This window comes from Pinus tabuliformis, chromosome 9, assembly GCF_031772625.1.
Source record: "Pinus tabuliformis cultivar Carrire ecotype Pingquan chromosome 9, CPIR1, whole genome shotgun sequence".
NCBI classification, from domain to species: domain Eukaryota; kingdom Viridiplantae; phylum Streptophyta; class Pinopsida; order Pinales; family Pinaceae; genus Pinus; species Pinus tabuliformis.
The window spans coordinates 1,943,670,373-1,943,814,551 of NC_142307.1; the positions used below are offsets into that span (position 1 = coordinate 1,943,670,373).

Consider the following 144,179-nt stretch of genomic DNA (forward strand, 5'->3'; position numbering starts at 1 on the left):
GGTAAGGTGTTTAATGGCGCATGATGGGGCTAGTCAAATATATGTTCGGCTTGTTGAATGGAAGTTGCTTGCTATTGGTTTTAGCTGCTACAATTTGGATGGGTCCTTTGACTCTCGGGTATTCTTAGAGTGGTGGCGATTTTGATGATCTACTATGTTAGCAATTTCGTCTCCCTATGCACATTTCTTCGCTCTCGTCTACGTGTTGTAGGATTTTTGCAGGGAAGGATGGTTGGTCCTAGGTTCCTTTCTAGTGGTGCTTTATATGTTGTTGTCTAAGTATCTTCCATGGTTGAGGTGGTACCTGGGGCCTCCGCTCGCGGTGAGTCTTTTTTTCTTCCTCCTCTCTCCGACCGTATCTCTGCTCTTCGTGTCGCTTGCTTGTTGGGGGACTCTCTCCTAGGTTCCGGGGTGAAATTCAATTGATAAAGGTGGTAGCGACATTCTGGCTTGGTTTTCTTCACGTGCAGTCAAATGTTGGGTTGCTTGTTTGTTTAATTGGGTGATCTTCATTAGCTCTTAGAGGTTTCTAGAAGGCTTGTTGGTGTTGGCTTTGGTTCGAATCTCGGTCTTCTGGGACCTAGGGTGTAGACAGGTGGCCCACAAATTTGGCCTCTAGTGTTTCCCATGTCTATGAAGAGGTAGAGACGTTTATTTGGCTGTTGTGGAATCCAATTGTGGTCAAAGTCTTCTTATTCCCGATCTATGGCTAGCGGTGGTCAGTTTTGTAGAGGTGGTCGTTGCTGGTTGTTGCAGGGCTGGCATCAAGCCTTCGCTGGCGATTAGTTTGGTGGAAGGGTCTACAGTGTGCAGTGGGTCTCATCTTGGGGGTGTCCTCCTATGATTTTATCATGTGTCCTATTCCACGGAGCTCTCGCTCCTAGTCCCTTAAGCCGGGCATCTCGACCAACCAGGGTGGCTCGGGCAGATTGTTGGAGGTGTCGCGGGTGAGTAGGAATGATGCAAGCTTCAAGTGTGGAGGGAGCATCGTAGGTGGTGTGGTCAGAGCATTAGCTAGATCTCGAGGCGACAGGGGGATGCAGGCTCTAGGCGGGGTGGTCGTGGAGCGGGCGTGTGAGGACAGAGTAACATGCCGAGGCATGCAGGTCTTTTAGGGCGTCCTTCCGTTGGCCGGTCGATTAGTTCTGTGGCCCTTTGTGACATGTTCCATTTTGTTTTGGAGCGTTTGGAAGCTTACAACAGAACCAAAAAGGAAGAGCATGAGGCGGTCTTTGCCACGCTTAATCAACTGCATTACTTTCAATGCCATGTCAGAGAAAGGATCTTAGTGGTTTAGTGGGGGGAAAAACTTCCTAGTGGAAAAGTTTGAGAAGTTGGAAACGTGGTTGACTCACTTTGAGCAACATGTTAGTTGTTCATATTGCCTTCCTCCCCCTCCAGGGACTAGGTCAGATAACACAACTTCAATTACTTCTGATGGCTGTGTATGGTCACTGGTTTCCTTCTCAATACAAACCAAAGATTTGGAAGAGATTTTTGGATGACACTTGCGTCATCTGCTCATGGTCGGGATAAGTTGGATCTCTTTCTCCAACAGCTTAACAATTAGTCTAGCTCCATAAAGTTTACTATGGAATGTGAAATCAATGGGAGCTTGCCTTTTCTTGACTTCCTTATTTCAAAGAAGTATGATGGATCATTTTCACACCAGGTCTTTCGGAAGAAAACTGACACGGAGCAATATCTTCACGCTAAATCCCATCATTTCCCTGCTCAAAAGGTGGGTGTTCTCAACACTTGAGCCACTCGTGTGTTTAGAGTTTCTGATGAGAAAAACCATCTCCTTAAGGTTTTAAAAAATAATGGTTATAATAAACTCTAATGTCTTAGGGCTTTCCTTAAAGCTGGCAAGGGTTCCAAGATTAAAAAAGAACCCATTGATCGGTTTTTGGGGTACACCTTCCTTTTATACAAGGGGCCACTGATAAGTTTGCAAGGACCCTAAGAAAGCACAAGGTTCCCTCAAACTTTAGGCCCCTTAACACCATTCAAAGTTCCCTAATATCTATAAAAGGCAAAGTGGACCCTAAGAATATGAAAGGTGTTTATGTAATCCCTTGTTCATGCATGACACCTTATGTTGGTGAAACTAATCGCTCAATAAATCAGAGGATTTAGGAACATGCGACATACATCAAACATGGGAGGACCCGCTCCTCAGTATTAGCAAAAGTTGCGGAAAAGACAAAACACCACATCTGCATTGAAGACGTCCAGATCATTGCTAAGATAGATAATTTTCATTGCCATAAGTTTAGGGAAACTATAGAGATTAAAAGGAGGCCAACAATCTAAATAGAGATGATGGTTGGAAAATTAACAGTTGTTGGATCCCTGCCATTTCTTCTATATATATATATATATATAATTTCTTAATTTTTATTATTTATTTGTATTTTTACCTTGACTAGTAATAAACAATTAATTACTTTATTTTATTCATTATTAGTTTATTTATTTATTTTATTTAATTAATTAAATTATTATTATTACTAGTTATTTTTATTTATTTTTAAGCTTTTAGAATTAATTGTTTAGATTATTGAAGTTTGATCCATATTTTTTTTTAGTGTTTTGATTATTCAAGTTTGACTCAAATTTTATTTTTATTTTATTATTTTATTATATTGGTTTTATTAATTGTTTTGAATATATACATTTGACCTAATATTATTTTTATTTTTATTTTTAGATTTTCATTTCATTTAAATTTTCCTTTATTCTTATTTTTAGATATTCATTTCATTTAAATTTTCCTTTTGATTAATTATTTTCCTTAATTCAATATTAATATGTACATTTTAACAATTATCTCTTTATATTAAAATATTATTTATTCAGTCAAATTTAACTATTATATTATAACGGCTAAAAAAATTATCTTAATTTATTTATCTTGATGTCAAGATCTCGTTCTTCATCTTGTCTTGACGATGAACCACACTGGATGGTTCAAAACGTGTCAACAAAACTCTAATGATGTGATTTTTACCGATACTTTTCATGATATGGATCACACAAGCCTAAATTCAATTAATCATTTTTTTTTAATAGAAAAATTAATTTCTTTAACTACAAAATTTTCATAATTATTTAATTTTGCAAAACAATCTATTTTAAAAAAACAACTATAGTTATTGAAAATGTTTATGGAAATTGATTTTTATACCTCATGCTATGTGAGGGACTAATATGACATTATTATTATCATTGGCTAGGATTGGATTCTCCACTGCCACAATGTAGATTTACAAATAATATACTACCTGAATTCACTAATCAGTAAAATCTACCGAATTCTAAACCTTAACAGTAACTTGAATTGAGTGTTTTTACTTTAATTTAGTTATATTTAAACTTATGCGGCAGGAACTAGCTACTATGTAGCACTTGTTCCATTAATAAGTGATATATATATATAGATGAAGAGATACTATGTCCTATGCATGTATGCTTTCTATTTTGCAATATGAGGGGGCATGCATTAACATTTTAATAAATAAAATATTTCAATCTTAACTAAATGTATATTATATGAAATAAGTGAAAATAAGAAATTTCTTACAGCTAAAACATTTTAGTGTGTTACTCAAAAACATCAATGATCCATCTTAACTTTGGATCTACAAAGAGTTGAAATCAAATCTCTTGAGATCCAAACCTTTCCTGTCCAAACCCTTCCTCAAGTTTTGCACCCTAAAAGAGGTTTGCATCTTGAGAAATTGATCCCTCTATACACTTGGTAGATGAAGAGTTAAGATGGATCTATGTTGGTATATAAACAATTATAAAAATAAATAAGTTTATAAAATATAAGATATTTAGTATGATAATATGTTGGGAGCTAACCAAACTTGTATTAATGGAAAGGTTTTATCCTTCAAATAAGCATAAATCAAATAAATATAAATGGGTATGAAAAATTTTAAGGATAGAAATTTAATTTAAGGTTTAGGAATTTTGGCTAGTTTTACTAGTTCTTAGTTTGCAAATTGTAACATATTTAGTGATATTTTTGTAAAAAATATTCGATTTTTTAATGATTTTATATAGTCTTTATAAAATTTTGGTGATTTTCAAAATAAAATAATTTTAGAGTATAAAATTTGTATGAATCATTTTTTATAAAAACAGAAATTAAGGACTTTTTTTTGGAAAACGAATGGAAATTTAATTTAAAAAATCTTTAAAATTTTTCCTTGTAAATAAGATGAGACCATAAAATTTAAATAATTTTAATCAAATAAAAACATCCTTATATTATGTTTTTGTTTTTAAATCTAAAAATTCATAAAAAAATTGTTTTTACATTATATAAAAATTTAGAGGAAAAATGTATTTCATATTATTTTATAATTTTCATTTACAATTTAATTTATTTATAAAAAATTGTAATTTATTTTATGCATAAAAAAATTGTGAGATTTTTTTTTTTAAACAAAACAATTATTTTATATCATAAAGCTTTGGATCACATGGCCATAACCATTTACATCAGATAAAATAAAACATGGCTCTGTGATTTCAACAACTTCCATGTTCCAATAGATCCAAAGTAGGGTCTTGTTGCCTCTACAAGCTCTATAGACTAAGATTCTACATTGATATCTTCCATATGATCTACAAAATTGACCCAATAACTGTTGAAGAATGTAACTAGTTTCAGTCTTTATAATTGTCATTTGACTCGTGTCATGATGTCATCCTTATGTATCTATCAAATGAAGAAAGAAAAATATGAAAAGATCAAAAGAAAATTATTTATGTAAAGCATGAGTTTCATGTTCAAGTTTTTTATCATTAGGTCAAGCATTCATTTAATGCTCCCAGGTGTTACATGAGTCAAGAGTCATTGTCATATTGTAAAAGACCCATTCGAGCATTTGTATCAAGAAAATAATTATTTTTTTTAATATAGAAGTGTCTAGAAGGCTCCCAAGACCAAGTCGGCTAGCCTAAGAAGGTTATTCGAGCCTCTTGGAGAAGCTATATAAGGGAAGAACTTCAACCTCTTTTGGGATATAACAAGCACACATCTTTTGGATTTTATTTGCAATTGGAATAGGCATGCGAAGATCCTATAAGGCTAGAAAAGCCTAGTGAAGAAAGAAACAAGCCCTAATATGTTCATAAGTCTGTAATATCTCTGTAGCAGCTCTCTTGTGAAAGAAACCTAGGGTTTTTGAGCTCTCGACAAGTCCGAAAATGTAGGAAGGTGTTGCAGACTTGGTTTGTGGAACCTAAAGGCTATAAGAGCCTTGTTGTGAAGAAAGTTTGCTTTGATGCTCTTGGAGGTCCCATCTTACATTGCAGAAGAAGGTTTTGGTTGGTTGGCTTGGTTCTTGGTGGTAGTCTCGTGCCTTAATTTTGGTCTTGGAAGTCTCCTTTTGAATTGATTCTATATGAAGATAAGTTCTTTCTGGGTTTTCCCCTTGGAGGGGTTTTGCCTTGGTTTGGATTCTATATCTTGTGTTCATCTTTTATGGTTGTGATTTTCATTGTTTTGTCATTTATTTGATGATAGTAACATAAGCATAATCAAGAAGAAGATCATAATATCACAAATAAATGTTAAGTAAGGAAAATTCAAATTAAAATGCTACCCTAATCGATTTTTCAACATGGTATCAAAGCTAAGATCAAGAGTTTAGGCAGTTGGAAGATAACTGGAAAGTTTTTTGCATTGCTCCAAGAAGCTAATAAGTAGGGATTTTTTGTAATCTCCTTGAAGGCCAAACAAGAGAGGAGTTAGAATAGACCAATTTTGGGTCACCATTTTACTAATTACAATGAGTGTAAACCTTTGGAGCTAGTTTGAATTCTTGTGCAAGAAGTTCGTGGGTTTTGAGGTTATTATAGAAGCAGAGAAGGATATGGCAGGAAACCTCATCATCATTTAAGAGGTTTGAGAAGCATAATAAGAGGACCATCCAAGGCAACAAAGTTTGTGCTCTCTGAAAAATAGTACAAGACCTATAATCACATTTTTGGAGGAACCAAATTGAAATCTCAAAGGTCTATAATCAACCTTATAAGCCAACAAAGGAAATATCTTGTAGAAGTTTCAAGTCTGCAACTCATAGAAGGTATCTTAGACTAGTTTGAAAGATTATTTTAGTGATTTCTAGAAGCCCTAGTTTGAGGGACAAAATTTTAGGAAAGGATTTAGAAGTACTAAGACCTATAGATATGAAATAAGTATCATACCTATTATTGAAAACAACGAAATAAGGAGAAGCCCTTGAGAGCTTATCCAAGGATTGTTTGAGGCTTGAAGCAACAATAAAAACAAATTTTGAGAGACTGTAGCAATCATCTACAATATACCCTAACCATAATTCAAGAGAAGCATCAATTAGTCACCTTGATAAGAGCATGTTGTCTTGGCATTTTTTTTTAAGCTTCTCTTGAAGGCATTTTTGAAGGAAGTATTAAACAACTTATGGAAGAATCCTTGAAGGCATCATCAAAATTCAAGTAAGTATTGTATTGCTTTTATGTCTCAATCATTTAATACAATGAGTTCATTCTGCAAGGAGAGCGATAAGCTTGATGGGACCTCAAACTTTCAAGCATGGAAGAAGAGAATAAACTTCATTCTCATATATAATGATGTCATGAACTATGTCTGAGGAAAAGTTGCAAAACTTGATAAGAGTAATGCAAAAGATTGGAATAAATAGTTCACGGCTAAGAGTGCAAAGAATCGTTATTAAATTAATAAGGATCGCCTCATTTTGTTGGAAGTAGCTAAATATATCTATGGCAGATTGACAAAGTTGTATGCAATGAGTACCTTAGGACATGATATATCCTTGAGAAGTCGTTTTATGAAGACATTACTTCATACTTGGTGAGGATATCTCAATTGAGGGATCAATTGCATGCACTTGATGAAATAGTTTCAGATGCAGAACTAACAACCTACATCCTTAATGCTCTGCCTCCTGAATGGAACTCATTTATGACCAACATGTACTCGAGGAAGGAAACTCCAAACTTTGATGAGTAGTGGTCTCAATGTATTTTTGGAAGAGACCATATTGAAAGCAAAGGATGACATCGATCCAAATGGAAAGTCACAAGCCTTTGCTGCTAAAGTGAAGAAGTCTAGGAAGGGAAAGTTTGGGAAGTTTGAGCCTCATCAAAAGAAGATAGACATGTCCAGGATACAATGTTTTCTTTTTTGAATGTAACAAGTATGGACACTTCAAGAGGAATTTTCCTAAGAACTCTCAACATAAGAGAGGTAATGAGAGAAAGGAAAGGGATGTAGCCCATATAGTGTAAGATAATAAAGAACATGAAAAGAAACCAAAGGAAGAAGATCCTAGGGATCTCTTCTATTGAGTAGCTCCATCATGATGAAGTCTTTGCAGAAAAGAGTAGGACATGTAGATGCATTGGTAAAAGCATTGATGTTGGCATCATAGATAACAACGTGTAGATTTGGAAGAATTCATTGTAAATAGATCTGTTGCATTAAAGCAGTCATCTAGGAAGGCAAAAGGTAGAAGGATTCATGCAATGACTTAGTGACATTATGTAATGAATAGGAAGGATCTCATAGATCATCTTTAAGAATGAAATCACTGAATGATTATTCATCTAGTAAAAGAAGGACCATGATGACATTGTAAGAGAAAGCTTCCTAGAAGTTTGTAGGTACAATTGCAACATGAAGGAAGTCTCATCTTCAAGATGAGAAGAAGTGGACTAGATGACTGGCTGAAGAAAGAGGTATGCATGTTTTGAATTCTTCTTTAGTTGATTCATGTTTTCTAATTATTGTTGGAAGATCAGGTTGCATGAATATGCCTAGTTGCATGAGCATGTTATGCCTTGCTAAAGTTTGGACTCTTCTGGTTGAAGACATGATTTTAGTGATCAACATCTGATATGGTCTCTTGAAGTTTGTAAGTCTGCTAACTTCAGAAGGAGTCATAAAAAATCTGACCGATGTGACATTGAAGCCTGTTTGAAGAAGACTCTAATTGACTGACGATTGATGCATGAAGGAGTACCCTTGATGAAGTATGTTGATATATAATGAGAACAAGACATGACATAAGAGGTTGTCATGACTTGATAACTCTAATATTGATTTGGAACTAATGGTTTGGTATCACTTTGCTACTTGAAAAGATGTACTGCATGAATTAATGTGACTATTAGGAACTGTCTGGATTGAGTGTGTGACTTTGGCATGAAGCCCAAAGGAATGTGTGATTCACCACACTAGTAGGAAAGGTAGTTGGACATAGATAGATCGATGGTCATCACTTTCCCGATGTTTAGAGGGAGCTATATATAAGCTCTACAGTGATTGATTTGAAAAGAAACAACTGGTGATGATTGACGATATGGAAAGTGATAGTATGAACCTCATCCTAATGAGAGGCTTTGAAAGAGGGTGGCTCCATGATGCTTAGAAAAGTCGAAGTTCACACATGATATGATGCAAAAGGAGGAGCCTTGGTAGCTTATTCTATCATAATCTCCATCAAAGAACAAGTAGTTGATGTTGGACACATCTCCGTGGTTGATAAGGAGCTTGGATATATTCCCTTTGTGTGTGGGGAAATGAGTATATCCACCCTAGGTGAGAGGGAGTGATGATGGACATAGTTCTCTACTTCATGTGTCATGCACTAGGCCAACACTAATATCCTTACATCTAGTGAAGGCCATGGAGAGATAATGGGGTCCAGAGGATTGGGTAAGCATTAGAGCCTCTGGTACCCCTTGAGGATTTGGAATCCAAGATAGAAAAGTGGTCTCGTGGACTGACACTTTTTGAGAATTGGATAGGGTATCCAACACAAGAGTGGTTGGAGAGGACCGATATTCTTTGAGGGTTGGTAATCCAAGACAAGAATAGCCCTAGAAAGGCATACCTTATGAAAATTTGGATGGGGTATATGCCTTGATAAGTATTGTGGTGTCCCATGTAAAGCCTCCCAACATTGTGCTTTGGTCTTATGGAGATATTAAGCTTGTTAGTCAAGGCCTTTCTACTTTGACAATGTTGGTTATGATGATATGATGTTGATGCTTAAATATAGCTTACCAATCTTACTCTTCTTATGAGAACTTTTCAAAGTGAGTCCTGTCCTTGTACGGGTTGGACAATTATGAATACCTCCCTAGTTAAGAGGGAGTGTTGAAGAATGTAACTAGTTTCAGTCTTCGTAATTGTCATTTAACTCATGTCATGATGTAATACTTATATATATATCAAATGAAGAAATAAAAATATGAAAAGATAAATTTTATTTATTTATTTATGCAAAGCATGGGTTTCATGCTCGAGTCTTTTGATATTAGGTCAAGCATTAATTTAATGTTGTTAGGGGTTACATGAGTCCAAAGTCATTATCATATTGTAAAAGACCCATTCGAGCATTTGTATCAAGGAAAGAAAAAAATAATAATATAGAAGTGCTTGGAAGGCTCCTAAGACCAAGTCGGGCATCCTACATGAAGTCAACCTAAGAAGGATATTTGAGCCTCTTGGAGAGGCTATATAAAGGAATGACTTCGACCTCTTATGGGATATAACAAACACCCATCTTTTGGATTCGATATGCAATTAGAATAGGCATGTGAAGATCCTAGAAGGCTATAAGAGCATAACGAAGAAATAATCAAGCCCTAATATGTTCACAAGTCTGTAATATCTTTGTAGCAACTCTCTCATGCAAGAAACCTATGGCTTTTGATCTCTACACAGGTCCAAAATTGTAGGAAGGTGTTGCAAACTTGGTTTATGAAACCTAAGGCTAGAAGATCCTTGTTGTGAAGAAAGTTTGCTTCACAACCCTTGGAGATCTTGTCTTACATTGTAGAAGAAGGTTTTGGTTGGTTGCCTTGGTTCTTGGTGGTAGTCTCTATTGAAGAAAGTGTAATTAGGTTTGGTCTTCATAAATGTAATTTTCATATTTGTATTATAAAAGAAAAGATATTATTTTTGTTATTTATATCAATGAGTTTCTTGATTGTTGAATAGGTCTAGCACATGTTAAAGTGTTATAGGGAAGTCAAAGAGTTAAAAGAAATGATGAAGACCCTTAAGGGCATGTTAAACCATGTATATACTCGTATTTGAGTCAAAAGAATACCTCCAAGCAAATTCACAAGTTTCCTCCAAGCAACGACATCACTAAAAAAGCAAATCCGAAGTGAAAAATGACAAGTCTGCCTCAAGTCTTCCTTAAAGGAGGGACAAACCTCTCGATATAGAGGTTGTCCACTCCTCCAATGACAAGGATCATCACCTCTAAAATAAGCGAGAAATAGGACGAGTTAAGGGTGAAGAAAAGTCGAATTAAGGAGCCTCTAGTGTAGCGAAGTAAGGAGAAGGAACATCAAATCTTAGAGGATTGTTCTAAGGCCTAGTACAACCACACGTGCGAAGAAATGAGGGTCTCTCTGTTGTCATAGCAAACCTCTATTACAATCATATATATAGTTGTCTGGGTTAGATAAATAGGTCTATAAGGCTTCTCACTCGAGTGAAGAAAGACCTCACTCAAGGGAAGACGAAAGAGGACATTCACCTAAGGAATCCCCTCACACATTCGAAGAAATAGGGTTACACTGCTGTCATATCAGACCTGCAACTATATCTCAAGAAAGAGCTCAGTTGGGTAAGAGATAAGGGACTCCTCATATGTAAAAGAGTCAACTAAGGATAAAAGAGGAATATCTCTTCTAGAGCTAGCATATCTAGAACTAGTATCAGTTGTTGGAAGAATAACGAAGTGCCGAAAGAAGGAGGACGAAGTGCCGAAAGAAGGAGGACGAAGTGTCGGAAGAAGAAAGACAAGGACTCTACTTGTGCTTGGAGGATACTCTTGTCAAGGGTCTAGGGTTTGGAATTTATCAAAAGAAGCTTCAATAAGAGAAAATTGAGAAAGGGTTTTCCTCTCTAAGAGAGAGAGGTTTTGCCTTGGTAGAGAGCCAACATCTTGTGTTCTTGTCTTTTGTATTATGGTAGCAGTTTGATGAAGAAAAAGAACATACACTAATAATAAGAAGAAGATCAAGCTAACAAGAAGAATTGAAAAAAGTGTTTCACAAATTGTTATCAAGTATAGAAGAATCCTATTATCACTAATTGTCCTAGATTCTTCAACATGGTATCAGAGCTAAGGTGACACATCAACGAAAGGGCATTTCAAGAGCACACATAAGGTGAAACATCAAGCAAGGACATCTCAAGAACATCTACAAGGTTGAAGCATCAAGTCAATAAGTCTCAAATACATCAAGGACAAGAAGGTCTACCATCTACTATCCATCAAGAAAGACTACAAAGAAAGAAGAGAAGCCTTTCATATAAAGGCACCTACAAGAAGATCCAATCAAAGAAGGACCTACATTAAGCTACACCATCTTCAAGGGAAAAAGTACTATAAGTCAAGTCCTTCTCTCCAAGCAAAGCTCATCATCAAGCAAGTCTATTTGAAGGAAGAAATTTGAAGATCATCAACATCCAAGAAGGGAAGCCATCTAGCCTTCAAGAATAAAGCAAGACTACTACATCACAAACCCTATCAAGTAAGTATATATATGTCCCCTCCTAAACATACCTTAATGTCTTTTTGCAAGGAAAGCAACAAATTGGTTGGGACCACTAACTTCCTTGCATGGAAGAAGAGGACTGATTTACTTCTTAAGGAGAATGAACTTCTAGACCTCATAAAAGGGAATATCACTATCCCTGCTAAGGAAAAAACTCAAGCCTTAACAAAGTACAATAAGGATGAGACAAGATCTCAAAGAATTCTAATAGAATCTAGCAAGGACTCTCTCATTCCTTATGTCTCCAAATTTGAAACATCAAAAGAAATCTATGATAAACTAATAGATCTATTTTCGGCAAGCACAGCGGGAGAAGTGATATCTCTACGTAATGATTTGGACAAGATGAAGATATCAAAGGAAGGAATAACTCCCTACTTCATGAAGATCTCTGAGATGAGAGATCAACTTCAAGAACTAGGAGAAGTCATGTTTGACAAAGAAATGACAACTGTAGTACTCAATGCTCTACCTGAGGATTGGGGCAACTTCACATCAAGCATATATGCCAAAAAGGAAGCTACCCCACTAAGTGAACTTTGGTCTCTATGAAAAATTGAGGAGACTAGACTCAAACCCAAGGATGATGTGGGATAAAAAGAGCAAGCATTTGCTACCATGGGCAAGAGAAAGGGAAAATTTGGCAAATTTGGTCCATGAAGAGCAAGCAACAGAGATATGTCCAAAGTCCAATGCTTTGGCTATCAAGAATTTGGACACTACAAAAGGGACTGTCCCAAGCTTAAGAAGGACAACAACAAGAGAAAAAAGAGAAGAAGCTCACATAACTCAAGAAGTGAAAGAAGAAGACAAGAAGCAGAAGAAGGAAGATCCTCCAGATCTCTACTATGACTAAGTCAACTTCTTTACATAAGTATTCTTTCAATGTTTTGAGTATCATAGGAGCATATAGAAATAGGATAGAATGCATGGTTTAAAGATATCCTCTAGAATATAGGAGCATGATGTAGATATAGCTCAAGATATTCATGTAGAAAGAATATACCTATTAAAGGACCTCATCCATGATGAAAGAAAATTAATCATGATTAAATATTAGAAAGCTTCCATCATAAAAGGGAAGAAGCATTTGCAGAATGAAGGTCTTCAATATCCTCTGACAGAATCTTCAAAAGAAGGTTCATAAATAAGGGTAGATGTCTCAATAGGAGTTCCATTCATGGTATTCAATGAAATGATGATATGCAGGAGAGAAAAGATGAAGCAAGAAAATTGAGGCAATCTCAATCAAGAAGGACCAACCAAAGAAGATTAGATGATCAAAAGAAGAATCAAGATGAGGTATGCATGCATCAATATTTAGACATGTCATCGTATGTATTATTGAATCAGGGGAATAGTTCTAAACATGATCAAGTATAAAAGGATCTCTTTCACCAATGACATGCTCGAAAGCATGGATTACAAACCAATGAAGGTCAACATGAAGAAGTACCCTCATAAGGAGTATGAGATGGTTGACTAAATAATATATGAAGAAACAAATGAAGAAAGAGATCAAAGATGTAAGAACACCATGGTCATAAAGAATCATTATCTGAAAAGATCCATCAAAGACATCTCTCGAAAGAAGGCATGACGACTCTGACAAAGAAAAAGATCAAATGACCCTTGACACCCATGAAGGCCTTGGAGATATTATGATGTAGATAACTGATTCAAGTCTACAAATATGTCATGATGGAAGGCCATCCAACAAAGCACTATTTGATGAATTGATATCAGGATGAAGTCAAGAAGGGATACTAAATTGAAGTATTAGAAAAGGTAGGCATAACGAAGCATCCATATGATACACATTCTGAAATATAGTCAAATGACAAAGGAGTAGCCAAATGACGAAAGGTACTGACATACATCAATAAGGCCACTTTCCACAAAGGAAGAAATGACATAACAAACTAGGAAGGAAAGAGATTGACGGTTGATTCCCTACAAAGAAGAAGCTCAACAAAACTTCATGACATCAAAGGAAGAAGAAGATCCAACAACTGAAGGATCCATGAAGAAGAAGTTGTTGATGAATGGACAAGTCCCTAGCTAAGAGGGAGTTCCAACAAGTTCCTAATTACAAAGGAGCTTGAGAAAGTTCCTTGTCGGAGGAAACTTGGGCATGCATTCCCCAATTAAGAGGAAGAGATAGACACAACATTCTTTTCTTCACTTTGGAAGAAAGAATGGAGGATTGGGTAATCATCTGACATCCGATGCTCTTTGAGGATGTGTAGGGCATCCAAGATAAGAGTAAGCAAGAGGACCGATATTCTTTGAGGGTTGGGAACCTAAGACAAGAATAGTCCTAGAAGGTCATACTCAGTGAACACCCGGGTGGGTATGTACCTTGAGAGACAATGATAAAGGTGTCTATAAATCATTGGTCTCACCAACATTGTGCTTTGATCTTATGAGAGGTAGAGTTGTTAGTCAAGGCCTTGCTATAAAACAATGTTGGTTACTATGATGCTATAATAGATGGATTGCCAATCTGGTTTCTCTTATGTGAATTCTTCAAGATTGAAAAAATAGCCAAACACCTTGTAATGATTTATGAATACCTCCCTAGTTAAGAGGAAGTGTTGAAAAAAGTGTAACTAGGTTCGGTCTTCATAAATTTAATTTTGATATTTGTATTTACAAAAGAAAAGAAATATTATTTTTGTTATTTATATCAATGAGTTTCTTGCTCATTAAATAGGTCTAGCACATGTTAAAGTGCTATAGGGAAGTCAAAGAGTCAAAAGAAATGATGAAGACGCTTAAGGGCATCTTACACCACGTATATACTTGTATTTGAGTGAAAATAATACCTCCAAGCAAAGTCACAAGTCTACTTCAAGCAACGACATCACCAAAGAAGCAAATTTGAAGTGAGAAATGATATGTCGGCCTCAAGTCGTCCTAAAAGGAGGGATCCACTCCTCCAACGACAAGGATCATCACCTTTGAAATCAACGAGAAAAAGGACGAGTTAAGGGTGAATAAAAGTCGAATTAAGGAGCCTCTAGTGCGACGAAGTAAGGAGAAGGAACATTGAATCTTAGAGGATTGTTCTAAGGTATACTATAGCCACATGTGCGGAGAAATAGAGGGTCTCTCTATTGTCATAGCAACCCTCTACTACAATCATATATATATTGTTGTTTGGGATAGATAAATAGGCCTATAAGGCCTCTCACTCAAGCAAAGAAGGAGCTCACTCAAGTGAAGAAGAAAGAGGACATTCACCTAAGGAATCCCCTCACACATGAGAAGAAATAAGGTTGCACTATTATCATATCAAACCTGCAACTATTTCTCAAGAAAGAGCTCAGTTGGGTAACAAATAAGGGACTCCTCATATGTGAAAGAGTCCACTAAGGATAAAAGAGGAATATCTCTTCTAGAGCTAGCATATCTAGAACTAGTATTAGTGGTTGGAAGAAGAACGAAGTGCCAAAAGAAGGAGGACGAAGTCCAAAAGAAGGAGGATGAAGTGCCGGAAGAAGAAGGACAAGGACTTGAATTGTGCTTGGAGGATATTCTTGTCAAGGGTCTAGGGTTTTGCATTTATCAATAGAAGCTTCAATAAGAGAAATTTGAGAAAGGGTTTTCCTCTCTAAGAGAGAGAGGTTTTGCCTTGGCAAAGAGCCACATCTTGTGTTCTTGTATTTTTTATTATGGTAGCAGTTTGATGAAATAAAAGAACATACACTAATAATAATAAGAAGATCAAGCTAACAAGAAGAATTGAAAAAAGTGCTTCACAAATTATTATCAAGTCTAGAAGAATCCTATTATCACTAATTGTCCTAGATTCTTCAACATGGTATCAGAGCTAAGGTGACACATTAAGGAAAGGGCATCTCAAGAACACTGATCTGATTTAGAATATTAGATTGTTGTGCTAATATCCTCCTCAAATTAGAAACAAAATGCTTTCATTGTGCTTAAGGATTCATGATTTTTTGTAAGTGAAATGATGAGTTTTTATGTTAATTTTATGAGCAAATTAACATAAATAAGAGATTGAACAAGAGCATAACACATATACAGAAAATCATCAAAAACACATTACAACAGGAACATGATAAAGGAGTTCACCCCTCCTGGGCTACGTCTCCTTGGTCCAGCTTCCAATGGCTTGGGCCTGTCTATTATGCTCAAAAGTGTAAAAAGATGTGTTTACAATGCTCAAATGCTTCTGAAACCTGCTCCAATGAGTTCAGAATGTCCAAAAATGGTAATGTAGCCTCTTTTTGTATCCAATTTGGTGGAAAACTGAAGAAGTTATGACCTCCCCTAGTTTTCCCACTATTTGCTCCACAAATTGCTCTAAATTTGGCATGATCCTACAGATTAGCTCCAAAAAGCGCAAATTGAGCGAAAATTTCACCACGCGGAGGTCCATAACATATCGTCACCGACTTTCCCATCGCAAATCGCAATTGGCGAGAACCGACGGGCTTATGGTTTGTGAACGTGGCGGGGCAATGTGTGATTGTGATATGGTGGACCTGACAGAACTATTAACTAGAACTCATAAAATTATTGCATCCGGGATCCTTTCGCAATTCGCAATCGGAGGAGTACCAACGGTCTTATATATGCGGGACTTTGCTTTCTGCTGTGTGCAATTGCAATCTATGATTGCAATTATTGCATCGCAACCCTTCCCTACTCGAGGGCTGATCGTCGCATCGCAACTGCCGGGGCTAATTCTTTAATGCCTTTCCTCTTGCCCTGTTGCGATGTGCGATTTCGATTATCGCATTGTATCGTGGCTTGTTCCGGGGCTGATTTTTAATGCTGACCCACTTGCGACATGCGATTTGAGAAATGCGGGGGCCAATGGTGGCCTACCACTTAGCGCTTCCCCATTCGTTGAAGAGCCTTGCCACATCATCTTTTCCTGCCATCTGTCCAAGTCAAACCTGAACTTTGACTTGCTCTAAATTATTCATACGAGCTCGAATTCGAGTGCCGTTCGCACCGTTGGAATTAAGATGACGAGCTCTTCTCTCTGAAGCTAAGTTTATAAAGATTCTAGCACTTTGAGTCTTGAGCCTAATTTTGAGCACTTGATCAAACACTCATAAGGTGACACGTCAAGGAAGGACGTCTTAAGACCATCTATAAGGTTGAAGCATGGAGCCAAGAAGTCTCAAATACATCAAGGACAAGAAGGTATACCATCTACTATCCATCAAGGAAGACTACAAAGCAAGAAGAGAAGCCTTTCATATAAAGGCACCTACAAGAAGATCCAATCAAAGAAGGACCTACATCAAGCTACACCATCTTCAAGGGAAAAAGCACTACAAGTCAAGTCCTTCTCTCCAAGCAAATCTCATCATCAAGCAAGTCTATTTGAAGGAAGCAATTTGAAGATCATCAAGATCCAAGAAGGCAAGCCATCTAGTCTTCAAGAAGAAAGCAAGACTACTACATCACAAACTCTATCAAGTAAGTATATATATGTCCCCTCCTGAACATACCTCAATGTCTTTTTGCAAGGAAAGCAACAAATTGGTTGGGACCACTAACTTCCTTGCATGGAAGAAGAGGACTGATTTACTTCTCAAGGAGAATGAACTTCTAGACCTCATCAAAGGGAATATCACTATCCCTGCTAAGGAAAAAACTCAAGCCTTAGCAAAGTACAATAAGGATGAGACAAGAGCTCAAAGGATTCTAATAGAATCTATCAAGGACTCTCTCATTCCTTATGTCTCCAAATTTGAAACATCAAAATAAATCTATGATAAACTAATAGAGCTATTCTTGGTAAGCACAATTGGAGAAGTGATATCTCTACGTAATGATTTGTACAAGATGAAGATATCAAAGGAAGGAATAAATCCCTACTTCATGAAGATCTCTTCGATGAGAGATCAACTTCAAGAACTAGGGGAAGTCATGTCTGACAAAGAAACGACAACTATATTACTCAATGCTTTACCTGAGGACTGGGGCAACTTCACATCAAGCATATATGCCAAAAAGGAAGCTACCCCACTAAGTGAACTTTGGTCTCTATGAAAAATTGAGGAGACTAGACTCAAAGCCAAGGATGACGTGGGATCAAAAGAGCAAGCATTTGCCACCATGGCCAAGAGAAAGGGAAAATTTGACAAATTTGGTCTACGAGGAACAAGCAACAGAGATATGTCCAAAGTCCAATGCTTTGGCTGTCAAGAATATGGACACTGCAAAAGGGACTGTCCCAAGATTAAGAAGGACAACAACAAGAGAAAAAGGGAAGAAGCTCACATAACTCAAGAAGTGAAAGAAGAAGACAAGAAGCAAAAGAAGGAAGATCCTCTAGATCTCTACTATGACTAAGTCAACTTCTTTACATAAGTCTTCTTTCAATGTTTTGAGTATCATAGGAGCATATAAAAATAGGATATAATGCATGGTTTAAAGATATCCTCTGGAATATAGGAGCATGAATGTAGATACAACTCAATATATTAATGTGGAAAGAATATACCTATTAAAGGACCTCATCCACGATGAAAGAAAATTGATCATGATTAAATATTAGAAAGCCTCCATCATCAAAAAGGAAGAAGCATTTGCAGGATGAAGGTCTTCAAGATCCTCTGACAGAATCTTCAAAAGAAGGTTCATAAATAAGAGCAGATGTCTCAATAGGAGTTCCATTCATGGGATTCAAAGAAAGGATGATATGCAGGCGAGAAAAGATGAAGCAAGAAAATTGAGGCAATCTCAATCAAGAAGGACCAACAAAAGACGCTGAGATGATCAAAAGAAGAATTAATATGAGGTATGCATGCATTAATATTTAGACATGTCATCATATGTATTATTGAATCATGGGAATAGTTCTAAACATGATCAAGTATAAAAGGATCTCTTTCACCAATGACAAGCTCGAAAGCATGGATTACAAACCAATGAAGGTCAACACGAAGAAGTACCCTCATAAGGAGTATGAGATGGTTGACTAAACAATCAATGAAGAAACAAATGAAGAAAGAGATCAAAGATGTTAGAACACCATGGTCACAAAGAATCATTATCTGACAAGATCCATCAAAGACATCTCCCAAAAGAAGGCATGACAACTTTGACAAATAAAAAGATTAAAGGACCCTTGACACCCATGAAGGCCTTGGAGATATTAATATGTAGATAACTGATTCAAGTCTACAAAGATGTCATGATGGAAGGCCATCCAACAAAGCACTATTTGATTAATTAATATTAGGATGAAGTCAAGATGGGCTACTAAGACATGCATACTTGTAATACTGCTACACCCACTCTAGTTGGTTCTTGAGCCTCCTTGGTGCCAAGGACAAATTTCCCTGTCAAAAACTTGTTGAACTCTATGAAAAGGCTGTATTTGACAAGATCTAAGCTGCGGGACATCAATTCTACCTCAAGCGTGATAAAATTCCTCTCAACACTCGCCTCCAAACTCTTGAATTTTGCCTCTATCAGAGTTGCCTTTGTTGCCCTATCACTCTCTCTGATGGGTAAGGACATCAAGACGACTCATCAAGAATTTGAAGAGGAATTTTGCCACCCTCTTCCACCTTGTTGCTTTGTCCTCCAGGGAATGAAAACCTTCCGTTGCCATCGCTACACTGCTTAACGACAAATCAGAACTCAAGAAGCACTTAGAGGAAATTAGAGTGACTGGCCAAATACCTGGAGGAGTTACCATATATAGACCCCCTGTCGACCGAACATTCCCCATCCCTCACCACTATCGTCGTTAAACATGGATCTTTGTTGATCTCCATGACAATCTTAGACCTGTCCGCAAGGATCCAAACCAACATTCCCTATGTTGAATTAATGAAGATACGAGGGAAGAATAAATGTCGTCCCATCGTCATTAATATAAATTTATGGGAACTTGCATCGCTAAGGCTCGAATCCATCCAACTGTGTGACGATCTGGCCAAGATAGGCTTGGGGAACAAAGCAAAACGTCCAGGCTTATCAAGTATATTCATGAGGACTCCAAGTGTACCCACATTAATTCTTAGTGCCAGACCACTGTGAATGCAGGAATTAAATTCCCAATGGTTGTGATCCCATCTACTGCTGACCTTAGATAACCGTTGATACATGATCATAACTTATGGCACTGGGGTATGGCCTTTGCTAATACTATTTAATTCCAATACACCTATGCTTAACCTTGCTCCTTGATTGGCCAAACTGTCGACCAACTCATTAAGGTGTCTTAAGATATGGTAGAAGGAGATTTCTTCAAAACTTTTCAAGAGAAAGATTATTCTTTTTACTACGAGGGGAAGTGTAGAATCAACTGATGTAATAGACTTAAATAACATTCTAATTACTATCATAGAATCTCCTAAAATTTTAAGCTTTTGAATACCTTAATCTTTGGCCACAGCTAAACCTTTCCATAGTGTAAGAAATTCAACTTTATTGTTTGTCCCAATACCTAGTCTTTATGCATACCTAATCCCTACATATTCATGGAGATAATGAATCGTGCCTCTTGCTCTTTTGCTTCCTCTAATTTATAAAAACATTTTTAGATATAAAAAAATGTGATAAAATTTTATAAAAAATATTTAAATAAAAAAATTAATATTATTACTATAATAATAATAATAAATAAAATAATATTATTAGTTTTCCTATTAAAAATAATAAAATTTATTAGGATGTGAATAACTTATTAATGATTCCTTATTTGTTGTGACCCTTAATCGAGTGTCCCCAAACTATTTTATCACGGTGTTATTATTATTTTAATAATATTAAACCATTTAAAATTTTGTTCATTAATTATTATTCAAATGACCATGTAGATTCCATGCTCATTGGAATTTAGTCCGAAAGAGACGTAGGTCCTGTCCGCATTTCGGTACGCTTTGTCACCATGGCTAACATCAGCATGTAACTGTCTTAAAAATCACACTTAGAATGCAGACCAACCAGATTCAATACCTTGGAGCCCACTCCTTTTCATTGGACAGAGTCCTCAGTCCAACACTTTTATTAGAAGGATTCATGGCTTATTTATCAGACTTCATGGATTTATTGGATAGCTCCCAACTCTTTCCTTGTTCAGTTGCATAAGAACTGGCTGGGCAATTCCAGTCTTTTTTTTTCCTCTGAAAAAAAGAATTGGCTGGGAATCGAATTAAGCCAAGTTGCGAAAAATCTCAGCTGGTCTACAGCCGGACCACAGCCCAACCAAAAAAAATCATAAACATGTCTGATGCCCTGGTGAATGCATTGGCCGGGGCCGGAGGTGGCATTATCGCCCAAATCCTCACATATCCTATACAGACCGTGAGTTAGATCAATTATCAACGAGTTTCTGTAAATTTGCCCTTAAATTTAACAAAAATTGAATGAACCAGTGGGATTAAGCTAGGCTTTCATTGTTTTGTAAACAGGTGAATACACGCCAACAGACGGAGCGTAGGGCAAAGAGGGCAGCCAATGAGAATCCAACAAGTGCAGTTACAGCTCTGCCCAAACGGCCAGTCGGCACTTTGCAGCAGATGTATCAGGTCTCAATACCTGGGAAATCTGAGCTCGGTTATACAGTTCTATATCCATATGTGATTTGATTTATTTATTTTAAATATTTTTTCGTCCAGGTCATTATTGAAGAAGGATGGGGAGGGTTGTACAGTGGGCTTACGCCTTCTCTAGTGGGCACTACTGCATCTCAGGTCAGTAAATGCCATTTGAAAACCTAATGGACAAGTAATTTATGCTTGAATGCAATATATATTTCGATCAATATATCAAAATTATAGTGTTCTCAGGTTCTAAACTGCCCGTGGCCGGGCATAGAGACTCTAAATTATAAGTTGGTCAAGTTCGGCGGGTTTCATTTGCAGCACTTATATAATCAGTGAAAATAATGGAATAAAAAACCCGCGAGTTGGGTACGATTTAAAAAACAGGCAAGTTGGACAACTTTTATACGACCAGACTTGAAACTCCCGTTTGAAAACAATTGACTATTATCGTCGTTATTGTTTCTAGATTGGATTTTGAGTTCTTGAAATGCTAAGCTTTTAAATTTTGTTGTATGAATGTTAAGATTAGGAGGGAAAATATTATAGATAATTATATATTCTATTATGTGTTATTTTCCATTTAGTGTTCACTGTTTATCGTATATGTAGTTTAAAAGAATTCTTATGCTTTCAAAGTCTTAATTGGTTAGCATCCACCACTTCTAAAATGGTGGAACACCATTTGATACTTGAAGGTGCAAGGCTGGGCCCTACTTTTCAACCACAATTTTACTGTTTCACAGCAGCCCCCTTGTGAGAGCACGTAGACTTTGGAGGCAAACCTGCAAGATTCAAACATATATATAACGAATTTGAGGTACATGTTGAATCTATCTTAAGAAAATGGGGGCCATGATATATATTTTTTTCCTTTTCACTTTGCTTGATCCTAGATTGGTGCTCTAGAATCTAGAACAAGGAAAAGCATATATAGCGAGCTTCCATCTATACGCAAAATATTCAATTTCACAGTTTGCGATTGTGTCAATTTAAGATTTGAAAGTACAACATACCAATATAAGGAGAACTAAATGAATTTCTTTAGATTAGAATAAACAAGCCTAAAGCTAAAAGAGCAAGAGGAAAACCCTACATATTGTTGGGAGTCAACTATAAAATATTATGTCAAAGCAGTAATGGAATAGGTTATAAGTGAGTAAAGGAGCTACAATCCTCAAAGCCAAGAATGGCAATGCCTGCGCTGGAAAATCTATTCGACGATGCCCCATGAGAATGGTTCGATGGGCATATGGGGAGCGATTAGTGGAGGCCTTTGGATGTTCCTGCTAGGATTGAGAGTGGAAATTGCGAGGGGGGAGAGTGGAAATTTGGAGCTAGTGCCAAAGCTCTCCTAGCATCCAAGAATGAAAAGTAGAAGTTGATGATATGTTCATGAGTCAAAGTATTGCGATGTTGTTACTATTGAGAAATAATAATCCCAAACTCGACATGACTTAGAAGTTGGCATGTTGAGGGACACTTTTAGATGGATTTGTGATCATCTATTTGTGCAGTAATGGTTAGGTGTTTATCCCTTTCAGTAGCCACGATGAGTTGGACGAAGGAAGGAATCTTTGTGTAAGTTCTTACTTAAACTATACCTCACTGAGTATAAACATAATGTGAAGAGAGGATATGAGTCTATATTTTCACAAGTTACAGTTCGAGGTTTGCTTTGCATATTTCATAATTCTTTCCACATCTTATTCTATGTTTCACATTAAAATCTTCACTTCAAATTAGATTAATATTTATGTGTTAATCATGTCTAGACATAGGGTAAATGTAACCACTTTATTGTTGTACTCTTGTAGTACTCCATTTTGACACTCTTATTCATGGATCAATGTGTGCATAGCTGGTAGAGTCAAGGGGATGCAAATATTTGTGTATATAAGTTATGTGATGTTATAAATATTCCAAGACCAAGGCTCCACTAGTTAATGTGGATAGCATGTAGTGTATTTTGCTTTTCCTATAGTTGTACTTTTAGGTAAAGCTATGAGGGAATCATGATGTAAGCACAGCAAAGTGAATTAATAGAAAATGGAGATAGGAATCATTGCCTTAGGAAGAAGTGGAGGGATTAGTGGTGTGTGTGTGAGAGAGAGAGAGAAGTGGGGGACCTAACTCCTCCCTCATGATTTGAAAGGTATCATGAAGGTAAGAGCTTAGTGAATATGTTGACAATACTTCATATCCATGCACACCTACCTCCTCCATTTATATATTCGTCTTTTGGAAATTATGCAAGGTTCTTTCCTTCCTTGTTCCTTAACTTTTGTTCGTTTTTGTTCTTTTGTTATTCTTATGGGCAAGGTTGCCAGAGTGCATAGTGGAGTGGGAGTAATTTTGAAAGCAGGAGTGTCAGGAGCATCCCAGGAGCATCTTTCTCTCTCTCTCTCTCTCTATATGTATATATATATATATATATATTTTGTTCTATGACAATTTAGTTGCAGAATATTTGAAAAAATGCATATTTATATATCAATAAAGATAGAAATTGCATCCATAGTACATTAATGAGTAATCATTTGAGCATCAACTGCTTAGATTCTAGCAATTACAAACAAACACAAATTTTAACCCATATAATAGAATTTAGACTATAATTGAAATAGGTTATCCAACAACTATCAACTCGACCAAATAGTAATGTTTACAAAATAGACCATCTACACATTGAAGTATGAGACCGCAAGGTCCAAATATTAATCTATCATCTATGACAAATAAAGTAGTGAAAGAGGAGAAACAATTTTCTAATATCTATGATTCTATCTACTATTCTCTCCTCCTTACAACACCACGATTGCAGTGTGGCCTCCACATGGTGGTAGTGAAGTAGGTGGAAGTGGAAGTTGCAAAACTAAAGATGGAGCCTTTGCTGTTGTAGCTAGAATCCTAGACATGGGGACCATGGCATTGGATGGGGGTTGGCATCTCAACACGATTATTATCATCCATAAGAGAAATCATCCAATTGCTCTAAATACAATACTCGATCCTCCAAATTACCTGTGGGTTTTATCGTTTTTGTCTCAAACCATCAAGTCTTTATTTGTCTTTGCCTCCTCATAGTGATGGGATGACAATCACTAGTTGTAATGAACATAAACCAAGCTCTTTGATTGGTTTACATTCAACTTGTTTCATCTGACATTATATATGAAATTTTAGGTGCTCCAACACCCTTCCGCAAAAAAAGTGTTCGCCACCTATGAGAGTACTTGTGTTGCCAAACATCATAGCTATGGGGTAGCACCGCCATGCATGTTCCACCACTCAATAGAAGATAGATTCCCTTGATCTCTGATTGCATGGTTGGTTCAAAAGGCACCATTGTAAAGGATGTAGTTGCCAAACTATGTCCTTATGGTGTCACACTCCTCACCAGGGATCAATTTGTTTAATGCTTTCATATAACTAGCCTAAACCTCTGGATCTTGGTGTGATTTTTTCTTGGTCCCCCAACTAGGTGTTGGTGATGAAAGCCATAATACATGATAGAATTTAAGTGTAAGAACAAATGCTAAGGCATGTAGTGGAATGTTTAGTATTCGCACTGCTTTTCCACCTCTACACAAATATGATTCTAGAAGTTGACATCTACAGGCTCAACGAATTTTCCTTAGCATGCAATCCATCTGCTCATACATCTCCCCATTGATTGGGCGATTTGAATCTACAAACTTAATCACATGATAAATTGGCTTGGTGGATTGCAAAACATATCTAACCTGGGACCCAAAATGACTCTCAAGAATGGTCTCCTTAACTACATTAGCACCATCTCTACCAATGCTCATTACACCCCATGCATTAGTCATCACCATAACACCCAAAGCTTGTTTCACCTTCAATAGGTGCCTAAAGGTAAGTTCTTCCACTTAACGCGATAATCTGAAATTAATCGATTCCATCGCTGTCGGGTTCTTGTTTCCGTGATTGCTTCAGGCTCAAATATGATTTTTCCTTCTTCGTCAAGTTCTGGCAACACTGTTTGAACTGGGAGCTTGTCAGCGATAACCTTCTCTAAGCATGAAACATGGAAAACTGGGTGTACTCGGGAATCTGCAGGCAACTCCACTTTGTATGCCATAGTACCAATCTTTTGCAACACCTTGTAAGGACCATAGTACTTGGGTGATAATTTATTATCCTTCTTAGCTTGCTTGAAGGACATTTATTTGCGTCAAAACTTCTTGCACTTCGATGTTGGTCTGCGTGTTGTTTCATTCGATTTTGCGCCAGAGTGAGGTTATCCTTTAAAAGTTGGAGAACTTGTTGTTGATGCTCGATGTGATCTTCCATTGCTTGAATCTCTTAAAGATGATGTGATGGATGGTGGATGATATCCATAAAGTTCCATAAATGGGGTCATTTTTGCTACAAAATAGAAGGAAGTGTTATACCACCATTCAGGTAGAGGTAACCACTTGACCCATTGTGTTTGTTTATCAGATACAAAGCAACGAAGATATCCTTCCAAACATTTGTTAACTATCTCAATTTGCCCGTCAGATTGAGGATGATAAGATGAGCTATGAGATAATTGAGTACCAAGACAAGAAAATAATTCCGTCCAAAAATTTCTAATGAAAATGGGATCTCTGTCACTTACGATAATCTTTGTGTTTCCATGTAGCTTTTGAATTCCATAAATGCAGTAGCAACTGTACTGGTTTTAAAAGGATGAGATAATGCACAAAAGTGTGCATACTTGGTAAATCTATCAACTACCACCATGATGACACTCTTTCCTTCAGACTTGTGTAAACCTGCGATAAAATCCATTTAGACCTCCTCCCAATGCTGACTTGGAATGGCTAAAGGTTGTAACGGACTTGGTGTCTTAATTGTCTCAACTTTATTATGCTGGCAAACCCAACATTCTGCCACAAACTTTTGAATATTAGATTTAAGGCCATCTCAAAAAAATTCCTTCTTGACGTCGTGGTAAGTTTTTAAAAATCTCGAGTGCCCTCCTAAGGGTGAGGTGTGCAATTCCCAAAGAACCTTTTGCTTGAGTTGGTGATTCTTACAAAGATATAAGCGATCTTTGTACCATAATGAATCTTTTTTCCAGCTAAATGTATCAGATGTATTGGGATCTTGTTGCAATTTTTGAATGAGTGTCCACACCTCTTCGTCATTTTTCCATTCATCCCTTGCTTCGGTTATCCAATCAGGTTGGATAATAGAAATGGCACAAAGCAATGCTTCCACATCCTCATCCTTTCTTGAGAGTGCATCTACAACAACATTTTGCTTCCCTTTTTTGTAGATGATTTCAAAGTCATAACCCAACATCTTTGTGACCCATTTTTGTTGCTCTTCTGAAGATAATCTTTGTTCCAAAAAGTATTTAAGACTATCATGATCTGTTTTTACCTTGAAGTGTCTTCCCATTAGGTAAGGTCTCCATTGCTTTAGTGCATGTAGTATTGTCAACATTTCCTTCTCATAAATAGGTTTGTGTAAATACTTTCCTTTGATTGGACGACTTTCAAAAGCAATGGGTCTTCTTTCTTGCATTAAAACAACACCAATTCCATTTCTTGAGGCATCACATTCCACAATAAAGGTTTTTGTGAAGTCTAGCGTAGCTAAGACCGATGCTTGGCACATTGCCTCTTTAAGATGTTCAAAGGCCTTAGTTGCTTTTGGAGTCCAAGAAAATGCATATTTCTTCAGTAATGTTGTTAGAGGTGCTGTTATTCTCCCATAATTCTTAACAAACTTGCGATAATACCCTATCAACTCGAGAAATCCTCGAAGATGCTTTATGGTTGTGGGGATTTTCCATTCCTTAATGGCTTTAATTTTGTTAGGGTCTACCTTAACACCCTCATGAGATACAATATGACCCAAATATTCCACCTCTTGTACTCCAAAGAAACATTTGGAGGTTTTTGCATATAATTGTTTCTCCTCCAATAGTTTGAGCACCCTGTCAACATGTTGAACATGATCCTTCCAAGACTTGTTGTAGATTAGTATATCATCAAAAAATACTAACACAGATTTTCTAAGGGTTTGGAAATGGAATTCATCAAACCTTGAAATGTAGAAGGTGCATTAGTAAGACCAAAAGGCATGACCAAAAATTCATAATGACCCTCATGAGTTCTAAATGTTGCTTTTAGAATGTCTTCATTCTTCATTCTAATTTGATGATATCTTGAACGAAGATCCAACTTGGTGAAATAAATTGCTCCATGTAATTCATCCAACAATTCATCAATGACATGAATGGGAAATTTATCTTTAATAGTGAGCTTGTTGAGCTCCCTATAATCCGGACACATATGCCATGTGTTGGAAAATGTAACTATGTTCGGTCTTCATTAATGTACTTGAGTCATCATGTAATGTACTTGTCTAAAGAATAAAGAAAAGAATTTATTATTATTATTATTGTGACTTATTAAAGCATGGGTTTCATGCTTGGGTCACTATGTTTTAGGTCAAAGTCGCCATTGAGGACTTCTAGGATTTATTTTGAGTCTATAGAGTTATTGTACATTTAAAGAGACCCTTCTTGGGCTTTTGAATCATGTAAAAAGGTTAAGTATTGAGTCAAATATGAATTATGTAACCTCCACACACGTTGGCCTAGAAGAAGATCAAGTCGGCCTAAGGACCCTATTCGACCCCACAAGAAGCCTATAAAAGGAAGCTCATTGAATTCATTTGGAGCATCATTCAAGTTCGAATTCCCTTGTAGCTAGGAAAAAGTGCGAAATTCTCTTGTAGTTGGGAAGAAGTGCGAAGTTGTCTTGTAGCTGGGAAAAGGTGCGAAGTTTATTGCCGGGGAGTTGAAGTAAATGTGAGTTTGGGGAAGTCTAAGGAGAAAGGAAAAATCGAAATTTTGGTGCCTCTCTCTCTCTCTCTTTCATGTCTTGGATTGGGAGATCAAAGTCTTCCAAGTTTCATTGTTGCCGGAAGCTGCCAGTTGCTGTAAGCTGTTGCCTAGTCGAAGTTGCTGGAAAGAGGTCAAAATTCTGGGAGGCTGACTTGGTGTGGAGGGAAGGTCTGGTCTTCGTCTAGGGTGAAGAGTCTCAAAGAATACTATTGAAAGGAAGAATTATCTTGATTGGGTTTTCCCCTTGAGGGGGTTTTGCCCTGGCATGTGCTTACATTTGGTGTCTATTGTTTTATGTGTTACTGCTTTTAGTAATTGCTTGATGAACTAAAGAAAGAAGATATAAAGAATCGTAATAATAAGAAACATTACTTGATATAAAGAATCGTAATAATAAGAAACATCACAAGTAATTATCAAGATCAAGAAAATCTTTCTGCCTTTCTGTTTTTCTAACTTGGTATCAGAGCTTTGGTGAAGAAGGAAGAAAAAAAAGGTAGTCTGAAGCACTTGATCCATATATAGGGACTATCTCAGGGAAGGAGTCTATTATATTCAAGGAAGATGTCTAACTCAATCAAGGGTGAGAACAAACTTGAAGGAGCCTCTAACTTCAGGTCCTGGAAGAAGAGGATTGACCTAATCCTCGAAAAGAACAAGGTACTGGACTTGGTAAGAGGAAATGTAAAGAAACCTATAGAGGAATCTAGTGATGTCGACAAAATGAAATTCAGGGAATTAGAATTGGTGGCCATGACTCTGATGGTAGAAGGGATAAAGGACAATCTTGTCCCATTCATAGCTAACATTGATCATGCTTAGGAAATGTATGAAGCCTTGTCGAAGCTGTTTACTATTAAGAATATTGGTCAAGTAGCAAGTTTGAAGAATGAGCTAAGGACTACAAAGATGACTAAAGAAGATATTGTGGCAACCTTCTTTGTGAAGATAGCTAGACTTAGGGATGATCTCTTGGCCATTGATGAGATTGTTCCAGACAAAGAACTTGTGATCATTGCTCTATTAAGATTGCCACCCTCTTGGGGTGCATTTGCTGCAGGCCTCAATAGTTGGAAGGTAGCTCCCACCTTTGAAGAATTATGGACCGCCTGTAGTCAAGAAGAACTAAGGATCTCAATGGTTACCAATCCTGAAGGAGTATCAAATGCTTATGTTGCTCATCATTGTGAAAATTTCTAACCTAAAATTCTACTGCAACTACTGATTTATTTCACCTACTTATTCTTCACAATAAGTTATTTTCGAAATCCCTTCATCAAATATTAAAATAAATTCTATTGTAGTTATCACATAATTACACAGAGAAAATCCATACACAAGAACCAATCACATCAACGTAGTTGTTTTTGGACAATTATCCCCGGAAAAACCCAATGTGGGAAAACTGGTGCAATAGATGAGGGTTTTATTAATCTTCAACAACAATCGCTTTTACAAGGAATGATTTTAGAGGGAAACTGAGAGAAAACACTTGAGATTTTCCCCTGGAAACTTTCTGACACATTGGAGACCCTTCTCCCACTTTTGCATCACTTCTGCGTCACTCAGCGTGGCTCTGCGTCCCTCTGCGTTAGCCTTGCATGATGGCTGCGACTCCCCTGGATTGCGTCTCCCTCTGCGCTCTCTCTATGTCCCCGTGTCACCTCTTCCTCTGTCACTGGCTGCTGGTGATGCTCTCCTCTTCCTCCACCCTACAACTCTCCCTCTGAAATCGATCTCCTTCTCTTTGAGAAACGATTTTCCTTGGGATACTGAGTATCTTCCAGTGTGTCTCCAAATGATCCTCAAGTCTTCTCTTATACTTTTCCTGTTGATGAATCAACGACCGAGATTAAGTCTCTAATCAACGACTAAGATTAAAATAGACTTGATCTTCGTCTCTTAGAAGCTTCTCACCCTTATCTTTATTAATACCCATTAATATTTTAATTTTCCTAAGTTTAGACTTAGGAACCCATTAAAAGTACTAATTATTTTAATAATTCCTCATCTAGGTGGAATTTATCCAAACGATTTCTGGGTCTTGGAGATCTCATGTGCCTTAGCCTCTCCACCAAATTTCAAGGCTAGAGGACATCCGATGCTACCAAAAATCAACACTCCCTCTTAGCGAGGAATGTGCTTTTGCAATGCTTCATCATAGAAGCATCACACTGATCCTCCACATCAGTCCTCTGTGCTGATGCTTGGCCTGCTGCCCCACATCCATTGCACTGCTGCTTCTTGTACTGCTGCCCATGACACTGCCACTGCCACTGCTACATCTGTATTGCAGCTCCCTCTCAACACGTTGCATCATGCTATCCATAGCACTGCCACTGCTAACTGCTACACTGCAACTCCTGATACCTATCCATTTCTGCTACTGAAATGGATTCTTCACAATCCCCATCTTCTCCCTAAAATAAACAAACTTTGTTCTTCCTAGAGCCTTAGTGAGGATGTTTGCCACCTGTTCTCTTGTAGGTGTGTACCTCAACTGTACAGCCCCTCGTTGGACACAGTGTCTAACAAAGTGAGACCTGATATCAATGTGCTTCGACCGATCATGAAATACTGGATTTTTAGAGAGCTTGATGCAACTCTGATTATCACACAAAATCCTGGTCGCTTCCATTTTTCTCCTGAATAGATTCACAAGCAATTTCCTAAGCCATATGGCTTCGCACGAAGCTGTGCTAGCTGCCATATATTCTGCTTCAACTGAGCTCAGAGCCACAAATTTCTATTTTCTACTACACTAGGAGGTCATTCCTGATCCAATGTTAAAACAATACCTAGTTGTACTTTTCCGATCTACTGAACTTCCAGCCCAATCTGCGTCAGTGAACCCACTCAGCTTGATGTCATTGCCTTGGGTGTACAATAGTCCATGCTCGATTGTTCCTTGTATATACGTGAGAACATATTTGGCTGCTGCCCAGTGTGACCTCTTGGGTTCCACAATGAACTGACTGAGGGTGTTGACAGTGTAACAAATGTCTGGCCTGATATTGACCAAATACATCAAGGACCCTATAAGTTCCCTGTACAAGGTGGGATCAACGTCTTTGTTTTCTGATGCATCAATCTTCTTCCAGTTGGGGATCATTGGAGTAGCCATAGGTCTACTGTCCTGCATTCCGAATCTCTTCAAGATCTATGTAGCATATCTCCCTTGTCCAAGGAAGATCTCACCCTTGTGCTTCCAAACTTCCAACCCCAGGAAATAATGCATCTATACCAAATCCTTCATGTCAAATTCTGTGGCTAGGTTCTTCTTGCAGTTTTTGATGAGCCTGGATGATTCTGTCAGGAAAAGATCATCTACATATAATACCAAGATTAAAGGCGCATTCTCTACGACAAGATAGTAGAGATTAGGATCTGCGTCACTCTTGACGAACCCCATCTTTTGCAAGTAGCCATTGATTTGACCGTACCATGCTCTAGGTGCCTGTTTAAGCCCATACAAGGCTTTCTTTAATATGCATACATGAGATTTCTTCTCATGTGTCTCAAAACCCTCTGGCTGTTCAATGTATACTTCCTCTTCTATCACCCTGTTCAAGAATGCCATCTTAACATCCATCTGGTGAATCTCCCACCCCATCTGTGCTGCAAGGGATATCACGGTTCTAATAGAAGTATACTTGGCTACTGGGGCGAAGGTTTTTTCGTACTCTATCCCTTCCTTCTGAGCATACCCCTTAGCCACAAACCTGGCTTTGTATTTCTCCACATTGTTGTCTGCAACATATTTGACTTTGTAGATCCATCTCGAACTTGCCACTGACCTGTCCTGAGGCCTAGGTATCACTTCCCAGACATTATTGACCATTATAGAACTGTATTCCTCCACCATGGCATCTACCCATACTTGATGCTGAACAACCTCCTGAAAACTAGAAGGTTCCCCAACCTGAGCTACTAGGGCCTAGCATCTGTCTGGTTGTCTTCGCTCCCTTTTATCATTCCTGGGTGCACCAATGAAGTCCTTTGCATCAAGTAGAATCTGTCGGAGTTACCAACCTGTTCTTCCACTGGTAGTGGGTACCAATGTTGCACGAAGCGGGAGCGAAGCGGAAGCGCAGAAGCGTCATTTTCCAAAAATCTAGGAAGCGAAGCGTCCGCGGAAGCGTCTGCTATATATATATATATTTTTATATTTTTTTGCATTTATACTCAAAACAAACATCCCAAATACCAAATTAATTGTAGAAGACATGAAAACATGCATATTTTTGCATAAATCAAGATAGATATGGCATCCATGATTCCATTGTAGTTACTAGTATGTACAACAATCATCTATATTCTAGCTATTACAAACATAGGACCTTTTTCATGAGGACTATGACTTTCCTCCAGTATTTCTATTTTCTTGCAAAATAAAGTCATTAAACCAAAAATTGGTTAAACATGAAAGACACTTACTTGGCAAGTGAAGAGGGGATCTTCACCTTGATGCTTCCTTTGCTTGAGCTGCCCATCACTAGTATCCTTCCTGCACTGTCCAGCACCAAGCATGACAAAAACTGCTCCAAACTGTATGTTATTATGGCTTTCGAAACTACTTTATCATCTTAAATCCTAAGGTATTTTGACTCCTTATTTGGTCTTTATGATATACTTGACATGGGACTGAGACCTAGCACGAAGTGGTATTCAACACTTAGCGTATTGTGTTGACACCAGGACTTCATGCTTCACTAAGAATTGCTACACCTTCACTGGAGTCATTGAGATCACCATTATACTAACAAAATCTATATTGAGATATTTATCTATCCATGAGAGCCATACTGAGATTTGTAACTCTGCCTTTATTAAGATCATGACTGTGTTTACACGATTTCTTGACAGAGGATATCACTGTTACCCTTATCATCATAATTATGCCGAGAGTATATGATCCTCTTTATAATATGTATGTCGAGATTGTGTGTACTTCTGTGTGATCCTCGTCAAACATGCCGAGACAGTGAGCCCGTGATTACAGTTGTGCGTTCAGAATGCCGAGGCCAAGACTGTGATTTTGTTCCTGCATTAAGATCTTCATCATGATGGAAATGCTGCCTGTTTAGTATGCTGAAACAGAGTGTGCATCGAGAGTATGGTTCTGTGGAATCACATTTACGTCGAGACAAGGTATGTTGAGCGTGTATTACTGTGTGGTCTCAGTTATGCCAGAACAAAGTACACCGAGAGAGTTCACCGAGATCCGAGTGCGGGTTGCGTGCGCTTCCGGGCGGGTTGCGTGGCGCAACCGGATGCCAGAATCGCCCTCCGAAGCGCGGATCCGGGCCACCGCCACCTAAAAACCAGGAAGCGTGTTTAAAAAACGGAATCGCGCCACCTGCAATTTGGAATCGCGCTTCGCCTCGAGATTCCGAAACGATTCCGCACGGGTCGCGGTTCCGGGTTAGGATCCGGGGGGGGGGGGGGGCGATTCCTGCAACCCTGGTGGGTACATTTATCAACTCTTCCTCTTCTTGAGATTCCTCTTGTTTTGAAGCTTTGCCTTTAGGAGAATTGTTGGTACTAGTTTCTGCTGGTCGAAGTGGTTGGACCAACGGATCGTCTTTTGACTGCTCCTCGGAAGGCATTTCTTGAAAGCTCTGTCCTCCATAAACTTTACATCCCGTTGAACTACTACCTTCCTACTCCCTAGAAGATAGACTCTATATGTCTTAGCATTCTCGCTATATCCCACAAGATATCTTTTCTCAGCAGTTTGATCTAATTTCTTTCTCTTTTCTTCGGGTATACAACAATACGCCAAACTCCCAAATATCCTAAAATGACTGACTTCAGGTGTCTTCCTGGTGAAGACTTTTTCCGGAGTGATTTTGTCCAATGCTCTGTGCGGAGTCCTGTTCTAGACATAAACTGCTGTGCTGCATGCTTCTGCCCACAGGGATTTGGGCATATCCTGATCATACAACATTGCCCTAGCTGCTTCCACAATAGTCCTATTTTTCCTTTTTGCTACTCCATTTTGCTCCAGATTGTAGGGAGCTTTCCATTCTCTTCTGATGCCTTCCCTAGCGCAAAAATCGGTGAAGTCCTTGTCAACATACTCTCCACCATTGTTTGAGCGCAACACTCTTATCTTCTTTCCTGTCAGATGAAGGTGATGAAGTATTCGGCAACACTAAGAGCTTTTGTGGACATTGGTTCATAGATGTCTGAGTGTATCAATCCTAGAACACTCTTAGTTCTATTTTTACTTTTGGAAAACGCTGCTTTGACATACTTGCTTAGAGCGCACCCTTTGCATACATCATCTCGTTTGGTACTTAATTCCATAACTCCTGACACTGTTTTCCTGAGAATTCTCAGAGCCCCATGGTGTAAGTGTCCCATCCTCCTGTGCCATAGTTCATTCAAATCTTTATCCCCATTGCTGCCTATCAGTGCCATTGGAGATTCTAGCTGTAATCTATACAGCCTGTTACTTCTGATTCCAATCTGGGCCTTCTTTTTCCAACTCGAGTGTTTGACATATACTTTTTCCTTAATGAAGAAAACGTCATAGCCCTTGTTTTGAAGTTGAGATACGGAGAGTAAGTTCATTCCGCAGCACATTGGTTGCTCGAAGCCGCTCTCCTGCTTCGGTTTGAAAGACTACAGTACTTCTTCCTACGGGGGTACACTTTGCCTTATTTCCCATGGTGATCTAAAAATTCATCCTTTCTTCCTGATAATCTGAGAAACATTCTCGAATTCCTGTCATATGCCAGGAAGCTCCACTATCTATGTACCATACCTTAGAGGAGGTAGAGCTTGCTAGGTAAGTGACTTCTTCTTTCAGTGTGGAAGCTAACATAGAATAATCGTGATCTGTGTCCCTTGTGCTATCTTCTGAAATCTGCATGAGTCTCTTTGAGTTGATGCCTCTGCATCATGCTCTTGACCCATAGCCGATTCTTCTCTCCTGTTACCTGATCTCTTCTTTGATACCAAGTGAAAATTTTTAACCTGAAATTCTACTGCAACTACTGATTTATTTCACCTACTTATTCTTCACAATAAGTTATTTACGATATCCCTTCAGCAAATATTAAAATAAATTCCACTGTAGTTATCACATAATTACATAGAGAAAATCCATACACAAGAACCAATCACATCAACACAGTTGTTTTTGGACAATTGTCCCTGGAAAAACCCAATGTGGGAAGACCGGTGTAGCAGATGAGGGTTTTATTAATCTTCAGTAACAATCGCTTCTACAAGGAATGATTTTACAGAGAAACTGAGAGAAAACACCTGAGACTTTCCCTTGGAAACTTTCTAACACCTTGGAGACCCTTCTCCCACTTTTGCGTCACTTTTGCGTCACTCTGCGTGGCTTAGCGTGGCTCTGCATCCCTCTACGTTACCCTTGCGTGATGGCTACGTCTCCCGTGGACCGTGTTTCCCTTTGCACTCTCTCTCTATGTCCTTGCGTCACCTCTTCCTCTGTCACTGGCTGCTGCTGATGTCCACCTCTTCCTCCACCCTGCAACTCTCCCTCTGAAATCGATCTCCTTCTCTTTGAGAATCGATTTTCCTTGGGATACTGAGTATCTGCCAGTGTGTCTCCAAATGGTCCTCAAGTCTTCTCTTATACTTTTCCTGTTGATAAATCAATGGCTAAGATTACATCTCTAATCAACAGATAAGATTAAAACAGACTTGATCCTCGTCTCTTAGAAGCTTCTCACCCTTATCTTTATTAATACACATTAATATTTTATTTTTCCTAAGTTTAGACTTAGGAACCCATTAAAAATATTAATTATTTTAATAACTCCTCATCTTGGTGGAATTTCTCCAAACGATTTCTGGGTCTTGGAGATCTCATGTGCCTTAGCCCCTCCACCAAATTTCAAGGCTAGAGCACATTCGATGCTACCAAAAATCAACAATCATAAAGGAAACATATCAAAGGGACCAAGGAAGAAAGTTGACATGTCTAAGATAGAGTTCTATCAATGTCATAAGAAGGGTCACTACGAGAGTGATTGTCCTGAGAATCCAAAGAATAAGAAGAGAGGACGGGATCAAACCAACTTTGCTGAAGAAGGAGACCCAAACAAAGTCAAGCACAAAGAACCCGACATTAGGGACTTACACTACTAAGTCCTTTGCTTGTAGCTTTATATATCTTATTTTATATGTTTTAGAATTTGTAGGTTTTTAACATATTTTGGAAAAGACATTTTTTGTTTTTATAAGTTTGTAGGTATCCCTCAAGCTTTGGAGAGAGCCCCCAACAACTCCCAAAGATAAGTATTTCATGTATTTTCAGTTTTGGGTTCATACATTCATTTAGTTTTGATTATATTAAATACTAATCACCTTTCTCCCTTTATTGCCTTGACTAGGGGAAACATCTACAAGAAGGAGGATCTGTCAAGAAAAGGTTGGTCAAGGAACAAAGGTATGCTTTAAATACATTGATTTCTTTATATTGAAAGGATTTTTCATTTCACAATCTATTACTAATATTATGTCTAGCTATATTGAATCATAATGATTCTTGTTTTGGGTGATTCATCTCTTGATAAATCTACCCACCCCACTCATATTCTTAACTGATTTTGTAGAACCCTAGACAGGTTCTGGAAAACCCTAACCAAAGGGTATGCTATTGTGAATGTCTGAAACCCTAAACTTATTAGGGATATTGTGAAATGCTATTTGAGGTTTTATTGATGATGTCATGTTTGGGATTTTGGTATGATCGGGAAAAACCTAATTTGTTAGGGTTGAATGATAAGGTCTAAGATTCCAAACCTTTGAAGTTTTGGTAATGTTGGATTTGCTATGTTTCTACATTGAAACCCCAGCTCATTAGGGTTTGGTGGAATGTGTGAACAAGATCTTTATATTGTCTTAGAAATGTTTTCCTTGGTATGGGCTTGTTTGTCTGATCAAACCCTAGTGTAATCAAGATGGTTGTGTGTCTAACTCTTATTGATCATTGTGAAGTTGGGTTTGACTAACACTTGATATGAAAGATATTTACATGATGATGAAATCTAGGCATGTATAGATATGTCCTTTTTGGTCGAAACCCTAGCTTGGTCTAGGTTAGATGTATTAATGTTGTTGGACATATATTATGCTTATGAATGATTATGAATTCCTAGATATATGTGTTGACCTAGTTATTGATGGTCATAAGTCTTAGGATTGAATGGAAATCCTTGTCTGAGATGTGAAAATTCCTAAGCTGGAATCCCTACTGCAACAACCCGATGTTACTTCTCTTACTTGTTAATTCATGCAAGTTATTTACCGTGCTCTATGGTAAATATCGAAGCAAATACATCTGCAACCTTCACTTAATTAACATATATGTCGAAACAAAACACTGAGCAAGAAAGAAAAATACAACACATAGGACACAATTATTTTTGGACAAATAGTCCTCGGAAAAAGCCATTGCGGGAAAATTGGTGCAGCAACTATGAGGGTTTGTTTATTAAGCAGTAGTTCTGAATGCAACTCTGGATGCCCTTCCGACAATCTAGTTACAGAGAAATAGACACTGGCAGAAAACTTAGTGAGATTACCTCACTTCACCCGGCAAATCCCTCTGATCTGGCAACTGAACTAACTATCCCCGGCTACAACTGTGCTGCCCCTTCGCAGTAACTGCGTGGGCTTGTGTGGAGCTCTCTGAGGTGCTACGTCAGCTCTGCGCAGGCTCTGAGCTTTGACATCAACCTTCTTGGCTGATCTGGTTGCTCCCGGCGAGTTTCGGATTTTTGCAGGAGGACAACTCTTCCCCTGCGCTGGCCCTTTTGGCACTATGTCGAGCACTACGTGGGCCCTCCTGGTTTAGCCTCAGTCTTCCTTGGGTTTGCGCTGCCTCCACTGGTGTATCTCTGCCTCTCTGCTGAGTATTTGAGGTTCCAGAGAAGATCCTCCAACCCAACTATCCCTGTCCCTCTGCTGCAAGAGATCTCCTCAATCGATTTTTCCTCCTGAGAAATTCTCACTTCAGAAAATCGATTTCTTGATCTCTGTCTCTCTCTGTATTTTCCAAATGACCCTCAAGCCCCTTCTTATATCTTCCCGTTGGACAACCAACGACCTAGATTAAAACATAATCAAAGGCTCAGATCGTTTTGACTTGATCCATGGCTTTATCTAGAAGTTTCACTCTTGATTAGATTAATACTCATTAATATTTTAATTTTCCTAAGTTTAGACTTAGGAACCCCATTAAAAATATTAATTATTTTAATATAGTCACTTCTGGGTGGAATATCCCAAAACACTTTATGGTTTCTTTGGAATACTTGTGCCCAAGCTTCCCTGCAAAATTTGAGGCCTAGAGCACATCCGATGCTACCCCAAATCAACACTCCCTCTTAGCGAGGAATGTGCTCTAGCAATACACTGCTACTGCATACTGTGCTGACTTTGAAGCATAGTTCTTGCGCCGCTGATGCTTGACATGCTGTCCATCAACCATTGCATTGCTGCTGCTACTGTACTGCTGCCTTTGACACTGCCACTGCCAATGCTACATATATATTGCAACTCCCTATACATCCGTGCTGCTGCTGGTCCTTCCTCCCAACACTGCATCTGCACTGCATCCTTCTCCTCTTGCTGCTGCTCAGCTACGGAAAAGCCTCCCAAATGAACTAACTGTGTTCACCATGTGAATGTTGGAATCTGATTGCTGCTAGTCTCTGTGCTGACCCTTTGCATCCTCTGCGCTGCTGCTGACCTCTACTATCTGTGCCAACTGCACTGCTGTCAACCTTCCTCTGCGCTGCTCGGTCCCTGGCGCTACTAGCCACTGCAACTGTGCCTCCTACACTCCTCGGCACCATCTAACACTATTTCATCCCGCTACTCTAAATCTGGGCTCCTGTAGCTAGGTGATGATCCAAGAAGTGGGCTCCTCAAGGATCTTGCCCATCTGCAGTCCTATTGACTACAACTCCAAATCAACGCATCTCCCTCCTGGAGGTATCGCTGCTGTCATGGCAAACTCCTTGTCGATCTTCGTAGCTGCAACCTTGGGATCATGCTTCTCATCCTTGTCCTTTTTTTTCAAAGGACACTGGGATGCATAGTGGCCCATCTCGCCACATCTGAAGCACTTCACCATGGAAATGTCTTTCTTATGTCTCTGTTGCCCTTGTTGTCCTTTCAATGCAAGGGCTACGTTATCCTCTTCCTCTAGTTTGGGCTTCGACCCACTGCTGCTGCTGCTCCCATCAAGTTTGACCTTGAGCAGGGCTCTCCTCAGCGCTTCTTGTTTCAGAGCTGTGCACATTTTGTCCCAATTTGGCAATGCTGCTCTGCCCAGGATACTCTGGACAAAGATCTGCCAATCATCTGAAATGAAATTTAGAGCCAGTCTCACTAACTCCGAGTCCTGAGGTGTATGCCCCACAACTGACAACTCATCACGGGTCTCCTTCAGTTCCGTGAGGAACGGATCCACACGTTCTCCCTTCTGCATCTGAGAAGATCTCATCTTCCGCTGCTCGGAAGATCCCTGATACAATGTGGCCAAGGCATCCCACATCTCCTTAGCGGTCCCTTTGCTTGCAACGTGGCACACCACGTGATCCTTGACTCCATCCAGGATCATCCTCTTCGCCTTAGCCATCTCAGCTTTGTACTTCTTCAGTGGATCTGCATCCGCTGGGACAACTACCACATTATCAACATACATCTTGAGGGCATGCTCATCTAGAAGGAAAGTCATCCTAGCCTTCCAGATGGCATAGTTGGAAGCCTCGTCCAACCTGTCCTGATCCCTCAAGCCACTGGTTGCCATCTCCTCCGAAAATTGTTGAACAACTCCCTCTTTCTCCCTACTGCGTAGCTCCTAGGCTGCCTTACACACTCCCTGATGGAGCTGGTAAGCTGCTGCTCAGCGATTGAGAAACGCTGATTTCCTCGGCAAGAAATCACTGAGGAAGTATTCCCTCAATATGCTCTTCTTCTTTCTTTTGACGCCTTTTAGCCCGGCAAAACTTTGCACTGAAAAAACTACGTCCCAACAACTGCTCCTTACGCTGAGGCTCAACACTACTTCCTCTGCCACGATAAAATTCGAATTGGAAGTTCTTTCTCTCCGTCAACTCACTCGGAGAGTGACTACCTTGAATTTTCGGCCCTCCGGCTAGAACTGCACAAACCCTCTAGGGTTTCGACTTGCTGCCTCCTGCAGCTTTTCGATTTCCCCTTTTGCCTAGTGTTGGGGTTTTTGGTTCTGTTCTTCTTGTCTCACCTGCACTAGCTCTGATACCACGTGAAAATTCCTAAGTCGGAATCCCTACTGCAGCAACCTCATGTTACTTCTCCTACTTGTTAATTCATGCAAGTTATTTACTGTGCTCTATGGTAAATATCGAAGCAAATACATCTACAACCTTCACTTAATTAACATATATGCGGAAACAAAATACTGAGCAAGAAAGAAAAATACAACACATAGGACACAGTTATTTTTGGACAAATAGTCCCTGGAAAAACCCAATTCGGGAAAACCGGTGCAACAACTCTGAGGGTTTGTTATTATTAAGCAGTAGTTCTGAATACAACTCTGGATGCCCTTCCGACAATCCAGTTACAGAGAAAAAGACACTCCCTGAAAACTTAGTGAGATTACCTCACTTCACCCGACAAATCCCTCTAATCCGACAACTGAACTGACTATCCCAAGCTACAACTGTGCTGCCCTTTGCGGTAACTGCGTGGGCCTGCATGGAGCTCTCTGAGGCTCTGCGTTGGGTCTCACTGCCTCCTGGAGCTCTGATGTCAACCTTCCCGGCTGATCCGGCTGCCCCTGACAAGTTTCAAATTTCTGTAGGAGGACAACTCTTCCTCTGCGTTGGCCCTTCTAGCACTGCGTCAAGCACCGCGTGGGCCCTCCTAGTTTAGCGTCAGTCCTCCCTGGGTCCGCGCTGTCTCCACTGGTGTATCTTTGCCTCTCTGTTGAGTATTTGGGGTTCTAGAGAAGATCCTCCAACCCAACTATCCCTGCCCCTCTGCTGCAAGAGATCTCCTCAATCGATTTTTCCTCCTGAGAACTTCTCACTTCAGAAAATCGATTTCTTGATCTATGTCTCTCTCTGTATTTTCCAAATGACCCTAAAGCCCCTTCTTATATCTTCCTGTTGGACAACCAACGACCTAGATTAAAACATAATCAAAGGCTTAGATTGTTTTGACTTGATCCATGGCTTTATCTAGAAGTTTCACCCTGATTAGATTAATACCCATTAATATTTTAATTTTCTTAAATTTAGACTTAGGAACCCCATTAAAAATATTAATTATTTTAATAAAATCACTTTTGGGTGGAATTTCCTAAAACACTTTATGGGTTCTTTGGAATACCTGTGTCTAAACCTCCTTGCAAAATTTGAGGCCTAGAGCACATCCGATGCTACCCCAAATCAACATGAGATTCTAGGATGATGATATTTGGAAATGTAGGGTTTTGTAGCTAAACCCTAGTGAAGTTAAATTGTCTAGTATGTGTGATATAACAATTTGAAATCTATTAAATGATTGTTGAAAATAATAAGTTAGGGTTTTGTAGTTAAATCCTAGTAGTAAAATTGTATAGTGTGAATTGTAACAATCTAAGATCTATGTTTCTAATGATTGTTGAAATTGTGAAAATGGTATTCTAGGGTTTTGGAGTTGAACCTTAGTCAAAGTAGACTCTCTGAAATATGATGATTTGAGATTTGTGTAAGATTGTTGAAATTGTGAAAATGGAATTCTAGGGTTTTGGAGTTGAACCTTAGTCAAAGTAAAAATCTCTGATGAATGTTGACAATATGATAATTTGAGATTTGTGAAAGATTGTTGAAGTTTGAGTTTCAGATGGATTTGATGATTCATCGAAAATCTAGGGTTTGCAACTAACCCTAGTGGAAGCTGGTCATGTTAATGACTATGTTGTGATTAACTTTGATTGATTTGTTTGTATGAAATCTAGATTTGTATAAATCTCTAGTGAGAAGTCTAACATATGAATTTTGAAAGGTTGTTAGATGCCTTGTAGATCTATATTTGTGTGAATTGTTTCTAGGGTTTGCTATATGTTGAAGGAAGGTATGTCATACCTTTGGAAGAAACATTGAAACCCTAGATGGAATGAAAAGTGTTATGAAGTAGTCTAAGGTTTATGATAAAATCCCTAGCAAGATGTTGTAGAGTATATGTCTCTTGTTTGTAATTGAGTTTGGGTATGTGATATGTATAAAGATGAAATGCTTTCTTAATTTCAATATGGTTAACATCATACTTCTGTAGATTTACTTGCTATCTAAGTTGTGCAGGTACACAATCTTCAACATGGTGAAGATGCTCGATGTGACAAGCATGATAAGAATGATAATAACTTTGATGAAACGGTTGGAAGCTGTGAAAGATTCTTTGATGTCAAAAAGAAGAAGCTGATCTCCCGGAGGAAGCATGAATAGAAGAGATCTCCCTTAGATTAAGAGGGAATTTGGATGAAGAGGTGCTTCCTGGTTGAAAGGGAGGGCATAGCTTGGTGTTAATTGAAAAATGAGTTTCGGAGGATATGTCGCTGCATGAGAAGTAGGAAAGGAAAGTATATGATAGAGGAATCTTCTGTCAAATATTCGGTTGATAGTCCTACTATGAAAAGTTGAGAAGCAACATCAAGTTGTCTAAAAGACCCCGAAGGTTTTTACTTGATTATGTACATGTGAAAGTATATTATTGATTGGTGTTGTGTTTGTACAGGTGAATCTCTCGAAGGTTTTGATAGTATGTTGGTAACCAATCAATTTGATTGGGAGAGATTGGTCATTCTTGATTTGTTGGAGCAAGGGGTGTTGAGGCTTTGTGAGTGAAGCATTGCCTGGGAAGACATCTGGTTGACACTTTGTGTTGATGTCTGAGCCCCGAAGTTGGAAAGATGGTGTTGGTTATTGAGCTCTATTTTGGATACACACTTGAATTTTTTGGGTTGATGGTTAGCAAGTAAGTCTGAGAGTACTTAAAGGGGCTGAAAGCTTGAGTCCATCTTAGTCCCACCAGGATAGATTGCCTTGGTCAAGAATCTAGTCCATGGCATTGTGGTGCCTGAACTTTTGAGTGGCTGTTTGGATAGATTTCCCTGGTTAGGAATCTAGTCCATGGCATTGCGGTGCCTAAAGTTCTTCATGGTTCATATAGTTTGAGATTTTCCATTGTATTTGTACATTATGAATACTTCCCTAGTTAAGTGGGAGGTTTGGAAAATGTAACTATGTTCGGTCTTCATTAATGTACTTGAGTCATCATGTAATGTACTTGTTTATTGTGACTTATTAAAGCATGGGTTTCATGCTTGGGTCACCATGTTTTAAGTCAAAGTCCCCATTGAGGACTTTTAGGATTTATTCTGAGACTATAGAGTAATTGTACATTTAAAGAGACCCTTCTTGGGCTTTTGAATCATGTAAAAAGGTTAAGTATTGAGTCAAATATGAATTATGTATCCTCCACACCATGTCGGCCTAGAAGAAGATCAAGTCGGCCTAAGGACCCTATTCGACCCCATAAGAAGCCTATAAAAGGAAGCTCATCGAACTCATTTGGAGCATCATTCACACACAAGTTCGAATTCTCTTGTAGTTGGGAAAAAGAGTGAAGTTCTCTTGTAGCTGGGAAGAAGTGCAAAGTTGTCTTGTAGCTGGGAAAATGTGCGAAGTTTGTTGCCGGGGAGCTGAAGTAAATGCAAGTTTGGGGAAGTCTAAGGAGAAAGGAAAAATCGAAATTTTGGTGCCTCTCTCTCTTTGTTTCGTGTCTTGGATTGGGAGATCGAAGTATTCCAAGTTTCACTGTTGCCGGAAGCTGCCAGTTGCTGTAACCTGTTGCCTAGTCGAAGTTGCTGGAAAGAGGTCGAAATTCTGGGACGCTGACTTGGTGTAGAGGGAAGGTCTGGTCTTGGTCTAGGGTGAAACGTCTCAAAGAATACTATTGAAATGAAGAATTTTCTTGACTGGGTTTTCCCCTCGAGGGGGGTTTTCCCTAGCATGTGCCTACATCTGATGTTTATTGTTTTATGTGCTGCTGCTTTTGGCAATTCCTTGATGAACTAAAGAAAGAAGATATAAATAATTGTAATAATAAGAAACATCACAAGTAATTATCAAGATCAAGAAAATCTTTCTGCCTTTTTGATTTTCTAACACCATGATCCATCCTTCTTGTGCATCAATACTATTGGAGCAGAGAAAGAACTTTGACTAGGTTAAATTATACCAGCCTCTAGCATTTCTGCAACCATACATTCAATTCCACTCTTTTGGGCATAGGGATATCTGTAAGGTTTGATGTTTGGAGGAACACTTCCTGGAATCAAATAAATATCATGATCATGATCACAAATAGGTGGAAGGCCTTTGGGAGTCTCAAATACTTTGGAATGATTGTCCAAAGCTTTTTGGAGTTCTGGAGAAATAGATGGTTTCAATGTTTGAACCTATAGTGAGCATAATTGTGCAATTACTCCCCGTTGTTCTTTCTTCAGAAGCTTTGTCATGCCATTAGAGTTGATTATCTTTCCTGGTTTCCCCGCGATACTCCTTAATTCAACTTCCTGTCCTTCCCAAAAACATTTCAAGAAAAGTTCTTGAAAATTAAAAGCTATCGTCCCCAAAGATTTTAAACATTGGACTCCTAGTACAACATCAACACCACCATTTGGAATGGAAAGCATTGGACTATTCAATACATATTCCCCCATGGTTAGCTTGATATTATGGCGCTTTCCAAAGCAATTTATAGTTCCTCCATTTGCAACCATCACTTGACACTCTGGTGCTGGATATAGGAAGCAATTCAATTCCTTGGCTTTCTTACAACGAATAAAATTATGGGCACTACCCGAATCAATCAGCGCTATTACCTTTTTCTTTTTGATATATCCTTCTATCTTGAGAGTCTGAGGAGTGGTAATTCCTGCCAATGCATTACAAGATATGGTCGGATTCATTATTTCTTTCTCCAGGGTTGGTTCCTGGTATATATCCTCCTTTTTTGTTGTTTCTTGTTCCTTTTCTTCCTCCTCTTCACAATCTATGTAGAATAATTTTTTCTCAGCACACTTATGACCTTTAGTGTATTTGTTATCACAACTGTAACAAAGCCCTTTTGCTCTTTTTTCCTCTAATTGTTGTGGTGTCAACCTTGTAGGTTGTGGAAGGCTAGGAGCAACAACACTTCCATCTTTATAGTTGTGAGTGGTAGATTTCCTTGTTGCCATAATTTTGGTTTCAACTTTTTTTGCCACCTTGATTGCCTTCTCCATTGAATCAGGTTCCCAAAGGCGGACCTCATGTTGGAGGTTATCCTTCAAAGTGCCTATGAAGACATCAATCCTATGCTCCTCTGGAATATCAGTTACCCTGATATTCAATTTTTGGAAGTCCTCAATGTGCTCCGCCATTGAACCCTTTTGTTTGAGATTTATCAATTGGCTAAAGAAGGTGTTGCTCTTTGTATCCTCATAATGTGCTATCATTTCCTCCGTAAAAATTGACCAAGTGACAAGTGGTTTACGAGAACAAATCCATCAATACCATACAAACTGATTGGGTTCTAAATATAAAGATGCAATGCTACCTTTTGTGTGTGTTGCACATCATGGAGATCAAAATATTGCTCCATCTGTAGTATCCATGTTACCAAATCCTTGCCATCAAACTTCCTCATATCGATCTTTGGAATGTGGTGGGTCTTAAACCCAACATTGTAGTCTCTAAAATCATGATTAACATTTTTTTTGTTCTCATCATGAGTTTCATGGAATACCTTTTTGCCATTAGGAAGCATTTCTTGTAGCAACTTTGTCAAACTTTCCTTCAAACCTTCCATGTCTGCTTTTAAACCATTCATGTCACCTTTTATTTATGCTTTTAAACCATCCATGCCACCTTTTATTTATGCTTTTAAACCATCCATGTCCCCTTTTAAGCTATATATGTCCCCTTTTAGTTCATCTTTGGTTGCTCTTTGTGAGAGCGAAATTTGTTGCACTTGGTCTCGTAATTTTGATATATCATATTGCAATTCTTCCTCTTCATGAGTCATAGTAGAGCTTTCTAAGGGCTTAATGGGTGTAGAATTCTTTGGTTTGGGAGCCATTTTAGAACCAAATACCGATATATATGCTTCAATATGCCCTTTGAATCACTTCAAACTGATTTTTCAAACAAAAGTTATGTAAAAAACATACACACCTTTTTCTTGCTTTTTAGGAGCTCGATATTGAATTTGTTCTATCTCTGTAATTTGAGATCTCCAAGGTCTAAAATGTCGTTCTATAGTAGCCCTTTGAGTCTTCTTTCCAACCCCACAAGTCAGACCAAGATTGGATTCTTCAAGAAAAGTTATGCCCAAACTCCCACGATGACCTGATTATAGACTGGTTTAATAGAGCGAATTTGTACAGAGTGCAACATGTCACTGTTTCTACCTTTGACATTGAAAATGATACACGAAAAACTTCAGTCCGTGCAGTTTCAGTCACTTTTTACGAAATTCAAATCCTATCTTCGGGGAGAAAGTTATGACGATTTTCCCTAGGTCATCTGTTTGAGATGGAATTCTGGAGCTTACAGAAACCCTAACTTCCTCGGATCATATCTTCAAAAATATAGCGAACCAAGATTTGAAATTCGTACACGAAGTTCACTAAGATTTTGGCTCCACGTGGTTTCAATTTCAGCTTCTGAAGCCTCGTTGAAAAAAAATTATAGCGAAAATGCCAAGATTGTTAGTTTTTGTAGCATTGGATGTGTTCTAGCCACGAAATTTGGTGGAGAGGCTCGAATACATGAGATCTCCAAGACCTAGAAATCGTTTTTGGAAATTCCACATAGAAGTGACTTAATTAGATTATTAACCAATTTTTTAATGTTTCCTAAGTCTAAACTTAGGAAAATTGGTTAATTAATCAATATTAATTAAATCAAGGTGTGAATCATCTAAAAACTCACACGAATCGATTCCATGATGATCCTAGCCATCGATTAAGTTTTAATCTTGGCCGTTGGAGTTCCAATAGAGGATTATAAGAGGAAGTCAATGGGGCACCTGGAGAATGCACTTGAGAACACTGAGTTTGATTTCATTGGCATATCGATTTCCAGAGAGCAGCAGTGGTTACCGGAGAGCCAGAAATCGAAGCAGAGATAGTTAGGGGTAGAGACAGTGAGGCTGGAGGAAGTTTTCCAGATCCAACGAGTGCATTTGCAGAGAGGCAGAAGTACCACAGTGAGGCTGACGCGGGGGCCATGCAAAAGCCTCTAGAGGGCAATGCGATTTAGCTGGAGAGAAGCTGAGTTTCAGTTCCAGAGGCCGGGAAAGAGTTCTAGAAGGCCGAAGAGACAATTTCTCAGTTAGTGGCAAACATGAAGACTACAGGAGTAGTTGATTCAGGTTGAGCGTGGCAGATACTATGCTAGGGTGATGTAGACCAGCGCAAAGGCAATTTGGACGACTCACTTGGAGCTGCAGTCAGAGCCCAAATTTGCCTGTGGGTTGAGGAAAATTCCTCACTAGAATTTTGCCAGTTTTTTTCTCTGTAGGATTGCCATATTCGGCAACTAGATTATTGTACTTAAATTTCACTGCTGCATAATAATAAAACCTTCAACTGCTGCACTGGTTTTCCCGCATTGGGTTTTTCTGGGGACAATAGTCAAAAAATAATGGTGTCATATTTTTATGTGTGCTCTACTATTTTTCTCAGATTTCGACGCTATTTATTTTCCGCAGTTTTATTTGTGAAGGTTGCAGTGTGATTTATTTGATATTTGTCATAACAGATAAATTGTTAAAATAATTAACAATTAGAAAAATAAATTCCAGTTGCTGCAATAGGATTTCAGTTTTGAAATTTTCACAAAGATGACCTGTTTGAAGAAGTAAAATCTTAGAATCCAAAACTCTAATACCAAATGTTATTCAACCAACTCACAAAATTGAAGAAAAGATAGATCAACAACTTAAAAATTAGCCTCTTCGAGGGGGCAACCTCCTTTACATTACATAAATGAACAATTCTTGGATGATACAAATGATAAGACCTCCTTGGTATATATAGTAGTCTAAGGGGTCACAATATAATCAGCCTACATAACAATAATAATGTAAGGGCACAATAATAACAATAGTGGGCTTCTATGGGGCACAACAATAACAACATAGGGGATACATGGCCACAACAATAACAATATGGGCTACACTAACAATAACAATAAGGGGAATACACTAGTATTATAGGGACCTAGCACATTTGGCCAGTTATGGGAGTGAGTAGAGAGCATGGATGGAATGTCCAAGGGGTGTGATTCATGCACATGGGAGTGATTTCGAGAGTGTAGCGGTTCTGGTTTGCAGGGATCGTGATTTTCAAGGCTAAAGCTCTCCTAGGGGAGCTCCCGCTTGGAGCGAGGTTTCAAGTTTGGAACGGCTAGATAATCGAAAGAACTCTCCATAAAACCCTGACCTCTGCCCTATTCGGGATGTAAGAGTGAATATTATTATATTATATCAAAGCTAGTACACAGATTACACGAAGTGTAATTTTTGGTGCTAATAGTGGTTCCATCACGACAACATTTCCTTTGTGGAATGCTAAGAACCTCAGAAATCTCTTGCTGAAATGATCAAATTTGTTATAAAATCAACATTGAATCGCTGGTATAAATCATCCTAGAATTGAGGTAAGACCAACTTGGGCGAATTTGACTCACTCTTGGTCAAGGTGATAAGATATCATATAAGATATGACTCAAAAGTTAAAACAACTTCCCAAATCTCATTGAATACGACCAATTCCCACGCCCACCTAGACAAATGCAAGACCCATCAATACTTCAACCCGATCTTGTCTTAATTTGGACCTGTGACACAATGCAATTGAAAATGATTTGATATGACGGTAGACACCTACTACCTAGAAGCAGGAGGAAACTCAATAGTAAATTCCTCAAAATTTATTCAGCGACTTGTGAACCACCTACCACTAAAATTGGAATCTAAAAGTGACTCGAACAAGGGATATGGAGAAAGGAAACTACCTCAAACCAAAACTTAAGAACAACTCTTATGCTATAAATTTTCTTATTAGATATGTCCTAACCTATCCTAACCCATGCAAGGTGCAAATTGTTAAGTGAACCATATTTCATGTGTACCCACGCACTTCACTCATCAACACTAGCATTTTTTCCCTTGATTTTGATTATAAGCCCAAAGAATGACGACAATAGAAAAATCAGTGAACACGCTGATAAGTCATTCATTCAGCCTCTAAAGAACAAAGTATCATCCATCCGAGACTGAACATGATCATACTAGTCAATATTCCTGAATATGTTGTAAAGACGATTAGAGTCAGCCATGTTGACCACTACGTGTCAACGATCCATTGCAGTACACCCCCTTTTTTCGCAAAAGGGATAACGCCTGATCGATGTGTCTGTGCTGTTCAGCTATCATCATCAGCCTGATCGTCATGTTATAATGTAAAACCATTCTGCATATATATGATGTAAATAATCTCAGCAAAACCGTGCCATGTATGTAATGGCCTAGGTAAACTTACTTTTCTGGTGATGATCTACATTCTGGGAGGTTTTTTGTCTCACTGATCCATTCTTGAATGGTCGACAGAGTTTTCCTTCAGTCTCACTCCAGAGCTGGAATGTATTTTGTCACTAGGATCTTAGGCGAGTCCTAGTGTTATAGATCAAGTCTATGTAAAAGTGATTTGGGAATAATCCTAACTATTTGGTTAGGTTATTTTATTACAAATTGCTTGGTTTATTGGATTAACAGGTGGGTTTTTCCCCTTCTGATGTAAAAAATATGAAAATCATGATGTAAAGTGTCTTGAGGGTTGGAAAAATAATTTATCCCCTTATAGGTTAATTAATTAAATTTTCTGGCAAAAAATTAATTAAAATCCTAAGCCAGAAATTTAATTAATTCTAGGTCCTAGGTAAATTTAAATTCTTTAAAGGCAAAATTCTCGGGTCCTTAAAAAATCAAATTTTAAAAGGTCTTGGGACTAAGGTAAATTAATTATTTTGCTAAACTTTAAGCCTCTGGTCCTTGGGGGTTAAGTCAAAGTCAAATTTTTGAGGAAATTAACTCAAATTTTTTATTTTTGAGTTAATTAAAATGCATTTAATTGAAAAATTCGAATTTCCTCAAGAATTTAATATTTCGACGGATGAGATTATTTTTTTTTAATCCTCATCAACGGTCGAGATTGCTTTGACGAGGATCTCTCGAACTAGCGGTTGGAAGATTTATCTTTAAATAGGATGTCATTTGTTAGTTGATCCATCCGATTTTTGAGTCGTGTGCTAAGTGAAAAACTCGTGTAATCTTTTTTTCTGAATAATAAAGAAAAACTTTGGGGTTAATCTTCGCTGGTGTTACTCTTCATGGAGATACTGTAAGATGTGTTGTTTTCATGCGTAAATTTTTTTAGCCATTGATAATAGCTTCTGAAAGAGTGATTTGAGTACAGATATTTTGCTCAGTCGCTGGGGTTTAAGTGATAATTTAAATTTTGAATGTAATAGTAGGTATCTCTATTTATATGAATTTTATTATAATTTTCTCGCTCTATTTTGATGGCTGGATTGAGTTTTGCAGGAAATTCTTGATTTTTTGTTCATCGGGCGTTTAGGGAAGTTTTTAGTTGGACCAGCCAACTCTCGATCCATGTTTTCTGAAGAGCCCAACTTAATTTAATCCCAGGCTTATCATAAGATTTTATCGGTGATGCATGAAGGGTTTTGAGCTAAACACCTTCTTTAAAATTTAAAAATTGAATTTTTTATGTGCGAAATTGATGAATGTGGCTGTTGAGAGCCTTAGATTATCAGATCTCGGAGTGGAGTTGGATTCATACTCCTTAGATCTGATAGATCTACTATTCTTGTACATAGATCTGTAAATTATTTTTGGTTTTCTGACTTGGGTTTTTCTGGGTTTTAGTTTTATCATTGTATATATCGTTTGGGTGTTTCTTGTTGTCTTGCAGCCTACAGATCTGAAGATGAAAACTGTGTAGAGTCCAAATCTGGATCTCTAGGGTTCATCAACATCATTGTTGCAGGGATTCTATCCAGATTTTTGCAGTCCAAGGGTTGTTAAATTTTTTAAATTTGGAAATAATTTAAATTTTTAAGGGTTTCACTGGTAAATCTTAAGCAGAAGTATAATCTGAAAATTTCTCTTCGGTTCTTTGGCTACCTATTTGCTTCCTGGGTTTTCAATTTCTCTATTGTAGAAAAATTTCGATTTTTTTTTTAAGGGCCACAGCCTTTTGCTGCAGCTCCATACACCTGCTGCCCCTACCCTCGACTGCTCCATTCCTTCGCTCATCGCTGCATTCCAACCCTGCTAAACCCTCGTCCTATCCGTCGCTGCCCATGTCCCTTCATTTGGCCTGCGATTCCCTCCTGCGCAGTTGCCTTTTCGAAATTCCTTGCGGCTCCAGCTCGCCCTCCTGCGTATTGCTCCTTCACACTTGCCGCATACCTTCCATTCATCTGCATTATTCTTAAGATCCCTCAGCTTCCCTCATTATCTGTCTTCCTTTCTCTGCGTTTCCTCAAGCCTGCGGTTTCTCCTCACCCATCGTTGCAGCTCACCATCACTCCATCCAACTGCAAGAAATTCATTGTATTCCCTTCTCCGTCGAATTGTTCTTCCTCCTCATTGCTGCGTACCCTCTATCCTTTCCTTTCCATAGAAAATCCGTCCCCGTCCTCTGCTGTAGCTCCATACACCGTCAACTGGTGGCTCCCTTCATCGCTTTCCTCTGCGCCCATCGTTGCCGTCGCCGTCAAGCCACTGCAAATCTGCATATGCAGCAAACAAACCCTTGACTTTTTGTTTTGTTTTTTTATTTCACTTGCATGGTATGTGGTTAGGGTTAGTGTATATACCTTTTTTTAGGTTTCATTTGAATTTCGACTTATATTTGATTTTTATTTTTTGCTTTAGTTAGATTCATTTTTTAAAATTCGACCTTTGTTTTGATTTTGATTTTTAATTTTTAACTTTTTGATTTGAATTCATTTTTGCACATTTTTATTTTTAACTTGTGATTTTAAATTTTTTCATTTGAAAAAACATTAAAAAACAATAAAAAAATTGAAAAATCTAAAAAATAAAAAATTAAAAAAAAATCTAAAACATTTTTTTTTTTGAAGACTAAGGAATTAAATTAAAATGGATTTGCGCTTTCACATTTAATATTTTAATGTGGCCTATGGCCCATTAAAATTTTAGTTTTTAACTTTTTGATTCATTTTAATTCGGTCACATTAAAAGATCTTGATTTCTTCATTCAACTGATTGCTTAAGGAATAATTAAAATTCTAATTTAAAGTTCCTTGGTGTTATTTGGTGATTAAATGCATTTTTCATGATTTTTCTATGGTCAAGGTGCGATAAATGTTTTAAATCATATTGACTATTGGAGAAAGATAATTTTGCTAGATTATCCTGCATGTTAAAGTTTTGAGCATTTTACATTTAATTGTTCATGATCGTCGCTTTGCCACATTATAAATTGCTTTGGGTGACTTGTCATTTATTTAGTCTTTGGTTAATTCAAATTAAAGGCACTGGTCTGTAGTCATTTTTATCTTGTGATTGTGTCTACCTATCTCAATTGATCGAGACTTATTCTAAATTCGTCAAGTTGTTCATCCTTAAAATCTTCTAGAGCCACCCGGATGCAGGTGAAATTAATGATACATAATGCGCTTAGTGACTGATGGACAGGCTGGGTACTGCCAGCTGCTGCTCTGCGTGGCTTCCCAGGATTTCACCCGACGCAAATTGGATCGCCTTAAGAGAGGCAGATTTGGGGGAATGTTTGCATTAATGGCTCGCTTCATCCAAGGTGATGCTTCAGCTGTTATATTCATGGCGCTCTGTTTTATCCTCTCCACAACTTTTGCTTAGCCTCCATGCTCCAGGTTCTGGCCTGCAGCGGGTCTGTGGTCTTGTTATGTTGAGGGTCGTGATGGTAGGCTAGTCTATGCAATTGGTGGCAAGCTTTTAATTGCCCCTGAGTTTCGAATTGGGCTGCACTCTCAGGCCCGTCTTGTGCGAACGAAGAGGTCCCTTGTGCTGTTCTATAGCCCTCCTGCCATTGCCCCTGGTCTCACTGTGCTCTCCCCTCACCGCCTCAACATGGTGCGCCAGAGTATGAGGAGTCGCTCCGGGGGACGCCGAGGTAGCCGAAGGCGTTCGAAGGCTAGCGGTTCTGTGGATCCTGCCCTGCCTCCTGTTACTATCCCCTCCTCTCCGGTGGTTTCGCCTCCTCATAGCCCTTCTCGCAGGCCGACCCCGAACAGTGCGTTTCAGACCACTCACTTCAAATTTCAGAGCAATCTCAGTAGGCCAATGATCACCGCTCATATCACTATTATCCTTTCTGAAGAAGAAAGCCAGCTTCATCCTCTGGTGCGTGTGGTGTCTGAGCATTCTCAAAGTAGTGAGCAGTTTACGGTAGAAGGAAGTACGGAGAATCGAAAAGGTAAGATGATAGACAAAGGAGATGCTCCTTGCGGTATTATGCCTTCTGATGCCATCATCCCGGTGGACGGGGAAGGCAATTCCATGGCCACTCATCACCCCACGACGAATCTAGAAGGCGAGAAGGCAGGAACTGAAGGAATGTGGACTGGTATTGCGTGTTAGGAGATGGAGATGCCTCCGAATGAGGACGTGGAGGTATAAAGCCACCTGGGCATGCCCAAACTTCTTTTGGTTTTGTTGATGTTTTATATGGTCAACCTCAGGCAGTTTTGTTTGCAGTTTTGGTTTAACATCTACAGCCAGATGGTTTTGCTATTCCCCTCGAGCAGTGACAGTATAAAGATCTTCTGGGCAGCTAGGGAAAGTCTTTGCCTTGCTTTCATGTGCTTTCTTATGTTATGCTGGTCTATCTCTGTTCTCTTGTCTTCTATAACTGCTTCTCCCAGGCTCTCCCTATACTGGGGCAGTTTTGCTGTGTTGAGTGCTTTCGGGTGATGTTATCTGAAGCCTCAGCTCCTTGTAATATTATTTTACTTTTCAGTTAATAGAATTAGTCATTTGCCGAGAAAAAAAAAAAAAATCTTCTAGAGCCTGTGTTCCACAGGCTACCCTCATTCATTCACCTTAGGGACTACCCCCCTTGACTTGTCTAGAAGAGAGTCTAAATGGAGTTAGTAAGGATTAGAGTGACAACCCTTACTCTGAGCGTTGTTGCGGTGCCTAGACAGTTTGTGCGACAATAGGCCACATGGTCACCAATAGAAGACATTTCTGACTCTAATGGTTCCATTTGTTGTCTAATAATATCAATGGCTAATACTGTTTGCTGTTTGAAATTTCTTCATTCACCCATGAAAATTCAAATACAACCTCATAAGCATGCAAGGCATCACACTATAAATTCTGCTGCTCTTTTCATTGTATTTTTCATCTTTGATTGCAGAAATCAGCAAAGGAGACAAGTGACTTATCAATTCATGAGAGATATTTGGATGACAAGGGACAACGCATGCTTATCGATCTTCTTATCTCTATGTATGACATTCATAACGAAGTGATCTATGCTTTGCATTGCTGCCCTATAATCCATTTTCTTCAAATCATTTTTGGAATGAAACGAAATAAATAACATCTCTTTGCAGTTTTCTTGGGTAACTACCTCTCACTGAGACATTTCTGATTCTGAATTTGATATAATGACAACTCTATATTCCTCCAATCTTCCCAGTGTAGGTTGCATAACCATGTTTTGATCATCATAACAATACACACAACATTCATTTAAGAGGTTGGTTTGATCAAAATCTATCTGTACGAGCACTATTATGGTTAGCAACATATATAGGAGGCTCACAAGAATCAGAAATATAGCAACCTCCTTTACTATATTCCTCATTTTTGAAATCTAATTGAAGATCATACAAACAAAAAAGTGGAAATAACTTCATTCCTGCCAGCACATACCAGATTTTGACTAATATTAGTTTCTGCAACGTCTTCAATACAGTCTTCTTCTGATAATGAATTTTCAGATAAAATCTGCTGTTGTTGTTTACCGGTTTCCGTACAGTTTTGACCAGTTCCCGGTCTGGGGGGTCTACCGGTTCAATGACTGTCTGGTTGTGATAACTATGGATCTGACTGACCGGTATTTCATAAATTAACTACCATAGTATTAATTCAATTTCTAAAATGGGTATTAATACTAGAAATACATAATTAAATAACCCTATTCAAAGAAAAACATATTTATTCATGTGCATCCATATGAATCCAAACCATTCATACACAAATAAGCAAAAATTCTCATTTATATAGCTTGTAAGGGTGCACATAACAAAAATAGCACTGAGTGCAATCCATCTCTAAATCGAAAATACATCAGCAAACAAGCTCCACATGGCCTCTAGCATCCAAAAAAAATTATGCTACAACAAATACCTACAGATCATCAAAACCATTGCCTATATTGGGATCTTCGTCATTAATATCACCCGCTAAGCATTAAAATAAGATAGAAAAATCATAGCATGTCAAGTCAAGATTTTGTTTGAGTGATGGGTATTTGTTTTAGTAGGCTCATGATAGAGGAGTTCAACAACCAATGCCACTAACATCAAGGTACATAGAAGGCTTGGTGCTCTTGATTAAATACTAGTTCCATACCCTTGTACATGAGAAAATTCAACGTAGCATTGCAATCCCTCCAATCCTGAAATCCTGGAACACTGTTAAGTCTGCTGGATTTTGAGTGAGATATCAAATTCTACTTTCTCCATATGAAATCCAATGAGGTCAAAACCACTCTCAAACATCCCGAGTCATTTCATGGTAATGTTAAAATTTATCTTTTATCTTTTAAATTTTTAACATTACCATGAAATGCATAGCAATAATAGGGCCATATGCTTGAATATTAGGCACCTATTTTGGGCTAGTGCCCAGCTAAGACAAACATTAAAAGAAAAAAGCAAAACAAGCCCCACTTGCTGCATTCTACTTGGCTTTACTGTACCGAACCGGACAAAAATGGTTAAAGCCACCAGTGCGAACCGGGTTTTGCCTCAAAATGGTCGGACCGGTCTGAACCGGCCGGTCTGGTTCGGTCCTTATAACACTAAGATTCAGATCTGATACATTATTTGAGCCTATTGCAAGATTTAAAGATTGCTGTTCATTGTTGATGAATTGACACAAATGTTTTTGTTTAGGCTGCTCTTGATTGTATTCTGTTCTTGTTCTTCAAACTTTGATTTACCTTCAACATTCTGCTCAACTAGCACATGTTAACCAGTCAGAGTCATAACATCTTCTGCTTGCATGCTCTGGAGTCTAAACTTTACTGATAGGTCCTTTACATCACTTGTTCCTTCCTTGTCATCATCCATCCATTCTGATTTATTGCTGTACTGTGTATTTTATGCCATGAAATCTTCATATTCTCCATGTTTTCCCTAATGATTCACGAAGATTGTTTCAAATGCCAGCATTGAACCAGTGACTCCTTTCCCCAAGAGACAACAATGCTAACCGGATTCTTTGACTACTCCACCCAAGGTCTTTGAAAAAAGCTTTGTCACATCCTCATGTTGAAAGCTGAAATTTTCTGCAAACTTATTGAAATCCTCAAGATTGGTGTTTTGCAGATCCACCATTCCCATCAAATCTGTGAAGAAAATCAAGCCATTTTAAATAGCAATGAAATTTATAGACCAGATCTCTAGGCCAATCAATCTTTGAAGTTCAAGCCTCATTTTGCAACATATCAACGATCAATAGTAACAATACTGAAATCAAATCATACCTTTGTTATGGAGTCTCCAAAAGGGAGCTGAAAGCTTGTTTCCGTTGCTATCCAATGCCTTCAATGAAACACTTAGAACAGAGTCTTCCTTTTACAAAGAAGAGGGACTTTACCCTTGATGGAGTTGCCAGAAGTACTGAAAGATGTTCAACAGATAATATGTCATCAAAGTTGTAGCTTGTAGCAAACCCAACCCACTAATGTCATATTAGGGCTGTGAGACATAATTAGATCCACCCTTCAAGATTTATTATGAAGATGGGGTTATCAAATTTCCTCTTTCTTCCATCACCTCAAATCAAAATTCCAATAATGCATCTAAGTGGACCATACTCAAGTGTTAAGGGCATATTAATACTTCAAATCGGCATCACCTTTAAATATATAACTAAACCAAGTCCCATAAAAGTGTTCCCTACCTTTGTAGGAGTGGCTAAGTAGTTATCCCTATTAGATGCTTCCATCCCCCAATGGGAGGTGGCATTTCCAAGGTCAACCCTTCAATCCATAGGTGCTAGTGCAAGTAGGTGGCAATGGAGGGGAAGGACTTCATGGCCAAGTGCCATGGTCAGAGGACAAGCTAATGACAATCCACATTCTAAGTGTATAGATGTAATGGAGCTACCAGTCATGGAGTGTTATGCAACCAACTCACAAAATAGAAGAAAAGATAGAGCAACGACTTCAAAATCAGCCTCTTCGAGGGGGCAACCTCCTTTACATTACACAAATGAACAATTCTTGGATAATACAAATGACAAGACCTCCTTTCTATATATAGGAGTCTAAGGGGTCACAATATAGTCAAAGCCGACATAACAATAATAATGTAAGGGCACAACAATAACAATAGTGAGCTTCTATGGGGCACAATAATAAAAATATGGGGACAACATGGGCACAATAATAACAATAATGGGCTACAATGACAATAATAATAAGGGAATACACTAGTATTATAGGGGCCTAACATGCCCCTCTCCTTCAGAAAAGTGTTGTCCTTAACGCTTGAGTAGTTCTGGATGCTTCTGTATAAAATTCTCATCCTTCCATGTGGAATCTTCAAGTGGTAAGTTCTTCCACTTGATGAGATACTCTGAAATTGATCGATTTCGTAGCTATCGAGTTCTTGTTTCTGTGACTGCTTCAGGGTCCAATATGATTTTTCCTTCCTCATCAAGTTCTGGCAATATTGTTTGAACTGGGAGCTTGTCACCTATAACCTTCTTTAAGCATGAAACATGGAAAACTGGGTGCACTTGGGAAGTTGTAGGAAGCTCTAATTTGTATGCCATGGTAACAATCTTTTGCAACACCTTGTACAAACCATAATACTTTGGTGATAATTTATTATCCTTCTTAGCTTGCTTGAGGGACATTTGTTTGTATGGTTGTAGCTGTAGAAATACCTAGTCACCTACATCAAAACTTCTTTCGCTACGATGTTGATCTGTTTGTTGTTTCATTCTATTCTGTGCCAAAGTGAGGTTATCCTTTAAGAGTTGGAGAACTTGTTGTTGATGCTCGATGTGATCTTCCATTGCTTGAACCTTAGAATTTTCTCTTAAATATGATGTGATAAACGGTGGATGATATCCATAAAGTGCCATAAAGGGGGTCATTTTTGCTGCAGTATGGAAGGAAGTGTTATACCACTATTCAGCCAGAGGCAACCATTTGACCCATTGTGCTTGTTTATAAGATACAAAGAAACGAAGATATCCTTCGAAACGTTTGTTCACTATCTCAGTTTGCCCATCAGATTGAGGATGATACAATGAGCTATGAGCTAACTGAGTACCCAGACAAGAACATAATTTTGTCCAAAAATTTCCAGTGAAAATGGGATCTCTGTCGCTTACAAGAATTTTTGGGTTTCCATGTAGCTTTTGAATTGTTTCCATAAATGCAATAGCAACTGCACTGGCTTTAAAGGGATGAGATAATGCACAAAAGTGTGCATACTTGGTAAGTCTATCAACTGCCACCATGATGACACTCTTTCCTTCGGGCTTAGGTAAACCTATGATAAAATCCATTGAAACCTCCTCCCAACCTTTACTTGGAATGGATAAAGGTTGTAATAGACCTGGGGATCGAGGTCTTAATTGTTTCAACTTTATTTTGTTGGCAAACCAAACATTCCGCCACAAACTTTTGAATATCAGATTTAAGGCCATCCCAAAAAAATTCCTTCTTAACCCCGTGGTAAGTTTTTAAAAATCTTGAGTGCCCTCCTAAGAGAGAGGTGTGCAATTCCATAAGAATCTTTTGTTTGAGTTGGGAATTCTTACAAAGGTATAAGTGATCTTTGTACCATAATGAATCCTTTTTCCAGCTAAATGTATGAGATGTACTGGGGTCTTGTTGTAATTTTTGAATGAGTGTCCAAACTTCTTCGTCATTCTTCCATTCATCCCTTGCTTCGTTTATCCAATTAGGTTGGATAATAGAAATGGCGCAAAGCAATGCTTCCACATCCTCATCCTTTGTTGAGAGTGCATCTATAACAACATTTTGCTTCCCTTTTTTGTAGATGATTTCAAAGTCATAACCCAACATCTTTGTGACCCATTTTTGCTATGCTTTTGAAGATAATATTTGTTCTAAAAAGTATTTAAGATTATCATGATCCGTTTTTACCTTGAAGTGTCTTCCCATTAGGTAAGGTCGCCATTTTTTAAGTGCATGTAGTATTGCGAACATTTCCTTCTCATAAATGGCTTTGTGTAAATACTTTCCTTTGATTGGACGACTTTCGAAAGCAATGGGTCTTTCTTCTTGCGTTAAAACAACACCAATTCCATTTTCTGAGGCATCACATTCCACAATAAAGGTTTTTGTGAAGTCTGACATAGCTAAGACCAGTGCTTGGCACATTGCCTCTTTAAGATGTTCAAAGGCTTTCGTTGCTTCTGGAGTCCAAGAAAATGCATCTTTATTCAGTAATGTTGTTAGAGGTGCTGCTATTCTCCCATAATTCTTAACAAACTTGTGATAATACTCTGTCAACCTGAGAAATCCTCACAGATGCTTTATGGATGTGGGGATTTTCCATTCCTTAATGACTTTATTTTTGCTAGGGTCTACCTTAACACCTTCATGAGATAGAATATGACCCAAATATTCCACCTCTTGTACTCCAAAGAAACATTTGGAGGTTTTTGCATATAATTGTTTCTCCTCCAATAGTTTGAGCACTCTATCAACATGTTGAACATGATCCTTCCAAGACTTGCTGTAGATTAGTATATCATCAAAAAATACTAACACAAATTTTCTAAGGAAGGGTTTGAAAATGGAATTCATCAAACCTTGAAATGTAGAAGCATTGGTAAGTCCAAAAACCATGACCAAAAATTCATAATGACCCTCATGAGTTCTAAATGCTATTTTCAGAGTGTCTTCAATCTTCATTATGATTTGATAATATCCTGAACGAAGGTCCAGCTTGGTGAAGTAAATTGCTCCATGCAATTCATCCAATAATTCATTAATGACAGGAATGGGAAATTTGTCTTTAATAGTGAGCTTGTTGAGCTCTCTATAATCCGGAAACATGTGCCATGATCCATCATTCTTGTGCACCAATACTACTAGAGTAGAGAAAGAACTTTGACTAGGTTGAATTATACTAGCCTTTAGCATTTCTGCAACCATACGTTCAATTTCACTCTTTTGGGCATAGGGATATCTGTAAGGCCTGATGTTTGGAGGAACACTTCCTGGAATCAAATGAATAGCATGATCATGATCACGAATAGGTGGGAGGCCTTTGGGAGTCTCAAATACCTTGGAATGATTGTCCAAGACTTTTTGGAGGTCTGGAGAAATAGATGATTTCGACGTGGGAACCTCTAGGGAACATAATTGTGCAATTACGCCACATTGTTCTTTCTTTAGAAGATTTGTCATGTGGTTAGAGCTGATTATCTTTCCCGGTTTCCTTGTGATACCCCTTAATTGAACTGCCTTTCCTTCTAAAAAAACTTTCAAGAAAAGTTCTTGAAAATTAAAAGCTATTGTACCCAAAGATTGTAGCCATTGGACTCCTAGTATAACATTAGCACCACCCATTGGAATGGAAAGCATTGGACTATTCAACACATATTCTCTCATGGATAGCTTGATATTATGGCACTGTTTAGAGCAATTTATGGTTCTTCCATTTGCAACCATCACTTGACACTTTGGTGCTGGATATAGGAAGCAATTCAATTCCTTCGCTATTTTACAATGAATAAAATTATGGGTACTGCCCGAATCAATCAACACTATTACCTTTTTCTTCTTGATATGCCCTTCTATCTTGATAGTTTGAGGAGTCGTTATTCCGGCCAATGCATTACAAGATATGGTCGGATTCATTTCTTCTTTCTTTAGGCTTTGATCTTGATGTGTATCCTCTTCTTTTGATGTTTCTTGTTCCTTTTCTTCTTCCTCTTCACAATCTATGTAAAATAATTTTTCTTAGCACACTTATGACCTTTAGTGTATTTGCTATCACAACTGTAACAAAGCCCTTTTGCTCTTTTTTCTTCCAATTGTTGTGGTGTCAACCTTGTGGGTTGTGGAAGGCTAGGGGTAACAACATTTACATCTTTATAGTTGTGATTGGTAGGCTTCCTTGTTGCCATAATTTTGCTTTCAAATTTTCTTGCCAAACTGAATGTCTTCTTCAATAAATCAGGTTCCCAAATGCGAACCTCATGTTGGATGTTATCCCTTAATGTCCCTATGAATCAATGTTGCATTAATCGTTATCGGGATGATATCGGTGCGAGGAAAAAATCGTAATTATCGGGAAATAATCGGCAAAAAATCGTTCAGTACAAAAATATTCATTTTTTTTCAATTTTTTTAATATTTAAACCATCTACAACATAAAATAAATACATTGACACATAAATATGATAAAAGAGCTAATATATAAGATGTTTAATATCATTTCTAGTGCTAAAATCACACATAACATTGAATCATGTCCTGAATAGTAAGCCCTGACTCCTGAGTCCCAACTCAACCTCAAAATATCAACAAAAAATATAATAATGTATCTCATCATGTCATAATGTCATATACAATAAAATGAAGAAAATAACTAAAGTCTAATCCTATTGATTTCCTCTGCCCCTCTTGTGAGAAAATGCCACAACTTTCCCTTTCCCTCTAGATGTAGATGCTGGTGTTGGTGGAGTTGGCAGTGGAGTTTGCTGTGCTCTAGAAGTTGAAAAACTACAAGTAGGAGCTATAGGAGGTAGACCACGTCCTCTACTGGTGGCAGGGGTAGCCCGGGCAGGTGGTGTCACCTGGAAACATTACAATCTTCCAATCCTGAAATCCTGAAAAACTGATAAGTCTGCTGGATTTTGAATGAAATCTAAAATTCAACTTTCTCCATATGAAATCCAATGAGGCTGGAACCACTCTCAAACATCCCGAGTCATTTCATGGTAATATTAAAAATTTAAGTAATCCTTTTACTTTAAGAATTTAACATTACCATGAATAACATATCAATACTAGGGCCTAGACTTGATTATTAAGCTGCCCCACTCAAAAATTATTTGTTTCTTAAAAAAAATTGCATTTCGAACATTTAGCATCCGTTATAAAACCGCACTGCCCCGACCCTCGGCGATAAATTGGGAAAAAATCGCGATTTTTTTCAAAAAAATTGTGTCTAAAAAAAACGCGAGTATTACTCGCGATAATATCAACTCCGGGAAAAAATCGTGATAAAACGATAATATCGCGATTTTAACAACACTGCTATACACATCAATCCTATGCTCCTCTGGAATATCTTTTACCCTTATATTCAATTTTTGGAAGTCCTCAATGTGCTCCACCATTGAACCTTTTTGTTTGAGATCTATCAATTGGCTAAAAAAAGTGCTGCTTTTTATATCCTCATAATGTGCTATCATTTCTTCTGTAAAAAGTGCCCAAGTGATAATTTGTTTACGAGAGCAAAGTCATCGATGCCATTCAAACAGATTGGGTTCCAAATATAAAGTTGCAAAGCATACTTTTTGTGTGTTTTGCACATTATGGAGATCGAAATATTGCTTCATCTGTAGTATCCATGTTACGGGATCCTTGCCATCAAACTTCCTCATATCGATCTTTGGAACATGGTGGGTCTTGAATCTAACATTAGAGTCTATGAAATCATGATTAACATTTCTTTTGTTCTCATCACGAGTTTCCTTTACTACCCTTTCATCATTAGTAAGCATTTCTTGTAGCAACTTTGTCAAATATATCTTCAAATCTTCCATGTTGCCTTTAAGTTTTGTTTCTATACCATCCATCTTAGCTTCCATGCCATTCTTTAAACCATCCATCTTAGCTTCCACACCTTTCTTTAAACCATCCATCTTAGCTTCTGTTACTTTTTGTGAGAGTGAAATTTGTTGCACTTGGTCTCGTAATTTTGATATATCATGTTGCATTTCTTCTTCTTCTTCATGAGTCATGCTAGAGCTTTCAGGTTGTTTACTAGGTGTTTCAATTTTCTTTCTTCGGGGCATCAATTAATGATAATTATGCTTCACTATGTCCTTTGAATTTCTTCAAACTAATTTTTCAAACCAAACTTATGCAAAATTTTAAAAAGACTACACACCTTTTTTGGCTTTGTAGGAGCTCGATATTGAATTGGTTGTATCTCTGTAATTGCGGATCTCCAAGGTCTGAAATTTCGTCCTGTGGTAGCCCTTTGAGTCCTCATTCCAACCCCGCAAGTTTGATCAAGATTGGATTCTCTAAGAAAGAGTTATTCCAAATCTTCCACGATGACCTGATTATAGACTGGTTCAGTAGAGCAAACTTGTACGAAGTGCCACGTGTCACTATTTCGACCTTCGGACCTGAAATCGATACACCAAAAACTACAGTCCGTCCTCTTTCTGTACCCTTTTTACGAAATGTCAATCTTATGCTCAGAGAGAAAGTTATGACGATTTTCCCCAGGTCCCCTGTTTGAGATATAATTCGGGAGCCTGCAAAAACCCTAACTTCCTTGGATCATATCTCTGAAAATCTGTGTTGCACGGGTACCCGCACCCGGGGGTGGGGTTCTCGAACCTGCACCGGGTTCCCGCACCCAAGTCCCGGAAACGGGTACAGGTTCTTCTCAGACGCACCCAAAAGAACCGGGTTCTTCAAAAAAAAAATTTGGGTTCTTCGCCTTTGACGGGTTCTTGGGTTCTTCGGGTGCTTGGGTTCTTGGGTTCTTCGGGTTCTTCAAGTTGGGTTCTTCGGGGTTCTTTGGGTTCTTCATTAAAAAATAATGGGTTCTTCCATAAAAAAAAAATAATTTTTTTTATTGAAACAATGAAATTTAAGAAATTATTTTTTACACCCTAAATCTTAAAGGGAAAGATCATTGTTTAAAAAATAAGTGAAACCGTAAACACTATACGCATTGTTCTTGGCGGCAGAGGTTCTTGGCGGCATAGCAGTTGGCAGCTTCAGCTTGGAGTCTGGACCGTGGGCAGCTTCCTTGGCGGCAGAGGTTCTTGGCGGCATAGCAGTTGGCAGCTTCAGCGTGGAGTCTGGACCGTGGGCAGCTTCCGGCAGCAGTGGGCGGACAGTTGCAGTGCGTATTTACTCTTTAGTATTTACAGCGTGTGTTCTATTTAGTATTTACAGCGTGTGTTCTATTTAGTATTTTGTTTTTCTATCAGTACTTTAGATTTTTAACAGCAGCCTCTTGCATGGTCACCTGTTTTGAAAAGGTTTTAAACTTTATACTATTCTATGTCAATCTCGTTTGGCCCATAAATTGACTCGTACTCAGAAATCCACATATAATTTCATATAACTGTAACAACAGGCTGTTTATTATCTTACGCATTCAGCGATTTGTTATGGATGTCATGTAGATTCTTTCCCTCAGCAGGGTTCAAGGTCTTGCATTAAGTATCTCTAACCTTGTTGAATTCTGGCCGACACTAAAGAGGGCACATGCTTTTCACTGGTTGAAATTGTTTATAACTGACAGTGTTTATCACTGAACATGCATGAAAACAAAAACTTTTATGAGAAGTTCAGGATTTCAAAATCTGGGTTGGTGATCTAAGTAAATAATGTTTTTTTTTCTACAAAGTTTATCTGAAGTACGGTGTTCTCGAGCTGCTGCTGCAGTAGGTTTCGAGTCTCGACATAACCTTCAGGCTTCATCATAGAAGGAGACTGGAGCTGCTTAGAATCTATTACAGAGGACTTATTCTGCCTATAAAAGTAACCTACAATAACCATTGTGAAATATGTAAAACATCAACATTTTATGATCAGACAAATCATCAGATTCTATAGAAATGACTCATGAGAGTTAGTTGGCAGTGATCAAACCCACACTGGCTTGCTGCATATACCTGTTCAAAACATCTGTAATGGAAAATCTGCAAATAAAGATGAGTCAGACTTGTGATGCATTCCCATAGTAAGGGATAATTTTAAAATTTAATTTTGCACCATAAAATAGGCATCTCCAAGCTTACAAGTTTCCTTGAATGCACAGGTGTAGGGATGGATGATCCCACATTTGAAAATTTTGTCATTGTTTTAGCTCATGCACGCATGCCTACAGCAAGTTTTCTTGTTTAAAGTTGAAAAAATATACAAATTGTCAAATTCAAATTTCACATATATTATTAATTATAAATTATAATTTATAAATTTATAAAATATAAATTATAATTATTAAAATTTAATATTATTATATTACCCGACGAACCCACGCACCCTGTTTCCAAAAATGCCGTCCCCGTCCCCGTCCCCGTCCCCGCACCCACGTTTCCTGGCAACATAGCTGAAAATATAGCGAGACAAGATCTGAAATTTGTACTCGAGGTTCATCAAGATTTCGGCTCAAATGGGTTTTAATTTTAGCTTCTGAAACATCGTAGAAAAAAAAGTTATAGCGAAAATGCCATGATGACCTGTTTGAAGCAGCGAAACCCTAGAATCCAAAGCTCTGATACCAATTGTTATGCAACCAGCTCACAAAATAGAAGAAAAGATAGAGCAACGACTTCAAAATCAGCCTCTTCGAGGGGGCAACCTCCTTTACATTACACAAATGAACAATTCTTGGATGATACAAATGACAAGGCCTCCTTTCTATATATAGGAGTCTAAGGGATCACAATATAGTCAAAGCCGACATAACAATAATAATATAAGGGCACAACAATAACAATAGTGGGCTTCTATGGGGCACAATAATAACAATATGGGGACAACATGGGCACAACAATAATAATAAGGGGCTACAATGACAATAATAATAACATAATACACTAGTATTATAGGGGCCTAACATGGAGGCATGAGTTACCCCTTTTCTTGGCCTACTTTTTCCACCCCCTTGGTGCACATTTTACTTCTTTTTGATAACGCTTTTATATGGAGTGTAGCTTAAGTGTCCAAGCTTGCTTTTTATGATATATCATTTATTTACCCCTTTAAGATGAGTTTGTTTCTCGCTCATTAGTGTTGGGACATGTAAGGATTCCCTATAATGAGATGGAACATCTGCTGTTCAAGAACTAAGTGATGGCTAATAAGGGGAGTAGAGCTCATGGTTTTAACAATTGCCCACACACTAATTATGCCTTGGCCATCTTTTGCATTTTAACTTTCTTTTTTTTGTTGTGGCCATCTTATGCTTTTATCTTTCTTGTAGTTGCATCAACTTCGAAGGCAAAGTTTTATGGCCCTAACTCAAGGATGTGGATGTATGAGTGCCAAATCCCAATGAACCAATGACAGTTAACCCAAAGGATAAATGTGGTATCAGGGGAATGATGAAAGGTGTTGAGTGTGGAATGGTTATGGACACACTACTTCAATCCAATTTTCCCAAGTAGTGCCCCTCCTATAACCCTAAGGCCTTAGAGGGGGTCCCACTGGACTAGGGCTAAAGATGACCCCCATGGGAAGGTAAGAGAACAAGCTTACAATCAAGATCAGTCAATTATTCAAATCACACCTTTATCCATGTTAGAATGCCCAAAACATTAAGTAAAAACACTTGATTGCAAAATGGTTAAAGTGCCCACTGAGTGGTAGCCCAACTTCATTCAAGAGGAACGCTGGATGGTGAGAGGTGTATGACCAATGCAAATGGCAGAGGAATGTGGCATATCATCATAACTGAGCAATATGTAGCGCTGTTGGCTGGCTAGCTGCCCAAGATAGGAGGAAAGTTTTCTCTTATAGGGTTACCCACTTTGGTGGGTAACAAGGACCATTACTTGAGGGACACAATTTGTAGCACTAAAGCAAATTTGTTTGCAAAATCTAGAGTTTGCACAATTTGGCAAGGGAGAGAACAAATGAGAGAATCAAGATCCACATTCCCCAATATACTAGTCTCAATTAGGACTCAAGGTGAAAGGACTAACAGTAATGCTAGTGATGAGCGATAAGAGTCCCACGCGTGGACTCAGATAAGGATGGTATTGAGCATTGAAGTCCTTGTGATGCCAAGAATTATGAAGAGGGAGAGATAATAAGAGGGGGTTTTTATTCCTTCTTCCCTTTTCAAGAGTTTTGATGTGATGGTATTGGTTTGTAGTTTGTAGCCCTTTTAATCCGATCACATGTACACAGTGATAATTCTTTTGTGAGAGTGGCCTCTACATTCACCATAATGTTGGTCTTTGAGTTGAGTGAGCATTTCACCTAGTAGAATGAGATAGTGTAGAATTGCCAAGTCAGGGTAGATGCTTTCTAAACAATTCTCACAACATTTGGTTAGGAGTGGTCTCCACCTTGCTTCAAAGCCCCAATAATGATCAAGGACTTGCCAATAATAGTAACTTCAACATTGGTTTAGCTGCTCAGCAATTTGAGGCCTTGATAGGCTGCAAGGACCTCCATGTCTTTTGTTTGTGGTGTGCACTAACCGCCAAGCAAATGCTAACTCCTTTTGCCCTTGGGAATAAAGAATGACCCCCCCGCACTTGCTGTCCCTCCTTGTACCCTAATATGGGCTTGGTAGGTGAGTTTTTGTTTATCCCACATTAATCACGTGAAGGGGTATTCTCACTGTGAAGGCTTATATGTTGAGGAGTTCTAGCCATCTCTATCAATTAATTCATTGTGGAGATCTTGTAGGGTTTGATGCTTGAGGAGTCTTGGAGGCTTATTGTAACAAGGTTTTGAGAATGATAGTGAAGCACTGAGGATGTTTCCTCTACATATTGTAGAGGCGTTTATCACTGTAAATCATGGTGCATTTGTTTCTTGTTCTTTCTCTTGATTCACTTATGTTTATGGCACATGCTTATACGAGATTACATAGTAACTGATCAATGCTTGTGCTCTTTATTTATTAACAAGTAGATTCAGGCCACACCATTCTATTGTGACAATCAAGATGTGATTCAACTCACAAAGAATCTAGTGTTTCATGAGAGGACATAACATATTGAAATCCAACATCACTTCAGCAGAGGGCAGGTGTAGAAACAAAGGTTGAAGTGGTATACTGTCTAACTGAAGATTAATGTGCAGACATCCTCATGAAAGTGTCAAGCATGGAGAACATTATTTCAGCAGAGAGCAGGTGCATGAAACAAAGTTTGAAGTGGGATGCTGTCTAACTGAAGATTAATCATTAATGTGCAGACATCTTCATGAAAGTGTTGAGCAAGGGGAAGTTTCAGACGTTTAGGGAGAAGCTTTGTGTAAAAGAAACTATATTTGTTATCAAGGGTGGGGTTGTTAATGATGCAATGCCCAATTGATTTAGGCAGCCTACTATACTAAAAATATAATTAGGGATTAAGGCAGATAGAAATAGAATCAATCGATAGATTATATATAAAACTTATTTATTCTAGGGTGAAGTGTTTTTGGCTGGAGGTCTATTCTTAGAACTTACCCTTGACAACGAATTTCCGAAAAAGTTTGTACTATAAATATATGCGATGAAAAAAGAGAGTTGGCAAGAAAATTCTCTTCTTGTGCTTGTTTACTTTGAAAATTCAACAGCAGCAAGGGTACTTAAGCTTTGTGGGTCAGATAGACTTACTGGTTTTCATTATGGTCCTCCATATGGCCTTGCGATAAATGGATGCACTTTAACTTAGCGTTGAACCAAAATATTTCTTTATTTTTTTTAATTATAATCAGATCTTCTAGTATTATATTTGTAACATTTTATCTTCCCTACAAAGGTGAGAGCCTTGTATCTAGCTTTCGTCTTAAACAGGATCAAGCAGATAAACCTATGTCACCGATTAAGATATATTTGGAAGGGAAGAATTATTTCACAGTAAATTGTTAGGTCTGAAGGATTCAAGTGATATGAACTAAGTCACAATAAGTTGTAACTTGTTAGATGTTCAGGAGGGTAAAGGTTCTCTGTCATTGATTGAATAAATGATAATCGGTAACTTACAAGGGGGTTATGTCTAGTATGCCAGCCTCAAGTAGTTAATGATGGGGCTTGGATAATCTCTTGATGATGTTTTGATAGGTTGTCATGAAGGGATTTGAGAACCCATATATGACTGGGATGAAATCTTAAACAACTATTTTCTTTCTTGTTATCAAAAGTGTTATTCTTTAGAGTGCTGGACACAGCAATTATTTTGTTTCATTTCTTTTTTTAAACCATGGTTAACACTCAAATATGGATACTTAGGGTCTTGCTGCAGTTGGATTGATCATAATCCTTCACACCTAACATTTGATCATAAACTTTGGCAGTTGTGCCATATGTAATAGGTCATATTTAGTACGACTAATCCAGGGGAAATTTGCACCTCTCTAATAAATGGTGTTTTGATTTTGTAGGCTGTTTATTATTATTTCTATGAGGTATTTAAAACAATAGCCAAAGGTGTTGCGGTTAGCCGTCAGAAACGAGGCATTGGTGATGGCTCTATTGGAATGTTTTCTTCTCTTATTTCTGCAGCATCTGCTGGGTATGTAGAGTACTTTGTGCTGCATGTAAATTTTAAAACACTTGTATGATATCAGTTGCAAAAGTAAGTGATGAAACTTTGTTCGTTCCAAGTACTAAAAGTAAGTTTTATTTGTTGTCAGCAGAATTTCTTTTAGTACTCCTTATGTGAGAAAAGTTATTTTTGTTCAGTTAGTCTGGTCTAGTCTAGAGTCATAAAAGCCCAATGTTTATCTTTATCTTCGGTGCTCTATTTTTAAGAAAAAAATTGTATATAACTATATCAATTTTAGCAATGCAATGGCACAATTCTCAACAAGCAATTCTCTGTCTCCTTTTCATTCTTCTGTGGCGTGCTTGTAACGGAAGGTTATATTTTCTCAAAGTTGCGTATCTTTTGTAATTTCATAGGTTATTACAAGGTTATTATATGCAATGACAGTATACTTGTTAAAGCTAGGAAACATTTTGGATTAATGTATAGAACGATACGGCAGAGAGAAGCTTTTGATATAGTTAATATCGTCTTTCCCATGCTTTTTTTTTTGATTCTTACACCATGGATGAACACTGTGTACAGGTGCTTGAATGTATTGCTGACAAATCCTATATGGGTTGTAGTAACACGCATGCAGGTATTCATAAAATTAGGGAAAATGTCCACTTTGTGTAAGGCAGTTCTAAAGATTTCATTTTGGCCCAGCCATTCATGTTGCATTACGAGACGTTGTCTTAGTTGGAATTTCTGTTCTAATATTTGCGCAAGTGTTGTTTTATTTTTCACGTAGATGGGTGTTTGTTTTACTTCTTTTATGCCCAGTACTTATTTTGTTCCCTTTTTCTTTTCCTCTTGTTCCTTTTGGTTGCACAAAGTTTGCTAGAGACATCTTGTTCTCATCCTATACCATTTTATCATCAAAACAAAAGAAAATACTAACAAGGGTCGTGGAAGTTTTAAACCTTCTATTTTAGTAATTATATGGCATTTATTTTTCTATTATAACAGTTCATTAAAGTTTAATTTCGCAATTTTTTTAGAATCTGCTTAAATAATAAAACTGATGTTAATTTTGTTAACGTTGAAAAGTCATTTCTTTGTTAAATACTATTTTTCAGATGAATATATGATGGACTTTACGTTCTCTTAGTTAAACAAGCTCATTTCCAGTATTTCTGAGGTACTCTGTTTACTTTACACAGACACAAGCACAGGCACAGAAAAGGTTTCTTGAGGTCAACGGACTTGGAAGAGATAGAGATTCTAGTGACATGAAAGCTTTATTGGTGGATTATACCACTCTGCTGGAGCCATCTGCTCCTGAAAAATCCATAGAACTTGGTCTACAAGGGGCTCACTCTTATGGAACTGGTCATGCAGTATGTATCCAATTAATATCTCTTCATATCTGTATAATTTGTTGGGACTGTAGTGTTTAAGACTATCTAATATCTATTAACCTTGAAAGATAAATCAGACTTCTGCTGATGCCCTGAGCTAGCTTTGCTTAAAATTTTATTTCTTACTGCTACTTTTTCTTGGTCCCTTGTCAAAGGCAGGGCTAGATTTCAGAGTTTATATTTTAAATATATCTTTCACTGCTAATTTAAGGTCAGGTTAGAATTTAGTGTTTCTTTTGGTCCTTGCAGTTTCATAGATACATATATGAGTTTATCTGGGTTTGCATGAAAGATTATCAGTCAGCCTTTTCTTTGGTCATGGTAGTTCAGTAGCAGTTCCAAAAATGCCTGTGAAAATTTGAGGGGACATCCTTTTTTTCTGTTGCGTCATTCTAACTTCAAAGAGTTTAGGAAGTTGCTTGGAAGTTGGAACTTATGATACTGATTTTCAGAATTCGTTACTGCAAGATACCTGCAATTTCAAAATGAACATTCCGAATGCAGTTATTTTTCCTATCACTTTTTGGCAGGTAAAAGATCTCTATAATGAAGCAGGTATTAAAGGATTTTGGAAGGGTGTCATCCCAGGCCTTATCATGGTTAGGTTATGCTCTTTTACAAGATCACTTAAGCTGTTTTGAGGTATCTGAAATGACTATAAGAGAATGAGCTGGAATTACTGTGTTGTCTATAATTGGTCAGGTATGCAATCCATCAATACAGTTCATGATATATGAAAGCTTATTGAAACGCCTTAAAGCCAAACGAGCCTTGAACAAGCATAGCCTGGAAAATGTGTCTGCCATAGAGGTATGTGAATATTTTTTAAATGGTCATCTTTCCAAGTCCAGAAATTCTAAGTTACTCTTTAGTGTTTAAATTATGGGTTGGGCCTTAGAGGAATTTTGTTAAGTAGACTATGAAATCTGTGTTTTAGAATCTTATGATTTTATTGCTATCTTGGTGATTTTTCTCTCACATTGTTATAGAGAAGATTTTCTATATAGAATGAAATAACTTTCATCGCTCCACATGCTAATAATTTTAAATTTATATCAGGTATTTTTACTTGGAGCCATTGCAAAACTTGGAGCAACTGTTGTAACTTATCCTCTCTTGGTTGTGAAGGTAAGTGTAGCTCTGTTTATGAACCAACAAGGTACAAAACACCAGCTGATGTCTGAGTTAACGTTCTTTTAAATAGAAGGCTTCCATGAATACAAAACTGTTGCCCACAAACTTCTCTAAAGAAATTATACCCAGATTGAACTTATTTTGTCATGATACAGAATTCAAAAGATCAATGCTTGTCCTTGAATTCGGAAAAATCAATAGAATACTAGTTGTTCCTTATTGCAAATATTCTAGGTTTATGGTAGACTGTATCCTATCTGCTCATTTCTTTCCTTATACAATTATGTTTACTATTGGACAATATCCTTCTATTCCATGAATATTTAACGTAATTCTGGAAGTATTTTGGCAAGTCTGATTTGACCCCTGAGCTATGTCATGGGGTTGATCCATGCAAGGTATATTTCATATGCCAATTTTTTTGTGCTGGCTAAGCCACAAGCTAAAAATTGCTTCCCTTTCATTAAATTTCCATTTGCAACATGCTTCATGAAATGTTGAATCGCATTGTTATTGATGTTTCTGTCACTACTTTCTATGAATTTTAGAGTTGAGCTTCCTCATGTATCCCCATCAACTCCTTAGTTTGTCCTCAATGCTTTTTTTAATGACATCCTCACATAAGTCATCTCGTTTTTATTCTTTGCAAGGATGAATTTTCACCATTCTTCTCCATTTTCTGTGTCCTATTCAGTTATTATCAATACCTTATAAAGCAAATGACAATTTCACCACCCATTTCCTCTGTCTTATGCAAAAATCAACTGTTTGTAAGGGTGATATCATCAATTCTCAATTCACCCTTGACATATTCCTGCAGTTTCGATCATTTCTAAACCAGTTATTGATGCACACTCCTGTCATTGTCATTGCTTCTATAGAGCCCTTTGAGCAATATGCCCACTCCATCTTCTAAATCCTCGTTTCCTTTTCTCTTGATGCACTTGTTGACAGGTGATGGAATTAGTTTGTTACCTTGGCAAATCCAAATTTAGTCTATGCTTGATACTAATATTATCCGCTACATTTTATTTGCATTCCATATTTGCTACATTTTATGTGCATTTTGTTGCCGCAAAATCTAGCAGGCCTTGGAGAGGGGTACCCTACAAGGCTAAAACTAGACCAAGTAACAACAACGGAGTAGTGGTCCACTGTCACCACAACCAAAACCCCTTGCTCCTTACAGATTTTCACCGATGGGAGGAGTCTTGGTATGTGAGGTCACCAAATAGGTATTATAAAGGCTAGAATATGAGGTGACCCAATAGGTCTTCAATGGAAAGACACAATTTCAGGCTCAATGCTCCAAAGGAGACAATGCGCTTTCCTTATAGAGCCCTAATAAATGAAGCACAAGACCTAGGGCTTATATAGTAGGTTGAGTGTGTTTGTTTTTTGGAGTAGCAACGGACAAGGGTTCTAGACTCTATGGTGTCTAAGAGGCTAAGGAACACAGGATCTCCAAAACCCATAAAAGGTTTGCGAGAAAATCCTTAGAAACACCTCAATTAGATTAATTAACCAATAATTAAATATTTCCTAAGTCTAAAATAGGAAAAGTGGTTAATTAAATTAAATTAATTGAGGGAGGTCGATTTTTCTCTAGAGACTTATGGAAAAATTAATTGATAGAGTCAAGATGATCATAACCATTGATTGAGATGTGATCATGGCTGTTGGTTGCCCAACAAAAGATTATAAGAGCAAGGTCGATGGGATTGGAGAGGATACAATTTATCGACAGAGCAATTCAACTATCTAGTTGCAGTGATTCCACAAGGGCGCAGTTAAAGTTAGGGAAGCAACAAAGGCAAGGGTTTTAGTAGAGATTTGGGAGGAGATTTCCTCATTATTTCCAGTATTAGAGTGATAGGAAAGAGAGTTTGAATTCATCTATAGAGGAGGCCGAATCATCCAATGCGTGTGGCCAGTTTGATAGTGCGAGTGGCTGAGTAGCTCGTTTCAGAGTGCTGGAGTTGGATCTATCACTCAGAGGCAGAGCGAGTGGGCTTAAAGTAGTCCAAGAGGCAGGATGACTTGCTGGGAAGGGTTCTCAGTGGTTGTACAAATTTTCGGAGGCAAGCAGTGCACATTTCTAGTCAAGCAGTGTGAATAGCCAAGGAGTGTGAATTTGTTGGGAGAGGCAAGATTCAGTTGCAAAGGGATACAGTGACTCTCTAGGTTATTTGTGTCAGTAGAGATTGCTAGTTGTCGAAGGTTTCCCAGTGAAAGGCAACCAATTGTAATGTCTAAAATTGCTGAATAATAATAAAACCCTCATCTACTGCATTGGTTTTCCCTTCGGGGTTTTTCTAGGGACATTTGTCCAAAAATAACATTGTCATATTTTATGTGTGTGCATTATTTCTCAGTTCCAGTATTTAATTTTGTGAAGAATTGCAACAATGAATTTGTCATTATTTGCCATAATATTTCTGAAGACAAATAAATTACATAAATTAGGAGATAAATATCCAGTTACTGCATTCGTGCAAAATTCACATGGTACCAGAGTAGATCTAGTGCGAAGGGTTTGCTGCAAAAAGGTTTTGCAGCAGTAAATCAACATAGGGCATAAGAAGAGAAAGCACACGGGATTTTATAACCTAATTTATTAATTTCTCTAGTGTTTTTGAGTTCGCGGAGTTTCCAGAGATGGCCGCAATAGGATTGAAAGATCAGGACAGGTTGGATGGAGCCTCCAACATTGGAATCTTGAAGGATAGGATGTTGTTTCTATTGGACGAGCATGGTCTGAAGGAGTTTGCTACAACAATTATTGCTGTACCAACAAATCCCATCCAGTTTCATGAGTATAGGAGTGACAACACCAAAGCAAAGAGGGTGATTCTTGATGGAGTTAGGGATCAAACAGTTCCACATATCGCAAAGAAGGGAACAACGAAGGAGATGTGGGATGCCATAGTCAAGCTGTACCAGGGTCCTTTGGAGAACCGAAAGATGATTCTCGAGGAGAAGCTGAGGACAGTCAAGATGACACAAGGGCGAGAATGTAACATCCTATCTCACCAGGATTCAATCGGTCAGAGATGAACTTGCAGTGGTTGGAGAAAATCCAGCGGTTGACGAGCTTGTGCGGATATCTTTCAACGAGTTTACCAAGGAATGGAGTACATTCGTCCGAGTGATCTCTGGGTGTGACAAGCTTCCAGATTGGGAACACCTGTGGAGTGACTTTACTCAAGAGGAGCTGAGGCTTAGTCTCATCGATGACACTACCAACAATAGTGGCAAGGGACATGTTGACCATGTATATGTCAACAGTTCCAAGAAGCAGAGTACATAAGTGTGGTCATTTTTTTTTGTCAGTAATTATCATCATTTTTGTCCCAAATTATGCTTTTGTACTGTAAAAATGATTATAGTATGACTATTAAGCCATGTAACGACACGTAGGTAAACCTATGATTCTTCTCAAAGGGTTTCACTCTAGGGAGTTTTTTAACCTCCCCAATTACTTGTGTTTCTAAACACGATTAATTAACAAAGTTTTTCTCCCAAATGTACCCCAAAGCTAGGGTCGAATTCATTGACAAGGTCTTAGGTGAGTCCTAGTGTTATCAAGTCATTGCATTTTTATCATACTAGATCATGTGTCTTGAGTTGCAGAATTTGGTTCAGTCTTAAGAGGTCTTTGTCTATTGTAAATTTCCCCTTCTAAGGGTGATTATTTGTAATATTGTGATGTAAAAGTGTTGTCTAGGAACATTTTTGGTGAATGGTTCCTCATAATTAGAACACCATTACCAAAATATTTTTAGACCCATTTTGAGGTTGGAAAATGTGTAATTCCCCTCTAGAGTCTTTTAATTGATTTTTTTGGCAAAAATAAAAGAAAAATGATTAGTCAGAAAATTAATTAAATTGCATCAAAAAATTGATTTGGGAGAAATAAATTTTCTCCAAGTGGAAAATCATCAAAAATTTGTGGGTCCAAAAGAAATAATTTTTTTGGGGTAATCCATCAAGGGAAAAAACAATTTTTTAAGAAAAATTGACCCTTTGCATGGTGGTTAAATCAAAGAGGATTTTTTGAGGTTAAAATTTCAAAATATTATTTTTTGGACCAGGAAAGAAGGGCTTTATCATGGAATTCGAATTTTTCCTCCAGACGAAGGGACAAAATTCAAATTTTGATTGGGATCAAGGAATTTTTCTCCATCAACTAAGGAGATCGAATTTTTTCAAGAAGATCAACGGATCAAATTATTTTGACGAGGATCAAGCCATGGATCAAGCAACTAGCCGTTATTTTCCACTTGGAGGGGTTTAATCCTCTCATTTTTTTCTATATAAGGAAGCCATTGAGCTCCTCATGGATGAGGATGTACTGATCAAAAAATCTTAAGCAATGTATTGAGCTAAGCTCTGATGGAATATTTTTTTTGCATTAATAAAAAGTCTTTTGGGTTTCAATTCAAGGTGTCTCTCTCTTGATGATTCATGCTATGTGTTGAATAATTTTAATGCTTTAATTGTGCTCATTATTGAAGATTTTTGTTTCATAGCCAGTGGTTGGATTATCTATTAGCACACATATCTTGCTTTAGGTATTGGGCTAGAGTAAACACATTGAACCTAGAGGATCTAGCAAATATCTCTAGATCTCTAGTTTTATTGTGTGAATCGAACCCCTTTGGAACTAATAATCTATTTTTTGAGTGTATAGAGATCTTCAGGTGATTCAGCCCTTGGGCAACCCCCAAGTACATGAACTTTGAGGTGACCACACTTTGTTTGGACTCTAAGCTTATCTAACGATTTGTGGTGTAGGGATTTGGCTAGTGCATCAAATTAAAATTATTTCTATCAATTATTTTCAAATATCTACTTGGGAAAAAATAATTTATTTGCTAATTAGAGTTTGTAAATTCAATTTATGAATTTTGTAAATAATTTTGTAAATAAACTTTATTAACCCTTGTGATCTATTTTTCTAGCTAGTAGGATTTTAAGTTTTTATTTGAAATTATTGTAAATATTGGAGGATCAATCTCTCACCTAGCCTAGGCGGCTAGGGTTTGGGCAGTTTATCACTCTTGAAGGAGCCGGCCAACTTGTTGAGGGAGGTTGTTCAGCTTTCTAAGGGCAGATCTGGCCTGTAGAGGCCTCAATCTATCAAGCCCAGGTCTTCTTGGCTCAACGCATAGCTCTTTCGAGAAGGCCGCAAGCCCTGGAGGGCTAATTTACTGCAGATCTGAAAGTGTTTGTCATCTAAAGGTGTAGCAAACATATTCTGGTGGCTAGAGTCAATTTTTTGGGCTCAAAACTAACCTTTTGCTTGATTAAGGGCAGCCACAGGGATTGTGAGGCAAATCTGGCCTAAGCCGCAGGCCTAATAGGCCTTCTCAAGAAGGGCCGCAGGGTTTGAAAGTACTTTTCACTTGTAGCATCAGATTATTCTTGGATCTAGCCCTTGGTTGAAGTCCTAACATCAATTTTTGCAGGGATTCAAGTGGTTTTCTCGTTGTAGAATTGTCATTACAATTTTCTGACATATAAGGGCTTGAAAATATAGTTTACGTGGACTAATATTTTATCTTGCAGGCTTGAGAATCACTTGGTAAAGGGTTTAAAGGCTTGGTCTTCCATTGTTCCATCAAGTTACCCCTTTGAGACCTAGCCACAAGGCTTAGGGTCACCATCTCCCTTAGCCGCAGCCCATAGAAGGCTTTCAAGCCCAAGCCACAAGCAATTGGAGGCTTATTTCATTGTTGAAAATTATTTAGGGCTAACATCTCTATGGTTGCAGGTCTGTTGTGGTCACTGGAAGAGGTAAGATTGCATTTTGAAGCCTAAATATTGTGGTTTAGTCACTAATTTTTCCACTGCGGATGTTGAAGGAGGGCCTTAAGAATAACCAGACCTGAAGCAAACCTTGCAGTGGCATAATCACACACAGGATCTCATTACAATAAGCCCAGAAACACTCTGAATACATCACACAATAATCATTATCAAATTGATAAGTGTTTGATTCTTTTTCCTTTCTATTTTGATGATTAATCTTTCTCTTAGGTAACTGATCTTTAGTTTACATGGGACTGATATCGCTTAACAGTGGCCTATCCTCTTCCTAGCTGTGACTGTCACAATACAATTAGGTTTGAATTATTTTATTGCAGTGTCTAATCTCAAGAACAACAACAATAATAGAGAAATAATCGTAAGAGGACAGCAAGTTCCTTCTCCTTGCTTAACTGTAACATCTTTTGTGGACTATGGTTTGATTCCTTGGTTGACAGTGGTATCTCTTTGAGGTTTGATATTCTCTCTCTATCTCTCTCTCTATCTCTAAGGTTCCTTAATTCACTGGTGCATTATCATTGGAAATATATTGGACAACAGATTGCATTGATTGCTCTCGTGTCTTGAGGATAACCCTGTTGGATTACTAACCTCTCTCATTTTTTCACTAATTGCATTTTTCATCATTGCATGATTAGCTTTTCTTGTTGCATTCTGTCATCTAGCTTCACTGTTAGCAATCTCATTGCTCTTATATCATTGTGTTCACTCTATTGTGCTTAAAGAAACATCTAAAATTGCTCTTGTTCCTATTTGACATCACATGAGATAAAGAGATCTCTCACAAGTACATTGAAGTCATTTAAATAAAGATAATCTCTAAGTATTTTCTAGAAGTGCTTGGCAACTCTTGCAATTCGTGTGCTCAAAGTGTACCCATTGTCATTCTGATTGCAAGTAGGATAATTGGTTTAAATTGTTCATCTTAAAAGCATTTGGAGCATCGAGTGTAATTGATTGTCTCATTGGAGCAGGCTGACATTGTCATTTGCGTCTTCATCTTTGTTTCAGAAGTGCTAACTTTCCCTTGCAGCACCGGTTAACTTATGAATTGAGTGATCTCCATTTATTGTGCAAGTTCATAATTTATTTGGGCATTGTTGTGAAAGGCACCGGTCTCACTATTCCTAAAATAATCCAATCTAATCTATATCACATTGCTCATTAATCAAACTTGCCACCTAATTCTAGCCAAGTTTATCAAGATAATTGGGTGCATCTCCTAGAACTTGTTGGTTCCCAACAAGTTTGTCCGTCATATTTCACCTTTAGGGACTACCCCCTTAGCTTGCCTAGGAGATAGCTAGGACAGAGTGGGTAGGGATCAGAGTGACAGCCCCTGCCTTGAGTGTTGTCACATAAGGTGTACAATTTGGGCGACAACAGGACCGGAGGTAGAGAAGGAGGAGGAGAACGTTGCTCTTGCAGGGAAGGGAAAAACGAGAAAGTGTCCCAGCCAGAGACAAGACTCTAAAGGCGAAAAGAAGAAAGATCTGTCGAAGGTCAATTGTTTCAACTGTGGTGAGATCCTAGTTTTAAAAACTGGTTGACATGAATCAGAAACTAGTCAAACCGACCGATTCATTAGACAACTGGGTCGAACCAGGGAAAAAATCTGGTTTAAGCGCTGACTTTGACAAACAATCACAAAAACCAGACCAAACCAGCCGGTTCCATCATAAATCGGTCGGTTTATTGCTAGGCCAACTACAAACCCCATAGATTGCAGTTTTGTTAGTTGTGAAGCTATTTTGAGGGAAATTTGGGGTCATTTTCCTCCAAAAACAACCCCTCCAAGAAAAGCATGCCTACCCTCTCATTTGCTTGACACATCACAACCCTAGCAATGTTGGCACATAATAGTAATGTTAAATTCTTAAAGTAAAAGGATGAAATGCCATCCTTTCACTTAAATAAAGGAAATGTCATCCTTTTACTTAAAGTTTTAACATTACCATGAAATGACTTAGGATGTTTGAGAGTGGTTTCGACCTCATTGGATTTCATATGGAGAAACTAGAATTTTATATTTCACTCAAAATTCAACAGACTTAATGGTTTTCAGGATTTCAAGGTTTGGGGGTTTGCAATGTTTCCATTTGATTCTATCATGCATGAGGGTATGAGATTGGCATTTGATCAAGAGCATAAAGCCCTTTAAGAACCTTGATGTTGGTGGCATTGATTGTTGAACTTTGTTGATGTTGGTGTTATTGATTGTTGAACTCCTCTATCATGGCCTTAACAAGAATGTACCCTTCACTCAAAGGAAAACAACTGGTTAGGCATGCTAATCTTTTTCTACCACATTATAAGGTTGAGGATATGAACGCTTCACTCAACCAAAATCATTGGTTAGGCATGTTAAACTTTTTCAATTTTTATCATGTTATAAGATTGAGCAATCCAAGTCTGGAGACTTTGAGCTATATAATGTTTATGTATCTCTTGTTGATGATCCCATTTCTAGTAGAGCTAAATCAATGATGAGTTTCATGAGTGACCATGTTGATCAATGATTTGTAGTTTTGATGTCTATTTTTGCTACTACTACTGCTGCTGCTGCTAAAGTTGTAGAGGAGTTTTAGGAGTCCTCAAACTCTGAGCCATATTATTTATGTAGCTCATGTTGATGATCCTTTGTCTAGTAGTGGTGATGAGTTTGATCATGATGAGGAGTGATCATGTTGTTGATCACTGATATGTAGACTTGTAGTAGGTTAGTGGCCCCATAGCTTAGAGCATTATTTTTGGACTCTAGAGGCCATTTAGAGCCTCATTGATTATGTATTTTGTTGCTGATATGTATTGCACTCTGTGCCATTTTGATATATTCACCTTTACATGGTATATAGATGAACAAACCTTGCATATTTTGTCTCTATTGGTTTGGAACTATGGTTTTAAATCTTAAAAATAGTGTTTTTTATTAAAAACTAATTATTTCATGTATTTTTTTGAAGACCGGTTCATTGAGATCTGACCAGTGCCGGTTTGAAACCAGGTTTATTAGGTGGACCGGTCCGGTCACCGGTTCCGGTTTTTAAAACTATGGGTGAGATCGGTCACTATGTCAACCAATGTTTGAAGAGGAAGAGGGACACGAAAGGGAAGCAAACAACAACTTTGGCAAAGATCGAGGATTTGTCTGCTAGGTTGGAGGGTGAATTCACATTGACAGTAGCAATACCTCCAGTGGGAGGAGGAGTATAACACTCTAGTATGTCAGATCGGGTACGGTCTTAGGAAGGAGCAACAAGATCTAGATCCTAGCCAAGGAGGGCTTGATCAGTTAGATCAGATCTAGTTACTATGTATGGGATTCCTTAGTTGGACTAGTACCTTTGCTACGGGAGCCCAAAGTTGTAAAGTAGCAGGAGGATCAAAAGGTCAGCAAGGTGTAGTCAGACACTCGAGAGATAGTTGCAAAGCCAGTTGTAGTGACAGTAGACCAGTATGAGATCGATACACAATTTGTAGTGATAGTTGAAGCACAGTGGCAGCATAGTGGCATCATCAATGTGAGATCAGAGTAGCGCAGTGAAAGCACAGGATGGTTCAACTACAACATAATCAAAAGGAAGGATCTCCTCCTTTGAAGGGATGCAAGAATGCATGAATCACATATTCACTAGATGAAATGAACATAATATGTCCTCATATTTAATATGAGGTGGTTGACATTAATTGGAGGAACTTTGACTGGAAGTTCCTAGGAATGGAATGTGTAAAAGAAAGGAAGGAAGAGATCGTGAAATATGCAACCATGGTAAAGGCAATGAACATCTGAGAAACCAAGAGATCTGACTAAGACATCCAAGAAAGATATGTAGACTCTGATGAATTCTGAAAAAGAAAGGGGCCCTTCACGATATATATATCTTTGGGAGATGTGCCGATGTGTATGCAGGATGGTGATGCAAACTAGAAGATGTCATGATGAAAGACCATCACAAAGGTAATTTTGATTTAATGTTCAATTCTTTATTTTTGAACAATATCTGGATGGGCTTATGCAGGGCTGCCGAGGGAAGAGTTATGGATGTCTTCCACCACTGTTGACCATGTAGCAGGAAGGAAGTTCCTTTAGGAAACATGGCATGGAAGTAGGCAGCATGTCATGAAGGAAGGCCAAATATGGACTAATGGATCACTTCCTGATGATGACATCACAAACTCATGGATGGAAGTGATGGATGGTCTGTGCCCTATGAAGTCCCAAACGTGAAGACTCTTGAATAATGAAAAGAAGTTCATGACATCATGAGGAGGAGTTCTTCAAGCAACTGGTTGTCCCATCATCTCCACTTGAGGAGTTGCTGTAGGTCCCTAATTAAGAGGGAGCCTGGAAACAATTTTCTTACTTGGATGAAACTTAGAAGCAAACAATTCCTAAGCCAAGAGGGAGCTTAGGTACATTCCTTCCGTAGGAATGAGTACATTCCTTTATTGGAATAGATATGTCATCCCCAATTAAGAGGGAAAGATAGACACATCATTCTTATCTTCACTTGGGAAGACAGAATGGAGGATTGGGTAAACATTTGGCATTTGATGCTCTTTGAGGATGAGGCAGGGCATCCAAGTTAAGAGTAGTCGTAGAGGACCGATATTCTTTGAGGACTGGGAATCCAAGATAAGAATAGTCTTGGTGGAACACACCTTGAGAACCCGGGTGGGGTATGTTCCGAGAGAGACGATGATGAGTGTGTCTATACATCATTGGTCTCACCAGCATTATGCTCAGATCTCGTGGAGAGATAGAGCTGTTAGTCAAGGCCTTGCTGTGTGACAATGTTGGTTGATAGATGCTATACAGATGGGTTACCAATCCGACTCTTCTTATGAGAATTCTTCAGGTTGAGAATGACCAAGTACCATTATGGATACCTCCCTAGTTAAGAGGGAGTGTTGAAAAATGTAACTAGGTTCGGTCTTCATAATGACGTGTAAATGTGATTTTGTGTACTTGATGTAAAGAACAAAAATAAAATAATTTTTGTAATGCTTGTCTCATGGGTTTCGTGAGCAAGGAATTTTATTTTTAGTAATGGCTCCCATTGTGAGCCCTTAGGATTGGTCATAAAGTCAAAGAGAGTCAATGTCATGTATGAAGGACCCTTCTTGGGCATGTTACATTTGTATATGAGTCAATGAAAGTGTCAAATAGCCCTCCAAGACAAGCATAAGCATCTCCTAGCAAGTCGACCTTAAATAAAATAATTAACTTGCTCCAACTGACATGTCGGCTCACGCACTATTCAAGTCAGCTTATTAGGAGGCTCCAACAACTATAAATAGGCAGCTCAGCCTCATTTCAGAAGGCACAATTTGTTGGTGATGCAATTCGGTCAAGGTCTGAGATAAAGGGAAGTGCGAAGGGTCTGTTGTCGCACAGAATGTCTAGGCACTACGACAACGGCTCAGATCGGGGGCTGTCACCCTGATCCCCAATCTCTCCGTTTAAGCTGTCTCCCTACAACAGGCTTAAGGGGGGTAGACTCTATGGAAAAGTGGAATGAAGAAGAACTTGTTGGGAACCAACTAGTTCGTGAGACACAGTGAAGCGATCAAGTACTTGATTAAGATTTAGCAAGACTTATAAGATTTGATTAGATTTTAAACAATTGATACCAGTGCCTTATGGAGTCAACGATCTTCCTAGGGAAATTAAGACCAAGTAATCAATTAGCAATTGCTGCTTAGGTGAATGACTATTTTATATGAAATGCAGATCCTAAAACTAATGTGAGATGCAAGAATCTTGGTTAATTTTAGTTAAATGCCTATTTAAATGTGAACCCTTCAATCCTTTTTGTGTTGAGACTGATTTCGTAGTAATTGGCAGAGAGAAGATCAGGAGAAGTACACTAAGGTGTGATTAGCGATACCTCTTTTGAAATTCTAACATACTCGGTGCCTCCAGTGCTGCATAGCACTGTGGCTCTGACCACTGCAAGGTCACCATTTTAAGTACCATTAAAATAGGCTTCTCAAGAAAAGACGGATGGAGATCTATCTGTCTATCGACCAAGCTTATGCTTGGAAGTAAATTTTATCTATGCAAAGTTAACTTATATGCAAATGCATCGGAAGATGAGATGAAGTTAGACTCGAGAATGCGAAAACACTTATGCCGCAAAAGCCCTCGATTGCCCAAATGAAATGCTCCCCTTTTTTTAGATGAAGACTTAGAAAATAAACTCTTGAAGATACTATAGTTAAAACACCAACTTATTTCAAATCTTTTTGATACAATTCAGCTCAAAGAGAACAAAAACAACTTTGCAATTCGATATCAATGTCAAAAAATGCTCAACAAAATACTCAGTTTATGAAACAAAGGACATGCATTTTATCACAATTCCGTGACAGAGTACTTAATTTTCAGAAATTAATTTTTAGGACAGCAGTGAGAAAAACTTTATGACAATAGCAATATGACAATGAAAACAATAAGCTATCAATGATATCTTTATGCCAAAAATTTACCGAAACTTTTCCAAACTTGCCGACATGAATTATCAAAAATTTTCAGCCTGTTATGATTTGATTTCCGGAATTATATCAGATCTGATGTACTTATTACAGCCAGCAATTAAAACATGAAATAAGCCTAATGATGAATGCCTAACTCAAGAAATTAATTCCTTAATGTATTAAACAACTTAAGAACTGATTTTAGGCTAACCCACATGGAATTTTACCACTGTTATATTTCAGAGTTCAGAAATATAATTATTTAGAGATAACAGTCACCCAAAATGTAGATCTAGGCCAAAACTTTGACACATCAAACATAAATGACTTATTAATGTATTTAACAATTTTTTAGTTAATTTCAAACCACTTAGATGTGTTTTTCACCACTATTAGAAAGGTATATAACTGCTGTAGCAAACAGTGAGGAAAATGATGGTTTAGTGATCAAACCCTTGGGGCCTAGGCCTTGAAGATCACTTGCCCATGTTGCCAGAAAAATTTCAATATTTGAAACACAAGTTTTTACCAAATTTTCTGCAAAAATCCACCAATGATTAGCTTCAGAAAATCAAATATTCAAATCAGAAATGGAGGAAGGGAATCTAGGGCCAATGAGAGCTAGCACTAGGCCCAATAGAATTAGCGTTGGGCTAGGAGAAGGCAAATCTGGGCTTAGGAGCCCCAAAACTTGAAACCTTTGTTCTGAAAAAAATTATTTTTGCTTCAGATTTTCAGATTTATTGCAAAATCTTTAATGGCTGGCCTTGTAAAAAGATTTGGGATAAGATATTGCCCTCTAGGGCCTAAATCTGTTTCAAAACCTCCAGATCTGCTTGAAAATCTCAGATCTAAAGATTTGCTTGGTTGATTTCTCAGATCTATTCCTGCAAACAATCTTTGAGCCTAGATCTTGCCCTCTAGGGTCTAGATCTAGCTCAGATATGAAGATTTACTTAGTTGATTTCTCAGATCTATTCCTGCACAAGTGAAAAGAGAAAAACCCAATACCCAATATGTACAAAATAGAGAAAATTCCAAAACCCAAGTGTTAAAATTCAAAATTTTGTTACAAAATTTCAGATTTACACAGGTAAATAACAGATCTATATAAATAATTTACAGATCTAGACAAATAATTTACAGATTTATCAGATCTGAGAAGTATGAGTCCAACTCCGCTCCCAGATCTGATAATCTAAGGCTCTTAATAGCCAGATCTATCAAAATTTCCACAAAATATTTAAAAGATTTTGAAATTTTAGAGAGGTACTAGCCCAAAAACACCCTGCAGAAAAAAGATTATCGTTAGATAAATCCTGAGGCTTATATGAAGTAGGCTCTTCAAAAAATATGTGTTGAGAGTTGGCTGGTCCAACCGAGAACTATCCCCAAACGCTCAATGAGAACCTGAGAGATCTTCTGCAAACACTAGATCAACCATCAAATCAAGTAGAGAAATAGAACAACAATAAAATTCTGAAGAAATAGAGATACCTGGTACTTTAATCAAAATTAAAAATGCTACCCTAGATCCAACAAATTGAATAAGATACCTGTATTCAAATTATTCTAAGAGAGCTATTGATTGATAGTTTTCACATAATATTAAGCAAAAATTAAAACAATGTTACCATAAATTTATGAAGACGAACACTACAACGTGTTGAAACCCCAAAGACTTTTGCATTAATTCAAGAAGGTATACAAGAGAGCTTGAGACCTTAGTACACGATTCAGAGATCGGATGATCCTGACTGACAAAATGACCTCCTATTTAAAGACAAATCCTCCAACGGCTAGTTCGAGTGATCATTGTCAAAATAATCTTAACTGTTGATGAGGATCAATTTTTTTTTTTAATCTCATCTGTCGAAATTTTAATTATTGAGGAAATTTCGAATTTTTCAATTAAATGCATTTTAATTAATCCAAAAATTATTTTTTTGAATTAATTTCCTCAAAATTTTGACTTTGACTTAACCCCATGGACCAAAGGCTTAAAATTTAGCAAAATAATCAATTAACCTTAGTCTCTGGACCTCTTAAAATTTATATTTTAAAAGACCCACGAATTTTGCCTTTGGAAAATTTAAATTTACCTAGGACCTATATTTAATTAAATTTCTGAATTAGGATTTTAATTAATTTTGGCCAGAAAACTTAATTAACTAACCTATGAGGGGATAAATTATTTTTCCAACCCTTAAGACACTTTACATCATAATTTTCATATTTTACATCATAAGGGGGAAAACCGATTTGAAAAAGACCCACACAGACTACCTATTTTTGCGACACATATAATCTAGCAGACCAAACAATTTGAAATAAAATAACCTAACCAAATAGTTAGGATTATTCCCAAATCATTTTTACATAAACTCGATCTATAACACTAAGACTCCCCTAAGATCCCAGTGACAAAATCCACTCCGGCTTTGGGGTAAGGTTGAAGGAAAATTCTGTCGACCATCTGAGAATGGATCGGTGAGACAAAAAACCTCTCAGAATGTAGATCGTCACTAGAAAAGTAGGTTTACTTAGGTGATTACATACACGACACAGATCTACTGAGATTATTTACATTATACACATACAGAATGGGTTTACATTATAACATGATCCTCACGCTGACGATGACAACTGGATGGCAGGAACACATCGATCAGGCGCTATCCCTTTTGTGAAAAAGGGGGTGTACTGCTATGGGTCATTGACACGTAGTGGTCAACAGGGTCAAGAAGAGTAGCCTCACATCTAGAGAAAGGAAGGAAGGACAAAGTATTTTGGCATTGTTTCTTGGGTGAATTTACCTCGCACGTGTGGCATAAACTAGGGTTTCTGCAGGTTGACATCAACACATATAAAAGTCACATGAAGGGCCTCTCTACCATCAATTTTGCTGGCCGAAATTACAAGTAAAAGATTTCAAGATCAGTGAAGGAGAGACATACCAAGAAAGACCATAACTCAGTCTACACGTGTGTCTATACAATGATTTCAAGGAGCCGAAGTTGCAGACCTGTGAGGAACGCCGAAATCTTCAAGGTAGCCGAAAAGTGCAGTTCAAGAAGAAGCTTTGACTAGTATTGACTTCGTCAAGAAGAAGGAAGAAAAATGAAGGATCCATGTGTCTTGGTCTCGGAGTGGCAAATAGGTTAAGGGTCTTGGTCTTGGTATTCATCAATTGAAGTCTCTATAAGAAGAAGAATTTCTTCGGGTTTTCCTCTCAAGAGGGAGAGGTTTTGGCCCTGGCTGATAGCCTATATTTTGTGTCTCTTGTCTCTTTATGGTTTATGTATTGGTAGTTGTTTGATGAAGAGTTACACTATACTAACATAAGTAAAAGAAGATCTTAATCTAAGAAGTAAAAAGCTTTCACAAGCAGTTATCTAAATAAGAGAAATCACTTAATCTTGATGCCTTAGATTTCTCAACAGATATGCTGCATCAAACTTTGGATCATAGCTTCAGGTTTCAAACCACTTCCACAGATGTTATAGATTTCAAATTAAACTCAGAACAATGCTTAGATCTTTGGACTGAACTTGGATCTCGTCATTGAAATACTTCAAACTTCAAACTTTAGAACTTTTGGCATCTTTATCTGACATTAAGACTGCCTTGTGACCTTTGTTCTTGTCCATACCATAGCTCTAATACCATGTTAAAATTCCAATGAAAAAGTGAATTCATTAACACGATAATTACTTGTGAGCATTATTATAGTTCTTCTTTCTCAGATTGTGAATCTTCTCCATCAAGTAATTACCATTAGATACAAGACATTAAGAGTATAGTGTACCAAAGATAGAGAACACAAGAGATTAGGCCAAAAGCCAGGGAAAAACCCCACCAAGGGAGAAGACCCATCAATCCTTTCCTTATAGAGTCAAGAGAAATCCAAGTCAAATACATACAGTCGAGTAACTAGTTCCTTCCATTGCCAGGTTGGCCTTCCATTTGACAATAACATAGCTCGTGTACCACAGGAATCACAGTGCTTCACAAGCTCACATTTCACAGAGATAGAAGCCACACCAGTTCACATATCATCACAAAAGACTTAGAAACACACTCAAGGCCCAACTATTAAGATGCACTCCAGCGTTAGAGGTTATGAGTGAAAGACTTGACTAATTAGTCAAGTGAAAAAAACACTATAGAGTGACTTCTTTAGTAACCAAGTCCCAAGGGTCTAAGTTTGTTACATAAGTTCATCATCCTAGTGCCATTTATTACAATTCCCCTGTGGGGGTACGAAATTTTCATAGAAGAAGAGAGAGAAAGTAGAGAGAGAATAGGGGCAAAATGCTCTGTTGGACTTTTGATCTTCAAAAATTTGATAGGTGCCTTGCCCATTGGGCAATGTTGTCCTTGTTTCCTGCGATGTATATATGAGCAGGTAACATAGTCCAAGTACCGGAATTGTGCAACAAACAACCAACATAAAGCTACTGACGAGAATAACATTATGGCAAACTCATAATTTGAAATAGGATGAGATTTGTGGAGAAAATTTCGTGGAAAAGTTACAGGGATATAACAACTTTACAGCAGGTTTGGGACAAGTTTATGGTTAAAAGTAACTTGGTAAACGAGGACAACCTTAATGAGCTAAGGTATTCGAGCTCATTATACCTTAATTGTGATGATAACAAGAAGACTTAATGCCTGGAATGAGGAAGACTAAATACTAAAAGCTTGGATTTTGGATTAATTACAGTAACATGATGATGACTAATATAATAAGAGAATCCACTATGTGGATTGGATATGCGTGAAAGGTTGCCCATAAAATTAGTAAAAGAATGGACATAATGGCAGTGGGTATAACATGTTAGGATACAGGTACTGTTGTAATGGCAATAGCAATACATGATACAAGTGGCTAGAAAGACAACAATGAATAATGAAAAGATCATAGAACAGGACAACTATGTTGAGTGAGTTCTATGATGTGCAGGGCAATGAGTAGGAAAACTTTCTAAACCTTCCTTTGCAAATGTATTATGAAATATTGTATGTGGTGTATATGCATGCAACTTATTGAACATGTGTGTGTGATGATTGCAAGCTGCTTAACAACAATATGTTGTAGTATCTATGCAATATCTAATATAAGGATTAATCATGGTTGTTGATAATGCAGTTGTTCAGGACAACAACCTTACGGAGAATAGGCCTTATGGGTCTGCACTCTTCTTTCATGGGAAGGCCTTAGCAAGATAGATTTCCCGAAGGACTATTAATCAGTGAAGAGATACCTGAGCCTGGAAGGGCAAGTATGACAAAAAACAAAAAAAGAGGGATAATTGAGCCAAGAGGCTCATTCTACAACCCAGTGTGAGGGTGATGTGTAATTTTGTCCATGCTCAACATGGAGTTGACATGTGTCCCTCTTAAAATAAAAATAAAATATTCTCTAGGAAAAAATGCCGGCTATAATAAAAAACAAAAACGAATATGTTATGCATGTTTAATTAGTTGTCCACATTAAGTTCTATAATTTCATATCAACTTTAAAAGGAAATAAAGTAATTAGTATTAAAAAAAAAGTGTGAGTAAAATGTTTAAACCTTGTACTTTTCAAAAACATTTCTAACACTCCCTCGATCGGGGTGTAGCAACGCAGAGGAGGTGGGCCAGCAGAGATGGGAAGTAGAGATGTCAGACATCGTCCACACAAGCGCAAGGACATGGATAAATGCGGGAAGTGGAGCGAGAGGACAGTGGGAAGGGCAGGTGGAAGGACAGGGCAGGGAAGGAGCAAGCCCCGAGAGAAGGCAGGTGGAGCCAAGAAGGGAAGACAACGAGGAAGGCAGGGGAGCCAGCGGGAGAGCAGGCAGAATGATGCCAGCAAGTGGCAGGACAATGAAGGAGGACTCACGACAAGAGTAGTCGGAGGCATGCGTGAGTTAATGAGAGCCAGAGCGGGAAGGGATGGAGGGCCATCATCCCGAGGGGATGGCATAGGGAAAAGGGCGACGAGTAAATGCGAAGGACAGGTGGTAGATACACGGAAGGACAAAAGGGGAAGGGGGATAAAACAAATGGGCAGAGAGTCAGTTGGTAGTTACATGCAGAAGGCGAGAACGAGAGCAGAAGTAGAGAAAGGTGGTAGAAGGATGACGACGCAGCCCGGGGAATGCAACAGTGCCATCTCTAGTAGACGGTATGTTCTTCTCCTGTCCCTAAACCTCAAAAGTATAGTGATGCCAAATTCTATAGTCTTAGGGAAGGAGACTAGGATAGGTATGGACTCGGTAAGAGCCAAAACTAGGAACTCCTAGAACACCGGCTAGGTTGAGAATGTAGATATAAGAATGAGAGAAGAAAGAATTAAAACCGTGGCTCTGAAGAAGGTGCATAGAGAGAAAGGAGAAAGCCGGGGAGAGAAGAGCGAACCTGGTAAGGAAGCCAGGTGGTGCTTGAGGCTCGGAGGAGATGTTGTAAGTACCTGGAATAGAGAGGAATCCACCATGGAGACCTCAGGAGATGAGACACGAGATACCGTGGCCCCTGAGAATCCTACCTGGAATTTCTTGAGCAAAAATGAGAGGAAAACCAGAGTGTCAATTAGAACAAAGAAGGTAGAGAAGAGCGAGAAGGGAATGAAATTACCTGGTGCAGTGCAGAACAGGGCCATGGCCCTTATGTCTAACTCCCCTAATAGGTTCTCTATGGTTAAACTTCCCCGCGGTGTCCAGAACAGCAATACAGTCCCCCCTAGTGGCGTCCTCGTGAGGATGTCTTTGTTGAACCTTTCGGGCGATGGCCGACGGAGCGAGACTAACCAGAGAAAGAAGAAGTGAGGGCCAGCAAAGAGCAAAACCAAGAGATGGCAGGGGGAAAGCTGAAGGGAATTCTAAGAAATCTTAGGCCGTCTGGTCTTGAGTGGGACACCAAACATGGCTCAGTTAATTGTAAAATTGATTGGGTGTTATACCAACAAAATATTGATACTTTTCATGGTTATGTTATAGGTTTAATCATAATCTGCGTCCAATACAGTGTGAAGGCAAGCAAACGGGGAGAAGCCAACAACAACAGCGACAAAGACATAATGGGAAGAGATGGAAAAGAAGCGACCAAGAAGGGCAAGAGAGATACAGGTAAAAAGAACGCCGAGGGGGTGAGAAGCTCCAACAGAGAACAAAGTAAGAGAGGGAGAAAGACAGGACGTGAGCATATGAAGACCCTCATTGACGCGTACATGGCAGGGAATCCACCTGAGGTCAGAGCCCAAATAGCTGGTTGGGAGAGAGAATTAAATGACAATATTAAAAACCAAGACATTCCCATGGAAGAATGGGAAGACATGGTTCAAGACCCGGGCAACATCCGCGGATGGCACACACTCTTCAGACAAACGATCCAACAATACTGGGTCATGAAGAATGTTGTGGCCCGGGTCATGACTCTCAACAAAGAATAGACAACAAGCAAAAGTCCGAAGGCACAAGAGGACACCAAAGAGAAAGATCCCATCAGAGAATAGCTACTCAGGGAGATAGCACAGTCCAGATCCAAACTTATCAAAACAACCTAGCACTGGGAAGGATTGAACAAACTCTACAGGATATGAAGAGAAGCAAGATGCTGGGTTCCAGTGCAAAAGCCCTAGTGTAACAACTTCGAAATTAAAATATGCAACTAATTAGATCAATTATGCGATTTATAATAAACACACAATTTATCAACAATTTAATATCGAATTTCGGAAATATGAGCAGAAACAACTTACCTGTGGTGATGATATTCCTTACTTGTGATTTCGGAGTTGAATGCTATTTGAATTCTGTTAACCGCAACAAAGTTTTGGGGACGACTCTCCACCCAACTGTAGGCTCAGTTGCATATAATCTTTTTACAATTGGCCACCCCTGAGCCCTCAATCAATGTACTACTGCCAGAGAATCCTTTGTCTCACAACACTTTTCTCTCAAAAGAATGGATGATGGAATCATGGAATGATCTCTCATCTTCCTCACTGTCTATTAAATAGAGCAGACATTGGAAGGGGAACCGCATGCACACACTCCTTGTGTCAACATGCAACTTTTATTTATTTATTTATAGTTTAACTTAATTTAGTAATTCTCTTAATATAATTCTTTCTTATTTTATTTCTTTTTACTTTTTGATAACTTTACTTATTTTTACTATTTTTATAGTTCTCTTAATTTAACTATTTCTTATTTTATTGTACTTTTTGTTAACTTTACTTATTTTTATAGTTTATTTATATTTATATTTATTTAGAACTCTAGTATTGTTATTTACTATTTTATTTATATATTATTATATTTTCTTCATTATTTATTATTTATTTATTATTATTATCTTTTTTTTATTCATTTATTTCCTTATATTTTAATATTATATTATATTATTTATTATTTATTATTTTTATTATTATTAGGGGATATTACATACTCCCCCCCTTTTTAAGGAACTTCGTCTCGAAGTTAAGTTGAACTATTTAACATTTTATTTAATTAGTTATTTATTACTTCATGTTTGCCCTACACCCTCTGCTGAACTAGTATAACCAACAGGTATCAAAAGTTTTCACAAAACCTAGGAAATTTCAAGGAATTTCTGTCATTTTTTCCACTTTCGGAACCAGGCATAAGCCTTCTTGGTCTGTATCCTAGTCCAAGGCTGGCTCCAAGGCTCACGCCCGACTCAGACCTCATCTGCTTTAAGGCAGGCATTCGGTATGGTAGTCAATGACTCCAGGCATCTCGCAAGGTTGGCCCACTCCCTCCACAACTACTAAGGCGCACAACCCCAGGCATTGAAGTCCTTACACCCCCACCAGACTTCAGCATCCCAATCCAATACTAGGCACCTAGTCTACAATATCAGGCACTTAGCCTCCTCAAGATGGTCCCATAGCCCCTCAAGAGATATCCATCAAGAGCTATACAAGACAAAAGGAACCACTGGAATATGTAGTGTTGATTGAGTTTGTCCCCAACCCATATGGTGTTACATATTCTCCCTCGCAAGTATGGGCTCCCACGAGGTCATCAAATAAACCGGCCCCCTCGGCCCATTTGTGGAGTTCCTGTTAGTCACCACATCTCAACATGCAACCACTGCATTAGTTATAATCATAGTATCATAGAAAATAATCCACATGTCAAGTCTTACATGTCACCATGAGAACATAACATCATTGTTATCACAAAATTATGCATAATAACGAACTGCATACTCATGCATGTTATAAATTTGCATGCAACTACCACATACTTCACTTCATGAAATACCACCATAAGTTATAACATCAACATATTTGCATCAAAGACATGTCATGACATCACATAATAAATGAACCACATGTTAGTATATCTCTTATCATAACATCATAAATATGGGAATCATACAGATCAAATATAGAGCAATAATAGACTAGAGCTTTATTATCACAACTCATTAGAAAAATCAATTTCATTTGCTTGTATAAAAATGAATACAAATGTTGAATAAGATTATTCAACATCCATTTAAGATCTATAGGCTATTTCATTGCTACTCATTAAAACCACTAATATTTATCTAACACAAATTTAGTAAACATTAAATCCATCTATAATTTCAATAAGCATCGGTGGTCTAGTGGTAAGTCACACTAGCTATGGCCTGCAAGTTTGAGGTTCAAATCTCAGCAAGTTTTCTAGTTTATCCATAACAAAATTTCTATATTTAAATTCAAGACACTCCATAATTTTTTTATATAGTACTCATATAACCTTTTTATACGATAAAATAAACCTATATAATAGTAAAACATAATTACTTATTATAATAAATAAAAAAGAATTAAATTCAAAACTTTCTTAAATTTCTTCATTTATCTCCCAAATATGTTTCTACATAATGTAATTAAACACTATTTGAAATCAATTATATATATATATATATTTTTTTGTAATCAACTTAAAAATAACTTAACTTAAAAATAATCAACCATAACTTAAAATTAACTTATCATAAAAAATTTAACAAAAGAATCAATAATTAATGTTTTTTAACTTTTATGGCATTTTATTTCCTATAATTTGTTTTCTGTATTCCGTATTCATTTAAAGAACAAACTTTCAACCACATTTTCAAGAACATTATTAGTGTATTAATCACTATTAATGTGATAGTTATTATTATGGTAAACATAACTTTATGTTATCTCCTATTTTATTGCATGCATAGCATCCATGTATGAAATTCGTCAAATTGGGATAGACAACCAAATGAGCGTTTGATTAAAGAAAAACACACTTGAAGAAAAGTAGGAGTGGGTTTGATTAAAGAAAATCACACTTGAAGAAATGTAAGAGTACTTCACGTACTAAATACTCGTAACCTATGTTAAAACATATACTATTCACTAAAGTGAAAACTGCGTGTCTCAAGTACCACATGCAGACACATATGTAGACTAATTGAGAGCTAGTAATTTGGCGCCTTCCTCGGTTTTGTTCGGAGACTATGGGTTCCAGTGCTTCCTTCAAGATTATATTAGGTTCAGCTTTGGCAGCTAATTGAACTGATTTTAATAAATATATTTTAAAATATGGGTACATAGAATTATAATAATACACGCCATGGTATATATGCTAAGAGTTCAGGTTTAGTCACAATCCAATTTGGTTCAATTATTATTACTTATTTCAAATCATCGATAATATAAAGATTCACGTTCTCGCCGTTCACCTCGGATTCTTAATTGGCTAATTCATACATCAATCTTCCATCAAAGTAATTTGAAATCCCTCAATTCATCCCATCCACAATAACAATAAATCATTCCTATGATTCTTTTATAAACGTTAGTTCCAATATTGTGTTTATGATTGTCATATACAATTATGATATGGATGGATCTACGAGGTAGTGTAGTAATATTATAATAATAATATTATTATAAAGTAAGTTAAAACATAGTTTAATTTAGTGTTATAAAGTATTAATTATTTTAGAAAAAAAAAAGAAAAATTATGTTGAGATATATTTTTTAATTGGAAAATAAATATAATAGAGATATTTAACAAGGTTAATAATTCAAATTACATGTAAATTTTAATCAAAATTGGATATGTATGTTAATGCTTATATGCCTTAGGGTTGCAACCATGCTCTGATACCATATGTAACAACTTTGAAATTAAAACATGCAACTAATTAGATCAGTTATGCGATTAATAATAAATACACAATTTATCAACGATTTAACATCGAATTTCGGAAATATGAGCAGAAACAACTTATTTGTGGTAATGATATTCTTTACTTGTGATTTCGGAGTTGAACGCTATTTGAATTCTGTTAACCGCAACAAAGTTTTGAGGATGACTCTCCACCCAAACTGTAGGCTCAGTTGCATATAATCTTTTTACCACTGGCCACCCCCGAGTCCTCAATCAACGTACTACTGCCAAAGAATCCTTTGTCTCACAACACTTTTATCTCAAGAGAATGGATGATGGAATCATGGAATGATCTCTCATCTTTCTCACCGTCTATTAAATAGAGCAAACATTGGAAGGGGAACCGCATGCACACACTCCATGTGTCAACATGCAACTTTTATTTATTCATTTTAAGTTTAACTTAATTTAGTAATTCTCTTAATATAATTCTTTCTTATTTTATTTCTTTTTACTTTTTGATAATTTTACTTATTTTTACTATTTTTATAGTTCTCTTAATTTAACTATTTCTTATTTTATTGTATTTTTTGTTAACTTTATTTATTTTTATAGTTTATTTATATTTTTATTTATTTAGAACTTTAGTATTGTTATTTACTATTTTATTTATATATTATTATATTTTCTTCATTATTTATTATTTATTTACTATTATTATATTTTCTTTATTGTTTATCATTTATTTCCTTATATTTTAATATTATATTATATTATATTATTTATTATTTTTATTATTATTAGGGGATATTACACCCAGCGCCCATGATTTCCTCAGACGAGGAGTAAAACAGTGATTTAGATAAATTTTGTTTTTGTTTCATGACGAATAGCTTTTACTTTTGAAAGTTGAGTTGCAGTGTAGATAATATAGATAATGCTGTTAGGTTTATAGAGAAAGACTTATACAAAATTTGGACAGCTTTTAACTCTGACAGGTGGCCAACCTGGTTTCCTACGGGCAGGTTGAGGCCACCTGGAACAAATGGAAAAACCTGATTTTGGCCAGTTAATATAAATAGCGAAAGTACTACCAAGATTACAAAAAAAAAACATTTCTAACACGAGATTTAAATAAACTATATGAAGATTTAAATAAACTATATGTTGATATCAACTTTAGCTAATATATCTATATTAGCTTGAGTGGGCCTAATGGTTAAGAGCACGTGTTTCATCCTAAGAGGTCACAGGTTCAAAACCAGAGGGGGGTAGAGTATGTATGCCTTCGTAGACTTAGCAGTCAAATCATTGTGCGGAGTTGGGTCCTTTGTTCCACAAACAAGGAGTTCTCTTACACCAATGTGGTGTCTGTTGGAAATAATACTGAGAGGGGGGGTGAATCAGTATTATCAAGTCACTTATTTTCTTTTTCAAACCTAGATCATATACGCTACTTCAGTTAGATAAAACTGTGTATATACGCAACTGCAGAGAAGGAAACCCGCGTATGCAATGTAGACTTATAATTTAATTTATCTTACTGATGTTGATCATTAATCTGTGTATTAAGATCAAATAAACAGTAACCAGAAACAGTAAAACAGATCTGAAGACAATCACACACACAAGAACACAAGATATAAGGTGGAAACCCAATGTGGGTGAAAACCACCTGCTGCAATTCGTCTCTATCTTCTTTCAATTAGAAACTTCTTTTTACAATGCACTGGTGTAGTCCTTTACCAGTACGTAGGCTGCAACCTGCAGAGAGCTACAACCCTCTCTCGTTCTCTAGCTTCTCCTGGAAGGGAGCTACAACCCCCTTAGCTCTTGCACTAGCCAAGATACTAGTACGTAGGTGCTGGCCTACAGAAGGCTACAACCTTCTCTTTCTTCCAGGGACCACGTTTCATAAATTTTCAGACTGGATCCATGAACATCAATCAATCATCAAGAATTTCTGCATCAAACAATCTCCTTTTCACCAATTAGAACTGAATCAAGTAGATACTTCTCTGACAGCTGTACCCAAAACACAGTAACAGTAACCACACACCAAATTCTGAACCCAGACCACTGCAGCAATAAACAGAAGCAGCTAGATCACAACTCAAAAGATATATGCCACTTCAATAACCTGAAACCTGCGTGCATACGCTTCTGTGTCTGGATCAACCTGCGTATACGTTGTTTTTATTCAATGAACCAGCGTGTATACGCGTCTTCGCTTCACTGAACCTGCGTACAGATCTATAAAGGATAATTCACTCTTTCAAATATTCAGACACTAATTAACCCAGATTATTAGATTTATAGATCAAGCATGTGCCACATATAACAGATCAAAATCATACAAAGATACTATCATTCAAGCCTAAAGATTATGACCCATCAATAGAACTTATCCTTCTCTTTGCGCTAAGGTTCCTCCTTCATTCAGATCCAGATCTGCACCATAACCCCAATCACCAATATTTCAGATCTAGCACTTATTAGATATTCAATTAATTCAGATGATCCTTTGCCAAATGATCTCCTTCCTCTTTTATAGTCTTAGGCCTTTCATAATACCACGGTCCAAAACCATAATAGAACAATACCATGGGCCCAATACTTGGGATCAACACTTCTGACGAGATACCATGGTCCAAAACCATAGGTTCAAATACCAAGGACTAACTACCACGGACCAAAAGTAAGTTCTCCAACATATACGCGCTTTTCCTTGCGTGAAAGTGCGTGTATACGCATACGCGTCTTTGTAACATATAAACCGCGTGTATACACGCCTTCGTCTAGGTGAATCTGCGTATATATCTTTTTCTTTCATTCTGAGAGCCTGGACTGAGATCTGTCACCAAAGTGAGTTGCCATCAAGGACAACACCTGTGCCATAGCTCTAAATCAGTGCCATAATGCCAACAGTGTCTGGCTTGGCTGTGACCTTAAAATTGGATAATAATAATGATAATAATAATTATATATATAGAAAAACAATGTTTAAAGAAAATATTTTAATGTTCTATATAATAAAATATTCAATGTCCAAAGGAAAAAGGTAATAAAAAAAAATCGAGTACTTCCTAATAAGAATAATAAGAAGGATATGTGTAATTCATTCATTCAATTTTTAATATGAAATTAATACACATGATTAATTGATGTATACTTAAAAATATATTAATAACAAAAAAATCATTTTAATGTGCTCAATGTAGTTCATGGATAAAATGTCTCAATGCACATGTATGTAAAATATTTTAATGTCAGCGATTGACTCTATATAGCATTCAAAAATACAATATAAATGATAAAAAATTACACGTTGTATATAGAGAGAATCACTATAGATTTATTGGGATCTATCATGGGATGAAAGGGATGCACTTTTTTTTTTTTCAAATTTTGCACTCTAAAAGAGGACTACACCTAGAGAAATTTGATCCCTCTCGTCTCATGTTAGATCCGTGCTTAATATGGATCTATATTGGTTTAATTAAATCTTCTATGTGCTGGAGAGCAAAGTGGGTAGCTCAAGGGCCTGAGGAGTACCTGAAGACCCTAAAAAAGCAACAGGAACTCCTGGAGCCACGCACTCTGGAACGTCCCTGTCTGACAATAAGTTGTCCTGGAGGTGGTGGCATGAAACCCAAGAGATTGCTGAGAGTGGTGAAGGGATGCACCAGCTGGGTGCACGCTGATGGGGGAGAGTGAGTCTGTAGGTTGGAGGCTGTTGGGGTTTGGTGCCTTGGCCAGTGGAGGGTACTGAGTATGTAACCAGTGATGGGCAAATAGATGCCCCATGAAGTCAACATCATATCTACTCCTACAAATAAGTATTGATTCAATTTGCATATCTTATTCTTTTGTGTTAGGAAATGAATTACGAATTGAAATTCTTAGGAATATGATACTTACGAATAGATTGTTGGTCTTATGGGCATGCTTCAAGAATTTATAATCAACTATCATAAATTCTAATTTCTGGATCTAATATCTTAAGGAATTCTCAGAACATAGTTTCTAAGCTTGGTAAATATACCATTGAGAATGTTGTTTGGTGTTCCGAGGAGGAAGGTAAGGACTATGGAAATTAATGAAGCTGTGTAAGAAGTAGAACACATGCTAGACTTTGGAGAAGCAACACACTTTCCCGCAAAACAGGTTCATGTACAGGATTATGATAAAATATGACAATTTTGTAACAGGAATTGTATACAAGAGCCACAGTTAGTGAGGCTGCAATGGATTGAATGCGGGAACTTTATGCAGAGTTTGTATATAGGCTTTGTTGCACGAATATAGATGGTATAACCAAGTATAGGTGGTATAAACATGATACAAATGGTATACACATTTCTTACAAGGAACAACAAGTTCATTAGAGGCTGTATTGGATTAGTCACAGGTAAGTAATAGGTATATATAATATTACAAGTTATAATAGGTTGTCACAGGTAGGTGACAAGGTTATAACAGGTACAATAGGTTATTACAAGTAGATTGGTCACAAGTGGTGACATGTTCCTTGCAAGTTGTAACAAACTTGTCACAGGTAGGTGACAATATCATTATAGGTTACAACAGGTGAATTGGTCACAGGTGGTGATAGGTTTTCTAACAAATTCTATAATAGGTTTTAGGACTCGTTTATCACAGGATGATAATAGGTTGTAGCAGGTCTACAATAGGTCTTCTGACAAGTCTTGTATACAAGATGTGACATGTCTTGTATATAGTTGTGACAAGTCTTCTGACAGGTCTTGACAAGTATACAACATGGTTGTCATAGGGCCACACTAGGAGTTATGGCAGGACTAATGACCGGTTATGACAGGTTTTATGACAGGTCATAACATGTATGAATGACAGGAATAACAGGTGTTATGACAAGTTGTAGTGTTGGAAATGTAACTAGTGTCGGTCTTCATAATGTAACTCAAATGTACTATTGATGTATTTATTATATTCATTATTATTATTATTATTATTTATTTTTAGTCAAAGCATGTTCTTCATGCTTATAGGGTTTATTGAGTCAAAAGAAAATTTATTATGAATCAAAGAAATATAATTGAGTCAAAGTCCCATTTGGACTTCTTGTAAGAAAAAAAATAAATTATTTTATCTTGAGTGAAAGAGTCAAAATGTCATCCACAGACCAAGTTGGACCTCCCTGGACAAGTCAGCCTAAAGGGGCAACTATTTGACCTCCTAGATATGTATAAATACAAGATAGTTTGACCTCATTCATTCACTTATCCATCACTTCAATTTCTGTGCAAGAAGAAGAAGAAAATCAGTGAAAGTCAAAGGAGAGAGAGTGAAGTCAAAGGAGAGAGAAATTTTTGTTTTCTGCCCTAGTTTCTGCTCATACTTGTGAAATTCCAGCAATTTTTGAGGCTCCTACAGGGCCGAAATTCGGCCAACACTGTAGGTCTAAATTTTTTTAGAAGTTTGACCAGTGTTGACTTTGACTTGTTTGGAGGTGACTTGGAGGAGGGTTGACTTGGGATTTTGTGGAAGTCTTGGTCTTGGTCTTGGGTCCTGGATATCTCACTTTAATTTGATTCTTAAGAAGAGGATTTCTTGGGTTTCCCCCTTGTCGAGTTTTGCCCTGGCTTGGAGTCTAATTTTTTGTGTCCTTTGTCTCTTTGTGATCTTCATGTTTTGTACTTTTTTTATAATTGCTTGATGAAGAGAACATAAATTTAATAAGAAACCAACAAACATTCACAAGTAATTATCAAGTTAAGAGAAATCAACCCTAATCTACAAGAATCTTGATTTCTCAACATGGGATTAGAGCTAATGTTAAGAGAAGGCAGCTTGAAGATCACATTTTGTTGGCACATTTGAAGACACTTCTACGACAGTCATCTCACTCTTAAGATACACTTACATCAACTACTTTGGAGTACACCATTTGCAACAGCTATACTTATTCTTGCAGGCAAAAGAAGAAGACACAAGGATCATCATCATTGTAACAATCATCACTCACCTTTGAAGAAGGCCATTGTAACAACTATCTCTCTCTCTTGAAGATATCATTGAAGGCTCTTGAAAAAATTGACAAGCTCTTGTTCATTCATCACTCGTCATTGAAGAAGTCATCGTAGTAGCTTGAAGACATTATTATAGAAGCCATCCTTGAAGACATCACTCAAGAACAACTTTTGAGACTCTTGGAACAATCATCAACATTCTTGGAAGCACTCTTATAACGACCTCTTCTCCTTTGACAAGTACTTTACGATACTCTATGTCTCAAACTTCCAATCAAATGGTATCTATTTGTAAGAAAAGTGACAAACTTGATGGAACCTCTAATTTCAAACCCTGGAAAAGGAGAATTGATTTGGTTCTCATAGAAAATGAAGTCATGGATTTTGTTCTAGGCAAAGTTCCAAAACTAGACAAGGACAAGGCTCAAGAAGTGGCCAAGTACAGTAAGGAAGAAATTAGGGCTCAAAGAATCCTCTTTGTGTCTATCAAAGATCATCTTATCTCCTTTGGTTTAGATTTGTCCGCATCCAAAGAAGTCTGACAAATTGGTATAGACCAATGGTATTGCACACTTTAAGGAAAAGTACAAATTAGAAACCAATGGAGAGGCTTGAGATCAATCATGGAAAGGAGAATACTGTATGTTTCTTCTTGATTGGGTTTTTGATTTGTTGAGGAAACTATAGCTAGGCCGAGGGTTGGTAAGTGGCCAGCTGGGTGATATACATAGACCGCTGCAAATAAGGAATGTTGTAGGGCCCATGTGCAAGGGTTTAGGGCCCAAAGAAAAGGGCCGGGTTTGCATAGCAACAAGGACAAGGATGTGAGCCCTGTTGTGGCAGACCACATAGAAAAGCAGGCCTGTAGGTGCATCTGTAGGCAAGCAGCAAGATGTCGGACCCTGTGGAAAGGCTGACCTGCTAGTTTAGCACAGGCCGAGGCCTATGTGAGGACTTTTGGTTAGTCCATAGGCCTGGTAAAGGAATACAGTGCTAGCCAAGGGTTGGAAGTGCCTTAAGCATACAACAACAGACAGTGAAACTATTGGCAAATTCTGTGGTGAAGGATTGCCATAGCAGTGGCCTTTTGGGCAGTTGAGGGCTTGAAGGATTTAGCCTCACCCCTGGGATTCTGTGGTAAAGGGCCACTTTCTTTGGTACAAGAGCCCTATAATTCTTTAAAATTGTGTTTTGTGTATGCCCTGTTGAAGAAGGGTACCAAGGAGGTGTTTCCTAGTGCTTTTTGCCTTAGCTTAGGAAAACACATGAGACCACCTTTTTAATGACTATGTGGTTATTAAAGTCATGTGACTTTTTAGTCACTTTATGAGGTACTAAAAGTACATTGTACTTTATTATATTAAAGTGATTTTATGTTTTTAAAGTGACTTTATGAGAAAAAGTACATGGTACAAAAACAAGTTATTAAAGTGACTAGGGGGTTCATTAATAAAGAGAGAGACATAAGAGGGGGTCAATGGGAGATTAGATCTCCATCTTTGATCAAGGAGAGCTGGGATCTAATCTTAGCCCTTGATCTTAGGGATAGGGCTTTTCGTCATTATGAGACTAAAAGGGAGGAAAAAGGCAAAGTGTGAATTCATTCTTCATGTGTAAGTGTTGGAGAAGAGCAAGGAGAGGAGAAGGCAAGGAGGTTGAGATAGCATTTGCTGAAGGAGAGAACACACAGCAGCAAGCAAAAAAAATACACGCAAGCACGCATCCCAAGGCTGGAAGAGAGGCATGATTTCCTAGAAGGTACAAGCATAGTTTCCAGCGCAGTTTTCCAGGAGAAAAGGCAGTCTGACAGGCTCAAAAAACTAGGATGCTCAGCGCAATTTTCGAGGTAATCATAGGCTCGAAAAACAAGGAGAAATAAGAATTCTGTTTGCGTGAAAATCGAGGAGAGATTCCTGATCTATCAGTGCAGTTTTCAAGGTAGAAATTCTGAGACTGGCTCGAAATTCAAAGAGGAATTTCCTGAGAAATGACACAAATTTCAAGGTCCATGTGTTGAATATTGGCACGGTTTTCTAGATCTAAAAGTCTGAACAGTGACACAATTTCCAATGCAGTGATTGTTGGACAGTGGCATGCATGTCCAGTCAGTGGCACAAATTTCTAGAGGACTGATCCGAATTTGAAGGGAGAGATAAGTACCTTGTGTTATGCATTTAATGCTATAAAAAATCTTTGAGATAAAAGCAAATAAAATCCCTCTTCTAACTGGTTTTCCCTTTGGGGATTTTTCACGGTCGTGTTGACCAAACACGAGTGTCCAAAAATTGTGTGCATGCTTGTGAAAATTTTTATCAGCTGAAAGTGAAAGTGAAAAGTAGTGGTAGCGTTTTAGTGCTTTAATTGCAATTTGTATTCAAGTTTAAATATCAGCAATTAACCATGGGATGTGGGCATTAAACTTGTTATGCAAAACAAATTGAAACCGGGGTGGGCTACATGGACCTTAAAATTTCTACATATTCTAATTACTATCGTATTTTTGGTTGTGCAAGTTGTTTTTAAAGTTAGACATTTCAGTGTGTTTATGTTTTCAGTTGTGTGTAACTGTCAAAATATAGACCAGACCTGCAGTGTGGATTTCTAATAGCATCGAGATAGATGACAAACAATATAATGATCCAATCTGGATGACAATACTTATATTTATTTTCTGTAGTAATCTCCAACATCATTTATGGAATAAATTCCCACTTACAACTCATAATTCACATATTCAATGGTTCAAAATTTGTTTATTACGTATCTTCCTAAATTTGTTCCCTTGATATCTCATTGGGCTAATGTGATTAATGCTCTTGACAAGTGAACTGCTCTTTAGCCCCAAGGTTTAGCTCAATTGGTCGAGTTCCCGTTGCTAAAGAACCTTGCCAATAGGAGATCATGGGGTCTATTCTCCTCGACACCTTCGGGGTTAGGCTCTGCTAGTTTGGCTGGCGGGATGTGATCCCTTTGGGTTGATCTTCCCGGATTTTACTCAGGAAAAAAAAAAGAAAACACACACACACACGCTCATTACAAGCATTCCATGTTTCTCACATTGAGTATCATTCTTGATAATTCTCTTATTTCTCTCAAATGGTATTTTACAAGCATTGATAAAGCTAAGGTTTAAATTGTTGATATTCAGTTGGTAAACAACTCACATCCTTATGTTCTTGTACTAACACTCATATGCATGCTATCCATTTGGGTTTTGGGCTTTTTCCTTGGAAATTTTTCTTGCTACCAAGATTTTAGGACTACACCTTTAAGTGAGTTAGTTGAGTGCACTAATCCTAAGCTGCATTCCTCCCCTATATTGACAATAATCCTAGGTTGCATTCCTCCCCTATATTGATGATAAACATAGGATTAGTTAAGAGAATCCCCCCTTGGCTTTGAAATTTTCCAAGCCTTTAAGTGGAGTGAATCACATAGGTGAGTAGTAGTGATTCACTTGATAGTATCCTTAGCTTTCTCATGAGTGAGGTTAGAACTTTTCCTCTAGGGAGTGTTTGAGAGGTAACAAGCTTCAAATGTTAGGATATTCCAACACATAGGAAATAGTTAACTATAACTTGGTCTAGTGTATAGTTAGGTAAAGTGTGTTTTTTTACTATGTACATTTTGTAACTTACAATCCGACGGTCATGATATGTTCTAGACATGAAGTGATTCGACGGTTTATTCTCTCTTCGGTATTACGACACTTGATTCGTGGCTTAACACTCGATTGGTCCATGATCTCTATTTAAAGAGCATGGAGGTTCATTTGTAAATTGACTGTTCATGAGAGAAGCTTATGTAACTTTTCTTTATTTTAAATTAAAAAATTGCCTAAAGTGGCCGCATTGGCTCAAGCCGTGGACTGTTTCCCTCTTTAGGGTTTTAACTACGTCAAGAACATTGGTGTACTGATCTATGATCTGTTTGTGAGCGGTGTCCTTTGGTGTTCTATCTAAGGAACTTACCCTGTAAATTCCTACATGGTATTAGAGCTATTCGAAGGCCGCATCCGTTGGTGATCCAAATCTGAAGCCGGTACAACTGCATCCGACTGTCGTTTCCTAGATCCACTATTTCTGAATGCTTTCAGGCCAAGATGATTGTTCTATTGTGTTAGGAGCATCTGTTCCAGTGAGGAATCGCTTTCGTTTCACACGAAAAGGTTTCCGGTAGCCCTAGCTACGTCATTTTTAAGATTTGGAGGTATACAATCTTTATTTGCAGTTACAGTTATTTATCTCTCTGTTTATTTCGGTTTATAGTCCTCTATAATTTTTTTTTTTTTATTACTGGATCTATACTTTTCATTTCTGCGTATGCTCTTTGCCCTGCGACTTTGTGCGATCTGGGCAAACCAGAAACAGAAAGAAAGGATTTTTTTCATGCATATGCTTTTTTCCACTATGCCTTAATATGATCTCAGAAAATCATAAACATTGAGGAAAATATTTAGTTTCCGACCAAATTTAACTTTAAGCCGTAAGGCTTGGATTTCTTTTGCATGTTCGTTTTGGGTTGTGTGGTTTTTTTTGTTTTGTAGACAAAAAGAGGGTTTTCAAGTAAGCACGCACTCCAAAGCTTCAGTGAGCAAACCCCCCCCCCCCCCCCCTTCCTCCTTTCAAAAAATTACTAACCTTTTAAACTAGCTCACTTGGTCCAAAGTTTCTTTATGAAAATAGAGGTCTTGGGTTCAAGTCTTTCTTTTTGTTGAGCTACTTTTTCAAAAAGCACACGTAACTTATGTTTTAAAGTTACTTTATGTAAAAGCGTTCTCACTCGTTATAAAAAGTGAGTCACTTATAATTCCAAAGTCACAATTTAGTGGGTAGTTCATAAAGTACCATTGTAAAAGTGACCTTCACTTATTTATAAAAGTGGGTCACATAAAGTAATCTTTTTTTAAAAGTGAGTTAATTAGATTAAGTTTGGAAAGGGGGGGGGGAGATTTTTTAAAATATAACATTATCATTCACTTCCCAACATTCACATAGTTCGCCGGCATCTTCATCAACTTTTCTTCAAAAAGCCATAACTTCTTCATTCGGAAGCCGTTTTTAGAGCTGTTTTTTTTTGAATCGCCCTAATTTTTTGAGATCTTTCTATTGGAACACTTAGTTTCAGCATCTTCAGCTTCAATTTTTTTTAAAATGGAAAGTTCATGTTTAGTTATTCTTGACAACACCAACTACTTCCAATGGTTATCCTACATTGTGGATTTATTTAGAAGTAAAGGTCTTTATAGAATAGCCTCAAGCCAAGAATCTAAACCTAAATATGAAGATAATCTAGCCAAATGGGAAAATAAGCAAGATCAAGCATGTGGGTTGATAGAGATGTCTATTTCTCTAGACCTTAGATTCCATATTGCAGAACTTGATACCCCTAATGAAGCAATGAAACAACTCAATAAAGTTTTTGGAATAAAAAATGAAATTAGAGCCCATCAACTCGAAAATGAGTTGCTTACGTTGGACCCCAATAATTTTTCTTCCATTGAAGTTTTTTTGTCCAAGTTCAAGACCCTTAGACTTTTCTTGGAAGGTGTTAAGGTTAAGAAAGAAGATGGTAGCCTTATCTATTCCATTCTTACTAAGTTAGGACCAACCTACTCTGTGTTTGTTTCCACCTTCCATTCTACTAGAGAAGCCTTTATTTCTCAAGGACAAGCCTACAAGTCCCCCTCTTTTGATCCTTTTGTGATTCTTTAATAAGAGAACAAGAAAAACTCTTACACCTTGGTCTTCTTAATATTGAAAACTCTTCTAAGAAAGCCTTAGCAGCCCAACAACAACCAAATTCAAAGAATCCTAAAAAGCAACATTTGAGAAAGAATGGTCCTAAACCAAACAAGGGTCCTAAGCAATTTCAGTCTCAAAATGAAAAATCAATTCAACAAAATGATAAGGCAAATAAAAACAAAGGGAAGAAGAATGATAGACATTGCAACTTTTGTAATCGTGATGGCCACTTAGAATCCAAATGATTTAAGAAGATGGAAGTGTTGGAAGTAGCAATGAAGAAGCATAACATCCAGCTGGACACTCTTCAACTTCAACTTCATCTTCAGGAATAACATTTTCTGCATGTGGTTGTCAAGCATCTCGTTTTGGTTATGCACTAAATGTATCTTCTTCTTCTCATTCTCATGAGTGGCTCATTGATTTTGAAGCTTCTTATCACATGGAAAAAAACAAAGCCATGTTTTCTTCTTTAAATGATTGTAACACCAAAAATATATATGTTGGTGATGATAGATCTCTTAGTGTTGTAGGGAATGGAACTATTCATCTAGACAATGGTCAATTTAATGATGTATTATGTGTTCCTACCTTATCTTGCAACCTTCTGTCTGTATATCAGATAACTCATTCAAGTGAAGGTAAAATCGTTCAATTTTCACCTCATGATGTTGTAATTAAGGACCTAAGAGATCCTAGATAGATTTTAGCTACTGGCATTGCTGATGATTCCACAAGGTTGTATAAGTTTAACAAATTTGGGTCATCAACTCTTCCCTCGGTATTTGTTGCTCATAATGATGAAGTGAACAAACTTTGGCATGAGCGATTTGGTCACTTAAATTATTGCTCCCTTCAAAATCTATGTAAAAAAATTATGGTGATAGGTCTTCCTATGGTATCTTGCAGAGATGGTGTTTATTTCGGATGTGTACTCGGAAAACATCATCGGGATAGTTTTGAAAAACGTGACTCTTGGCAAGCTTCAACCCCTTTACAGCTTGTGCATAGTGATTTATGTGGTCCACTTCCAATTGTTTCATTCTCTGGCTACAAGTATTTCTTAACTTTCATTGATGATTTCTCCAGATGCAGTTGGGTATACTTTCTAAAAATCAAGAGTGAAGTCTTTAACATGTTCTTGCCTTTAAGGCCTTTGTTGAGAAACAATCTAGACATCAAATTCTTAAGCTAAGATCTAATAATGGTGGAGAATATGTTAACAACAAATTCATCAACTTTTGCATTGAGAATGGAATTCAATTGCAACATACTGTTCCATATACTCCACAGCAAAATGGTGTAGTTGAAAGGAAGAATCGCACCTTAAAAGAAATGGCTAATTGTATGCTTCAATCTAAAGGACTTAATCTTAAATTTTGGGCAGAAGCAATTAACTATGCAAATTACATAGTAAATTGCACTCCTACTAAGGTTTTAAAGAATATCACTCCAGAAGAAGCATGGAGCTCAATTAAACCAGATGTAAGTCACTTTCGCGTTTTTGGAAGTGAAGCATGGACCCATATTCCAGATGAGAAACATAAAGCCTTAGAACCTAAGAGTGAAAAATGTATTTTTGTTAAATATTCTGAAGATGTCAAAGGATATAGACTTCTTCAACCTAAATTCAAAAATGTTATCATTAGAAGAGATGTAAACTTTGCTAAAAATATATCGGCCTATGATCCTAGTTCGGCGGATGTGGCACCTCTCGCTATACCTTCTACTTCTGAAAATATTTCTTTATCAGAGGATGACAGCGAGGATGACAATCCTCCCCCACCTTCCCAGGATCCTCCTTCAACTCCTCATCTTCCAAAATGGGTCTGTGCTACTCGAGATGCAACAGGTGCTCTTGCAGGTGATCCTACAGATCAACGTCGTACATGTCCTCAGTTCGATAGAGCCTCTTCTTTACTGGCTTAAGCTTCAGCGAATTATGATCCTGACACCTTTGCAGAAGCTTCAGGCCATCCAGGTTAGGACACAACTATGAATGAAGAATATCGTTCACTATTGGCAAATGATACATGGGACCTTGTTCCTCTTCCAAAGGGACGAAAACTTGTTAGATGCAAATGGGTTTACAGAACCAAGTTTGGACCGGATGGAAATGTTGATAAACATAAAGACTGTCTTGTCACTAAGGGTTTTTCACAAGTTGAAGGCATTGACTATACTGAAACCTTCTCCCCTGTTGCCAAAATGAACTCTATCCACCTTGTTCTTTCCCTTGCTGCTTCTTTCAAAAGGGAAGTCCATTAGATGGATGTTAAATCCTCCTTTTTGCATGGGGACTTGCATGAAGAAATCTATATGGAACAACCTCCTGGCTTTATACAAACAGACTCTAGTGTTGTATGTCGGCTTAAGAAATCCTTTTATGGTCTCAAGCAAGCCCCTTGGGCTTGGTATGCCAAAATGGATAACTTTCTTTTAGATACTGGCTTTTCTAGGTGTCATTCTGACAATACTGTCGACACCAAGAAAGTGGGTAAGTCTCTTATCATTCTTGTTCTTTATGTTGATGATCTTATCCTTATTAATAATGATCCCAACCTTATAAGCCATGTGAAGTCTAGCCTTAAAAAGCAGTTTGAGATGACAGACTTAGGACCAATGTTCCACCAAGACTCCGGGACGGGGAGACGCAGGTGCGGGGAGACGCACAAGGGGGACGTGTGGGAGTACTCTCAAATTTTATTGAAATTTAGGGGGAACGAAGGGACGTCGGGGTATATAATTTTTTTTCCTTTTTAACATATATATATATATATATATATATTTCAAATTCATATTCAATAATGAAAGCATAAATAGAATGATGCATACATAATTGAATTAATAATGAAGTACATTGATCCATGCTCATCATCCTTAACTAATACATACATGATTCATCCATAAACCATGAGATTCAATAATGAAATACTCTAATCCATATTCATTATTCATTATTCCCCATTCTAGAATCTACATTGATTTAAAAATTAAATTCATCATTCATCATTCTAGATTCTAAATTTATTTAAAATTAAAATTAAAATTCATCATTTATCATTCTAGAATCTAATTAGTACTAAGCAAATAGATTATACTAGACACTGAAATCTAAAGACAGAAATAGTAAATTGACATAACATAAGTAAAACTCAAAAACAATGGAGTGATGAGTCTAAAAGTCACTCTAAAGTACACAGAGGGCTTGGTGCTTTGGATTAAATACTAATTCCATACCCTTGTACATGACAAAATGCAATGGAAACATTGCAATCCATCGAATCCTGAATTCATGAAAAACTGTTAAGTCTGCTGGATTTTGAGTGAGATCTAAAATTCTACTTTCTCCATATGAAATCCAATGAGGTCATAACCACTCTCAAACATCTCGAGTCATTTCATGGTAATGTTAAAAATTTAAGTAAAAGGATGAAAATGAAAGATAAAGGAGAATGTCACTTCTACTTTAAGAATTTAACATTACCATGAATTGCATAGCATTAGTAGGGAAATATGGTCAAATACTAGGTTTTCCTTATCATAAATCATTGTTTACAAGAAAATTTAAGGGGGGACGCATAGCCCATTTTGAGGGGGGACGCCTAGGAGTCCCCCTTTTGGGGAGTCGTGTCCCCCGCACTGGGGGAACGTCCCCCCTACGTCTCCCCGCGTCTCCCCAAAAGGGGGACGTGGGCAAACGTTTCCCCAGACATCCCCCCATTCCGGGTGCGAGGGGTGCGCGCACCCAACCTTGGGGGACGCGTCCTCATGGAACACTGCTTAGGACATTTGCATTATTTTCTTGGTCTTCAAGTCTTGCAATCCAAAGAAAGTATTTCCCTTTCCCAATCCAAGTATGCCTGTGATCTTCTACGCCACTTTCACATGGAAGACTGTAAGCCAGCCCCTTCTCCGTTTCAGTCTGGAGCCAAACTTTCAGTCACTTGTACTTCCCCCGAAGTTGATGCTACCTTATATGACCAACTTGTTGGAAAACTTTTGTATTTGACCCATACCCGCGCTGACCTTTCCTTTGCTGTTGACCTTATTGCTCGGTTTATGCAAAACCCACATGAAAGTCATTGGAAAGCAGCTAAAAGAATACTTCGTTATGTTCGAGGTACAGTTCAGTTTGGGATTCATTACAGTGCAGAAGCATCTCCTTTATTGGTTGGTTTCACTGATTTCGATTGGGCTGGTGACCCTGATGATCGGAAGTCTATTGCAGGTTATGTCTTCACTCTTGGTTTTGGACCTATTACATGGGCTTGCAAGAAACAAAGTGCCATTTCTCTTTCTTCAATAGAAGAAGAGTATCGTGGTGCCGTAGAAGCTAGTAAGGAAGCCCTGTGGCTTCGTCAGATCCTGTCAGAGTTTGGTTTTCAACAACAACATCTGACTACACTTTGGTGTGATAATCAAAGTGCCATTCAACTATGCAAAGATCCAGTCCAACATCAGTGCAACAAACACATTGAACTACACATGCACTTCATCAGAAAGCTCATTCATGACCATGTTCTTGAAGTGCAATATTGTTCAACCAATGATCAAGTTGCAGACATCTTTACAAAGGCTCTCACAGAGGCGAATTTTACTAAACTTTGATTTATGGTTGGAGTTCAGGAAGTTGTCACTAAGGGGGGATAGGCTATAATGCCTCCTTCCTTCTCTTATTGTATCATTCGTGAACATCCTTCAATCCTATCCCAGTTGTTCTTAAGGGGGGATGTTAGGATATTCCGACAAATAGAAAATAGTCAAGTATAACTTGGTCTAGTGTATAGTTAGGTAAGGTGTGTTTCTTTACTATGTACTTTTTGTAACTTATAATCCGACAGTCATGATATGTTCTAGACATGAAGTGATCCGACGGTTCATTCTCTCCTCGGTATTATCGACATTTGATCCGTGGCTTAACACCCGATTGGTCCATGATCTCTACTTAAAGAGCATGGAGGGTCATTTGTAAGGTGACCGCTCATGAGAGAAGCTTATGTAAATTTTCTTTCTTTTACATTAATAAATTGCCTGAAGTGGCCGCGTTGGCTCAGGCCGTGGACTATTTCCTTCTTTGAGGGTTTTAACCATGTCAAGAATATTGGTGTACCAATCTATGATTTGTTTGTGAGCGGTGTCCTTTGGTGTTCTATCTAAGGAACTTACCTTCTAAATTCCTACATCAAAGTTCAAATTGATGCAGAGTTGTCCTAAGAGAACCCTGAAACCAACACATAGAAAGGACTCGCTGCTCCACAAACCAAACAACAAAACTACCAAGGCACTAATAGTCTAGGTATTCTTGAAGCTAGAATTGAGAAGACCAATTTATCCAAAGCCCAATAGAACTATAGAACCAAATCTTAAAAGGGAGGTGACAATCACTGATTGTCAGGAAATACTAGAGAGATAGAGGGATGAACACCAAAAAGGAGTTGAGGAAAAATTGCCAAGAGAGAGTGGAATATTCGAAACAGAGAGACCAGACATTTAGAACAAAAAGATTCCAAGAACAAGAGCACGAAAAAGGCTAGCCAGTGAAACTGGCTTGTAGCTGAAACCTCCAGACAGAAATTTCAATATACCAAGCAGAGACCAAGACTGACTCTTAATAGGTCAATTGTAGGTTGGATGGCCTTGCTCCACTTGATGTTGCAAGCTTCTTAGCTTTGCTGCTTCATTATCCCACCTTACCAATGAAAAACCTCACAGAAGGATCCAATGGACATGACAAAAGTTTTAATTTGAGCATCTAAGCGGGAGATGGGTTAGTCCTTTCGAAGCCCGTCACATTACTTGAAGTCTGACAAAGATGGCATTGAGAAAAGTGGTGATTAAAGATGATGTAACATGTCTTAGGGGTCTATTGTTATTGTTATCAATATGAGATTGATATTGTTATCAGATGAGGTTGGTTTCAGGACCATCAATTTGATAACTGAGCTTGAATATCCTATGACAAGCAGAGATTTTATTCTAGATTCCTTAGCTAGGTGGAGACCTTGGTAAAGAGCATAAGCCTTGGCTTGGTTGTTTTTGGACTTTCCTAGACCTCAAGCAAAGGTTATTTCAAGTTTTCCCTTAGGGTCTAATATGTTCCCCCCTGACACTTGCCACCCCTTTTATTTTTCAAAATCACCTCAAAGCCTTTATACCTTTTTATATGGCTTTGAATGTCATTATTTGTGAAGTGGGTAAATGATTGCTGAAACGATGTTCAAGTACATAGGTAATAGAGCTTGCATAATTCTTTCTATTGGCATGTCAAATGCTTGTTGGGCTGCAGGAACCAAAATGCCTTGATAGATTTCTTTAAACATGAGGCTCTGAATTGACAAGCATGTACATGTAAATTCTCGCACAAAGAGAGGTCTTGTTGATGGGTAGCAGTAGGATATAGATAAAGTCTAACGGCATATTTTTCGTTGTCAAGTTAGTGCAATTGCCTTGAAGGCTCGTTTATTTTATGTTTCTGTTTTCATTTGGTGGGCGAAGGGGATATGGGAATAGGAGAACCCATATGGACCCTGTACAACTCCATGCTTTACAACCCTTACAAATACAGATTCATGAAGGACTCAAGACGTGACCGAGAAAGATCCAGGTCTGATATGCATCTGTACTTATCTAGAGAAGGGTGATGGAAGGATCTGGTAACATAGATTTTAATCGCATTTGGATTTTCTTATGTTTCATTATATCTTTTGTTTACATCCCTTCCACATGTTTGGTACTACTCTGTTGGAGATGCTTTGGGTACTCCCACTGTGCACACTGGCCATTCTACTTTTGCAGGCCCGTTGGCCATCTTTGGTTACTAGTAGACATCAAAGTCTAAAACACATTAAGTTGAATTATATCAAATGTCTATGATCTATATTATGCTCTCCTTTGTAACACCGTTGAATTCCAATGTTGGTGCCAACTCCTTGCTCATTTCTTGCTTTTGACGATGTTCCTGCTCCTTCAGTAGGGAACCAAGTTCCCCTTCTGATGTCTGTCTTAGATTGCAGACATGTCCAGTGTCTCAGAGTTTGTGGAAACTATGTTGGTATTTCAAAGGTAGAAAATCATAGCATGAGAGAGAGAGAGAGATAAGGATATTGTTTGTTTTGTTGAATGAGTCATAGATACAATGTTGTAGAACAGTTTTATTCCTACTTTAGGTAGTTGTTGTGCTACCTAATTGTCGTAATTACCATCACTAAAGTCTGATGGCATGTTATTAACGTATGGTTGGCCATTTAACATACATTTGACCTTTATTAGACATTAATATCACATTTGGACTCCTAACAACAAAATTTAGTGTTGCTATAATAAACCATACCAACCTATGTTCTTCGGAGTAACAGCTGCATCATCAGTATTGAATTTTGATTATAGAAGAGTTATAAACCTGCCTATACCCACTTTCTGAATGGCTATTTATGCTGGTCTGTCTTTTCCATCGATGCATTTTTACCAGTACTTCTCATGTCAATTCTGAAATTTTATGATGAAGGAATTTAGAGGCTTAACACATACTGATTCATTAATTATGTATATATTATAAATACATTCAAATTATAATATACTTCAAATTCAATTTCATTTTGGAGTTTTTAGGTGGAAATTTTTTCCTGGGAATGATTTCCCAATGCAGTTTGATTGTGATCATGTCATTGACTTCCATTCATATCTTTCGTCCCCTTGCAGTCAAGGCTTCAAGCAAAACAAGATATTGGTGGGAACAAAGCACTGCAATATACAGGTTAGTTGTGATTTTGAAAGCTTTTTGCTTTTCCTTATTTGAGAGTTATTTAATGTACCGCATGTTTAAAGAGGCTAAAAGAGATGCTCATTGACTTTCTTACATTGGTAATGGGATATGCAAGTTCGTTCATTTTACGTTCATGTAATTCAACAGTTAATCAAATAAACATAAAAGGTGCATATTAATCTTTAAGCGATGGGGGATTGTGCTAAACCATGGAAAGCGTTCCAAGGCATGATTTTGAGCCTTCCTGCATAAATAATTTTTCAACCTGATGAATCTCCGTAAAATATACAAGCTGTCTACTTACAGTAGGTGTTGGAATGTATGTATGTATGACTTTATAAGCAGTTCTATTATGTTATGAAGCACAATCATAAAACATGTTCCACTACTTGAGAAGCTTGAAATTGATGAGTTTTTATCTAGTATTCCAACTGGGTTTCTGAAAAAAATAACTGAGAGAAAACATTGAGTCATCCTCAGATACAGAACCGGATAGTGCATCCACAACTTGTTTTCTCCTTATTGATGTAAGTCAGGTCACTGCTTTTGACAAGCAGAGCCCATCTCTGAAGGAGAGGTGTAGTGATTAACGTAAAGTTTCAATTGATACCAATTTAAAATCATTCATTTAAAAGTGGAAGTTTAGGTTTCTATGTCGATTCACAAGTCTGTACCTTGAACATTTTGATAAGACTTGAAAAGTTAATTTCAATATTTTCGTGCTTTTTTGTTATTAATGCTCAACATTTAGTAGGAAATTTGAAGGCAAAGGCAATATGGTAATTGAGTTTTTGTTTGTGATGTGTGTGAGAAGAAGTCTTCTTAAAAGTGCTGCTTACATGCCTCGTTAATATTAATGTGATCACCATTTTCTTCTTGTGCAGGAACTTTCGATGCGATTATTAAAATGATTCGTTATGAGGGATTGCCCGGATTTTACAAGGGCATGAGTACAAAAATAGTTCAGAGTGTGTTTGCTGCTGCAGTACTTTTTATGACCAAAGAGGAGCTTGTAAAAGCAGCTCGGGGAATAGTTAACAACAACAAAAATATTGTTCCAATACCCACTTTCAAATCAACTAAGTGATTCAAATTAAATGATTGAGAGAGTTATCTGTTAACTGGTGCTAAACATCTGATATCGCGATCATGGACACGTGTCCTTAACTGAAAATTCTTTTCCTTTTCAGAAGATTTTTGTTTTCTTTGACCCAGTGGGTGTACACTTCAGTGTATTTCTTTCTTGACATTAACTGACAAACATTTACATTTGAAGATGAGATTTTTTTCGCTGCTGGGTTGCATTGCATTGAAGGCTCAGAGAAGCTTTAATTTGTGCTCAATAAAGCTCTCTCAAATACTACTTGTTCTGTAAGTATTCAGGCCATGCAGATTTTTCTGCACAAATAGTTAGCAGTTGACATGAAGCAAAAACCAAATGCTTTGATATATATAACTACGGAAATCCAAAATATTTAAGGATGGCCTTCTATGTAAGATTTCAAAAGATTATTGGTGGATCACTCCCAAGAGTAGCAACTTTGACTGAATAAATTTGCAATATCTTATTTATCTCATATCATCTATGAATTGCTGGTCCTTGACACCTTGTTCTCTCAGGCAACACAACTAGCATTACACAATATCCAACATCATGCAAATAGCCAAACTTTGAAGAGATGTAATGAAGCGGAACAGCATTCATCTAAATGACTCGAACCAAATCAGACGAGCTACGTGGTTATTTTCAGATGGGTTTTCATTACTACACGGCTATAAGCTCTTTTTAATTAGATATCTTCAGCACTAATGCCTGGCTTTTCTTAATTTTAATGAAAATTAATTTAGGCGATTTGTATTCGAAGTTTTCATCTTCCCAAATTTGTGCTAGACTACTCTAGTCTTGTAAAATATCTTTCCACAACCATAACTAAGAAAAAGATAGTATGTAAGAAGTCAGTAGGTTCCTTTTTTTTAATAAATTATCTTTCCTCAACCATAATTAAGAAAATAAGTTACGCAGAGAGATCAGTAGGCTTTTTTTTAACAGTGGCAGCTAAGTTATATCATTCAAAACTTTCATCATGTTTGGGGATTCGCAGACTCGATAAAGAGTAGGGACCAGTACCCTTACTTGGCATATTTCTCCGCTGAGACTATTGTCCATTCTACTCCCTCGGGCCGGGCTAGATGTTGGTTTACAGGAGTTTCAGATCTCTTAGAGTCAGTGGGCATTCAGTTGGATCGTCTCTCTCCTTTCCAATATTCCTTGGATGCTCCTGGTCACCTTGTACCTAATAGACAGGAGTTGAACAAGATCATCAAAGAGGACACCTACATGCAGTTCGTCCAAGTCACTTGGGTCAATCCTACGGGAGGTTGCGCCCAAAGATGGCCTTCTATGTTGAGCACTTCTTGGAGTTGAGAGACTGGCTCATTGTTCGACCCTAGTATACGTTTCACCACTGGATACATGCTCTTCACATTCCTCTAGGCCAGTTAGTTCATAGTAGGTTCTCATAGAATTTGGGTAGAGACGGACCACCAAATTGATAGACCAGAGAGAATCTGCCAGGTATCTCATTTACAGGAAGTAGAGACCAATGTGCACTTTATTTTTGGATGCCCTATCTACTACGAGATTAGAGGAAGGTTCCATTGCTTGTTCAAAGACTCTCAGACCCTCGCAGACTTTTTTAGGTATCCTGATCAGATGTTTGGCCCTATATATGTAGGGGGCTCTCAGGTTCTGAGCGCATATTCTTCAGTCTCCCATCAGACCAGACCCCACACAGAGGATCACGACATTTTTCAGGGTACTACCTTCAGACAGGGGCACAAGAGACCGATTGATACCGTTTCATATCCAGACTCTAGATCAGTGAGGATCCATGTGACCTCACCCAGCCACACGAGATCTCGACAGCAAATCCGTATCAAATCCGTCCCTTGGAGACGGACTAGGTCTTCCAGACCTCAACAGTGCGCGAGCTCCCCTAGACAACGATTTAGTGGATAGTCCGCACCTCCCACTGGCCCTTCATCAGGCCAACAAACTTTGTGGGGTTTTCTTCAGTGTTCTTCAGTCAACCTAGGATGCTAGGAGAGATGGGTCTGATTCTCAGAGCTATTAGCTCCTAGATCTTCTCTGTTAGGGCATTCCATACATTGTATTTTTTATGTTCATGCATTGTACCTTTTATATTCATGCATTGTATTTTTTATAGGAGACCATTTGGCTCTCCCGCATTGTATGGACATCATTGTACTCAACAGTCCCTTTGACCTACTTTGTGGTCATTAGTTGGACATAAATATAATTATCTTATCTTATCTTATCTTATGGCCATTCCAGTTCAACTTTCATACAATTCAAAACCAGAAAGAACTGCCTTGTTTCCAGAGCTAACAGTGGGACATCCTCTAGCATACGAAAGTATCTTAACAGAACTACCCTGCAGGTGTAAATTCTAATACACTGATGCAGTAGAAGAAGTATGTGACGCAATATACATAAAGCAAACATAATTCAAGATGCATTGAAGGTATCTTAACAGAACTACCCTGCAGGTGTAAATTCTAATACACTGATGCAGTAGAAGAAGTATGTGACACAATATACATAAAGCAAACAGAATTGAAGATGCATTGACGGCTCCCACTGCTGGTCCCACCTGGGGAGCCAAGGTGCTAATTTCACCCACTGAAGGGCTAATAGAGTCTTTAGAGGGGCAAGGTCCAATCGAGGCATTAGAGTTCTCGCTAAAGCCAGTGGCATGGGCAAGATTGAGGTGGGCCGAAATATGTGCCACAAGCACAGAGAGGCCATCTAGAACAATCGATTGTTCTCCTTGCTTAGCTTGCAGAATGACCATGTTCACTTTGGATTCATCCCCCAGTCCCGAATAGCACAGAGGTGCTAGCCTACCCTAGAGTGTGCTTGTCCCTTGCCAAGTTATCCATCAGGTTTTTGGTTCATTGGCCTTCCTCCACTTCTCCCAACATCAAATTGGTGCCCATTTCCTTGACTTCCTCAATTTTCCTTTCACATCGACGGAGGCCATGCCTCAAACCTCTCATCTCCGTAAAGAGCAACAACAATGATTGAGGTCCATGATGTCCCTTCAATCTATTTGGTTATTCCCACCAGAGCTTTAAAGACACTAGAAAGACACCTAGGGGAGCCAAGTACTAGGATTTCCAAATACCTCCTCTTCCTTTCTTGATGATTTACTTTGTGTACTAGGGGAAGGGAGGAATGCTCATCCGTTCCCACATTGTACTTAAACCCAAGTGCTTTTACCAGTGTCCAAGCTGGACAGAATAAGTTAACAACATCACTGAAATATCTAACTCCTTTGTCGCATAATGGAGTTCGCATATAGGAGAGGATTGACTGTGGACTGCCTTTTCAAAGTAAATGGGGGCATCGTTTGACGAAAATTATTTAATCCTCCTGGGTCATGCATGATGCACGCCGCATGGAGGGCGGATCCCCCTTTAATTTCTAATTTGCCACCGATTGGACGTTGCGTATCCATGTAGGGAGGAATCTACGTCAAGGTATTGCGTGGGGATGCCCTCGTACCCCTTGTGTGCATGATAACACACTCACTCTGCTGACAGTAACTCCCTTGTTTGCTATCCTTTCTGCATGTAAGTTTGTGCCCTGGCAGGGTAGAAAAGGAGATCGGATGCAGTATTGGAGTGAGATGATAATTTGGATAATTTTTGGATAGGCTTGGATTTTTTTTTTTTTGAGTGTATGCAGTGTTGGAGTGAGAGGTGATATTTTGGATAATTTTGGGAAGTGCTGGATTTGTTTATTTTGTTTTAGTTGGGTGGGGAGATTTAGAATATTTTGGATAAAGAGTAGTTTAACGAGGTCACAATTTTGTCCGGAAAATAATTGATTTTGGCAAAATTTAAGTAGAATTTTGGAAAATTTGGATTATAACTGTCAAGCTTCAGGGTTTTGGGTGCCCATGAATTTTTTGATGGTGCTGAATCCATTTCTACCATCAAAAAATGATTCAAACATTCATAAGGTCAGATTTTTTGAAAAAAAAAAGTCGAATTCCAGTGAAAAAAATGACTTTCCGGCAAAATTGTGACTTTGGTAGATTTTTGAATAATTTTGGATAGTATTGATATATTTATTTATATTTTGTGAGGCTGGATAACGGGGATTTTGGCAAAATTTAAGTAAAATTTTGGAAAATTTGGGTTATCACTGTCAAGCTTCAGGGTTTTGGGTGCTCATGAATTTTTTTGATAGTGCTGAATCCATTTCCACCATCAAAAAATGATTCAAATATTCATAACGTCAGATTAAACAAAAAAAAAAAGAAAGAAAGAAGAAAGAAAGAAGAAGAAGAAAGAAAAAAAAAAGAAAAAAGAAAAAAGAAGTGAAATTCCAGCGAAAAAAATGACTTTTCGGCAAAATTGTGACTTCGGTAGATTTTTGGATATATTTATTTATATTTTGTGAGGTTGGATAATGGGAGAGGGTTTCAATTCCCCAGGGATTTCATGGTGATGATGTATTCGTAATGATCACTGTCTTCTAAAATCTACATTTAGTGACTACCATGACTCTTGTGTCTATTGGGAGGCAATGTCAAGGTTCCAAGCTAGTTTAATTATTGAGTTTTTTTTTGGGTTGAGAGTAAGATCTCCCACCGCTTAAAATGTTAGTTGTTTATTTAAATAAAATTTAAAAATTCAAAATAATATTTTTTAATAAGAAATATCTTAAAAGTTATTATCCAATAATTTAATTTCATTTCATAATAGTATATAGTTTTCAAATGTTTAGTTTTTAAATTTGCAATTTAAAATAAGGTTATTGTATTATTACCAGCATAGATTTATTTTAAGTACAGATTTAACATGAGTTGAAAGGGATCAATTTTTTTTACATGTAAATTTTTTTGGAGTGCAAAATACAATGTGTTAGATTTCATTGTTTAAATTGTCTTTTTGAATGCTAAATAGAATGTATATAAGACCAAATAAACTTTTTAAGCATAAAACTTAATTTTTTCATGATATATATATATATATATATATATATATATAATGATATAATATGTATGTAATTGACATTAATTTTTTTTACATAACATGTACAGCGAAACATTTTATCATACAAATTAAAATGATTTTTTTATTATTATTATTAATATATTTTTAAGTATATGTCAATATTAATTCCTATTAAAATATTTTATTGATAACCCACATTGAATATTCTTTTATATACCACATTAAAATATTTCATTTTAATAATTTTATTTTATTTTATTTTATTTTTCTCTATATAATATATATAAAGTTGATATGAACCTAAATTGGTTAATATAGATTTTCACATAGTTTATTTAAATATTTTTGAAAAATATAAGATTTAAATATCTTACATTTTTTTTTTTACTTTCAACATATTCATTTTTTTTTTATAGTCAACATTATTTTTCTATTTAGAACATAGTTTTTATTTTAAAATACCGGGCTGTAGAATAAGCCTCTTGACTCAATAATATATTTGAGTTAACTAAATGTCAATGTTGCACTAATCGTTATCGGGATAATTTCGGCGCAGGGAAAAGATCGGAAAAAATCGTAATAATCGGGAAAAAATCGTTTGGTACAAAAATATTCATTTTTTTCAAAATTTTTAATATTTAAACCATCTACAACATAAAATCAATACATTGACACATAAATATGATAAAAGAACTAATATATAAGATGTTTAATATCATTTCTAGTGCTAAAATCACACATAACAGTGAATCATGTCTTGAATAGTAAGTCCTGACTCCTGAGTCCCAACTCAGCCTCAAAATATCAACAAAAAATATAATAATGTATTTCATATCATGAGTCATAATGTTATATACAATGAAATGAACAAAATAACTAAAGTCTAATACTATTGATTTCCTCTGCCCTTTTTGTGAGAAAATGCCACAGCTTTCCCTTTCCCTCTAGATGTAGATGCTGGTGCTGGTGGAATTGGTAGTGGAGTCTGTTGTGCTCTAGAACCTGAAGAACTAGGAGTAGGGGTTATAGGAGGTAGACCACGTCCTCTACTGGTGGCAGGGGTAGCCCGGGCAGGTGGTGTCACCTCCTCCTCCTGTTGCTCCAACTCTTCCTGCTCTTGCTCCCCCTCCACTACATCCTGCACTAACCAATCATCAGTAGACTCCATGAGAGGCCTCTTGGACTCAACCCTCCATGCAACAGTGGTGTCAATCCCATCCAATGAGATGGCCTCCATATCAGGTGTCCTCTCAAGTTACCTAACCCACAATCGAAGATTGTAGTAGACGTAGACCATGTCATTAAGTCGCTGGGACTCCAACCTATACAAAGATCATGAAATAATAATTAATAATTATAAAAAAAATATTGTTTAATGAATTCAAAAATTTATTTAGAAATTTGCAATATTTTAAAATTTTAAGTGTTAATCTGTTGCGCTTCTTTTTGTGTATTTTTTCAAATACATTCCAGTTGCGCTCACATCCTGAGGAGCTACATGTTTGGTTGAGGATTCGAATGCAAGATTTTGCAGAAGGGGTACCCTGGCACCATACATTCTCCACCATGCATCTACAACAAAATTACAAATAAATTTTTAAATAAACATAAGAAAAAAAATGGAATTTGAAGAGAATAAAATTTGAAACAAACTAAAAAATACTTGGCATTTTAATCGTCCTATCAGTCACAGCCATCTCAAAGCCAAATGTGCCACCTGCTATCCTATATGTCTCAATTTATTTAGAGATTTCTGTACGTTCTGCTGGCGATCGCACCATCCTTTGGACACAAGTTAAGAATCCATCCATGATCTCAGCATCAAATACGAACCCACATGCGTAAGAAAATGCGGGGTTCAGGAAAATCCCAGCAGCATGAATGAGACGATGGAGTATGTTGTTCCATCGTTCATCAATCACTCCCCATAGGAGGATTTGTCTCTGAAACCCCTCATCTCCATTATTATCATAGTAGGCCCGAATGGATTCTTTCACCCTGTCCATGGCCTCATACAAATAGCCCATTGTGGGCTTCTCACCATCAACTAACCGAAGAACCTTTACCAAAGGTTCAGTAACGGCGCACACCTCCTGCACTCCCGCCCAGAAGTCTTCCTGATATGAAACTAGTCTGCATGTGGACTCTCCCTCTGGTTTGCGGCTCATTGGCAAAGCACGCCACTCCTCTGAAAGAAACATTCTCTTCACATCCCACTTAGAATTCAAGAGGGATTGAAGAGATATGAAACTGGCGGCAAACCGTGTAATGGCGGGGCGCACCAACTCTTTGTTGTTGGTGAATCTTCTCATCAAGCTAAGCACAAATGTATGATTATATATAAATTTTGTAATGCTTTTGGATGACTCAAAAATATCTTTGACAAAGGGACTTTTCCCTATGTCCTCCAACATCAAATAAATACAGTGTGCAGCACAAGGTGTCCAAAATAAAGTAGGATACCTGTCCATAAGCATCTTGCCAACAACAACATAATTTGCAGCATTATCCGTTATGAGTTGGACAACATTTTCTGCACCCACCTCCAAAATAAACACATCCAGATGGTTTTATGTTGGTTATACCCATGGTTTAATCACTGATTGCCAGTGAAAGAGAGGGCGCGGCTGCGCTAGGGTTTGGAGGCACCAGTCTGCTGTTCGCCTGAACAGTGAACACCATCACTGAACTTGTTGTGCCGCCGCCGTTGAGGGAGACTGTGCTATGACATCGTCACCTTGCTGTTGCTTCATCCGCTGTTTTCTCTTCCTGTTAGCTCTGCCACATAACTATGGTCCTTGAAGGTCAGGGATAGGCTTGATTGTGATTGGTTATGCTCAAAGGAGGCCTATGATGTTCGTTCTCACCCTTTTCCTTTACCCTGCTCACCCTCCCTTCATCTCCCTTTCCTATGCTTTTCTGTTAAAAACCACATAAAAACCCCTTTTTCTTAAGCCTCGAGTGCTAAAACCCAAAACCTCATAAAACCGCGCCCATACGACTGTGCGCCTTCGTAAACTCGTCGCTCGTAGCCTCAGCCGTTGATTTCCGTCTGCCAATCCAACGACTCTCGTCGCGCCCGACAAGGAGACCCGTGCGATCAAATCCCCACCGTCCGATCATCTCTGCCACGATCAGACGACATTCGCTCTCCCCGCATCCACGAAGTGATGGAACGTTAACACGCGATGGAGAGTGGTTTTCCTCTCTCCTTCGCCGCCACGCGTCATGCGCTGAATGGGATCGTGCGCCCTCGCCCTTTACATCGCCCAACTCCCCAACGACGGTGCGATCGTTACCACTTACTGCTTAACCGCCCGACCCCGCCCGTTAACTGCCGTCCGATCACCATTAGATCTACCCGCCTGAGATCCAACGGCCCACAATCGCTTCGCTCCCACCTCTTCCGATACCCTTCGCCAAGCCATCTCCGCCGTCTATCCTTTCGATCTGACGACCGATCTTTCTCCCTCATCTAGCTGGTCCATTCGCCACGCAGTCCACGTTCCTTGACCATTCCGTGTGCCCGAAGGATGAAGGTGATCGACCTATCAGTACCAGTCGCAGTTACTCCCCAGCAACCACATTTAACAGACAGTATGGCCGAGGAGGAAAAGGATAGAGCATGAGCATGTAACTGCATTTAGCAGTTATGGAACTTCATGGATACGAACACTCCAGCGGCCTGAGAGGACAGCAGGGCACCCGAGAAGATTAGATTCACCCACTCAGACAAGTAAACACACTCAGAGGCTCCATCAGGTAGTCAAATGCAGTTGGTGGTCGATTATGACCCCTCTATACCTAAATTGGCCAAGTGCCTTTGTAATGAAACTCTATATATACCCAAAAACAAGATGTAATCAGGGTTGATGGTTGATGTTTTGATGTAAGGTTCAATTTCTGGTGTTAGGCCCCTATACTACTAATGTTATGAAACCAACTCAATAAAAGATAGAAAAGATAGATCAACGCTTTAGAATTCAGCCTCTTCGAGGGGGCAACCTCCTTTACATTACATAAATGAACAATTCTTGGATGATTCAAATGAAAAGACCTCCTTTCTATATATAGGAGTCTAAGGGGTTATAACATAATCAGAGCCGACATAACAATAGTGGGCTTCTATGGGGCACAATAGTAACAATATGGGCACTACATGGGTACATCAATATAATAAGTGGGTTATACTAATAACAATAAGGGGTTACACTAGTAGTATAGGGGCCTAACATGCCCCTCTCCTTCAAAAAGCGTTGTCCTCAACGCTTGAGTAGTTCTTGATGCTTCTGTATAAAATTCTTGTCCTCCCATGTGGAATATTCAGTGGGTAAGTTCTTCCACTTGATGAGATACTCTGAAATTGATCGATTTCGTAGCTGTCGGGTTCTTGTTTCTGTGACTGCTCCAGGTTCCAATATGATTTTTCCTTCCTCTTCAATTTCTAGCAATATTGCTTGAATTGGGATCTTTTGCAACTTTTGAATAAGTGGCCATACTTCTTCGTCCTTTTTCCATTCCTCCCTTGCTTCGTTTATCCAATCTGGTTGGATCATTTAAATAGCACAAAACAATGCTTCTACATCCTCATCCTTGAAGAGTCTTCCCATTCGGTAAGGTCGCCATTTTTTAAGTGCATGTAGTATTGCCAACATTTCCTTCTCATAAATAGCTTGCTTGAGATGTATCAGTAAATATACCCAATCACCTACATCAAAACATTTTTCACTACGATGTTGATCTACCTGTTGTTTCATTTGATTTTGCACCGAAGTGGCGTTATCCTTTAAAAGTTGGAGAACTTGCTGTTGATGCTCGATGTGATCTTTCTCTGCTTGAACCTTTTTCTTCTTGATATGTCCTTCTATCTTTTGAGGAGTGGTAATTTCTTCCAGTCCTTTACAAGATATGGTTGGATTCATTTCTTGATGCTCGATGTGATCTTTCACTTCTTGAACATTTTTCTTCTTGATGTGTCCTTCTATCTTGATAGTTTGAGGAGTGGTAATTTCGTCCATTGAATTACAAGATATGGTTGGATTCATTTCTTCTTTCTCGATGTGATCTTTAACTTCTTGCACCTTTTTCTTCTTGATATGTCCTTCTATCTTGAGAGTTTGAGGAGTGGTAATTCTTGCCAATGCTTTACAAGATATGGTCTGATTCATTTCTTTTTTCTCTGGGGTGGTGTCCTGGCGTATATCCTCTTCTTTTGATGTTTCTTGATCATTTTCTTCCTCCTCTTCATATTCTATGTAAAATAATTTCTTCTCAGCACACCTATGACCTTTAGTGCATTTGCTATCACAATTGTAACAAAGCCCTTTTTCTCTTTTTTCTTCCAATTGTTGTGGTGTAACCCTTGTAGGTTGTGGAAGGCTGGGAGAAACAACACTTCCATCTTTATAGTTGTGAGAGGTATGCTTCCTGGTTTCCATAATTTTGCTTTCCATTATGTCACAAAGCCCTTTTACTCTTTCCAATTGTTGTGGTGTTGCTCTAAAGAAGGTGTTGCTCTTTGTATCCTCATAATGTGCTATCATTTCCTCCGTGAAAATTGACCACGTAACAAGTTTTTTACTAGAACAAAGCCCTTCATACCATAAAAATTGATCTGGTTCTAAATATGAAGATGCAATACATACCTTTTGTAATAGTTGTACACCATGTAGATCAAAATATTGCTCCATCTGAAGTATCCAATTTACCGGATCCTTGCCATCAAACTTCCGCATCTTGCTTTTTCTTGATTTTAGGAGCTCGACCTTGAAACGACTGTAACTCTGTACTTTCAGATCTTTAAGTTCTAAAATTGTGAAATATAGTAGCCCTCTGTGTCCTATTTCCAATGCCACCAGTCTGATCCAAATTGGATTCTCTAAGAAAGAGTTATGCACAATCTCCCAAGATGACCTGATTATAGACCTTTTCAGAAGAGCGAAATTGTATGAAGTGCCACGTGTCACTGTTTCAACCTTTAGATCTGAAAAATGCATACAAGAAACTACAGTCCGTCCTCTTTCTGTACCTTCTTACGAAATTTCAATCCGATTCTCAGAGATAAAGTTATGACGATTTTCCCCAGGTCACCTGTTTTGAATGTAATTCAGGAGTCTGCAAAAAGACCAACTTCCTCAGATCATATCTCCGCAAATATCGCGTGAAAAGCTCTAAAATTTGGACCCAAGGTTCAGCGCGATTTCTTCTCAAATGGGTTTTTTTTGCGACTTCTGAAACGTCACAAAAAAAAATTTATAGCGAAAATTCCACGATGACCTGTTTGGAGCAGCAAAACCCTAGAATCCAAAGCTCTGATACCAAATGTTATGAAACCAGCTCAAGAAAAGATAGAAAAGATAGATCAACGCCTTAGAATTCAGCCTCTTCGAGGGGGAAACCTCCTTTACATTACATAAATGAACAATTCTTGGATGATTCAAATGAAAAGACCTCCTTTCTATATATAGGAGTCTAAGGGGTTATAACATAATCAGAGCCGACATAACAATAGTGGGCTTCTATGGGGCACAATAGTAACAATATGGGCACTACATGGGTACATCAATATAATAAGTGGGTTATACTAATAACAATAAGGGGTTATACTAGTAGTATAGGGGCCTAACATCTGGAGACTGTAACTATTTTGGCACTTGCAGCGTCTCGTCTTCATTTTCAGCTAATACAAGCTTCTTTTGCTGTTAATTTCTCACTCTCCATTTATCTTCTCTTCTAAGCTGTGCCTGATATGCTGTATTCTTGAACTTGATGTTTAGCAGTAGAGTAGCTGTCATCCTATCTCTGTGTTAAAATCATGTATGTATCATTGAATGAGTTATTCAGGTTTCTCTTCTTCTAGTGCCAGAGAGCTGTCATCCTATCTGTGCATTGGTAGATTAGATTTGCAGACTTCTTTACTGGTTGCAGCCGACCATCACATGGTCTTGTGCATCTGCTGGTGTGGTTAGTATTCTCCATATTCACCTAATCCTTAAACTGAGTAGTTGGTGGTCTAAAGCCTTGTAGTCTGGGGGTGTTTACGCATGTCTGGAGTTAAACAAAATAGAAGTGGTTATTTGGCTTGGACAAGCATCATTCCTTCCATTCATCCATTTGCAACAATAAGTTGAATTTATATGTTCCCAGACATCTCCGAGCTACAACCTAGGAGAGTTTCTTGGGGTGATAACACTTCCCACGACAACAGTGTCTTGACTCGACTTCCTGCCGCAGGCCAGCCTCCTCGGACCTCTTTTGCTGTCGACCCTCTGTGCCTGATGTTGAGCGGCTGAGGCCCTTTGGACCTGCTCTCTTGTGCCATCAACCTCCACCTCCAGTGAACAGGTAGCCGAGCTGTGCGGGAGCAGAAAATTCACTGCCTCTGATCTCTAGGGTATTCACTGTGCGGGGGCAAGGTGGCTGAACCTAGCTGCCTCTGCCCTCGGTTTCACCTCTGCTTCACTGGACGGGTCCAGATGGGCTCGACGATGTTTTTTGTTGGTCTATTGCTTGCCTTACCTTGGCTGTTTTGGAGCGTTGAGGGAATGTGGGTGTGGAGGTTTGTCTCTGCGCTTTGTTTCGTGCCGCTGCAACACGGCTGGGTGTGCTGGGGTTTTTGAAGACTGCTGTGGATTGGGGGCAGCTGTTTTTACATCTGGTTTGTCTGTTTCTGGAGGAGAATTTTTGAGGGGGCGGGGAAGGAGTGGCTACCCTTGCTGCTATCTTCCTCATTTCGTGCCTCTCTTTCTTGTCTGGGCTGCCAGGTTTAGAGCTTCATGTCTTGGTTTCTCTCCTTAGGAGTTTTTTTTTCTGCTTGTGGTGCTTCGGTGTCGGGTCTGAGTTGTGCGGCTATCTGCTGCCTCTCTCTTGGTGCTGCTCCACTGCTCTCTTTTGTTATTTTTTGTAATGGGTATGGTTTCCCTCTACCGGACTGCTTCTGCAGGTTTCACTAGGGTTTACATACCCATTTTATGTGCTTTCTGCCCTGTCCAAGGGTTTTTTCTGGAATACTTCTTTTGAAGTATTGTTATGTAAGTGGCTCTGCCCACAGTCCTGCATATGCTTTTAGCATCTACAACATGTAATCTTCTGATCAATGAAAATTACGAATTTTCTCCACGGGAAAAAAAACACATCCAGCAAATCACATAAAGTTCTTGCATCTTTGATTTGTGCAGATGCATCAACAGATTTGATAAACATAGTCCCCTTGGGACAACCAACCAAGAAGTTTATAAGAGTTCTCCTCTTTTGGTCAGTCCAACCATCTGACATCACAGTGCAACTTGTTTGTGCCCATGATTCCCTAAAATCCTCCAATTTTTTGGTGCAGTCAAGCTTTTCATTTTGAAGAATCCGACCTCTCATGTCATGATAAGAATGGATTTTGTACCCTGGGCCAACAGTTACAATAACATCAAGAGCAGGCTGGAAAAATGGATTATTCCTTACAATGCTGAAAGGAATATCACTCCAAAGGAGAAATTTTGCCAGCAATTTGTTAGTTTGTTCTTTTTCAGTTTTTTTTAGCATTGAACTGATAGATTGCTGTGAACCAGGTGTGGTTTGAGGAACAAAAAATGATGAGGCAACTATCGGGTTGGTTGATGTTGCAGTAGAACCACTGCCACTTCCTTGTTCAACTGACTTTCTTAGTTGCCTCTTCATTTCTTGTTTGGCCTCTCTAGTTTGGTCTAAAGTTTCCAATGCTTTCATGGCTCTACGGATGAGTTCAGGATTTGTATTTGAGCAAGGCGCTACATCAAATCTAGGGATTTATGCAATGTGATATTTCAATCTGTACACTCCTCCGGACATATGGTGCCCACACAACTTGCAAGACAAGTTTATTCTATCATTCGGAGCAGTAGGTTCACCAAATTCTCAGAAAGGGTCCAATTTCCTTGGCATGTTTGATTTTGAACTTTGAAGTTGAAAACTTGAATGGTGTTTCGGTGAACCTATGGGAAAATAAGGATTACAATTTAGTATTTATAAGTTACAAACTTACAATTTAGTATTTTACTATATACATTTTACAAAAACTAAAAAAAATTACATACAATTTAAGAAACCCCATTCCAAACCCAACCAAAAAAACAAAAAAAAAAATACATTGGACAAATGTCAAAAACCCCATGGGCCCATTCCAAACCCAACCAAAAAAAATAAAAAAAATTACATTGGACAAAACCCCATTCCAAACCCAACCAAAAACATGAAAAAAACAAAAACAAAGTTACAAAACAATGAAAACACAAAACTATGGTGCCCATACTGGTTTTAGACTCTCCTCCTTAGCTCACTCTTCGATTTAAGCCTCCAGGTAGGTGATTTAACTCCAAAATCTCCAAGCCTCTATTTCTCCAACTCTCCAAGCTCCACCGCGCCCTCTGCTGTTGAAATGAATTCGTTTTTTCCTAATAAACACGCGCTGCCCGACGCCTCAACGATTTTTTTGAGTAAAAATCGTGATTTTTTCGAAAAAATCGGCAAAAAAGAAATCCCGATTTTACCCCTGATTTAATCGCTAATTTGAAAAAATCGTGATAATACGATATTATCACAATTTTTTGCCGATTTGTGCAACACTGCTAAATGCAACATATTTTATACATTATCACTAAAATCCCTATCTTACACTCAATAAATATAACATATTTCATACATTACCACTATAATCCCTATCTTGAACTCTAAGACATGGTTACAAATTTGATGTAATTGGTCTTTTCTAATATAAAATATTTGAATTCCACCAATTTTATAATACCACTGAAGTCCCTATCTTTTACTCAAGGCACAGTTAAAATTTGATGTAATTGGCCTTTTTTATATAAAATACTTGAATTCCACCATTTTTTTTGTGAAATTTAAATTTCAAATGATCATTTATGAAATCTATATACTAAGTTCCATCTTGAATTTGCTTGAAATTAAAATTTAGATAGAAAAATCCAAATTAGTTTTAAAAATAAAATTTTAGAAGTGAGATGAGTGTAATTGGGTTTCATGGGTTTAATTTTATAAGACAAAAAAGTTGAAAAATTTGTGGTAGTTAAGGGGAGATGTTAGTTTTTCATGGTTGGGCAGTACCAGACAGGTGTTTTAGTCTTGACTTTGGTTAGAGAGGCTTAGAAACACAATAACTCCGGAACTTAGAAAAAGTTTTAGGAGAAAGCACCTAGAGATGCCTCAATTAAGTTAATTAGTCAATAATTAAATATTTCCTAAGTCTAACTAAGGAAAAGTGATTAATTAACATGAATTAATTGAGAAATGTGAGATTTATCTAGAAACTCACATGGATCGACTTAGAGATAATCTCAGTCATTGATGAAGATTTAATCATGGTCATTGGTGAGCCCACGAGAGATTATAAGAGGAAGTCGATGGGGTTGGAGCAAACACACTTGACACGCTGAGAAATCGATTTCCTTGATAGATTGAGCTATCTAGCAGCAACAACTGAGTAGGGAAGAGGAGTTCGAGTCAGAGGGGAAGCAGAGTCAATGAGGGGCAGAGACAGTGATTCTGGAGGAGATTCCAGTGTCAGAGAGGCAACAAGTGACAGAAATAATCTACAATGAAGTTGCACAGGGGTTGCGCAAAAGCTTCAGTGAACAATTTGATTTCGCTGAGAGGGAGGTTGATTCAGCGTCCAAAGGCTAGGAGAGTTTTCAGAAAGTTGGAAAGTCACTTCTAACAGTAGAGACAGGCAAAACGACTTGATCAGAGGCTGATCTAAGCCACATGTGTGAGGGTCTGCGTAGAGGCAACACAAAAGGGCCTGCACAAGGGTTGGACGATCAATTTTCAGAGGGAGCTAGACGCCGAGATTGCTTGTGGAGAGAGAATTTTCTCTCTAATTATTTTTGTCAGATAGTTGCTGATTGAATAGTCAATTGGGCATCCATTGATTGTACTCAGACTTTCACTGCTGCATAATAATAAAACCCTGATTTGTTGCATCGATTTTCCCGCATTGGGTTTTCGGGGACAATTGTCCAAAAATAACTGTGTCGATTTTTTGTGTGTGTGCTAGCATTTTCTCAATTTTCGACATTTTATTTTCCACAATATTTTTATGGTGAAAATTACAGTTGCGATTTTATTTGTTATTTTCCATAGCAAATAAACTCCACATAATTTTTAATTAATTAGAAGAATAATTTTCAGTTGTTGCAATAGTTTAAAAATTTCACAAGAGACAAAAGAAAAATCAGCCATGGTAAGGGTTTGTGTGACCCTAGTAGGTGCAATTTCTAGGTAATTTTGACGAATTAGATACCCCTGATTTATGATTTCTTAGAAGTAACAAATGTACCATCAAATAAAAAAAGAAGTTAAAATTGAGATGAAAAGAAAACCAAATCAATTTAAAAAATAAATAAATAAACAAAACTAAAAAATGCATATATATATATATATATATATATATATAAAATTTCCAATCTACCAAAACCAATTAATCACTAACTTTTAAATATTAATAGTGTTATTCTCAAAGTTCAAAAAAAGGTAGCTAGTAACGAATTTTAACTTTTCAATATATTATTAGATTTTCTAAAATGTTGAAAAGTTCACATATTTTTATATTAATAACATGTATATTTTGCCGGGATTCGGATCAAAATAAAATCTTAGGGTTTGGGCGCTCTCCGCGGCCTCCCCTCTCACATCTGGTTGAGGCCTCTCGGTGCCTTGACCACCATGGCGGATCCGCAACAACATCCCAATGCCTGCTCCTTCAAGGATATGATCACTGATCGGCTGCCAGACCAAACTTCATTCTTCACAAAGTTTGCCTCCAGCTCTGCCTTCTACATGCCACAAGGAGGAAACTCTAACAAAGAAGGAAAAACACATCCACAACAAAAAGAGTTGCCTCAGAGGAATGAAGAAACATCGAAAATGATAAACAAGGACCCTCGTGTAGAAAAAGGTAAGCCGCAGACACACCCTTCCCTGCTAATGTAAATCCTTCAAAAACTCAGGAGCAGTCGCAAGATCAGAGGAAAAAGACTAAGAATAATTGCAACCCCAAAGCCAAGAAAATCCCATAACTAGAAATCCTGGACCCTGGTGTAGCCGTATATAGAGAATATATGCAAGAACACATAGTAATATGCAAGTTCATGGGCATCTGGCCAACTGAAAGAGACCTGAACTGGTGGATACAAAACAAATGGACACCCAAAATCAGAGATCAGACTTTAGTTGGGCTCCAAAGGATTCTTTACAGTCATCTTTGACCTCCTAGAAGATAGAGAAAAAATATTTGAAGGAGGACCATATTTCTACAATTCAGTCAGTTTATACATGAGATTTTGGAGGGACAACTTCACACCGGAAAATGAGGATTTTACGAGAGTTCCAATCTGGGTACGCCTCTACTCCTTACCAACTGATTACTGGGCTCCTTCAGTCTTAAAAGGTATAGGAGACCAACTAGGGGAGTACATCAAAATGTCTGAAGGCACCAGAACGGGTCACTATGTTTCCTACGCCCGAATCTGCGTATATATAGATGTCTCTGGTGCCTTGCGAGAAGCAATTAAATTAATCTTCAGGGACACAGTCTGGCTGAAAAGTATAGACTATGAACATATTCCCTTCCGATGCAGAAAGTGTCACAAGCATGGGCATATCTTCCGAGACTGTCCAATGAATAAAACCCCTCAATCGCAAGAGCAAGCAAGTAAAAAAAAGATAGCGAAGGATTTACTAAAGTCATCTCTAGGAATAAGAACAATAGGAAAAAGGCTATCCCCAAAGATGAACCAATTTAAAGAAGCAGGCCAGAATGAGTTCAATGCATTGAACAACACCTAGGAGCAAATGGATCCTAATGCCCTGATAGGAGATGAAGTAGGAGAAGATGAAATGATCCTAGTAGATAAAGAATACAATGCGAGGGACATAGGTTATACCAACAGAGGAAAGGAGCATAAGTAAGAGGATACATAAATGGAGAAAATAGAAATAGAGGAAACATTAGAGGAAAGCGCCATAGAGGAAGCTCTGGAGGGGGTAGACCTTGCAACAATTGTAGAGGAATAGAAAGAAAATGGAATAAATGCCATATCAGAACACCAATTACAAAAAATCGAAGGAGCTTATCTCCTCCAAGAAGATTTAAAACTCAAAGCTCATCATCCAGCACAAAAAATCACAACATCAAAGGGCATATTAACAAATATTCTAGTAGAAGGACTCAACTGTAGAAATTCCCACTTGTAGATCACCTGGTAATGCAATATACTAAAGCAAAACACTTTATCTACTTCTACAAACAATTTAGCGGAAGCTTAATCGAACATGAGAAACATCAATAAGAACACATATAACTGATAAGAAGGAATCAATCACACATAACACAGAAGATATAACTCAGGGAAAGCCTCAACCTAAAACCCCAACTCTATATTATCATACAAGTGGAAATATAGCCAGTATTACAAAAAGAATCAGCTCAAAAGCTATCTTGCTCTCTCTGCAATACCTTTGCTGCTCATAGACAGTCAAAGGCCTCTATCTAACCTCTGGTCTGCCCTCCAAGCCTCCTATTTCTTTGCGCAATTCTGATTGGGGTCCAGTGCAGCGACTTGTGTGAATTGGCCTCTTCACACACTCACTAACCTCTGATCCACACTCACTAACCTCTGATCCAACTATGCAGTCCTGAAGGAGATACATCCTCATCATGGATGAGCTTCCTTTATAGGAAAAATATTCATCCAACTGATAGTACACTGTCCCTTCTCTGATCTCAACTGGGTCTCCGTCTGAACTGACATGCATGAGTTATTCATGAGAGAATCTTCAGTTATCTGAAGTGCAACAGTTATATGCAAGTATGCATTAACGAACTGAAATTACTTCATTTAAACAAACTGTTTAAATCAATTATAACTGGACTTGACTCAGTTAACTGAGCCAACTAATTACTACTCAAATTAGAACTCATTCTTATCTCTTTAACTGATGGATAAATTCCTCAATTAATAGATAAACTGTTGCATGTCCTCACAAAGACTTAATGTTTGATTTTTCACAACTAATTAACTCATAGTGAATTAACTAATTTATTTTCAAACAGCTGTTAAGTTCAAATTCAAATTTTACTTCCTATTTTTAGTCCAGGGACTAACTAAAATAGGAATCCATCATGAACTGCTAAAAATAGAATGTTATTTTTAGCACTTCCATTTTTCATTCCCTGTTGCCCAATCCAGCATTGGTACTCAAACTGCTATTAATAGCAGTGATATTTTTAGCACTTCTATTTTTAGCATTTCTTGTTGCAATTTTTAACACTCCCTTTCAACAAGAAAGGCTTCAACTCGAACCCGATCATGTACCTTTGGAATGTTCTGCATGCAACACTCCTACCAAGTGTGGTTACTCCAGCAACTCTCGGAACAAAAAAAAACTCCCAACTGACCTCTCTGTTGGGCTAGAAACATACTCTGATGCTAAAGATCCCTTTGCTATTGACAAGTGCTCCCTCTCTGAGCTCTGAGCTACTACAACATCTCCATGCATCTCGCACCATTGCACACCTCTCTGTGCCATCCTGCGCTGGTGTAACACTCCTGTGCCTCTTGCATTGTTGCAGCCTGCTAGCTCCGCACTGTCTTGGGATTCCTGGACTATAGCTCTCTTTGCCACTCCATCTGCATCTGTCTCTACCCACTTAGCCAGTCCTGCTACTCCTCGTCGGGGCTCCCGTAGCAAAGTTAAATCAAAGAGGTTGGGTACCTCAAGGATCCTGCCCCTCCTCCTTGGGACAATCACTCCACATCGCCCCACCTCCTACCTGGAGGTATCGCTGCATGTGATCCCTCTGCCCACCTGGATTGAAGTTTCTCCCTATTGGAGGTCTTTGCATGAGTATATGTCTCTACTCGATCTCCTCTCAGCTTCTCTAGTTGTGGCTGCTCCACAACCCCCTGAAGCTGGTTCACCAATCGTGGCTCCTCCACAATCGTCTGAGACTTCTTCTGGCGCTGCATGTTGAGAGGTAATGTAATCTCCCTCTCAACCACCAAGTCTCCATCAGTTGCCTTGCTCAAGGCTTTGCATGCATCTTGAACCTCAAGAGCATACAAGTTCTTGACCTGTGAACTGATCTACTTCACCTATCTAGTGATGATGTGTCTAAAGAAAACCTTTCCCTTACTGAAGACTACATCATAGCCTCTATCTTCCAGCATTGCGATCGACACCAAGTTTCTCTTCAGTCCTGGTACATACTTGAAATCGGTCAAGGTAAGGCGAGCTCCATGCTCCCTCTGAAAAATAACCGTGCCTACACCTGAGACACTATACTTTTCTTCATTACCCATCGCTATGAGTATTTGGAGATCTTTCTCCTCCAAAGTACTGAGCAAACTCTTGTCGCTGGTCATGTGGAAAGAAGCTCCATTGTCAAGAAACCAACCACTTCCCACCATGGATGAAACCATGCATGCGAACAATGTGAAATCCAACTCAAACTGTGAGGCCAATGCCTCACCTTCTAATCCTACCACGGATCCCTTCTTGGATTTCCTCAGTGGACAATTTGTAGCAAAATGGCCCACCTCATAACAACGAAAGCATCACACTTTCGAATTGTCAAACTTCTTCCCACCATGGGAAGAACTGGATTCGGAATGAGAAACCTTCTCCTTCCCCTTCTTTGCCTTACTCGCTAAGGCACAATTTTCTTCATCCTCCATGGATGAAGAACCATATCTGGTGCTTCTTCTTATCTCCTCCTGCATCAAATCCGACCATAGTCGTTCCTAATCTGGCAGTTTCTCTCTTCCATTAACTGAGTCCTAGTAGCTATGTCAGCTCTTAGGAATACCAAGGAGTGCAAGACTCACCATGTCATCATCAGCTGTCGTGATACCTACACTTCCAAGCTCATCCCCTGCATGTGGTGAGCTTGTTGAGATACGTAGAGATCGTGTCACCCTTTTCACACTTAATCTTTCGAAGCTTGTCCTTCAGTGCCAGCTTCCTCTGATCACTGCTATTTTGGTATAGATCTTTCAATGTTTTCCACATTGAAAACGATGTCTCCTTCCCATGGAGACTCTAGACTATGTGATCTCGAACTCCCTCCAGAAGGATTCTCCTTGCTATAGCCACACATTTCTTCCATTCTGCCAATTTAGTAGCACCAGTCAGCTTGAGGACTTCTTGATCAATGAAGTCCTTTAGACCGTTATCCTCTAGTACTGCTTCCATGCGATCCTTCCAAGCTATATAATTCGAACTGCCATCAAGGGCATATTCGAGTCTCAAACCATAAAACGCCATAGGTGAAATAGAGATATGATAAGAACTCGATTTCTATATTCAGGAATCACAAAATTCAACTTCTCCCTTCTTGTATATTGTTCTTCCTTGATCACCTGTGCTCCGATACCATGTAGAAATTCCCACCTGTAGATCACCTCGTAATGCAATATACTAAAGCAAAACACTTGATCTACTTCTACAAACAATTTAGCGGAAACTTAATCGAACGTGAGAAACATCAATAAGAACACATATAACTGATAAGAAGGAATCAATCACACATAACATAGAAGATATAACCCGAGGAAAGCCTCAGCCTAAAAACCCAACTCTGTATTATCATACAAGTGGAAATATAGCCAGTATTACAAAAAGAATCAGCTCAAAAGCTATCCTGCTTTCTCTGCAATACCTCTGCTGCTCATAGATAGTCAAAGGCCTCTATCTAACCTCTGGTCTGCCCTCCAAGCCTCCTATTTCTTTGTGCAATTCTGATTGGGGTCCAATGCAGCCACTTGTGTGAATTGGCCTCTTCACACACTCACTAACCTCTGATCCAACTACACAATCTTGAAGGAGATAAATCCTCATCATGGATGAGCTTCCTTTATAGGAAAAATATTCATCCAACTGATAGTACACTGTCCCTTCTCTGATCTCAACTGGGTCTTTGTCTGAACTGACATGCATGAGTTATTCAAGAGATAATCTTCAGTTATCTGAAGTGCAGCAGTTATATGCAAGCATACATTAACTAATTGAACTTACTTAATTTAAACAAACCATTTAAATCAATTATAATTGGACTTGACTCAGTTAATTGAGCCAACTAATTACTACTCAAATTAGAACTCATCCTTATCTCTTTAACTAATGGATAAATTCCTCAATTAATAGATAAACTGTTGCATGTCCTCACATAGACTTCATGTTTGATTTTTCACAACTAATTAACTCATGGTGAATTAATTAATTTATTTTCAAACATTTGTTAAGTTCAAATTCGAATTTTACTTCCTATTTTTAATTCAGACACTGACTAAAATAGGAATCCATTATGAACTGCTAAAAATAGAATGCTGTTTTTAGCACTTCCATTTTTCATTCCCTATTTCCCAATCCAACACTGGTACTCAAACTGCTATTTATAGCAGTACTATTTTTAGCACTTCGTGTTGCCATTTTCAACATCAACCTCAAAGGCTCAAGCCGAAAGAGAGGTAGAAAGTAGTGTTGATAATATCGCCGAAATATCGGTGATATTCGGAAATATCGCGATATTTTCGGCGAGCCGAAATATCGCCGCCAAAAAATTGCGATATTTTCCTGTTTTAAAAATCTCGCGCTATTTCCGATATTTCGGCGATATTTCCTAAAATATCGCGCGACGACTGAAAATATCGCCGGCGAGGTTAAAAACTTAAAATCAGTCCGCGCGCTGTATAAAATGATTTTTGGGTTTTTTCACGTCATTGTTTTTCTGAGAGCTGAAGCCGGAACGTGGTCGCTGCGAAGGAGGGTTTGGTCGCTGCAAGTGCCAAGAACAGGTATGAATGCCATTAAAATTTTAAATAAACTGCAGCATGACTGCGTAGCAGTGAAGCGGCAAGCCTCCATTGCTCATGACTCTATTGAGATTATCAAATGCCCCTGTAAAGAACTCCACTATGAATCATCACCACCAGAGGAGCCTTACATTCACCGAAATTCCAAAAGGACACCTCACTGACGTCCCTTTCGATTATACTTACTTCCTCTCTCCATTAATTTTGCAATTGTTGTAACATTTCAATGAAATAAAATTAAAAATAATTGAAAAATAGCAGCACAGCGAAGTTATTTCGAAAGGACAATTTATTTCGGTGCTTTGTTTTTATTTATTTTATTTCTGTTTCCATCACACTCGATTATTTTACTGTAAAAAGTCTTTGAATGTTTTTTCTTCCCCGATAATGAATTTTGCCAGAGAAATTTAATAGATGGCAGAGCCGCAGATGCATTGAATAGATTTTGACCACAAGAACGAAATTGAAATTAATCATACATTTTTTAAACAATCCGTTAAATTTTACGTGGTAAGCCTCCACGAAATTAATCTTGGATGCCCACAATGTAAGGCGAAGTGAAGCTTGGATGCCCACAACGTAAGTCTTATGGTTGGTGGAAGAATGATTTACTTATTTTGTGTGAGATTTTCTTGATCTTAGATGTTCTATGAAGTTAATCTCATGAGTCATGACTCTTAGATGTTCTATGAACTTGAAGTTAATCTCATGACTCTATTGATCTTAGATGTTCTATGAAGTTAATCAAGTTTTGATTTCAGTTATATACTAATTCAGTTATTAAGGCCATTATCTGTTTCTAATATTTATATAAAAATAAATATTATAGCAAATTATACCACCTAATATTATAGTCTCGGCCCACTTATGAAGAACTTGGCCTGGGGAAATTCACTGGAAAATTCGGCCCTGAGTTGGCATCATTTCATGGTATTACAGCCTCCCTTTTTCCACAAAATTTTATTCCCTTGGCTATCAACTTCGATCCCTACACAGACTTTTGACCTCTTCAGTCAAACCACACAGCCCACAGTGAAATTTGGCCCTTCTGCTACAGGAATTTGGCCTTACTCAGAAAATTTGTCCTCTTGGTAGATGGGTCACTCTCTGCGACCCTCTTATTGCACCCTCTTATTGCCATTTTTCATTCACATTGCAAAATGCAAATAATGTAGTAATTTTTTTTGAATGAGGTTTTTATTACTTATTATTTTTTCATTTTGTGTTGGGGGGTTTAATGCCAATTTTTTGTTTTTTTTGTGCCCTAGGTTTGAATTAGTTCACTACAAATGTCAAATATGCCAAAAGCCTTGGACCCATTTTGGGAGTATGGGGAGGCTGTTGGTGGGGCAAATCAGGCATATATATCATGCAAATTGTGTGGGACCAAGATGTCAGGAGGGATTACACGATTGAAATACCATCTGGCTAAACTCTCTGCATATGATGCAGATGTGATGCCTTGTATGGTTTCTAGTGCAGAGGTTATACAAAAAGCTCGTGAAGCAATTGCTGAACAAGACAGAAAAAAAGCTGCTAGGGAGAGGCCAATGGTCTCAGATAGATAGCTGCTAGTTTTATTTGTTTTGCAACTTTTGCTACATATAAGTTTATAACTCATGATGATGAAATACTTTTAAAGTTTTATATATGTGATGTTGTTTTGTTTGAGTCCTTGATTGGACAATTATCACTATCAGGGATCAGCAGGATATGTGACATTGTGATGTTATTTTGTTTGAGTCCTTGATTGGACAATTATCAATTTATCATTATCAGGGATCAACAGGATATGTGATGTTATTTTGTTTGAGTCCTTGATTGGAAAATTATCGGGATCAGCAGGATTTGGTATCGCCTTTGAAGTTTGATGTATCATTTCTATTTGACATCATATATATCAATGCCTTCTTCATATTTATGTGCCAATGTGTTTAGTTCATGTTGTTATTGCTTTATATGTTTAGAAATCTGAAAAAAATGAATATATTATGCATTTTTTATGCTTGCCGATATTTGCCGATATTTTGCCGATATTTTCGCCGATATTGCCGATAAGATATTTTCTGGACCCTCGCCGATATTTTCCCGATACCGATATTATCAACACTGGTAGAAAGACCACCAGTCATCTCCTCCAAGCACTGGGTGCCAAATTAATCAATGAAGGAAAGGTAAAGACTCTGGCTCTATACCCATCTCCATGTCAATGAATTGCATTTCTTGGAATATTAGAGTACTGAATAGTCTTGGGAAGAAACATATCTTAAAAAATAGAACCCTGTCTGATAATCTTGACATCCCGCTAATTCAAGAAATTAAACTAGAGTCGACTCATCCCCCCTCCTCCTCAACTCTTGCTTCAAGCCATACAACTCCTTGGCCAACACGATTACCGGTTCGGTAGGGGGTATAATGACCTTTTGGAAAAACTCCAAGTTCAACCTCATATCCTCTCTGGCCACTCATCATTCCATAACAATGATCCTGAGAATCATAGGTACCAACGAGAGCATTTGCATAACTAATATTTATGCCCCGCACAAGGTGACAGATCGAATCAAAATGCTCCAAAGCATCTCCAATCTCCTAGATCCATTACACCATCCTCTCAAAATCATAGCAGGTGATTTTAATATGATAACAAACTTGTCTGAGAAGAAAGGAGGTATCCGGAAGCTTGATAAGGACTCTGAGGCTTTCCTCACTACCATTGAAAACCTCAACCTCATCGACATTCCCACCAGCAATGGCATTTTCAGCAATGGCATTTTCAAATTTCCAATGGTCCAAAAAGTAAGCCTTTCAGATTCGAAGCCTTCTGGTTGGATCACCAGGACTTCATGGAAACAATGAAACAATGGTGGACTTACACTCCCATCAGAACTGGAAATAAAATGTACACTTTCCAACAAAATTTAAAACATATCAAAGAGGAAATAAAAAAAATGGAACAGAGAAACATTTGGAAACATCATCACGGATTAAAAAAACTTGGAGCATCAATTGGAGCTTCTCCAACAAAACAGAATTGAAGAAGGGCTGACGTAGAACAGTAAGCAAGAGGAACAAAGATTACAACAAAGCTGGGAGGAAAGAGCCATCCAGGAAGAAAAGTTGTGGCAACAAAAATCCAGAATAAATTCGCTGAAATGCGGGGAAAGACACACATTTTTTTTCCATAAAAAAATGATACAACATAGGAGAAACAAAAAAATTCTGGCTTTGAAGAACCAAGATGGTCATCTCATTCACTCTCAAGAGGAGTTGGAAACATAGCTCAATCTCTATTTCAGCGCTCTTCTCAAAGAGCAAAGGAATGACTAGGATTAGGACATAAAAAAAATCACCAAGCATATCCCCAAAATCCTCACGGAGGAACATAACAAAATGTTCCCAAGGAAAGTTTCCCTCCAGGAAGTGGAAGATGTGGTCATGGGAATGCCCAATGGCAAAGCACCAGTGCCAGATTGTTTCACTATTGATTTCTACAGAGCTTGCTGGCCTATCCTCAATTTGGATGTGCATGCCCTTGTGGAAGAATCTCGAATTCAGAAGTCTATCCTTAAAGCCCTTAACTCCACCTTCCTAACCTTGATTCCCAAGAGCAATTCAACTGATTCTCTCGAAAAATTTAGGCCCATAGCCCTCTGCAATGTCATCTACAAAATAATCTCTGAACTTCTCGCCAATCGAATTAAAGTCATCCTCCCTCTCCTCATCTCACATCAACAGTTTGGCTATGTGGAAGGAAGACAAATCATGGATAGTATCATCCTCTCTCATGAGCTTATCCATTCTCTAAAATCCCAAAGAAAACCTGGTATGATGATTCAGTTAGATATGTCCAAAGCCTTTGATAAAATCAACTGGGACTATATCAGACAGGTCTTGGAAGTGTTTTGGTTCCACAAAGACAACATCAAGTGGATCATGTCTATGGTGTCGGGAGTCTTTTTCTCCATCCTCATGAATGGTTTCCCTTTGCAACCCTTTAATCCTTCCAGGGGTATCAGGCAAGGGGATCCAATCTCTCCCTTCCTCTTTGTCATAATGGCTGAAGGGCTAAGCTGCTCAATCTCTGCTGCCTTGCAAGATAATAAACTCTCTGGTCTCCAGCCCCATGCCTCTGCTCCCCCCTCCACACACCAACAATTTGTGGATGACACCCTTCTCATGGGCTTCCCAACTATCAAAGAAGCTTCCTCTTTCATGTCCATTTTGTTCAACTTCTCTGCTGCTTCTGGAACCTCTATCAACCTTGAGAAATCCAAGTTATTCTTCTTTAACACTCCACTGCCCATTTGCAGGAACATTGCCAGACTCTTGTCCATTCCCACCAATACCCTCCCCTCCACTTACCTTGGTGTTCCCCTTACAAACAGGTTTCTCTCCCGAGCCACTTGTGAGGACCTGATTAACAAGTTGGAGAAAAGAATTGCCAATTGGACCTTCAGATCTCTCAATCTGGCAGGCCATCTTATCATGGTCAGATTGGTTTTACAAGCCATCTTGCTTTACTTATACTCGGCTCTAGTAGCCCCAAAATCGATTTCAAACAAAATTAGAAACCTGCAGAGGAAATTCTTATGGACATGCACAAAGGTAAAATAGAAATGGGCTCTGGTGGCATGGGAAAAAAATTGCAAGCCCAAAAAATATGGTGGCCTTGGTCTTAGAGACATAGACCTCCTAGGAAAGGCCCTGGGAGCCAAAAACTTATGGAGATGGATTGCAAACCCTATCTCCCCTTGGGCAATCCTATGTAAAGCGAAGTATACCCCCTCCCTCTCACAAGAGCAAATTATTAGGATAAATGGAAATATCAAAGGTTCAGCCATCTGGAACCAAGTGTGGGAGAATAGGGATATCATTCAAAATCATAGTTTTTGGGAAATA

The 144,179-nt window shown here is 38.0% G+C and overlaps 1 protein-coding gene across 1 annotated transcript; it reads left to right on the forward strand.

Annotated features, from left to right (window-relative positions):
* The first annotated feature begins 20,557 nt into the window (after positions 1-20,557).
* On the forward strand, positions 20,558-116,948 carry LOC149156747 (peroxisomal nicotinamide adenine dinucleotide carrier-like). The gene is made up of 11 exons (XM_089438540.1): positions 20,558-20,916; positions 21,024-21,140; positions 21,231-21,305; positions 69,737-69,867; positions 70,426-70,480; positions 71,046-71,222; positions 71,774-71,842; positions 71,946-72,053; positions 72,303-72,371; positions 115,308-115,362; positions 116,256-116,948. The coding sequence occupies exons 1-11, from the start codon at positions 20,836-20,838 to the stop codon at positions 116,456-116,458; spliced, it is 1,140 nt and encodes a 379-aa protein (XP_089294666.1). The 5' UTR covers positions 20,558-20,835; the 3' UTR covers positions 116,459-116,948.
* Positions 116,949-144,179: the final 27,231 nt, after the last annotated feature.

What these genes read in the sequence shown, in the direction of transcription:
- LOC149156747 (XM_089438540.1), top strand. Translation starts at nt 20,836, where the DNA reads ATGTCTGATGCCCTGGTGAATGCATTGGCCGGGGCCGGAGGTGGCATT. An exon ending in CTTATGGAACTGGTCATGCA is followed by an intron (nt 71,223 to 71,773) that starts GTATGTATCCAA and finishes ACTTTTTGGCAG; the next exon opens with GTAAAAGATCTCTATAATGA. An exon ending in TCATCCCAGGCCTTATCATG is followed by an intron (nt 71,843 to 71,945) that starts GTTAGGTTATGC and finishes ATAATTGGTCAG; the next exon opens with GTATGCAATCCATCAATACA.